General features: G+C 39.3%; 6 protein-coding genes across 7 annotated transcripts; 3 read left to right on the forward strand and 3 right to left on the reverse strand.

Annotated features, from left to right (window-relative positions):
* Window positions 1-7,425: 7,425 nt before the first annotated feature.
* Window positions 7,426-9,640, reverse strand: LOC111228612 (ras-related and estrogen-regulated growth inhibitor-like protein). The gene is made up of 4 exons (XM_022754600.1): window positions 9,538-9,640; window positions 9,388-9,441; window positions 9,199-9,275; window positions 7,426-8,596 (listed from the first exon to the last, which is right to left on the reverse strand). Exons 1-4 carry the CDS (start codon window positions 9,584-9,586, stop codon window positions 8,171-8,173), a joined length of 606 nt encoding a protein of 201 aa, XP_022610321.1. The 5' UTR covers window positions 9,587-9,640; the 3' UTR covers window positions 7,426-8,170.
* A 16,007-nt stretch (window positions 9,641-25,647) lies between these two features.
* On the forward strand, window positions 25,648-60,977 carry LOC111228692 (solute carrier organic anion transporter family member 3A1-like). The gene is made up of 10 exons (XM_022754698.1): window positions 25,648-26,254; window positions 32,084-32,537; window positions 53,656-53,754; window positions 53,842-54,114; window positions 55,029-55,193; window positions 55,286-55,484; window positions 57,064-57,232; window positions 57,702-57,874; window positions 58,003-58,067; window positions 59,393-60,977. The coding sequence occupies exons 1-10, from the start codon at window positions 26,096-26,098 to the stop codon at window positions 59,743-59,745; spliced, it is 2,109 nt and encodes a 702-aa protein (XP_022610419.1). The 5' UTR covers window positions 25,648-26,095; the 3' UTR covers window positions 59,746-60,977.
* A 5,414-nt stretch (window positions 60,978-66,391) lies between these two features.
* On the forward strand, window positions 66,392-76,440 carry st8sia2 (ST8 alpha-N-acetyl-neuraminide alpha-2,8-sialyltransferase 2). Its single transcript, XM_022754357.1, has 6 exons — window positions 66,392-66,752; window positions 68,205-68,261; window positions 69,321-69,461; window positions 69,556-69,813; window positions 72,632-72,925; window positions 76,000-76,440. Exons 1-6 carry the CDS (start codon window positions 66,655-66,657, stop codon window positions 76,310-76,312), a joined length of 1,161 nt encoding a protein of 386 aa, XP_022610078.1. The 5' UTR covers window positions 66,392-66,654; the 3' UTR covers window positions 76,313-76,440.
* Window positions 76,441-79,094: 2,654 nt separating this feature from the next.
* On the reverse strand, window positions 79,095-84,500 carry LOC111228469 (membrane protein FAM174B-like). The gene is made up of 4 exons (XM_022754358.1): window positions 84,323-84,500; window positions 83,880-84,161; window positions 82,801-82,932; window positions 79,095-81,834 (listed from the first exon to the last, which is right to left on the reverse strand). The coding sequence occupies exons 2-4, from the start codon at window positions 84,155-84,157 to the stop codon at window positions 81,831-81,833; spliced, it is 414 nt and encodes a 137-aa protein (XP_022610079.1). The 5' UTR covers window positions 84,158-84,161; window positions 84,323-84,500; the 3' UTR covers window positions 79,095-81,830.
* Window positions 84,501-88,441: 3,941 nt separating this feature from the next.
* On the forward strand, window positions 88,442-114,862 carry chd2 (chromodomain helicase DNA binding protein 2). Of its 2 annotated transcripts, XM_022754591.1 has the most exons (42): window positions 88,442-88,616; window positions 90,020-90,086; window positions 90,228-90,296; window positions 93,202-93,258; window positions 94,788-96,763; window positions 100,412-100,646; window positions 101,540-101,626; window positions 101,836-101,897; window positions 102,387-102,521; window positions 102,887-103,066; window positions 103,263-103,402; window positions 103,509-103,734; window positions 103,828-103,928; window positions 104,033-104,074; window positions 104,175-104,353; window positions 104,456-104,580; window positions 104,695-104,911; window positions 105,002-105,091; window positions 105,209-105,399; window positions 105,503-105,691; window positions 105,814-105,976; window positions 106,139-106,291; window positions 106,998-107,069; window positions 107,431-107,580; window positions 107,677-107,825; window positions 108,263-108,359; window positions 108,445-108,537; window positions 108,669-108,842; window positions 109,019-109,188; window positions 109,300-109,341; window positions 109,454-109,593; window positions 109,676-109,814; window positions 109,935-110,085; window positions 110,234-110,356; window positions 110,481-110,603; window positions 111,011-111,145; window positions 111,361-111,477; window positions 111,658-111,836; window positions 111,939-112,038; window positions 112,150-112,342; window positions 112,502-112,748; window positions 112,855-114,862. In XM_022754591.1, exons 5-42 carry the CDS (start codon window positions 96,618-96,620, stop codon window positions 113,138-113,140), a joined length of 5,541 nt encoding a protein of 1,846 aa, XP_022610312.1. In that variant the 5' UTR covers window positions 88,442-88,616; window positions 90,020-90,086; window positions 90,228-90,296; window positions 93,202-93,258; window positions 94,788-96,617; the 3' UTR covers window positions 113,141-114,862. The 2 variants fall into 2 exon arrangements, with proteins under 2 accessions (XP_022610312.1, XP_022610313.1); XM_022754592.1 differs by lacking the exon at window positions 102,387-102,521.
* A 2,457-nt stretch (window positions 114,863-117,319) lies between these two features.
* On the reverse strand, window positions 117,320-129,348 carry rgma (repulsive guidance molecule family member a). Its single transcript, XM_022754732.1, has 4 exons — window positions 128,832-129,348; window positions 124,065-124,180; window positions 121,436-121,953; window positions 117,320-119,388 (listed from the first exon to the last, which is right to left on the reverse strand). Exons 1-4 carry the CDS (start codon window positions 128,843-128,845, stop codon window positions 118,684-118,686), a joined length of 1,353 nt encoding a protein of 450 aa, XP_022610453.1. The 5' UTR covers window positions 128,846-129,348; the 3' UTR covers window positions 117,320-118,683.
* Between the last annotated feature and the right edge of the window lie 14,831 nt (window positions 129,349-144,179).

The following is a 144,179-nucleotide window of genomic DNA, read 5'->3' on the forward strand; positions in this document are numbered from 1 at the left end:
AGGCCAAAACATAGTAACTACATATTTGTTCAAAACTAGGTTAAGACCTGAGTCTGGGTTATGGTTTACCATTTAAAGGAATGGTTTCACATTTCAGCTGCTTTGTTTGGTCTAATGTAAACAAGAAAAGGCAGCATAACGAGCAATACAGCAGGATCTCTGTATAAAATGGTCTTGGCAAACTCCAAAAACACCATTATTATTTACATTATGTATTATACTGTACATGTTTACTGCCCTCTCTACGACAGAGAGACGACAGGCGAGCTAAAGCTATTAATAGCTAGTTAAGTTAAACTTTTATCTTGCAAATTCAGTTTGTCTTTCTGGTATCTAAACCCAATCATTAAGGTCAAAAAAGTTCAGCTATGAAGGGAAACTAGCCTAGCTTACCAGAGTATCATAAACACCATGTTAGCTTCTGACAAGTTGAACTGGCAGAATGTGGTGTGGTTAAATTTGTTACGTCCAGTTCAAGGGGAACATCAGTAGTACAAATAATGGATGAATAGACAGAGGTACAAAGCAAAGCAGAGGCTTCTAAACATCTGATCACCATGAACTATAAACTAAAGGTGACCAAATTAAAATTCATTTCAGCCAACCCCTTTTCTCACCATCCTATTCTCACCATCTCTGACTCTGTAGTTAAGCTACTACTATATGGCTATACTGATTGATTGATTGATTGATTGATTGATTGATTGATTGATTGATTGATTGATTGATTGATTGATTATTGGAAAATTGAAAAGGACAGATGGACTGGAGTGTCATACGGCAACTGTCCAGTTTTTCCTTTGAAAATCTTAGTTAATCAATACAAAGACAATTATACAGACCCCTTTCAGTTCATATTTGTTCATTTGCAATACAGTGCTGATATACAGAACTGTTTATGTGCAGCACAAAGCTTGATAAACTTACACCTTCACCTTCTCTCTTTGTTTTATTTCTTTGTTTACTGAGTCTCTGAACTCGCTGACCTCCTAGCCCATATATCCCATTTAAGCTGCTTACCCAGTAATCAAATAAGGCCTGCTTGTATTTAATAAGGCAAAAGAAAATTACATTGTGTTACTGCACTGATCAGTTATGTCTCTTGAAAACGTGCTGCCAGCCAGACGGTACACAGCACGAAGCAGAGGTCTAAAATGTGACCTGAAGCTATGAGATATTGATGGATGCGTTAGATTGAATTGTATGGTAGGTCTATTTCTGTTACTAGTTTCTTCAACAGCAACAAAAAATTGTGAAATTTGGCAGTTTTCATTTTGTTTCAGATGTCAGGTTTCTCTGAAGTCAAAATTGGCTGCTCAATCAGAGAATACAGAAATCTTCTCTTGTTGTTTATATTCCTTGTACAAAAAAGCAGATATGAAGACTGTTTAATTTCATGTAGATGCTGTTTCTTTGAAGCCACAGCAACAGAACAGTCTGATTACCAGAACTGGCACATAAACCTCCACAGCAAATTATGCCTTTTGATGATACCACTGTAGATGCTCAGATCATAGAATTTAGAAAAAGAATCACAGACTGTGTCTTATGTTAAAACTAAATAAGTAATTGAAATATCCAAAATATTTAGGGTGCTGGTAACCTCGCTGTTTGATCTGGATTTGTTTTAAGGCCTTAAGCATTTTCTGAGGAAGTGATCTTTCTAGTTTTTCAGTTATACTGTATATCCTTGTTTACTCACCTCATTCTTCCACATAGTCAGCTATGTAACTCATTGCATTCAGACAAGGTCCAGTGGTTTAGTTACTATTTGACTAAATGTGAAGAGGTGACAGTCATGATACACCATTTGTAATGCATTAAAGAGCCAGATGCACTAAGACCATGATCTCAGGAGCTGACACACTTGGTTTACAAGTTAACTAAAATGCAGCTGTAGATAAACATCCAGCTGGAGTCTCAGTATTGAAGTATTGAAATGTCACCTCACTATCAGTGATGTGCAGAAAGAGATTTTCAACACCTCAACCTTGTTAAACAGTAGCCTGGTCTCCAGCAGTGATCATGAAACCTGAAAGGTGGAGGTGTAAAACAGTTTCCTGCTGTGACACACCACAGTTTCTGTTAAAAGGTTCAAACTGTGATATGAGCAACATTAACCCAAGGTCTGCTGCACAGGATAGTGAGGGTGTAGTATAATGACAAGTGGACTGGTTTCTTGCCCTGGGGCTTGACTGAATGCAGCTTGTAAACGTTGTTGGCCACAGCATCTATTTTTCCAGTGAATAGCTGTGGACAATGTGCCATGTCATGAAGCACTTCCCACCTCCAGTTGGTTTCAGGAGCAAGATAAGTGTTGAGTTAACTCCAGTGATCTGGACAGTGTCTAAATTCAGACTCAACAGGTCCACACTTAGTTTGTGTTATAATATGAATGTGCTGATTAAACAAAATACATATTAAATTATACAGAACATAAACAGTAAAAAGGGAAAAACTAATTAGAGTACAGTTACTATTAAAGAGGACCTATTGTGCTTCTCCAAGTTTTCCCTCTCCTATAGTGTATTATATAGTTTTTTGAGCATGTAAATGGTCCACAAAGTTGCAAGGTTCAAAGTACATACCAAAGGGAGTACAGCCAGGGCAACAACCACTTTTCTCATTTGCATTTAACGCCGTGTTGGGAGTCCTTACTTTTCCTAGACCTATTGACGTCAGTACGTCCTTCAGTACTACCCACCTGCGAGGTGGACACTCCCTGCAAGCTTGGCACACAGCACAGCACACAACTTCTAAAAATGAAGGCCAGGAAAAGTTTTTTAGTTTTGTGGCCATGTTGATAAGACACTGTGTTCTCAATTGCCTGGAGAAACGTTATTTGCTCTGCAACAGCAGAACCACAAAGAACTCAGTGTCTGAGTTTATTTTTACCAGGTTCCCTCCACTGTTCAATATTTCACTGTGAACCCAGCACTTCAAGGAGGAGTGCTTCAAAAACTGTGCAGAGTTTGATGATACATTTTCACAAATGGTTATTTTTGTTATTAGTGATGTTTAATCGGGTCACGGGCAACCTGATCATTTTAGTGCAAATCAGCAAAGATCTTTAAATGTTTAGACGTTTGTCAGTATTACCATGCTATACCTTGTTAGCTTGGATAAATGATCCACAATTTAAACATTTAGTTAATTTGTCAGTAACTCTGATCACAAAAGTATAATTAACTCGATTTACCAGCATCATAAACCAGCAAGATGGCGAGGCGGTGGTGACTCCCTACCTTTGAAGCAGTCGTGAAGTCCAATCGTCTGTCCATTCCTCGATTATTTTATATATATTTGATATATTCCTTTAGTCTGTAAGTGTCCCCAGATAATTAAAAAAACAGTAAAAACAAAAAGGGTTTTCATAAAAGTATTCCAAGTTATGAATATTGACATGGTAAGTCCATTGCAGACTGCAGAGTGACTTAATTCAAAGCAGTTCTCTCCATTTCTGACATTTCCCTCTTTCCAACTGCCTGGTAGTGGGTATGCTTGTTTTCCTGCTCCAGTCAAGCTTGTGTAGGTGAATCAGGTCTATCATCTTTTGATCACGAGCAGACTCTGGCTCACTCAAACTGATAAGAATCGATGCCATTATAACAGCCACAACTGTTTGGGGGCAAGCCTTTAGTCAGAGACCTTCAAGCTTCCTTCAGTAAATGAATACTGCACAGATCAAAGTCAGCAAAGTCTTTTCTTATCATACACATTGAATCTCAGTTCCAACACCTCAAACAAGCCTTTATTTGGTGAGCAGTGAACTGATGGAAAAAAGTGAGTTCTACAATTTCCCAAAGATGTGTGAAGACATGCTCTTAAAGATAAACGTAATTATTAGAAGACATTATCAAAACTATGCATGGTTAACTTCTTTAGAATTTGAAAAGATGATATTGGTCTGCTTTTATCAGACAATAAAGAGACTTGCTTATTGTTAGGAGCTGCATGACAATTTAAATGCACAAAGGCACAAATGCTTGGTAAATGCACTGATAACCTGCTGCTGACCTTCAGCCTGAGGTCATTGTCAGGATGGCGTTTTCAGCTGCTCGTCTGATACCATCTGGTAAGTGTGGACCAAAGTCTCTGGGAAACATTTCTGGCACCTTGACAAATTTTTTTCCTTGAAGTATTCAAGCTGATCTGGAGGCAGAAGTGTGTTATATGTGACACTAGCAAGATGTACAAGAAGAAGCGGCCCCTGGCTGAATGTGATAGATATCTGAGATGTGTTGTGAGGCTTTGAAGTGTGAAAGCTTTGAAGACCAATAGCAAAAATCTTACTTTAAAGACTTGAGGACAGTGAACTGCTAACTCCTAACTTTTTTTTTGTTAAAGAAAGGTTAAGCTATTGCACATTTTTTATGGAGCATCACATGACACATGCTGCATGTTGTGCCATTAAATGCATGATACAAGCAGCCTCTATTAATACACAGGATGAGCAGCACTTGTCAAGAATATTGTACCCAAAATGCATTCCTTCAGTGTGACTCTTGGCCAGCACTTTATACCATACATAAAATGCATTTACTGGTGTGTAGTGCCTCGCGGGAGCCATTTGACAGATTTTTACAAACACTGAATGGCAAATTGCCTGGTTACCTTTTTTCTTTCTGTCATAAAAGTGCATTTTGTACAAAGTGTGCTAAGTGTCACAGCATCTTATATGGCACAAAATGCTTGCCAAGTGTCAGAAAAGCATGTTTCTATCCAAGGGTTTTGAATGAAGATGCTAATTAATATAATATAATATGCTAATATATTATTGCTCTTGGATTTTAATTATTCCAAATGCTTTTTCTTCATTCAGTGGCATGAAAAGTGGTAACACAGAACATTTCTTGCTTAATTGTGGCCTAATTCTTTTCATCTCAAACCGAAAGATGTGGTCTGCAAATGTCATATGTACACATATTTTTCTACAGGAGTCTTGTTCTTCCTATGTAAGTGTCAGTGTCATTGTAGCAGCACATCATTTTAGCTCCAGTGAAGTCAAAGGCAACTCTTTCAGGTGAAACGTCTGTGTCAGGCTGCTGTTTAGTCTGGGTCCTGTTGTGAGGCGACCCAGTGGGGTCAGAGACTGTGACAAAGACCTGCAGGGGCCCAGTCTTACTTTGTTAACCCATGCCTTGTTCCTGTCAGATTCCTCATATACAAGAATAGAAAAGAGGGGGAGCTGGCACCAGCTTACCTGCCATTTGCCCTCCCATGCTGTTGCCTTAATAGCCACAAAGATGGACATCTTCCTGACACCTAACAACGGAGGTTAAAGGAAGGAATAGAATAATAGACATTTTCGCTAATGTATGGGGTCAGACCAAGTTTACTGGATCAGGTCAGTGACGTATTAGAGTAATTTTTCAGGACAATTGGTCTCCCAGTTGCAGAGTGGACTTCGCAGCCACTCATTGAAAACAAGGATAGCTCTGAAGTCTGAGCATTATTTAAGATTTGGGAGACAGGGAAGACACAAAAGGGTTCAATCAAGTATCCAGATGTTTTACAGCAACCTAATCTGTGTGGACAATCCCATTCATGACATATAATCTGGTGTTAAGTGGATATTTTTTGAATTTTTTAAACCTCCATTGTCACTATTTGCAAAATGTTATACTGTATACAACAAATACATTAAATCTTATTTTCTTATTAAATCTTACTACTCATTTATTTGGCCATCTGGGGGCAGCAAAAACAAGTTGATATATCATCACCTTTAAAGTTGAACTTGTTAGCAACCAGTTGCTTATTTACACATCCAACATTATCATTCATTTGGAGCAATTTTTTTGGCTACTTTGCAAATGTGAGTCCAATATTCACTCTCCTTTCAGCTCTGCTTTTGGTATCCTGAGGGAAATATCTGGCTCCTTAGCTGCTAAAAGCTCCTGGTCTGTTTTTTGGTGCTGAACAGGTAGCATGCAGTGGGTTTGTAGACCTTTTCCACTGAAAACACCTGCCTGTTGAGTCAGAAAGTGACACTATGAGAGTAGCCGAGCCAGCTGAAACTATAAAGCAATAAAGCTCTGTAAAGACATGGGGAGTTGCAGGTTCATGAATACAAAAGAGTGATCTCTTTCACAGTGTCACATTGTCTTCATGTTGTCATTTAATACAATTATTATGAAGATATTGATTATAGCAGTTTCAAGAAATGTATAACTTTTTAAATGTATGATAAAAACATATAGTTTATTATTTTCTGCACAGTCTGTGATCCTGGACTAAACATCCACGGTGCAAAAGCTGTATCAAATATGAGCATGGCTGTGTTTGTTTGTCAGTGTAGTGGGTTGGAGTCAGGAAAGACATGGTATTGCTCTCAGACTGAGAGGAGGCAGGTCCACTGAAAGCTTACTGGCAGTTTCACAAGCTTGAGCAGGATCAATTCCTCCCTCTATCCACCAGAGAAAGCTTCCACATACTCGTACAAATGAGGATGCTTCTCTTGGCAAGCTTCTCCAAATATGTTATAAGAGTCATTACCCCATTAGGCCATTACTTTGAGATATGACCACAGCAGTGTAAGATGAATGTGTAATAAATGTGTGGATTCAAGCAAAACATTAGGACACTTGTTTAAAATGAAAGACACGAAGACACGAACAATCCAAAACTGTCTTTTGAGGGTGTATGCTTATCGTCGCTGCAACTAGATGTCACACCAGCATCTCAGCCCAAAACAAATGCTTTATCGGCCATACCCCCGGCCACCAATTAGACAAAATCCCCATCCCACTCCCTTCATGTTCGTAGTCAGCAAGCTGTTAGGAAGCCCGGTGAAAGTGGCCATTAAAAATTCAGCAAGAAGTACAACTGAATAAAGTTAGCATGCCTACTGTAGCCGGTTGCTAATGAAAACAGACATGTAACATTATGTCGCCATCAAGTTAAATATCAAGGAGAAGAAAAGCCAGTCAAGCTAACTTAACATGCACACGCTGCAAGACCGGATACCAAAACAAAGAACAGAGAAATTCAGAGCATGTGTGACTTTGTTCTCTGCTCAGGACATCATTACTTCACTATATCTTTACATAGAAAATAGTTGTTTGCTGGTATATTATTGTTTGAAATCTTGTTTACAAAACCTTAAATGCGGACACTGACGTTCTGTAGAGTCAGTACTGGAGGGTTTTGTGATAGTAGGATGATATAATCAGGAAGGAGACTGTTATTCATCCAGACCTTGGTTCAAGTCAATAAAGCACTCATTTCCATTAGCATCCGTCCTGTGCCCTTGAGCAACACTCTGAGTCTCTATAAGATTAAGCCTTGCTGATCTGAAGCTTTATCACCCCTCCGTATGAGGTAAGAGTATTTCCTCATGGGGATCAATAAATATATCACATTACTAGAAGAAAAAGAATTTGAATTTCAAAATCAAAACAAATGAAAAGCGTATATTTGTGCACATTTTGTGTTTTATTCAAATCCTTATGAGCTGTAAAACGGGGTTTAGACAAACAATACATTTCAGTACATGACATATAGTCAATGAATTAAACATGGGAAAGCTCATAAATATAGAAAACAGTTTCTTTTTTTGCTTTACAGCGTTTAGACTTGAATAAATACAAATATTTGTGTTTTATTAAGTCTTAATAACAGGATTGAGCAAGACATTTTTTAGTTACTTTTTTCAAGCAACACAAAGGTTTCACTTGTGGTTTGAAGAGCTTTTTCTCTTTAGCATATGCATCATAAGTAAAGGCACATTTAACTTGTGCATAGAATTGATTACAATCTGTAAAACAGAAAACATAACTTAAGACATATTGCCTTCCTTGTCGCACACAATAATATGTTACATGTTAAATATCTGTAAAATAAGAAAGACTATTTTATCTTGTGCAGCTTGAAGTGCAGCTAAAATCATAACCTGTCACCAAAAAACATCTGTAACCTCGGTCACATTGCATTGCCTCCATGTTTTCTGAATTTTAATGGCTTTTTTCTTCCCTGGAGTCTTTCCACACTTCTTTACTGAGAAGAAGTTCCCATTTCTCTAGTGTCTCTGCCTCTGGAGGCGTTATTGTTACCTTTGGCACAGTAACATGTGACACACCTGGTAACATTTCACGGACAGACACTGTAATATCCATCCAGTCGAATGCAGATTCATAGAAAACTCCGTCCTCTTCTTTCATGGTCTTACTTAAAAGGAGTCTGTCCGTCTCCTAGCAAACACAGCAGACATGCTTTTCACTATGCCCTTGAACCCCAGAGGCCTCTTCATGGTCATCTTGGTGTCCTTCATCCTGTCCACCAACCCGTGAAACACCATGAGTACGCTGTGGTAGTTCTCGGCTGCTGACACCTCGTAGAAGTGGCAGTCTGTGTTGAGAGCCAGCAGCCGGCCCTCCTCGCTCAGCACTGTCCGCCTGTGGCACAGGTCCCTCTTGTTACCCACAATCACTATGGGCGCTTTGTCTGCGTTCAGGTAGTCTTTGGTGGACTTGATGGTCTGAATGAGCCTGCTGACGCTATTGAAACTGGCCCTGTCGCAGATGCTGTAGACGAGGACGTAGCCATCCGCCCACTGGACCTTTTTCTCGAAGAGTGACGTCTCCACAGACAAATCCTGTGAAATCACACATTTAAGTTCATCTACAGCAACGACTCTTGGTGGAAAGTACTGTTTTCAATACATTTACATGTACTTTACTTTAGTAAAAATATGATATTCTACTCCACTACTTCTCAGAGAGAAATATTACTACATTTTACTGCAATTTGTGCATCTATTACAGCTATGGTTGGTTACAATGCAGATTAAGATTTTGCACAGAAAACATATGATTATCTTCCAAGATATTATATATTGTTAAAGATCAAACTACCCAATGGTAAGTAGAGTAGTTAAAATTAAGGACATCCTCACCAGCTGCAACATTTCCATAATGTTTGTATTTCAAGATTTCAATAATGAAAAAACAACAATATAATATAGTAGTGTACAGTATGAACTTTTAGGAGATACATTTGATACTTAATTTGAAATTTTACTCAAGTAACTTGTAATGGAGTATTTTTACATTGTAGTAGGCCTATTGCTACTTTTATTTCAGGATTCTTCTTCTACCAGTGGTAACAGTAGTATAGCATGTCAGCAGAATAAAGCAGCATTATTAACACCAAAAGTTATTGTATAGTAACTGTCAGAATAGTTTAGTTTATCATTACCTCAGAACAAGGTGAATCCCAAATATTGAGAGTGGTCTCCCTCCCATCGACCATAAAACTGTGACTATAGATGGACTCTGCAAGAAAAGAGGGAACAAAAGAGAAAAGAAAAGTGAAGTTCATGATGAAGTTTAATTAACTTGAAATGCTGCATTTCATCGATGTTAATAAAACAGATTGGACACTCACCAATATCTCCATACTCTCCAATGAATCGCCGGGTTAAGAGCCGCACAGTCAGCGCTGAAAAACAACAGCGTTTAACTCACCATGTGCAACAGAGACATGATATAGAACTGGATCTCTTCTGAAGACATGTTGTTGTTTTTTTTAGCCTACCTGACTTTCCGACGCTTTCTGTACCCATAACAACAATGTTGGCATCCATCCTCAGTGAAACAGCTGTGTCGAGCCGCTCAGCTCCATGTGGGGCAGAAGAGGAAGCTGCTGTGCCGCTGCTGCAGGCTGAGAGCGGTTAATATAGCACAGACAGGTGGGCGGAGGAAACAAATCATCCACAACAACAACAACAAAACAGCAGCAGCAGCAGCAGCAGCAGCAGCAGTGATTCAATAATGTCTCCCTCAAGTGGTCTCGCACATGCGTCTTCAGGGAACACGTGAATGGAAACAAAAACGGATGCAAACGACAGGAAGTAACCAGAAAAGTCCAACTCATTTTTATATTCTTTACTCTTCGCTATAGTTTTATAATCCAATCCATCCTATTATAGAAAAGGCACATAGGTTGATTTTCTCAGTCAAGATTGGCTTATTTTTTGTCATGAGTTTCCATTGAGAGGTGGAATGTAACTGTATGCTGTATCTACTAAAGTGCTGTACTCTGTACTGTAGTATTTTCATATTATTCTACTTAATACGTTACTTCTACACTTCCACTGCAGGTTAGATGGAACTGGTGTACTTTTTTTCTACTACATTTCTCTTTTATCTAATAGTTATATTTCAAATCAAGATTTTACATAAAAACCTATGACAAGCTTATAAGATATGGTTCATTATACCCAAAAGTATGTAAAATAGCTGGCTTCACCACAACCAACAACAGCAGTAAAACGTTGCTTAGCCTATATATCAATGCATCAGTAGCAACATCTTATGATACAATATAATAGTATCACTCACAAGGGTAATGTTTCTGCGTTGACAGGCTATTGTTAACATATTTTGCTGGACGTGCTGTTCATTCAAGGGCCAGCAGATCAGCAGATATGTGAGTGTAATGTGAGTGAGTTTATATTAAGTTTGCCTAATTGTTTGTAGGCTAGTTTTTTGCAGGTCCAGTTCAGTTAATTGTTGATGACAGAGTCAAAACATCTGTTGGAATTATTCTTTCTGTCTTTCAGAATAAGTAACAACACTGAGAGCTGGGAACCATCATGACACGGGCACCCACACAAAGCCACTGAGGTGAGTATGAGTTTAGTTTTACATTTTTCTATGTAAAACAGTACAGCAGACTGTTTTCTCAACAACCAATCTGAGGGAACAGCATTTTCAGGTATATATACATATACTGTATATAGATAGAGAGAGAGAGATAGAGAGAGAGAGAGACGTTAACTTCACTCTAGTCTAACAAAGCGTCTATATTTGCTGCTGCGAACAGTAACCACAAGGGGGAAGTAGATTTCAATAAATGTCTTCCACAACAGATGACTTTGTTTTGCTTCCTGTAGGCTGAAAAAAGGAAAGAGTAAGACTGTGTGTGTGTGTGTGTGTGTGTGTGTGTGTGTGTGTGTGTGTGTGTGTGTGTGTGTGTGTGTGTGTGTGTGTGTGTGTGTGTGTGTGTGATTTATCTTTATCTTATCCAGCTGTTCTATTCCTGTTTAAATGTGATTTCTCCTGGTAAAAAACACAAGATGTACAAGACCCCTACATGAGAAACACATTAATATTTGTAAAACTATTCACCATCAAGAGTGTGAATGTTTATCATCAAGTCCAGTTGCTTTTTTTTTTTTGCTTTTTTTATGAATTGCATAAACCAGTCCTCACATTTCCCAGGTTGTCAGCATGTGTGTGTGAAATTCATCACTGATATCTGAGGCACATAAAGTTTCCAGCCGGTGAAGGTGCCATATACATGAAATTTCCTATGCAGGGATATTACAGTGGTGATAAATATTTTCAGTCCCAGGGCATAAAATCGAGAAGGAAGCAATCTTAACCCAAATTAAAAAGCGACCAGAACAGGGAAATGAATTATATCCAAAAGTAGTTTATTTACCAACAGTGCTTCCAGAATGATGTGTGCTTTGGGAACAAACTTCATCAGAGAAAATACTTGCCACATGACAGTCTGCTCAACTGCAAATCCTCGGTGTCTCAGTGAAGCCTGAGTTTGTCTTAATAGATGCTGAACAAATAACATTATTTAATTCTTTAAAGCTCTGAAGTGCTTTTCTTTTGTCATTGCCCTCAGTGGAGATATTTGATGTTAAAGTGAGAAAATTATGTTAAATAAGAAACGTATTATTATTGTTACCAAGACATTTTAGTTAGTCACTAAATGTAACAGAACTTATACAAATGTGCTTCAGTGCTGATGGTGGACGCTCACACATCTGTTACAGCAAACTGAACTGTACCTAACTGTCAAACTGATGGTCATGTGATATATAGCTGTCAGTGCAGTGAACATCATGCAGCATGGAAGATGATTTTAAAAATGGAATGAAGCAAAAATATCTTTATCTTGCATGTTCCATAATTCATTTCCATCTCTCAGTGTTTTAATGCCTAACAGTACTTTGAAGAGAGAGACATTTCAAAAGAGTCAGGTATTACTGTAGGTATTTAGCTTAATACCAAACATGTTTTTTAATATGTTAATATATATATATATATATATATATATATATATATTCCTTAAGAAATTAAAGGAATGAAGACCTCAGCAACATTCAGTGGTAGAGTATTTATATTCCCTCAACAAGGCCTTTTCATCAAAAGCTGTTTCACAGGAAGCTGCTTCGGCTGTGTGTGCTTATGCAAATAAATCTTCTTACGGACTTAACTTACACTCACTTTATGTGTGTGATAATACCACTTTTCCCTGTTTCCCTGTGCGATAAGGAAGTAAACTGAAAACTATCCTCTTGATAATAGACGTCAGATGGCACGCCTTACTTAAATTTACACTCGATTTGCAATTCCATTTGAAATGTGACACTTTAAATAGAGAAGGATAAAACTGAACGGAGTGAAGCAGTAGTACAACGTTCAGCTTCTCTGAGATGTGCACTCATTGAATTTACATTCATGTTCAGCTCACTTTAAAACTTTTATTCAATGTAAGTATGCTATAGGATACAGGTGAAGAAGATATATGCGCATACCACAAAGTTCAGATAGCCTTAGTTAATGTTTAATATTTTTCTCCTCTCTGAGAGGATGAGGAATCTAACTGGTAACATAGTCCTCCTATCATGCACACCAGAGTTTCCTACCTGTATGAATTTAATTGCAGCGGATATCCATTTGTGCATTTTCCTGTCTTCACAAACTGATTCTTTTGCAGCCAGTAGATGATTTCTCCCCACATGGTCATTGTTCATTTCATACACACTCACACACAAATCTCAGGCAAAGTGTAGAGAGCGTGTTCAAACTGTTCTGTGCTCAAGTACATCAAAACCTCTTTTTTATATACAGTATATGTCTTGGCCAATTTTGGACAACAGAACAAGCTGTTAACACAACACTGACATGCTGTCACTTTAAAAGGCTTTCAAATGTGTTACAAGTTTCCTGTTTACACACCCAGCGGAGAGCAACATTCATTTAAAGACTTGTTTGGGGCCACCTAGCTCTGATTTGGTCATCAGCCATCTCCTGAGGGAAATTTCTGATGCTTTGTCTGTCTGTTGTTTGGTGCTGGGCAGGTAATGTACAGCGGGTTATTAGAGCTTTTTTGCTGAGATAGAGAGTGATTCAAAACAGTAGAGTTTTCTTGCCAAAAAACTGAAACTGAGGAGAACTGTAAGGTGAGAGTTTGTCACTACAACTGTCCCCTTTCACATTAAAATAGTCAATGAATCCATTGATAGGACAGGAGTCTGTCTGATAATTATGGATCAGCTGTACTTCCACCTAAATGTTAGCATCCACAATCAAACAGTGACAATGCTAACATGCTGATCTGTAACAGGTATAGTGTTTACCATGTTCACCATCTCAGTTTCATGTGGTAGCATGCTAACATTTGCCAGTTAGCACTTAGTTTTAAAGGTGTTTGATCATGAAATGTTATTACAATTCATCCTTAGATGAACATGAATGTCATATCATCGCCATCCATCCAATATTTGTTAAGACATTTCAATCAAAACTACAAATGTCCACCTGTATCAGTAGGATACATCCTCAGGTGACCGTGTATGTCTTAATGAATTTCATCCCAATCCATCTGATGGTTGTTGGGATATTTAAGTCTGGACCAAAGTGGCAGACCAACTGACTGACAGCAGGCTTTTCCATCCTAAAACATTGATTAGAGCAGCTTTAAACTCAGTATGTGCACCGTCCAAACAGAAATATTCAGAACATAAGTGCATTTTTGTCCACATTTGGTGAAACAATATGATTTTAAATGACAATAGACGCAGAGCAGAAAATTTATATTTGGACCTCTGCAGACAAAGACAAATGAAGCATTTCTGTCCAAAGCAAAAAGATCATATCTTCAGCACTACTAGCATCAGTTGCTTGCAGCTGATAAAACTGAAGGCCATCCATCATCAGCAGCCACTTATACACTGATGCCCTCATTAGACAGCTGTGATACAGGACTGGAGAAGAGGGAAGAGCAGGCCATTAGCATGTCATTTCCCAGACAGGAAGGAAGCTTTCAGACCCGCACCATTAGAATTACAGGATGAGGAAGAAAGGCACCTTTTATATACAAAGACTGAAATAATTCCTCCTCTATCCTCGCCAGCATTGGCACATTCAGAAGAGGAAAGAGGCCTCTTCAAACAAAATCTATGCAAATATGAAGTTGGTTATTAAACAACTGTAATTCTTTACAATGTTCTCAAGTAAATTCAGTTGTTAGCTTGCATCTGATTAAAAATATAAAAAGTTTGAGCTGTTGTCTGTGCAGATATTATCATATTTGATCCCTCTACAACATATAAAGCATGTCATTTAATGGCACGTACACTACTGACTCCACTCCTGCAAACATCCTCAATGATGAAACATGTTTCCCAGGCTGCTGTCCCTCTGCGAGTGAGTTTGTCAGGCGGCCATATGTTCACATGTTGCTTTTTAGTTTGTTTGCGTTTGACTTCAAGAATGATTGTGTGCTTACTGGGAAAAGTGCTGGCTGAATATTTCATGGTATAAATATGCTAAGTGGTTTGTAATGGCCCCTGAAGGTTCTTCAGAATTTCACATAATGTCCTCTCCATCACCCCCATGTTTCTCTCAGTATGTGCCCCGGGGTAGGAGAGCCACTAAATGTTTCCCTAAACTACTTTTTTTTTATAAAGGTAATTATAGATATAAAAGCACAATGTTTGGCGAAACATTCACAATTTCAACATTATTACATTTGTACATAAAAGCATGAAGGATTATCAAGGAATTATTATTTTTTTTTTTAAATAAGATTTTGAGTCTTGGAGTTGAGAGGAACCAAAAAAGTGTTTTTAGCCAAGGAATAAAATGTAAGAAAAGAAAATTTAATCTAATCATCTTAACACTCAAATGTAAATATTAAAAGTGTTCAGACTGATCCACACTGGGACTAGGAGTACCAATGGGGCCAGAATAGTCACATGCATATCTTGTGCTGTGCTGAGCAAAATTTCCAAGTGAATTATCTCCTCAGTTGCATGAAATCATCTTAACTCTGGACAGCCTCCAGTGACAGAGAGCCTTTTGGATGTGGTGCCTCATTAGTCAGCTTTTCAACGTGAATTATCAGCCCACCACATGCCAAACAATGGCAATCAAAATGTCAGCGACTAAAATATCTCCCTTGCAAAAGAAGCGATGAAATCTGCTGAGTGAAGGGATGAATCCTGTTTAAGACCATACTGCAGATGTCGTGCTGCCTTCTGTTTCTCATGCGGGTGGCTGTCAAATCTCATGTGGATAACCCCACCCAACCCTAAACAAAGATTTGCCTCAATTTCCACTTTGAGTCCAGAACGGCAACATTTGATTTATGAGTCTGCTCCTCCATAGTTGCCAGTTGTAGCTGAGGTATAGCAAGAAGGCTTTAATTAACCGGATTACAGGCCTGTGGTAATTCACATTTCAAAAAAGGTCACATGACAAAACGTACACTTCTTGCACTAAAACTTTGTACCCATAACCAACGCCTCTCAAGCTGCTGGCCAGAGTGGTGTTCTCCTTATTTCTGCTTCAGGTCTTTTGCAACATTTCAGTCCCGTAATTCTAGAGAAAGAGATGATTTCCTAGTCATCATCATGTTGGCCTGCAGTTAGGGCCGAAGCTACCAATGAGGACACAGTAGATGTCATCTGTACTTTTTATGGGATTATGGGAATTTAAGCAACCACTACATTCTACAAATAATTATAAAGAAACCTATATACAGTGTATTTTACAGGGTGTAAGTATTTTCGAAATAATTATATCCAATAGTGAGACCTTGCTGTTGGAAATAAGAGAAAAAATATATAATTCCAAATAATTAAGGCATTTGAGACAGACAATCAAACATGCACTGTATCAGCCGAATGTGATATTGCTGAAAAGGAGCCTAATATTACATTTTATAATAATTAAATGATAGCTGTTCATTCGTGTGTCAATGTGAAACAGTTACAGAAACAGTCGCAGCCTCAAGTTAATATGTCAGTCTTTGTCAGCTTATTGCAGATATGTCAACGTCCGCGTATATGGTGGCTGATAAGTGACAAAAACCTGCTGTACAGAAATGTCAGAAATATTTGTAAGAGTTATTTAAAAGTTTGTCCACCAGAGAGCACTGACAAGTTTTGATTTTTTTCAGCTGTCAAGACACATTTTCCTCACACCTCTTTTTAAAAACCAATGTAGGCATCCCGATGAAAAATGTGCACTTATCTTTTGTGCTTATGTGCTTTTAATGGGTAAAAAGAGTATTGTCTCATATTATTTTAACTCTTCAATACCAATATGGTGACTCAAAAATCCAGCGTCACAAACTGTTCCAAGCCCATGTGCTACTCTCTAAAATTCTTCTTAAGACAATATTCAGTGAATGATTTTTAATCAGTTGTGCGGTGTATGATTTACAAATCTGCAAAGTGAAATATCTACCACATCAGAATCCTGTGGTAGTATTACACAGTTGGTAAATAATAGCTCAGGTGTTATTTGAGGTCACATGAGACAGAAAACTCATGATGAAGCAAAGGTGAATGAACAAGCAATGCCACTCAAGACCTCTAGCAATTTCTGCGTTCATTAAATACAGGCATATGATTTAAATTTAAAAAATGTATGATTTTTTTTTTTTTTTGAAATGCCACATACACACATACTGACTGTGCACAGGGCAGACATAATAAGTTTGGGCTCAACTGTAGCACATTGTGTCAAGAAAGTGATCCAGAAGCATGTGACCACTGCTTAAGGTTGCGTAAGGTTTTTAAAGAAAAGTACACAGTAGACAATAATTGTTATGATAAGCTGTTTAACTACTGCTGAATTTTACTATTCAGACCTGTTTGGCCTCAGCCTCGGGACACTGTAATGCAAACATGGGATTTTCCTGAGAAAATGAACAGGCTCTTCGGGGTATTTTCAGAAATCATTTGTATATTTCTGGTTTGCATCATTACAAAGCTATAAAATGAGGCTCATTAGGTCATGAAAGCTCCAAAATGAGTCAACAAGTCAAGCTCCAGTGCAGTCGCTCCAGGTTGTACATGTTGCTGAAATGTAAGTGCCTCGACTCTGTAGCTTCTCTCTTTGAGATTGAGAGATTGGGATTTTTGCAAATATTGTTTTGACAGACAAATGGAGGCAGAGGAAGAAAAAAAAACTGTGACTATTAGAAGTTTGGCTGAAACATCCTCCTCTTGGCTCCCTGGGGTGATCTCTTCTGTCTGCCATTCTTCTGCCATCGTTTCCATCTATCCCCACTTGTAATTCAAAACTTTTTATGCGTGTGGGTTTTTTCCCATGCTCACCTGGCCCACAGTGCGTCTTTCTTTGCTGACTCTTTGTGTGGATGCCATCCGACTCGTCTGTCTGGTTTTACCAGCTTTGCCTCCTTTCTCTTTGTGAATGTTGGATGTTGCACTGCAAACTTTCTATGTCAGTCTCATGAAACAGGCTGGACTGGTAATAAAAAAATTTCCTCAGAAATGTCAACAAATATGTAGTTTTACTTTTGGGGAAGACACCTCTGCTGAGTGGAGTAACTTTTTTAACATCACATGTTCCAGGAAAGATTCATCTAGATTAAAGCTGAGTGACCAGCAGGCTCTTCAGCCTCATGAGGAGCGGCTGCATTTTGGAATACACACAAGTATATTTTGGCTTTATTTACCCCTTGGGAGAAAACTGGACCATGTTGCTTTATATGCGCTATGTTTAAAACCCTCTCCCCAGCAGCCCAGATGATATTACTCTATTTAAAAACCGCACACTGCCCTCTCTATTGATACCAGTGTAAAAATAGACAGCAGAGCGGCAGCATGAAATGGTTTAAAATGTAGAACAGACAGCAGCACGCTATATTTAGACGAAACACAATCACAAAAAGTGCCTCATGACATTTTAGTAACTCCCCACTGAAGCTGCAAATGCCATTTGACTGTCCTTACACTCATGCAGTATTTATGTGTCCTGAAGATCTCTGCTGATGTCTGAGGAGAGGTTTGGGTTTGAGGTGTAACTTCACTTATGGTCATTCTGTGTGACTGCAAGTAAAATGGACCACAGCTGTTAGGAAAACTGTGCTGTTTGAGTCTGACCTTCAATTACTCTCCCTATTGTCAATGTTATAAGAAATGAGGGATGACAACTCTGATGTCATATTGAGAGGACACACAGTCAGAGCTGGTTATACAGTCTGTGAAGTGGCAGAATATAAATCCAGTCAAAAGTAAATAAAACACTTAACACAGACGGCTCCTAAATACATGGCTCCATTCCAGCAGCTGAAGTTTTTCTTAAAACTGTGTCTTTGTTGTTGTTTTTTTGGAACATTATGAAAGTGAATCAGGTCCAAGCCGCTGCTTACTTTACACACAGGGTTATAACACTGCAGGAAACATGTTGGAGGTTTTCCACTGAACATTGTGCTTTAGTATCTGCATCGCTGGGCGATGCAGCACTCTGAGCTGAGAAGGAGACGGCTCTGAGCCCAGACTGAGGCAGGAAGCCGACACTGTCTGAACATGCAGTGGAATTCATGGAGAAATTGTTTCAGTTGTGTAACATCTGTGTCTTTTATTGTGTTTTTGGATAAGTAAAAGTAACTTCAGTCATTTCAGCTACAATTATTTTCTTGAGGTTACATAGCAATGATAGTGATAAATTGAAATTGTTCAATTCCATTCTGAAATTGAATCGAAGTAATACCATGTAGACTTGATGTAAAAAAAAACAAAACATGTGCTTTGGGTAAAAATATACAACACGAGGCACAGACAAGAGCAAACTCCATTCATCAAACTGATGTAGTCTTAAAGGAATGCAATTTGGCATTTTGGGAAATAAATTTAGCTCAGAATAAAGACTGAAAACAGGGGGGAAACAGCTGGCCTGTCTCCTTCCAAAGTTCAAAACTCATGAAATATCTACAGCACATAATGTTCCATAAAATCAACTTCTCATTTTTATCTGATGGTTGTTGTATGGTTTAAAGGTATAATATGTTAATTGGTGGGCTTTAGGGGTGCTCTGCTCTGAAGTAAGCCAGGGAAGCTCTTTCCCCCTGCAAACAATGTTTGTGCAAGGCCAAGCTAACTGCTAAGCTAACTGTAGTTTATTTAAAGGAAAATCATTTTTTTTGTACAATAATTTTTGCAAAGCACAGATCTAGTCATCTTCAGTCACATTGAAGGGACATAGTACTTATAAAATCCATACATTTAAAAGTTGTAGCCTAAGTAGATTACAGAGAAAGAAAACCACCAAGTAGCAGCTTAGTGTAGCAGACGCAGGATCAGCAGTTACTCGTACTCAGTGTTTTCACAGTAATTCACACATCTCATTTCCTATTAAATCTGTTGATAAGTTCACAAGATGAGTACAAAGTCCCTCTGCACTGAGCCTGCTGCCCATATCCTCCCGGAACTGTTTCCATGGCAACTGCTGCAGCGTAAGAGCAGGGCTGAAGATTTTCAGATGGATGCTGAGATCTAATGACAGATGAGATGAGAACTGTGCAAACGAATGCACAACTCTATAAGAGCAGTCTTGGATCAGCACTGAGTTGAACAAAAATAGAGAGCTGCAGATGTTTGTTTTTTTTTGTTTTTTTTTATGTGCAGATCATGTTTTGTGTTTGAGTTTTCAGTCGTAGCACAGAGACAAAAACTAGGCTTGACAGTTGCAGCAGGTAAAACACACACACACACACACACACACACACACACACATACACATAAGGAGAGACTGTCCTGAGCCTTTTACTGCAGGCGAAACCCTGTGTGGGACCAAAAGTGCAGTGAACCATGAGAAGTCAGAGACAGTGTTGGTTTGTGAAAGCAATGGCTTGTGTCTCTTTCCACTCTGGAACTGTGTAAGAAAATCACTGCTTATGAAGGAAATAATTACACAGAAAAGATTAGATTATAACCCATTTTGTGTCCCAGTCCCAATGCTGTTTGAGCAGAGGACTGTGAAAAATAGTGAACACATCAGGACCTTGACATGTAACACACTCAAAATAAAACCAAGGGCCAGGTGGATATGAGGTGGATAAAAATCCGAAAAGAAATTGTATCTGAAATGTGATTTTTACTGAAATAAAATTGTATTCATTTATTGAACAGGTTTAATCTATAATATATACAATATGCATATATTTGTGGACTGATGAAAGTTTTTAAATGTTGCTGTTTATTTGGACGATGGAGCTTTTAGTCCTATTATGTTTTTATCAAGACACACATGGAACACCTGACAAGCAAACTGACGGTCAAAACAGGCCTCTGGATAGAAACAAGTCTTCTCTTTGCTAGTTGGAAGATCACTGTGCAATCTACAATAATGTCTGCTATTGATTATGGTATTGGTTATGATAAAATTGTTTATATACATGCCTCTCCATCCACCTTGAAGCCTCTGGACTCTGTGTAACACTCTGTGTCTTATATTAAAAGGTAGCATGGCCTTAACTGACAGAGGGGAACTGCATTGTATGTTATTTATCCATAAGTTTCAACTGCAAAAACGGTCTCATTCCCTCTGCTCTTTGATAAACACACACTAAGTCAGGCCTCAGGGTACCTTCACATTAGCTGTTTGTCATTTTTAAAAACTCTTGGGAGGCCTGAGTTCAGGGACTACGCTCCCTGCGAAAAGAATTAATGTGTGTGAATTTAACTTGAGGACTATAATCAAGTATTCACAGTTTTATTTACTTGTAATTTCTTAATGTAAATCTGTTCTAACTCATGTTTATTCTTGTATACAGGTCTCTCTTGAAAACACATATTTACACATTAACACATATAATTAATAATAAACAGGCAAGTGTGAATATTTTTACAAAAAAAACTTCAGTGAATATCAGTTACAGTGTTACTGCATGTTTCTGAGGATATTTAGTTTCTTGCACAAATGTCATAATGTGTTCCTTAGAATCCATTGGTAATACTGAATAATGCCGAAATACAGCACACTCATCAAGCACTTTATTAGGAACACCTGTACACCTGATTAGTCATGCAATTATCCAGTCAGCCAATCATGTGGCAGCAGAGCAGTGCATAAAATCCTGCAGACACAGGTTAGGAGCTTCAGTTAATGTTCATATCAAACATCAGAATGGAGAAAAAATTTGATCTTGTTGCTTTGACTGTGGCATGATTATCGGTGCCATTGTTGGTGGGGAATGTTTTCTTGGCACACTCGGGCCCCTTAACACCAATGCGGCATTGTTTGTAAGCCACAGCCTATCTGAGTGTTGTTGCTGACCATGTGCAATGGCTACTTCCAGCAGGATAATGCACCATTTCACACAGCAAAAGTTGTCTCTAATTAGTATGGTGTTCCTAATAAAGTGCTTGGTGAGTGTATAATGTCTGCAGTGTAAATTTTATTCACTCAGTCAGGGCATAACAGTCGATACCAACACTGTGCTTCATGATGGGTGTTCTAAATTACATAATGAAGTAAAGATATTTGAAAGATATATGACGTAGAGCTAGATACGTAGTGGGAGTTTATATGCACTGAAAGCTTATAAAGTAACTTTTCTTTGGTAAACACTGTGAAATAACTGAAAAGTACTGCAGGCATGAGTTCTTCAAAACTTTAAACAGGAAAAGTTACTGTATATAATTGTTTGTACTTCCAGTTATTCCTCAGACTTCTCCCATTTCCAAGTGTCTCCCAGCAGACACGGGCTGGGCTTCTTTTCCACAGTCCACCCTTTTCCAAATCCTATAAATAGCAGTTGTTTCAGAGGGCAGAACAATACTCTGCAGGCTTTTCCATTCATACATTCCTGGCACCAGTCCAAGCCGTCACCGCCCACTGACTGTTACTACCTGACTCATGTCCCTGCACATCCACTGTATGTAAACAATGGTTCACACACACCAAGTGTGTGTGTGTGTGTGTGTGTGTGTGTGTGCGTGTGTGTGCGTGTGTGTGCGTGTGTGTGCATGTCTTAAAAAACACATAAAAATCTGAAAGTATGTAGAGACTCTGAAGATTGGACTTTGAGAGGAAAAACTCCCATGCTCAAAAATATTCTAAACATTGTGGTTATCTTGTGGAAGAAATTTCACACATTCACCGACTTTGGTGCTATCATGTAATCTCCAGCATAGCTCCACCCAACTTCTGACTGACTAGAGCACTTCAGTTAAAGCATAACTGTACTTTCAGAGGTCACAAACTAAAAATGTTGGGAACTATAGGGTTAAAGATTTATTATTCAGGGATGAACACAGTGAAGTTATGGAGTCACTGTTGCTGAATAATAAGTATGTTCAGTAAAAGTTCTGCACACAAAAAAAAAACGTTAAGGTGTAGGTTTCGGGGTCTTTGAATCATTAATCTTTGCTTGGTTTCGAACAGTCTTTTGGAGACTGACATATGGCTGAAACCAATCAGCTATGTGGTAGATTTACATTTCTCATGACACTGCTGTTTTTCAATATTTACATGTCTCAGTTTTGGAACATCAGCGCTCAGCGAGATTTTAACACTGTTACACACAGTTTTTCTGATTCAAGCTTCTGACACTAAAACTGTCAGCTTGACGGTCTACGTTTGGCTTTTCCCACCAGGCTGGACGTAGGAAGTAACATGCAAAAGTGTGTAGGATGGATTTCTGTGTGGGAGTGCGCTGATCGAGAGTGAGGAAGCATCTACGATTGATGATGATTTTGTTTTGGATACCTGCCAAAAAAGTGAGGGGGCCGCCCTGAATCACAGTCGACTGTTAAATCTTGCAATGATCATTTATAGTTTTCATTGTAGATCGGTTCATCTTTTGTTCTGGGGAAGTGAGACAGAATAGTTTTCAGTTCCTCTAGACTAAAACTAAACTAAAACTAAACTAAATTAATACTGAGATAACTCTGACAGCATCATCTACACATTGATATGTCGTCAAGTTTTCACTGTCCAGGGGTTAAAGGTTAAATTTATGTTCATGCTGTTGACTCAAATGGATTTTTTTTGTTTTACTAGGGGAAATGTTATCTATTTTTTAAAGAATATTTTCTCATGTGTTTAATATGTCCAAATGTATCTTTGGATAATTTCTTTATTCATTGAAACACTATGTTTGGGCAGCAATAGCCAAGGTGACATCTTCAGATGTTCACCTAATCAATTCAGCTCTTCTAGCATTGATCTAAAATATCTAATATATGTAATAATAATACTATAAAATCCTTGCGTGTCACTGTGGTGTTTTGACCAGTTTGTAAATGTTCAGTTTGGTTCAAAAACATGTTTCACACTTCACCAATTACCAGCTCATCTTGTTGACCTTTATTTGTCCTCACTCTGCTGCCGTTGCTACTGCTGTTGTATCCAAAACTGTGGAAACAGCTGTGAAGAAAACCCTGGCAGCCTTTACACAGCATTTGTTTATCATCCTGTTTAGTTCCAACCCATCATCATCACATTATGTGGTCACATTACATCATAGCCACTGCAATACCTCATCCCAGACATGCTGACAACATGATAATCCAATAATAAATGTTGGAAACGTACTGTGCAAACATCATAGCTCCTTCACCAAAGCCTTGTTAAAGAGCAAAAGCTGCAGTGCTTAGTTAATTCATCTGTTAGTCAGAGGACACAAATTTAATCAGCAGCTATTTTGATGATTGATGAATAGTTTAAAGTTACTATATTAATAGTTTAAAGTGTTAGATGAGAAAATCGATACCACTCTCATGTCTGTACAATGAAGATAAAGCCACAGGCAGCAGCTGGTTAGCTTAGCTTTGTACAGAATGGAGACAGTGTGAAACTGCTAACCTGGTTTTGTCACAAAGTAAAATCCTACAAAAAGCACATCTAAGGTTCATTCATTAGCATGTTATATCGTGATTATTTAATCTGTATAAAATTGAGGAGTAAAAAGCACACTATAGTTTTGTGGGAGGTTACAGTATCACAGCATTTCTTGGTTTGGAGCAAGTGGCAAACCTCCACATAGACTACCATGTTAAAATGCCCAACTTTACAGCAGAAATAAACATGTTTACAGTTTGGTACAAAAAACGGTTTTAGTCTCTATAACTAATTTCCCACTTCATAACAACTGTACGGGGTGTGAATTTTTATATAACTCACGTGTTTAAATTCTATTAATGCTTAAAGTTATGCATAATTATGGTCGTGGCCGCTTTGAGTGACAGGTGCTGTCACAGTCCGCTGGCTATCTGCTCGCTGTCACCTCAGCTAATTCAAGTCCCTAACGTCACTTCTCAGCCTGTTTGTGGTGTTGGTTGTGGGTGATTTTTCATGCAAATATCGAGCAATTAATATGTCTTGCTGTGTGGTTAACTGACTAACAGAACGTGAGGAAGTCTGTGACCCTGTATTTTGAGGTGAGTGAAAGTCTGGTTTTATTTTATTTATGTTAGCACTAATTAGCAGGCATCAGTATCTGTGCTCACTTTACCTAGCTTGTTAGCTTAGCTCATTAACTAGCTAATTAGCCAGTAATGAATTAGCAGTGGGTTAGCCTTCGAGCAAAGTGCTAACCTGTGCTAATGATGCTAACGGGAGCGTATGCCTGCCAGAGTTACTAAAACCATAGGCATGGACCAAAGTCTCGGCTCCAAACACGACCCACCTCTTTGTCCCATTTTTGTTTTGGATTAGCCGGGAGTTAGGCACTGCCAAGATGGTGATGGCGGAGCAGAGCCCACTCTGACCGTTAAACTCAAACTGCTCTTCAGGAACCTATGGGTAACGTCGCAGAGGCAACGTCCATCTGGTTTGGATCATGGTTTTGACAAAGGCGGACTTGATGTTTCCCCCTTTGTCCAATCTTATGCTCAGTTAAGGTAACCGGATAAGCTGTCAATCTTCTCATCTAACTCTCGGCAAGAAGGTAAGAGAGCATATTTCCTAAAACCTTGTACTGTTCCTTGAAGCCGTTTCGTTTTTCAACCAAACCACCAAAGATTTGATGGCTCCAATAACTTAATTTAAGCTGCATAGCTTTACCGTGTATTAGCCTAGTTACAGGTAACCATGAAACAGAACCTATGCCTCAATTAAACATTTGGTCAATCAACAGAAAATTAATCAGCAACAATTTTGATAACTGCTTAATCTAGCACATTTTCTTAACAAAAATTGTAAAATTAATAATAAAAAGTTCCAAATTCTCAAACGTGATCAAATTTTCTTGTTTCCTTTGTCAACTTAGGAGGAGGTTTGCCATTTTCTTTGATAACGATTAATCGATTAAATTATTCTCTCTACTAATCAACTCAATGACACGCCTCATGTAGTTTCAGCTCTAAAATGATCCCTAGTTGCAGCCATGAGACTAAACAAAATTCTCAAACAGCACTGCAGACATAATTCCTGCAGATTTAATGTGGGAAAATTATAAATCAGAACACTCACATACACACACACACACACACACGGGGCCCCACAGGACTACTGTAGTGATGTTTTAAGTCAGTCAAGTTTAGCAGACTTGTGATGTTGCTACACAGCGCCTCTAGGGTCGTGCATGTGCTTACACTGGAGGAGAGTAGTAGAGAGGGAGAGGTGGGAGCGCAGAGAGAGAGAGCAGTCATTGTCGGTGAAGGACCATGACAGTCCGGAGCGGCAGTAGGAAGTCTGTAACTCCAACCTTCACCTGCAGCTAAAACACCACAGAAAAAAAAAAAACGCGACGGAAACATGCGATCTGACAGAAAATTCCGCGCCCGTGGTTCACTTGTGCCTTTGCAAACACCTTCAGGGAGTTCACATGTTTCTGCGCGTCGACGAGGAGGCAATGTTTAGGCGCAGACGACCGGCAGAGCCCCGCGGAGTTTGGATGTGTGTTTCGTAGCCCGTCAGATGAAAGAGGACACATTATTGAATCAGGAGACACAGCGACACGGAGCACCGCGAATGTAGTCTTCAGGGGAAAGCGAAACACTGTACCTACCGGTGTCTTCCTGCGGTCACTCTCCTCCTGTGTGTGTTTCGGGCTTTCTCACAGTGCTGTGTGGCTAAAGTAGGGGACGATGCAGGTGAAGAAGCACCGGGACTCGGACCGGAGCGGCGGGGACATGCTGGAAGCAGACGGCCTCCGCAAAAACTCCTCATGCTTCTCAAATATCAAGATATTCTTGATATCGGAATGCGCCCTCATGTTGGCACAGGGCACCGTCGGAGCATACCTGGTGAGTAGCAACACACAACCCGAACTCAAGAAGCAGGACCCACACTGCCTTCTCCGTCACTGTGAGACTGTCAGACCCTGCTTCTCTAGGTCATATTCAGAGTTATCTTATCCGGGTCTGGGCTTTACATTTGGGGTTTGTGCTACTCTCCACGCTTTGGGCTAAACACTAACGTTCAGCTGAGCGATGACATGAGAAGTCTGTCTCCTGCTCGGTAAAGTACAGCCTGCGGGACAGATTTCATGCCGCTCAACTGTCCCGCGTTAGTTAGCTTATTATTGAGAAAACATCCCTCTGCTTGTCTGCCATTATGTCTAATTTGTCTTTAGTGTATCACGACTCAATCCGAGCCAACTTTTAATCATCTATGTAGAAACCAAAGGGTGACCTTTTAATCTTTGGTTGGCACTAATAATAATAGTCTCATCATATTTAGGAAGGTAGTAATTGGCTGATGTACCCAAAATGCCTTTCAAGGTCAAGGACATCCTCCTCCCATTCCTCCTGTTTCAGTTTATGTTTTAGTTTTACCCATTACTTTCAGTTTTACTATTAATCACACTGACAACAAAAGCAACCACAATGATGAGTAAGGTTTTCGGTATGTTCTTGTAGTTAAACCTAAAAATCTCTATCTTTATGATCATGTTTCAATGGAAAAAAACAAAACAGAAAAGTCTGAAAGCATTCAGAGACTCTAATATAGATTTTATGGGACAAAGCTCCCAGTAGTGCTCCAAAATATTCCTCAAAGTGTCCCAGAGGAACTACACAGCCTCAGGCATCCTCTGTGAATGCTTAGTTTTGACATTGGCAATGTTTATTCTCCAAGAATCACACCGTTTCCCCAGCTCAGTTGCAATTAATAGACTAAACCCTAAATGCCTTGGCCATATTTGGAGTGGAACATCTTATCTTCTCTGTTAGTGGATCTGCTGAGCATCAAGCATCCTGCGGCTAAGAGCGGCCACAGAGCACAGCAGTGCCACTCACAGTCAGTTAGGATGGTTTCATAGGAGGATATTGTTCTCTTTATTTCCTTTTTAATAAAACAGGCATCACAGTTCTGCATTTTTTATGGCGAGCTGGCATTGCACACCTGTTCAGACAGTTTGAACAATAAACCTGGGGCTCCAGGTGAGGTTGGGATGATTTACTTACACAAACACATGAGGCTTTCTCCCCTATTTGTTTTCATCGACAGAGCAGAGCTCTCTTACATGGAGCTTCATTTACATGGACAGGACATTAGGTACCTGGTTCAGTGACAATCTGGTCAACTGGAATCAACCTACATGAGCTACTGCGGTGTATCTGATTGGATGATGGGACTTAAGAGTGTTTGCTGGCAGCAAAGGGACAAAACTCAACTATCATGGCCCCTTTGCTTTCTCTGAGCGGCTTACAGTACAAGACACTTAGCAACATGCTGCATGTCCTGATTTAGCATCCTGACTGCAACCTGTCAGCCTGCACAGGCAAATTCGACAGAAGTATGAGATTGTCATTGTTCCCTGATTTATTAGGGTTTCTCTCACTTCTCAGAAATTCACTTTGATGCCTTTACTGTTTTTGATATAGGAGCAAATTAACAGCCTCTTTTGATGTCCATTAAAAATGAACATCTGAAATAAATAATTTCATGAACGATTCTTTTCAGCAGTTGATGACTTTACTAATGGACATTAGGGCTGCAAGCAATGATCATGATGATGATCATTTTCATTATTGACTAATCTGATGAATACTTTTTCAATTGATTCATTGTTTTATCTGTAAAATGTAAAAAAAAATTGCAAAATTGCAATCACAGCTTCCCAGAGACAAAAGTGACATCTTCATACGTCTTTTTTTTGTCTGACCAACAGTCCAAATCCCCAGGGGTACTCAGTTCACTATCATATATCATAGTTGCATGATTAATTGATTGATGATTAGTCATCTCAGTCATTTTTCAAGCCAAAAGGGCAACCACCTTCACAAATAAGAGGTTTGGTGGCTGTTTGTTGTCATATATGGTGGTGAACTGGATATCTTTTGGTTTTGAGCTGACTGTCGGCTAAAACAAGGAATCTGAAGACTCTACCTTTAATTCTACGTAATTTACAATACTGTCATTGGAGTTGTCTTGTTTCAACCAATGAAAAACTATAGGAACAAATTTCAACTGATTTTAATTGTAGGAGTTAATATTATATACAAGCCTTGGGAAAGCTCTATTTGGGATTTCTGTGTTTGCAGCACCTGTGGGTCTCTGTTGGTTATAGTAACGCTTCCCTGATAAGAACCAAATCCGACACTTCAGGGCTCGAGCTGCAAAGTGCAACCAACACCTGAGCCTGAACTGTGTTCGTCTCAGCTGAGTGAACCTGTCAAACTGCAGCGTGTTGGAGGGAGAAGCCCAAACTGTTCAACAGGAACATTATTGTCTTTTTAAAACTATATTCAATATCAGCATTGATAGCTATGTTCCAATAAAGTCGTACATATTTGTCATTTTTTTTATTCGTTTTATGAAATTTATGCTGAGATGTTAAATGATTCAGGATTATTTCACGTTTAGCCATAATGCAAAACATACATCTGCCAGGTAATTTATTATTGCTGTCAGACTTGGGCCTTTTGTGCACAGGTGTTGAGAAAGTGGTAAAAATTAAAAAATCCATAGTGAGGTTTTTTTATTATTATATCCAAACAGTATGTTGGTGTTAGTAATCAGTTCATAGAAATTTAATTCAAAATCTGCTTTACTGTGTGTGTTCACATACATGACCTGAAAATATGTAATTGTTTACTTCACTTGTGCTCAAAAACTTGAGATAAAATATAAAGATAATTTTTTTATTATTATATCCAAACAGTATGTTGGTGTTAGTAATCAGTTCATAGAAATTTAATTCAAAATCTGCTTTACTGTGTGTGTTCACATACATGACCTGAAAATATGTAATTGTTTACTTCACTTGTGCTCAAAAACTTGAGATAAAATATAAAGATAAAAACATTTAAAAAAGTAGAAAATATTCTGTGTGCCCACAGCTAACGCTATCGATGTAGCTTCTTTTAGACACAAAATAGCTCATTCAGAACAGTTAAAGTACATTTAGCTAACCTTCAGTCAACCTTCAGTAAGTCACACCTCATAAAACAGAGTGGAAATGATTCTAAATAGCCAAGGCTTCACTTATAAACAGCTGCCGTGCCTTCACAAGTAGCACTATTTCAGCACTTTCACATTAGTGCAGAACCCTGACGTGCTGAAGTAAATGTCAGCATTGAGCAGCTTTTTCTGCTTGCTGATAATACAGACCCTGTCAGTACATGCTGAAGTAAATCGGTGGAAGTTGGGATTCCTTGTGCTCAGACAAGACTCGCTCTTCTGTGAGGTGATGGGATGTCACAAAGCATGACGAGGTTTGTTTTGTTGCCATGCAACTGATTTAAACATTTCCACAGTTTAAGTCGTTATCCGGACAAAATGTGGCTTCGACCACTGACCAGTCTGCATTCCACTGGGTTTTTCCTGTATAATTTATTCTGGCTTTAATCCTCCTGGAAGGCTGCCTGTTTAAGTGGAAGTGCACAAACATGTTGAACCTGGCGACGAGAGCTTAACTCATCCAGAGTGCTTCCACTGCAGAAGCTGTCAGTCACACACACACTTGCCCAGGCCTCCCATAACGGGATGGGATCTGATTAGATAATGGCTTCGCTCCCTCTGCTTTACTTTATTGCAGTGTTACTGTGTAGACCTAGAGCTAGTGTAGAGGATGAGGCAATGTTATGATCAGATCCCAGCCAGGGCGGAGCCAGCCAGGCGTAAATGCAGCCTGTCCAGTGCGTTTGCATTTGTGGGAAAGAGCCGCCCAAGGGGCAGAAACGTCATGACTCATTCTGAAGTTTTCCATCCACTCAACATCACTGAAGGACACCGGCACGGACCACTCCCAACAATCATCCTCCCCATGCCTTGATCTGTAGTGAAGGAGTCACTGCAGTCGGGTTCAGAGCAGCTGCAAGAATTACCTGCTGTCACTCCTGCCTCCTAAAAGTCACAGAGGACAACTTATTTTCTAAACTCCAGTGACAAAGCAAACAGGCTGTTCAATGTTTGTCTTTGTTGGCAATGACATCTCCTCATCCTCCTCGCCTGTTGTGCATTAAATCTTATCTCAAACGGGACAGGAAACAGATCATAGATTAATACCAGGCATCAGTCGGGACTGAAGGGAATAGGGTTTCTTCCCTGGTTCACGACAGATTTTATTTTCATAGAACAAATTCAGTTTTCAGAACTTGTAACTCTAAGATATGGCTGTGCTGTAAATTTCTATTTCTGTACCACACCTGGTGTGTAGATTGTAATGTGATGAATGTTTTAGAGACATGCAGGAAAAGCTGAAAACAACACAAAAAAACAGTATATTTTATATTTAGCAATGTATGATGCTTAATGTCAAGTTAAAGATGGAATTCAAGTCTAGTTGTATTTTAAAAAAAGAAAAAAAAGATTTTTGATCAGTCACTTCCACATTTGGCCCTAAAGCACAGAGCCTTTTGGAGCCTCAAAAGTCACCTAGTTGTATCCAAACAACTGCTCCAATTCAAATCCACTGTGTACATTAAATTGGCATAATTAAGCATTTGATGGAAAAGTGTTCCAACAACAAACCAGCAAGCTCATTTATCTTGCAGTGAAGTCAGTCTTTGCAGAACGGGATGTTTGTGTTGGCAGGATCCTTTTTTTTTTTTTTTTTTTTAGAGCTCAATCAAAACTCTTCAACGGAGCCAGTTGTGAAATGGAAAATTGTGATGCCCTTTCAAGGACAGTTTGGGACAGATCTGAAAATAGCTTGATAACTGTTTAAATGTGACACTGGTTCGCAGGGCATAGAAAGACTGTTCCCACACATCACAAGCAAGCAAACACATCCTTCCTCTCCTATACAACAGATTATTATGCTTCACTTACAGTATTTAATCACTGACCTCTGGATCATATCTGACAAACTGTATTGTGACAACCATTCTGCTTTGTGCGCCTCAGCTGGAAGTTACTGGTAGGCTCCGACAGCTGGTGAAAGAGAGAGAAGCTTGTGATGAGCCGTTCTAACTAAAGCTGTGGAAGTCAATGTTGTTGTGCGCGGCTAATCAGAAACAGAGGCCTGTTGGCAGGGAGGAGCCACAGTGTGGAACATCTGAACAGCTTGTCATTCAGGATATTCCAATGGAAAGGCACAGTTTCAAACAGCGTGACTGATGATTTCTCCAAGAGCACATCCAGAAGACTCAAGTTTAGGCCCCTGTTTACACCTGGTATTAATATGTGATCTGTATCTGGATGTGTTATCTGGATAATGACTGTTCTGTGCATTTACCCCTGGTATTATTAAGCATTCTTGCTATCCCCTTTCTTCTGATCAGATCTTAATCTACAAATTAGTTGGTTTGAGCTGGCAGACTTGTAGACAGGCATCATTCATCACTTGCTAGCTACTGCTACTACTAGTTTTTGCTGGGCTTACTTAACCTAGCAGGAAGAGGTCGAGTTAGGTGCCCCCTCAACTTGCTGGGCAGAATCACACTCTGCACTTTGCATTTACATGTCACCTGAAGATGTGAACTGGCCGATCCGATCACAGTATCTTCTGTGTGCATTTTCACCCGCTTATATGTATTCTGATAAATCATATGATGAATTCTCTCTCTCTGTTGGTGACGTGAGATTCCCACGACATCCTTGGTTTTGTATTTGTGCCACATTTTTTGCTTTGTTCAGCATCATTCCCATGACCCTGGTTTGAGTCTGTGCTCTGTTGTTGTTTTCAGGTGAGTGTGCTGACCACCCTGGAGCGACGGTTCAACCTGCAAAGTGCTGACGTCGGAGTGATAGCCAGCAGCTTTGAGATAGGCAACCTGGCGCTGATCCTGTTTGTCAGCTACTTTGGGGCCAAAGCACATCGTCCCCGTCTGATAGGCTGCGGGGGCATCGTCATGGCACTCGGCGCCCTTCTCTCAGCTCTCCCGGAGTTTTTAACAAATCAGTATGAGATACGCGAAACGTGGAGGACTGACGTGGGTCGGGATGATTGCTCCAACACCAGCAGGGACGCCCAGGTGCCAGTGGACCCTGTGTGCGCCCACAAGCCCAACACCAACATGATGTACCTGCTGCTGATCGGAGCTCAGGTCCTGCTGGGTATCGGAGCCACGCCGGTACAGCCTCTAGGGGTGTCCTATATCGATGATCATGTGAAGAAGAAAGACTCCTCACTCTATATAGGTGAGCCCTATTCATAAAACTGTATAAACAAAATGTTTAAAATCCAGATTGCACATAATCTATTGTGGGAAAAAAAATGATAGACAGATTGCCAAAGGCCACAATGAAGGAAGGTTTGAGGATCACTGGCTGAATGAAATTACTGTTAAAGATAAGCAGCGCTCAAGGAAACAGATGATTATCACACTGGAAAGTAAAAATCTATTTACTGCAGCACACTGATTTCCCAAGGCAACTGAAACTGGTACAGCAGAAAGTCAGCCGTGAGTGTGTTTGTTCATCGCCATCAGGTGCAGTGTTTGCATAGTTTGAGTCAACACAGAATATCCGTACACTATATTTGTGCTCTTCTGCTGCACACCATCTCCCTTTGTTCAAGCACAGGCCTGCTCACATGAGTGCCAGGTGAGCACATCTTGGAGCTTTTTAATCTCCATTACAGAGGTTTCAGCGGGTTAAATGTCTCTGCTTTGCCCAGTCCCTTCTCAAAGCCAAGATGCTGCTGATGTGGCTCTTTGAGGTTTAAAGGTGCATTCAAACTGCTTTCTGGGCAAAATTCTGAATGCACAGTGGCTGTCAAGGGATATGTAATTGCTGTGATATGTAATTATTTTGCTATTTTGGGATACAAACTCCAGCTTTAATACTTTTATCATTAAGCCACAGAGGATTTTCACTTCTGTAGCTTTTTCTGTGAATCTATGTCAGATATTTTAAAGGAAGACCCACCGAGTGAGATGTGGTACTGTGCTAATAACCATATATTATGCATATTGAACATTGCTCTGAAGAACCAACAGCTATTAAATTAATAGTTGGACAATTTGGGAAGAATGCTTGTTTGCGCTCTTGCTTAGAGTTTGATGAGAAGATTGATGCCCCTTTTATACCTGTATGGTAAGTATATGTTACTGGAGCTAGCAGTTGTTTAGCCTAGTTTAGCATAAGGACTGGAAACAAGGGGGAAGAGCCTGGCTCTGTCTGAAAGTAAACAAAATCCAGCTACCAGCATCTCTAAAGCTCGTTAATCAACATATTATATCTTGCCTTTTTAATTAGTAAAAAGTGTAATAAATTTAATTAAATCAAAGTGTAACAATGACGACTCCCTGTATTACAGAGGCATGCAGCAGTCTTTATGCGTAGTTAATCTAACCCGCTGCAAGCTCCAACAACATATACTTACCATACAGGCATGAAAGGGACATCAGTCTTCTCTTCAAACTCTTGGCACTCTCAGACATGAGTCTTCTCCTCAAGTTTTGGCAAGCAAGAGAATAAGCATATTTCCCAAAACTATTTGTTGAAAGTTAAAACAGTGACTTGCTAGCATCCCTGCATGATAAACATTTTCACAGTTACCCTTTGAACCACAGCCACAAATCCATATAATAGTATGTTTCATTGTTTTGTCTGTGACCTGCCTTTTAATTTGTTGTCCAGACTGCCACATCAGCCTTTGATGGAGTAGATGAGATCTGTTTGCATAGTGTGTGTTTTTTGTTATCAGCATGGAGCAGAGACAATGAGAGCTTGAATGGAGGATGAGTTCAGGCTGACACACACCCTTTCTGATACATTCACACAGCAGCACGCTGTGTGGCTGCCTTTTGTCACCCAAATACAGATGTGACCTACGAACAAAGGCATCAGTGTGTAGTCTGTAATCTGAAGCTCAAAGCTGATTTTCTGATTTTGTTAACTGCCATTAGCTGTATTTATTTGTCCTGAACATGAGCTGTTTTTACAAAAAAAAACACCTAGAGCTTTGTTTGAAACAATAAAGAGCATGAAAAAGTAACACAAAAGGCTTTGACATTTTGGCACCACCATAGTGGCTTGTTAGCAGTTTACGGGGGGAAGTGGACTGCGAATGATTGAAGTTTGGCAGGCGTAGGGGAGAGAGATTTGGCTCTGTCCTCCTCTGATAAGCTGCAAGGAGAGTTGGAGGAAAAACAAGCGGTGAACAGCGAGGAACAATGTGGTATTGAGTCGCACTCAGCTGATCGTCCTAATCCTTCTGCTGCAGGCATGTCATGTGCCCCCAGCTGCATGAATGGAGCAGATTGTCTGAAATTCTGTGAGATTTCCTTTCACATACTGATAATGCATTTGGATTATTCATCAGTTTACGACAACAAGTTCACATTGTTGAAGTGGCAACAGTACGTTGAGTTTTGAAACATTTGGTCAAAAATATTTGCTTATTTGCTGTAGGTTTCCTACAAGTTCTGTAGGCTGAGGCTTCAGTCCTAGGTTTCATTTTTAACTCTGTAAACAAACCTGTGAATAAGTCCAGTAGAATTGGCATGTCATCATCACAATTATCTAATTTGAGATCAGATAAATGTAGTTATATTGTGGGATTTTCAGAAGATGAAAGTGAATCCATCCATCATCTCTGTCAGGTTGTTTGTATCTGCAGAGACATTTTAGACAGAAATTAGAAAGGAAATCACCTCTCAAATCAGAGACCAGGAACTTTCTGCTGATACATCCAATGGCTTCAAATGAATGTGCTATATGAGCATGTACAGTAAAACTTCCTCTGTTCTCACTGCAGCCTCAGTATCACATCACCAGATTACAAGGATCTATGTGCTGCTTGGTGTGTAGACTCTTTCACAGGTGTTTAAGTGTTAATACTTTTTCTCACACACTGGGAGACAGGGTTTAAAGCAAAGTACTTGTTTCATTTTAATTCTTTAATTGATTTAACGTATTTAATATCACATATTTTCACCCCAAGGTTAAAAACATCATCATTAACCCTGACTTATGATCCATGACAACAAGTGTAATTGAAGCTGCTTCTTTTTTTCTCCCTGCTGCAACTGTTGGCCTCCGCGGTTGTCAAAGCACATTCTCACCCCGTGATGTGTTATTGTTAAAATTAGAGCCTGAGCTATATGGCCAGGTGAAAAGTGTGCACCTTTGACAGAGGCAGGTCCCTGCCCTGTCAGAATACGGCATTGTAGAGAGAGAAGAGCTTAGAGGCCTGGAGAAGAGCCATAATTACAGAGTGAGGCAGGAATGCCAACCAGCCAGCCATGAGGTAGGTCTGAGTGGGCTGGGACGCAAATGCATACCACACAGGCCTGTGAAAAACAACTCCTCCAGAGGCTCCGTCTGCCTGCATTTACTGTGTATACAGCAGCAGACATGGCTTACTGCTGTTTAAACAACTGTAAAACACACTCAGGCAAGGTCTGCTCTGACACTTTAGAGAGCTCTTTGTCTCTCCCTGGTTAAGATATGTTCACTGTCATTGTTAAGATTTTTTAGGAGCTTGCCTGCTAAGTGGTGTGTGTTCTTCTTAAAAGGAAGTATTTCAGTGTTGTTATGAAACTGGTTTGAATGCTGTCACCGCCACCGTCAAAAAGCAGCTTTTCTAAGCAGGGTCAAACGCAAACACATGTGTTTTATGGGATTGTGTTGTTTTGGTTTGTTCCTCGAGTCTAGACGTAGGCACTTGTGTCTGGCCGAAGGAAACAAATATGATTGGACAGATTGCGTCAACAGGATCTCCATTCCCACTGCTCTATGACCTTTCACTATCCACTGCTAATTCTGGCTCTTCCCACAGGACCCCCAACTGCATAAATATACTGTACAGGAGACACAGAGAAGGGCTTAGAGCTGACGTTGTGTGTCGTACAGCACAATCTCCACCCAGCTGCCTCTGCACGTTTCAGAAGCTTTTAGGCAGACTTGGATTTCTTCATTAATCTGTAATGTACACTATGCAGTGCCTGTGGTACGATACACATATGGGGGAGATTGAAAGTATGACATTGATTAATTAATCAGTGTCATGCCTTTTTATGGACATGTGGACATTGCTTGTTGCATAATAAGTATAATACATTTATGAACAGATTCAAAAGTGCTGATGGAGTTGTGGCTTAAAGTGTAATTTCCCAAAGCAACTTCTTTTACTGGCATGAGTGACACAGCCTTGGTTAAGCTGTTATAGATAAGGTAAAATTAGAGTCACAAAACCATAAATGGTTTGAGCTGCTAACATCATCTTGTTAACAATGCTAATATGCTGATAGTACACCATTGTAGTTTATTACTAGTCTAATAGTTTTGCAGGTGTTTGGCCATAAACCAAAGTATTGGACAAAGTCAAATTTTGACCTGCTGGTGGAGGTAGATCAGGAGAGTTATTAGGATTCCTCCTGCTTGCAACATGAATGTCGGTACAAAGTCTCGCAGCAATCAATGAAAGTTATATTTCAGTCTGGACAATATCATTTGTTTTTTTGTCTACATAAGATCAGAATGTCTTTGCATATCTGTCAGATTTGTTTATCTTAGATTGTGTTTGCCTAAAGCACCAACGTCAGTGTTCTGTCATTGATTATCTACTTGCCAGACAGCAGCCATTGACACACAAAAAAGAGCCACTTAATGTAAACAACCCACTTTAGCTTTCTGCAGATAAAAACACATTTTGTGTTTCACCTTGGCTTGCTGGACAAGCCACCAAACAGACATCCACCAGGGAAAAAAGTGCACTGCTAATGTCATATTTGAAATCACTTGTGATTTTTGACTACTAGAAGTGATGTCTAATTGTAATTTCAGCTGGACTTTACAACTTTATGCACCAATGACAGACAGCAGTTGCTGGATACAGCTGCACAGCAGCCGAGAGTATGAAGAGCCTCTGAGTTTTATTGGCGAACACAAGCCTGTCAGAGGTTCTGTGGAAGACATTCTCTCTCTCTCTCTCTCTCTCTCTCTCTCTCTCTCTCTGCCAAACTACCAAACTAGGAATGACAGACGAGTGTGGGGAAACACAAAGGTCCTTTTTTTCCGTCTCGCCTCAGACAAGATAACTGCCTCTACCTGGAAAGTAGAAGTATAAAAAAATTTGCCTTCCATATCTACTTATCTTGCTGCCAACCACTGGTTTGTATTTTATTTTCAGGCCTTAGCACGGTCTTTAACCAAATCTACTGTATATTTCTTCAAATCTAAATATTTCAGAAATCCTCTAATGCTATATTCCATCATTTTATGTTTATCACTGCTATGCAGGGATAAAGCTTAGGTTAGCTTCAGGTTCGGTAGGAAAACCGATGGCAGTAGTCGCAGAGACAAAGGTCTCAGAAGGATCCTCGAGAGACTTGTCAACATTCCTGTTAAAATGCTCTGACTCCAAACAGTTGCTGCAGTAGGGCGTTTATATAAGCTACTTAAACTCAGCGCATGTTAATGTCATCTTGAAGGATTAGATTCTAAATGGGTTTTTCCGTCCCTGCCATAAGCTGCATGCTGAGTTTGCCTAGCAACACCAGTTTGTTTTATCTCAAGATGATAAACGGTGTTGCAGTAAAATGTTCGTCAGCCAGCCGCTGCTCCTCTGCATCACTGTAATGAACTGTGTGGGCTTGTCTTTCCACCATGTGTGACAGTAGGCTCAACAGTGAGCAGTGCTATGAGCTGGATGACCCAGAGGCGTTGACATTGTGCTGTAGGCCCGAATGCAGCGGCCGCCCCCTGCACAGTTACTTTTAGTCTGGTCCTAGAGGTAGACAGGACAGTAAACATGAGATTAGCTTGTATCCAACTGGTCAACAACATGCTGCTGCTGTCTCAAAGCTAATCAGTAATTATCCCCAAATGCTCTGAGTATCACATCATGTAAAGGAGTCAGAAAGGAACTGAGCCGATATAATGCTATGCAGAGGGAGACTGCACACTTCATAGCGCTTCTGCTTTGGAAAATGGGAAGTCGTATTGATTGATTAGTGACTGTCCCAAGTGAAAGTTTTATTAAATTTAAGCACAGGGAGTTATTTGATTTGAGTCTGCCTTCCTTCCTTGAATCTAATAAGGTCATCCCTCAGTCCTGTGCAGTGATGAGGCAAAACATGTAGAGTGTGTTTGTCCACTGCTAATAATTTTAGATTTTTCTCTAGCTCCTATTTGCAGATGAGGAGAGCTGGTTTAAAGAGTAGTTTGTTTACACATAGATCTGATATGAATCAGATAGGGTGGGTGTGCAAAAATATCTGTGTGTTAATTTAACCTCAGATGGTGTGGACATGACACAAGGTTGTTTTTTCTGTTTCTTTGTTTTTTTTACATTCCAATATTTCTGTTGTGTGTCAGGTTGTGTAGTAGCCTCAGAAGGACTCGTCATCTGGCCACTCGTCTGAAGTGAGTCACCTCCCCCTGGTCAATCTGCTGTTTTTGTGGGATAGTATGGCAGAGACCCTGTAATAATGTCAGTTCACGTTTTGCTACGGTCTGTCCAGTCCTGTCTGCTGGACGTATGGCGTATGACGTATGCTTCGTGTTTGTCAACATAGAGGGAAGCAAATTAACACATGTGAACCAGTTTTCATGAATATATATTCCTCACATAGATCTTGGCTATAAATTTCTATAAAGTTCTGTAGATTTGAAAAGTGCTGCTGTGTAGAGATGGTTGAGGGTTGGTGGCGGTGTTAGTAATGACATGGAATTTATATATGATATTTTGGTTGCTTACAGTTTATACATGTCATAGGAATCATGAATGAAAAAAATAAAACAAAAATAAGAAGTGAAAAAGAGGGACTGTTAGAGAAGCTTGAGGAACAGTGACTCAGGAGGTAGAGGGGGTCGTCCAGTAATCCCAGAGTGTGGGGTTAGATCCCTCCCTGTCTTCATGATGAGATGTCCTTGAGCAAGACACTCATAGCTTGTATGGTAGCCATTGGTGAGTGTGTATGTGCATGTGTGAATGAGAGGCAAATCAAAAAAGCTTTTTGGATAAGAGCACTATATAAATGAATCAATTTTTATTCAAAAAACAGCACATCAATCAATAATGAAAATAAGTGGTAGTTTCAGCCCTGCATCTTTTATCATGTCACTTTGTATATGAGTCCGATACTTTATTTCTTCACATCTGAATTTCTTTGGATTGTAGTAACATTCATTTTGTACATATTGCTCAGCTCTAGAGAGTGTTAAAGGCATTGAAAAGGAATTACAGTCAATGATGTTTTTGAGGATGTGAACACTGTTGAAACCTGCAACTACTACTTATACAACTAGTATTCCTCAGCCTAAATGTGGCCACTGCTTGAAGTTCACTGGTTAACTTGCTGGAGGAATCATGTCCACCAGCAGCAGAGAGCAGCTTTAATCATCAACAGAGATAGACTTTTACTATGGCTTAGAGCAAACTAATAGTCAGACCTCAGATAGACTGTATTCAGCAGTTGCACAAAGCTATCTAGTTCTTGACTATCTTAAGTAGGACTCCTTTTATTTGTTGTTTGGTGCCACTGGTCAGCAGGTGTGAGTGTTACCATGTAAACTTGGCTCCCAGCTCTGAGTTAGCCTGGGAAAAGGATGGGCAACTTTATAGGCTTAAAATAAGCCACTCTTTATTTTTGTGAAACTGTCTAACTTGCATTAAACTAATCTAAGAGCAAAATCAAGGCTCATCTAATACTCCAGGCCAGTGTGAAACCAGCCCCAGCACAGCACGTCTGGAGAAGTTGACCCTTTAAAGTTTATCTTTAAAGTTCCACTGATCAACGAGGCCAACTTCTCTGGCCTGACGAACCCTTCATCCATCAGCTGGACCATCAGAGAACAGAGGAAGCATGAGTTTGGAAGCTGGTAAATAGGTCAGACCTCTGTATGAAATGAATCAGTGTTAGATATCAGATATGAAACCCACAGGCCGTCTCACCAGAGCCTGCAGAGCCGTATGTTGAAGTTCTGGCTACTGCCACAAGCATATTTCTTTTTTTTTCCCAGATCACCATCTGTAGCAGTGCAGTCAAGGCTCAGTAGCCTGAAAGGTGCTCTGTGTAGTACCCTGCTGAATCGTCTTTATTTTGGCCTACACATGCTTATGGCACCTTTTACATCTCTATCATGAAACCCTGTGGCCTCAGTAAACCTCGCCACACCACCATGCAGCCTTCTCGAGGCAATCTGGGTCAGGCTCTGTCACTGCTGATTAAAAAGGGGATTTTTTTGTCATGCACTGGGGGAGGAGCATGGGGATAAGAGGTGGGAGGAGACAGATCATAAACACAGCAGCATCAACAAGCCGTTGCTAGAGAAACGGCTGGGTTGTTGGGCTGCTTTTTGTTACTATTGAATTGAGATGCTTCATCCTTCCTCTGCTCCTGCTGTGGAGGATGCAGCTGTCACTCTGATGGAGACTCAGGACGCTGGTCAGCTCCAATCATGGACTTGCCATACACTTAACTACTCCTTTTTCAGAATGAAAAATGAACAGTCCTGACCTTGGACAAGGACTTTGCCCAGGAAATACAGAATCACACTGTGCTTGTGGCTTTACCACAAATCCCAAGCCTCATTGATTGAGTGGTGTGTAAGTGGTTGCTCTGTGGGCTCCTAGGATTACTCAGAAGCATGTTCAGCACTTAATCCCCATATCACTGATGGCGGAGGGTGAGGGATAACAGCGCCTAATTAAATGGACTCTGATCAATAGGTGGACAGTGATTTATGATTAACTCTTTGATTCAGTCAACTTTCATTCACTCAGTGAGCAAACAAAATCACATCATTGTATCACAAAAAATGTCTGTCTCTGTGTGTGTGCGTGTGCATGTGCGTGTGTGTGTGAGATCATGGCAAGATAAGTCCTGGAGACACCTAAACTTCGTCACTACATCAGCATCACTACCGTGAATGATGCCATCATAAAACTTTACAGGTGTGTAGTTGAGATCAAAATGAAGGCCGAGTTCAAAGATGGCTGTGGCCTGTCCCATGAGTACTGAGTACTCATGTAATAATATAGTAATAATGTAGTAATGACTACTGAGTATTCATGAGTGGGAATGTCAACATGTTGCCGGGCATCAAGGCCGGTATGATGCATTACAATAGCTTTCTATGCGCATCATAAAAACAATTATAGCTCATATTTTCTGAATCTGGTGAACAGCTTGTGACTTGTGTGCAAAGCACTGAGGCTGCTGTTCTTGCAGTGCGTCGTGTCATTTTATCAACACTTCATACTGCATCATCTGCTGTTTTTCTGATTTTCAGGTTGTAGCTTCAACATGAATTAGACTAACACTCAACATTGTAGTGTTTTTGTCTTAACTTAATAAACAAATGGTGATTGTAGATTCTTTGAGTTCTAGTTTTTTAGTTACTTACAGTTGCGTTTAACATAAGTGATATTTCCTTTATTTGCCGGATTGTGATATAAATGAATATCAGAAGAAATATTCAGCTTAATATCTTTATTCTAATTTCAGACATATCACCCAGGCTCATGGGTGTTTCCGTCTCATTCAACTTTTTCCTCTTCAAAACACATCCCACACTTGGCCTGCCCAGTCAACTCTCCTCTTCTTCAGGATGCTGCGTAATTAGCACCCCATTATAACCAGTGGCAGACATGGTGTTGTTCAATCGGCTGTATAATGTGCGCCTGTTTCTAACATGTTCATGGAGAAAGCGGGGAATCAGGCTGCTGGCATCTCTATCCTGATAATTAGGCCAAGCCACCCGCTGTAGAAGCTGTTACCAGCTGCTGTCAAACGGTCCCAAACCTCTCTGAGCTCTTCGTCCTCAATAGAGCAGCTGCGTCTCTCCAGTGGAGAGACATATAGGCTCTGGTCTTGTGCCCTTTCTCCTCCATGCCCTCATCCTACCACCCAACTGCCCAACAATGGAGACTGTGTGTAGGGCCGTCCTTGCTCCAAACAAACATCTGAAGCAGGATTACAAACAGATCACTGTAGCAAGGCAGAATGACAGGGCTTTGCTCTGTTACATTAACTCCTGCCCACCGTCTATCCGTCCTTCCCTCCCTCTGTCTGTCTGCGTGTGTCTCTCTCGCGACTTTGCTGACCCGGCGTTCACAGAGTTGGCAGTCTGGCCGAGTCCTCTGAGCTTCCAGCATCGCATCAGTGCCCTGTTTGAAAACATGCCTGGTCTGTTTATGTAATCTTATGGCGCAAAAACACCATCATTATTATTATAACATCAGTCCAAGCTTGCATTACTGTAATATTTGAAAATCTCTAGATGTGCACAGAAAAGATCTGGCAGCTCTGATTCATAGAAACAGAGAATTACGATGTTTACAATGACGATCAGTTCATTAATTAGGAGTGTGGATTTAAATCTACAGGACATGAAACAAAAACAAATTTACTCCACTTAGAGCAAACTAATACAGATGCCATTTAGGTTAATGAGGGATTTTACTGCCTCCTGGAATAGTGTGATGACACAAGGTTAATTGGACTCAAAGATTAAGTGACTGCATGTCAGGTTAAAGTAGCCTAATGCCATTGACCTACAAGGTAGAAGAAGGATCTGATTACACGGAGACATATGTACACACAAGGCACATTTACAACTTCTGCAGTGTAATAAAGTTTATTTGACAAACAGTAGGATAAGCAACAATACACCTCAACATATGATAAAAAAATATTCAACAGAAATATCAAATTTACCACTATGGCTTTCACAATATCAGATTTTCATTACACGATTATTAGAGCCAAAGGAATTCACAATAACAATATTATTGCAATATCTATAGAATTTTTTTTTTTTATAGCAATAATAATAATAATATATTTAATAATCTTTAACTTTATTTATTGTGTGTTTTGTCTCTTTGTAGGAAAATCCATTAGGTGAAATTGTAGGGAAGTAGAAAGAGTCTGTTACCATACTGAATATATACAAAAACAATAGTTACACCTAATGGAGAGCGAAAAGGAAACAAGATCAACTGACAGACAAAAGATCTACAAGGCCTAACATCTGCCATCACAATATTATCATATGTGCATTATTAACACTTTATCAGTATTTCATTTTTTGAATCTCACGGTTATCGTTTTTACAGATTTATATCACAACACCCCTATATACCACAAAATAATATTCTGAAGTGTAAGCTACTTTAACTAATAGATGAAGAAAGTAGGATGATTGCCAAGGTTTAATTACTATGTTTCTTTATACAGGTGCTTTTTTATTTGACTAGAAAACTCTCATGGATACTAATTTCTGTTTATGAGTTGTTTATGAACGTAACCTCCTAGACTTTTCTTAAAAACTTGAATGTAATGAATGTGTACGTAATAACTGCAGTATTTCCCTTGTGATCAGACAAAGTTGTGTCAGCCTTCCCCTTTTTTTTTCTTTTTTTTTTTTTTGGAAATAGCTGAGTAATTTCTGAGTAAAATATCCAAGAAATTAGCTGGAAAATATGAGACCCATTACTGAAATATTAAACTCTTCATGAATCGCATCAAATGGAAAAGTCTAGGTTTAGAGCGGGTTGGCAGCTCTTCCTCCATACTGGGAGGTTTGTGAACCTGTCTGGTGTACATTTACAGTCAGGAGCTTTTTAAACAATCATTCCAATTTTTAATTTCCCTCACGTCCCTTTGTTGACTTGACCTTTTCTCTGCATTTATTATCAGGATCTAGTATTTATCTGTAAGGAGACACACAGGATATGAACACTCTCATTCAGTGTTCTTTTCCCAAAGTTTAATATGATGGCCTTACTCTATCTTACATAATGTGAGAGGGCCGGATGTGGATTTTTTTTTTTTTTTTTTTTTTTTTTTTTTTAAGATTAAAAAAGCATTTATTTCCATGACAGGGCTTCACTGTTTTTAGAAAACCTTTTTTCCTCCTCCCATCTCAAGGCAGCGTGTTTTACTTAAGTGATTTTTCTCTGTATTGTCATCCAAAGAGTCATGGGATGTGGCAGCTCGGTTGTCGCAGCCCTTGAATTATAAAATAGGACAGAGATGTGTTGGGCACGACAGAGCTTCAGTCAGCATTTACAGTTTCTTACCTCTCATATGTAACAGTTTATGTGAATTTAACGAAACAATGTCAGATATAAACAGTAGGGCTGCAACTCGTGCTTATTTACGTAAGAGATTACTCAATTAGTTTATAAAATGTCAAAAATAGTTTTCAGAGCACAATGGGACATCTTTAAATGTCTTGTTTAGTTTGACCAACAGTCTAAGCCGAAAGATTTTCAGTTTACAATGATTTTTTTTTAAAACAGCATTTTAGAAGCTTATTGGCATTTCATATTATAATTAGTGAAACAGTTGAAGGATTATCAAAATAATTGCTGTTTGATTTTCTGTCCATCAACCAATTGACTAATCCTTTGAGCTCTAATAAACAGATATTTGTTTTACTTTTGTATTTTAATGTATTACTCAGGGCAGTTACATTGAATAGATATTGGGTTTTGGAGTTTTTTAAATCAATCAAAGGTCAGATAATATACTACATTTTTAATATTAATATAATGTACTCACAAAATGAAAATATAATTGGCATCAATGTTTCAGGGGTTTCAATGTGCATGTATTATAGTATTTCCATCTGCCTGAAAAGAATGGTAAATGTGTAAATCATATATTTGTGTCATACTTCTACACTAAATGTTACTTCAAGTGGCATTTCCCAAATCTTATTTACAGCAATAACAATCGTCATGTGCCTGACATTAGGATGTGAAACAGTGGTGATGCAGGCGTCTGCATAGAACAATGGTGTGTTTTGTGTTGCATTACAGAAGACGATGTAGTACAGCACAAACTGCATGTACAGTCGGCTCTGTTATCAGAAGTCTAGACTTGTATCAGGAGTCTGTTCAAACAGGCTGCTGATATGAGGGAGTGAAGCCTGCAGCGAGGCCCGACTTTGACCTCCCATTTCAGGCCGCGACCTCTCGGAGGCTTAGATTGAGCCAGAGCTCGGCTTAACATGACAGGGTGTTGAGGGGAGGAGAGCTGCTGAGAAGCCGGTGTGTCGGCCGGCCGCATCCTGGACGACGCTCTGCAGTAACCCCACTGCTCATCCTCAGGGTCAAAATGCTAATAGTTTTAAACGTGTCCTTAAGCTGCACTTTTTATACTGCAACCATATGGCCTTAGTGAAACCGTTTCAAAGCTCGTCTGTTCCAGTGCGAGTTAGAAGTTAACTGGTAGAGAAGATGCTGTTTTAATGTCACATCACAGCTGGACGTGTGCAGAGAGCCGGGTTCAAATTTTATACATTTTGACGCAAGCGGAAGTTAAAGTAGGATGATCCTGATGTAATGGCATTTGAATGTGAGTCGAGAGCCTACTTTAAGCTTTGGCTTGTTATTTAGGTCATGGCCGTGTGGAGTCAACAGGGTTACTATAGGGCACAGCTGACCAACAAACCAACCCAACCATTTTTTTTCTCACTCATTAATTTAGAGCTGGATCAATAAGTTGGTAATCAATAGTCAATAAACAGAGAAATTATCAACAACTATTTTGATAATTATTTTTAGTCATTTTTCAAGCCAAAATGCAATATGTTTAATGTTTCCAGCTTCATAAATTTGCAGATTTGGTGCTTTTCTTTGATAGTAAACTGAATATTTTTGGGCTTTTTCCCACTGATCACATAAAATAAACAATCTGAACACATTACCTTTGGCTGTGGGAAATTACAGTACGCATTTTTTCACAAATTTCTTGCATTTTATAGACAGAAGATATATTGAGAATATAAGGTGCAAATTAATCAATAATTAATGTCTATTCATTCAGCTCCAATTTTGGCAATTTTGGGTTTTATGGTTTATAAAACTTCTCAAAAATAAACCAAAAATACACTGCAAAGCTGAAAACAGTTTTTTGTTTGTTTGTTTGTTTGTTTGATTTTTAGTTCATTAAAAGTTGTCATTTTGGAGATACATGGTGTCCTTCATAGGACAGAGAAGCTTTGTAAAATGTACAATGGTACAAACATTTGTTCTAGCACAGTAAGACTTCCTGCCGTCAGTGTGACTGTTTCCCTAAAAACTGATTTTGACGTTGATACTAAAAGCCACTCAGGTGGTCTGAGGGTTCACTTCCTGGGGTGAAAGCTGCTGTCTAATGCTGTTAGTGGTTACTTACGGATCACTGAAGATTTGGTAACCATTAATCTCCTCTGTACCTCATCAAAATAGACTTCACCTTAGAGGCCACTTTTGCTTGACTTTTACCTGTTTGTTATTAATCCTGTTGCCGTGAGAGGGGCTGACTTTACATAACAGCTATCTGATGTCATACTCTGATCATGTCTGACATCTGGATTTTGCTTAACATTCACAGAATTTAAATCTTATCTGATCTCTGTAAAGGGATTTATTATGTTTAAATTTGATAATTTGTTGTCAGCAAGTTTGCTTTGTTGTTGTTGTTCATGGGTTGACTTCTCAGGCATCTACCAAATGTCACAGAGCCACTGAGCGAGAGAGTCTGCAGGCTTAGAGAGTCAGTAGTACTGTCCAAAGATAGAAGGGGATGTGGCACCTCAGCTACATATTCTTTGAGAAATGTAAGATAAGAATTTTGTCAGTTTCCCTCAGAGCGCCTGAGAACAAATGACTCTGAGATGGAGAACAGATGTGACAGCAAAAAAAGTACAAAAAAGAAACGGGAAGAGACAAAACTTTACAGAGAGCGGACAAGCAGATAAAATACTCTCAGAGAACTTAAAGAGTCACTTCATCCATTCATTTTTCCTGAAATGTACACAGTTGGTCCTGGTAAATTGAGCACTATAGCTGATAACATCCTGCAGGCACAGTGTGTTTAGCAGAGTCTGTCTTCGTTATTAGCTGATTTAACAAGCAGCAATTTGAGAACCAGAGAGATTATGTAATGGGCCACTTGAATAGCTTTTTACTTATGAATGACTTGCTAAGACCTGATGTCTAAATGCACTTTTCTTAATGAAATACTTGCGCGAAATTGCAGCAGATTGTGAATCAGTGATAATGGGACGCGTACTGACGCGTGGTTTTTTTAACAGCTTTTGTGTAGATATTTAGTCTACTGTTGAGTCCCTGTTTAGCAGGAAAATAGAATGCATTGACCTGTTGAAATAAACCCACAGACCAACGATGTATGGGTTAGGTTTAACAAGTCAACAGCAAACAAATGAACAAATCTCATTTGGTGGTTTTAAAGAATTTAACACACGAGCATCGATGATATAGCACGTTTTCTTTCCCATTGCGGCTTGTTTGTACTGACGCAGGAGATGACATGAGCAGATCGTGTAATTAGGTGAGGCCACCATACATTTCCTTATCAGGCTTGTCAGGTTCACACTCCTTAGCCCTCTATGATAATTATCTGACATGTCATGTTTGATTTTGTCACAGTCAGACATATTTACTGCTTGTAGTCAGTAGTCTGGCTAAAGTTTACAAACGCAATGTAAAATTTTAATGGTATAAAAATCCATGATTCAAAGAGTAATAATCAGTCTTGTTTGCAGTTTGAGATGTCCTGTCAAACGTTTTACAAACTCTCCTATGGGGAAAATGCTTTTTTATTTATTTATTTTTTTTTTGTTGTTGTTTTTTTCATGGCGATACTGTGTAAGGCCTCTGTGACAATTTGGCAGCAAGGCTGAATGATGGTGGCGTATCCATCCATGCTTAATAGACTATAGGTTTCCCAGTGTCATAACAGCGTATAGAAGCGTATAGAGCGTATAGCGCTAAAGCAGCTTGATGGTTGTTGTGCTGTTTGCAACAGTAACAATGGCATGTACCAGACACTGGATATACAGTATGCCAGATGTGCAACATTAATTCAAGTACTCATATTAGAGATGGCAGCAGTGTAAATAGGCAGAGCTTCACTCCTGTGTCATTACTGTGTCTTTACAGGATTTAATCAGTGTTATTGATCAGCCACACAATCCTGAAAAGAGATTCTGTATTCATTTTTAACACTGGAAAACTGTAAGCATAACAATATTACACATGAAGTTTGTTCTCTTCTTGAAATAAAAATGCCTGTAACCTATTAACCCCAGTCCACTGCATGGTGGCAAATCTCTTCGACCAACTAGAAAACTATTTTCAGTGTAAACGGCAGCACACTGTTTCTGTGCAGTTGATGAGAGCAGAGGAAGCACGTTGCCAGGAAGCAGATGGCTGGTTGTTAGGCGTGGAGTCTTGACTTTTCTAAGTTGAGGTGTTTCATAATTGTTTGAATCTTGTGTGTAACTTTCAGTGTGAATGATACCAGCCTTCTTCAGGAAACAGCCTGTGCTCAATCTGACATCTCTGGCCCGTTTGAGTGTTTCTCCTGAGTCTCTTCAGTTGTAAAAAAAAAAAAAAAAAATGTCACACTACAAAGGATGTTATGACCTGATGTACAGCAGAGGAGGAACAGAGGCCCTTTGTTTGAAAGCTTTATAAATCTCATGGTCTTAAAATGATATAGTTACTAAAACTTTGTGCTTGCTTTTTGCAGTCCCTCTGTCCCAAAACTCTTTGATAGACCCTCTGACATAAACTCGAGTTTAGGCCCCAGAGGTGGAAAGCTGAAACATGGGCTCTTGGCTTGATCTGTAGTAATCATTTAGCTCACTCTCAGTTTCAGTCTGGCCCCACGTGAAAGTGGCACAAGCTGTTGTTTGGCCTCCCACATCGCAGTGTCCCTCTGCTCTTATTTAGCTCAGGGGATTACTGAGCCAACTTGAGCAGGATTAATGGAGGAGGAGAAGGAATTCCCTTTGTACAGTGAGAGCAGGAAATGAACTGGGGACGGTGCAGCCGTAATGCATCTGACATTTGGATTGCCGTGAGCTTTTTCTGTTTAACCTCACGCTGTGTTGGTTTATAATCTCAAATGCTTTGGTTTGGATGGTGTAAAGAAACAAAACTTTGCGACTGGGGGCTTTTTAAATGTGGAGGACCTTTTGTCTGTGTCGAACAGCTTTAAATCGGCCTCTCACTTGGTTTCACCTGGCTCCACGTTAATCTCAGGAGTTATGTTTATGATAAGTGCAGCCCAGGCTGTTTCTCTTATCTCTTCTGTTATTGCTTGGTCCTTGCGTGGTATTTTGACTCAGCCGTTACAAGTCTACAAGATGCAGGTGCCTGTATGTCATGTACTTACGTGGAAATGCTGTGTCCAAGTGTGAAGATAGATAACGTGACATCAATTAACTTTCATTTTCACTAAACTACAGGTATTGCACAGGATATGACGTAAGCTCTTTGTTCTTTGAAGGGAATACGTGGCCATTTGTATCTTCAACATTTATTTTTAAGTCACCTTTTCAAATGTAGCGTATAGGTTATGGGATGCATGTGGGTTAATTAATATTCAGGAACGGACAAGCCTCATGGACAGTAGCTCTCCCAGTCTTTTCTCTTGGTCTCTAAACAAATTAGAGGGAGACAAAAACACTAGAGCCGAGCTTTGTAATTGAATTACATTTGACATGCTCCCCAGAGAGTATAATTCACAGGATACTAAAAGGCTCAGGCAAACTACAACATGAACAAATTAGTTTGTTTTGTACTTATCTCGTAACAGTACTGCTGGAAGGGAAAAGGGATTTAGAGGCAGTTTGGAAAAGTGGTGTATTACAAAGATCACCCGTGGCTCTGGTCGTGTATTGTCCTTCATGGAGATTTAATGTGCTTAACTTAGGTTTTCCTTTTTTTTCTGTTTAATCCTGCTGTGAAATAACATGAAATATGTCCCATTACAGCTTGTACAGGCACTGTTGACTCTTTATTTTTGCAAAGGTCTCCAGTCACAGTCAGATTTGGTTATTTGAAATGAGATAAGGAGGAAGCACTGAGGTGGATGTGAAAGAGACATTTGTAAAGTAAAGTAACCAAGCTTGTCAATATATGCCCAGGGGAATCGTTTGCATGAAGCAGACCAAATCAGCTCACATTCATGGTCACATGTCATTTAACTCCCCTGCTCTGTTCCCGTACACAGAAGTCTGCCTGTGCGTAGAAGAATATATCTAAGACATAAAAGCATTAGGGCTGGGCAATATGACTTCAAATCAGTATCACGATTATTTCAAAATTTTACCTCGATTACGATGAATGAACAATTGCTTTGGTGCCAATTGGTCTCTCTTTTTTTTTTTGAAGCTCTGCACTCTTCATATTCACCAGTGGGAGTGTGTTCCAAGTAATTAAACCGATTGATGGTGTTACCTTTGTTTCGTGTTTGCATTCGACTTCTTTTTATTCGGTGTCACTGAAGCCAAAATGTGCCAAAATAAGGGTGAGTGAACACAGAGGTAACGTAGTATTTTTTTAAGGGGGCAGTTCATTGAACGCAGCATTGGGGGAAGTAGTAACCAAATTAACTGTCATGAGCAAGATTAAGTCAGTGAGAGTTTCTAAACTTTTCCGGTCAGTTGCGTAGCACTAGACGGCATAACAGCATAAATACAGGAAACAGAAAAACTAGCCTCTGTCCAAAGGTGACAAAATCTACCTACCAGCTCCTCTAAAGCACACTGATTAATATGTTATATTTCATTTCTTAAATCACTTTACAAAGATTTGGTCTATTCTGTCCATGTAGCAACTTAAAAGAAATAGCTTTTTTATCTTTAGCATCTCACATTAAGTAGATTAGGATGGAAGGGAAAAAATGAGGGAAAGGAGTGGTGGACTTGATACTTTGCTTATGTTTTGACTACAAGATCCAGTTCATGTTCATGCCAGCTTAATTCCATTGTAAAAGACTCATCTTGCTGCATGCTTTTCCTCTGCTGGCTCTGAGCTCAAGACAAAAAGGAGAAAAGCTATCAAAAGTATTTTTAATTAATCTTCCATGAGGACATTATCACCAAATTCAAAATCGCATGCCCCCTCTTTCTTGTTCACGAGCAGCAGATTGATAAGGAGTCATGGTCTTTCTTAGATTAGTGATCTTTTCCACATGTGAGACTTGTGCTTTAGTACAGTGTTATCATCAAGGACACAGCATTTCTTAAAGCAACTGGGGATAGGCACGGATCTCAGTGGAAACATTTATCCCCTCAGTGGTCGCAGCCTTGTGGGCTATAGCTGAGCCGTCATCTCCTGGAAGGTGATTTTACTAACTGAATTTCCTCTTTGAGGTTTCCTGTGGTTAAAGCAGTTGTGATGTTGTTGCTATGAGAAGACAACACTCAGTTTCTAAGGAAACACTCAAAACAGAGAGTGCACAGGCCTCATTTGCAACGCCACAGGCATATTTGCTTGTCACATAGTGACTGCAGCCTTTCTTCATGAAAGCGCTGTTAAATTGCACATTTTCACTGGTGCAAACCGATCCTGATGTGCCGCAACAACGTCTGTCTGTATTGTGTGTGTGTGTGTGTGTGTGTGTGTGTGTGTGTGTGTGTGTGTGTGTGTGTGTGTGTGTGTGTGTGTGTGTGTGTTTATGGATGTGAATTCCTCTGTCTGTATGTGTTGGATGTGGTTAAAAGCTGTTGTTTCTACTGTTTTTAAACTTCTGATTTTTGATTTGTCAGTTTTGCATGCAGATTGTCAGCAGAGGAAATTAGCCTTTGCCTGCTACCTGCCTTCTTTACATATTACAAACCCGTGAAGCTAGCAGAAGGAAATCCATCATGCTCTGACGCCTCATGGACACATGTGTCTTCATTCACTTCCGCTCTGGCCTGATAGTCAACCGCAAAGATGTTTCAGTTGTGTGAAAAAAATCATTATTTTCCCATGCCATGATGAAAGCCTCTGTTCTTTTGTTCCACTCCCCTCCCGGCCTAAATGAGCCTGTTTATACCACTTTATAGGTCCTGGGCCGCACCTAACGAATCTGTGAGCCATTTCCTTTATGTGAAGAATAAACTATGATGTGAATGGGGCTACAATTATGTGAATCTGTTGACTCCCTTCCTATGTGGGTGGTCAAGGCAGGAAGCAGACCATGCATTCACTCTGAGCACTTGCAGAGACATACAGAGCTTAGTCACAGTTTCCACGCTTGTTCATTAAGTGGCTGCTCCTGGCATTCGAACAACATCTTACAGGGAGACGTCGTGCTGATAGCAACAATGCTCAGACCAACCTGCAGCCAGTAAAAGGGGATGTTACTAATGATCCAAAGCAGGAGGAGGAAGCAGCGATATCAGAGATAATTTCATTTTATTTTGATGGTAATTTGAAGCTAGCATTGCCATTCGTGAGTGGTCAAACTTAGAACAAGATCTGGTTTGTCACTGTTTGCCAAGATACGGTCCAACACTCCACACTGCAGTCTAATAATACCACGGATCACAGGACATACAGACAAGGAGAAATTTGTCTCCCAAATTGAGCTTTGAGTCTTCATTATCTGCCTGCAGTCTGAGTCGCAGTGCCAGAGTCTCACCCCGCTGACAGCACTCTAATGAGGATTTTTGGATCAAGCTCCACATTTTTATCTCCAGCTGCCCACCAGAGCAGATTGGGACAAAACAACTGGTTTCTGTTGTCAGGTGTCTTCTTCACACTGTGTGTTCATATCTGTTTGTTCAGTATGTTACCCAGCGAGGGTGAGAAGGCATAGCCATGTGATCATAACAAGCACAGTCACTGTTTTTGCTGCCGCCACTGCTGCACTTGCCTTGTGGTTTTAACTGGCTGATTTGATCTTTCACGACAGCCAAAATGTTCCCCTGTTTGCTGTCATGCTTCAGCCCGTACCTTCTGGAAAAGCCACATAAAAGCAAATAAGACTCGCAAGTTAGATGCTTACATTGAATCTAAAATGTCACCAGGCCTTCCTTGATGTTGATGCATTTATAAAATTGACTCTTTGCCCTGCCTTCATTATAAAATGAATGATGAATGATGAATGTTTTTAAGGCATTCGTACATTTTAGAAATTGAATAAAACGGGCTCCACCACAGAAGGAAATTTGTTATAAACAAATTAAACATAACACAATACAAATGATAAACACAACAAACATCACAAATCATCAGCAATATGTGTGCAAAAATTGATACTACTTGAAGTCTCCTGGCAGGGGTACATTTTAATTCTGTCTGTCCATTATATTGATTGCACATGATACAATTTTTTTTTTACCAGTGGTGTTTTATAGCATCTTCCAGAAAGCATTAACAGTATTATGCAGAGCATCCAATCCAATTTTGGTTTGCGACCTACACAGTACAATTTGTTAGAACATCCATTCATGGATGTTCTAACAAAACTGTCCTACTTGTTTTTGTCACTATAATTATTTCTGAAAGGTGAATGAAGTCTGACCAAACCAAACATTAAAGTTGGTGTTTGTTTGTTCTGTGCAGGAATCCTCTTCTCTACGCTGGTGTTTGGGCCTGCCTGTGGCTTCATCCTTGGCTCCCTCTGCACTAAATTCTATGTGGACGCTATCTTCATTGACACAAGTGAGTTTCATATTTTTCCAGTGTTGCGTTATATGTTGTGTTTCTCTGTGCGTGTGGTTTATCGACTACTCCTGTGCCTCTCCACAGGTAAGCTGGGCATCACTCCAGATGACCCGCGGTGGATCGGGGCCTGGTGGGCAGGCTTCCTCCTGTGCGGTGCCTTACTCTTTTGCTCAGCTCTTTTGATGTTTGGCTTCCCACAGTCACTGCCGACCAAGGAGAGAGAGGAGGGGGCAGACAGTGAGCAAGTTATGCTTCCTCCCTCTCTGAATGCAGACTATGAGACTCCAAAGCCCAGCAATGGGGTTGTGCACAACCACGAGGCTGCCAACAGCCCCACCTGCTGTCAGCAACTCAGGGGTGAGCGAGCAAGATCCAGTGTAGTACTGCAGTGTTTGTACGCAAGGAGCATTCACATTCAAATATAAAATACATGTCACATATTGATTCATGTAAGAGGAAGTAAGGAACTCTAATTAAATAAACATTGTGCTACCAAAAAGTAAAATTACTCCAGCACATGTAACAATTCTACATTAAGCTTGTACCTTAAATAAAAGTACAAACGTACTGTCAGCAAACTTTCTAACACATTTTCCACAGTTTTCCCTCTCAGAATTATATTATATAATATAATATATTATATTTTTACTTTAGTAAGTAAGCAGCATTTAATTATGTAACTTTTTTATCATGTTGGATTTCATTTATAAAATCATATTATAAAATCATATTTTACTGACTTGTCACAGGTTTTGTGTGTAAAATCATTTTCTGCAAAGTCACTAGTAATGCCAGCTGTGAAATATATGTAGTGGAGTAAAAAAGTACAATATTTCCTTCTGATATCTGTTAGAGTAAAAGTATAAAGTTGTATGAAAGTAACCAGTACTCTGGTAAAGTAGTACTTGTACTTGAATAAATGTACTTAGTTTGCAGTTTGTTCCACCACGGCAGCTGCTCACATGTTTTAAAAGTAGAAGCACTCAACATAATGAAAATGCTGTTACATAAGCTACTTCATCAAGCTAAACTAGTTTTCAGTCACTGGAATTAGCTCAGATGTGTCTGTTTCACACAAATATATATATAAAAAAGAAAAACAGCTTTGGAAGCTCTGCACTTTATTCCATTGAGATTTCATTGATTTATTATTTATGTCATTTGATTGCCAACCAAATTTAATCATATGTGATCAGAACAGGTGAACAGGTGAAGGCAACAAGAGAAGCCTGTCTGTCCTGTTCATCCCTTCCTTATTTCTTTATGACTAGTGATCCCCAAGGTGACCAAGCACCTCCTGTCAAACCCAGTGTTCACCTGCATCATCCTGGCAGCCTGTATGGAGATCGCTGTAGTGGCCGGCTTTGCAGCCTTTCTGGGGAAGTACCTCGAGCAGCAGTTCAACCTCACAACCACATCAGCAAACCAGCTGTTAGGTCTGTATTCAGAGCACGCACACACAAGCTCACACATGCATCGTCATGCACTTGGGTATACCAGTATGATAAATCTTTTTTTCTTTTTGAAGGTATGACAGCTATTCCGTGTGCATGTCTGGGGATCTTCATGGGCGGGCTGCTGGTGAAGAAGCTGAACCTGTCGGCGCTGGGAGCTATCCGCATGGCCATGTTGGTCAACCTGATATCCACTGCCTGCTACGTCTCCTTCCTCTTCCTGGGTTGTGACACGGGTCCCGTCGCAGGAGTGACGGTCACATATGGCAACGAGTAAGAGAGAACCTGAATATTTGACAGCCATGTTTATTTAACGCTGAATACAGGATAGGGCAGGGTAGGCATTTTGAAAACAGAAAACTTAACAGAAAAGCAGAGCAGGAAAAAAAAATTTCAAATAAAACAAAGGGGAAAAATCACTGTAGACCTAGTATGTAACCAGTATGCAAGGGGGATGACGAGGGGTCACAAGTACACAGTTCTTCATTTTAAGAGGCTTACAAGCCAAAAATGTAGTTCTTGCTCTTATTATCAGTCTGAACTACATAGTTAAAGTGAGTATGTGAGATGTTAATCATAAAGTTCCCTGGTTTCAAATAGTAACTGAGAGTCCATTTTCATGACAAGGCGGGCATTGGAACAACTAACCAATCACATGCAGCTTCAGCAGATGAGGAAGTTGTATTGTATTGTATGTAGAGTTTTTATGCAAGTGTTGCCCAGGAGGAAATTAGTTCAGTTCAGTGTCAAAAACCAACATGATTCAGCAGACAAAGATACACTTTAGATGATAATGAACAAACTATAGAATACAACTGAAAATTTCAGTGTGTTTTAATGCCCTAGATTGTGAAATAAATGCATAGTTAACATTAGTGTCTTATGACCCAGTTATCCTAATAAATAAATATGAGCAGCTAACAACAGTATAACAGAGAAAGGTAACACTGCTGCCAAGATTAGAGGATTTCATTGAGAGTCTAATTGTGTAAATAAAAATTCTTATCACTGACAGTCTTTCGGCCACAGTGGGCTTACTTTTTGTTCAGACAACTTTGTGTTATGTCATGGAGACTAATATTTTCTATGCAGAAAGTGGCCTCATGTTCCTGAGCGCTGCACAGACTGAACGAGAACGGACTTCACCGAACCAGTCACCAGTTTAAATGCAAAATGAATATGTAACTGGACATTTAAATGGCTTAAATAACTGGTCAACTGTAACTATTTGCTCTTGTTGTATATACAGAGGCATTTATTTATTATTATTTCATAAATGAAGATGGATCACCCAGACTGTATCACTTTTAGTTAACTCACTGTAGCCAATTTTTTTTCAAAAGCTGAGAATCACTTGAAAGTTTCTAATATTAGAAGCAGCTTTATTTGTGCAGCATATTTCAAACACAGAAGCAATTCAAAGGGATTTACATAAGCAGAAGAAAAATATATATTTTTTAAAATTTAAAAACAAATTTTAAAAAGTACACAAAATGAAATAAAATACAAATAGACTAAAAATAATGATATGATACCCAGGCTTATTGTTGCCTTTATTTCTTGTTACTTCAACATGAAAGCAGGATTTTTGTCCATATGATGATCATGTAGAAATAGTGACTTTAGGCTTTTACTACTTTTCGATTTGTTAGCCTGAACCCAGCCTGCTCCAGAGCAGGTGCAGCTGTGCAGTGCAGTTTCCATGGAGATGTTAAAAGTGAACCAGAGACCCATGTTGTCACTGATAAAGAGCAGAGAGTTTTTCTTCAATTTTGTTTGTTCCTCGGACAGATATAGTTGGTACTTTCAGTGGGAAAGGGGTGCTCAGGTTTTTCTGTGTGTCTCTGTTCAGGACGCTTCGAGTGGGTGAGAAACCAGAGGCTCAATGCATCAGTCACTGCAACTGCTTCACCTCCTCCATCAGCCCTGTGTGCGGCTCCAACGGTGTCACCTACCTGTCCGCTTGCTTCGCCGGCTGCACCCGAACAGGAAGTGCTCAGACCACATCGAATATCTCTCAGGTCTTAACACTACAATTACTTTGTGATCAATGAGAGTAATCTGAAAATGGAATCACAATCTCTGCAGGCTATAGTTATCTACCACCTTGCACTGCAGGAAAACTATCGTTTTAATTACAAATGATGCAAACATTTCCATTTCCAAACATTTCTCTATGTTCTGTTTTTTTTTTTAATATTCAAAGTAAAACAAGTCCCAGTATTTCATAGTTCTGTCATCAACTAGCACTTGTTGGGCAATAAAGTGGTTCTGTCGCTTTACTGAGATCAGATGCTCTCTGCTCAGCAGCACAAAATCTCACTGTAACTGCTTTTACTATTACTCTCTCACTGCAGCAGTTTTAGCAGTCGTGTTACTTTTTTAAAGTGCAGATCATTTGGTTCCACCATGTTAATACCAGGCTTTCTCCTAAATATGAAAATAGTGCACACCAGATGTAACATGCGTTCCCCGTAATTTCATTTACAGAACTTGACGGGATGTACTTGTGTATCCGCTGACACTGAATCCGCCACAGCAGTTCCAGGGAAATGTCCAACGCCGGGCTGCCAGGAGGCTTTTCTCATCTTCCTGTGTGTGATCTGTGCCTGCAGCCTGGTCGGAGCCATGGCCCAGACTCCATCTGTCATCATCCTAATCAGGTATGTTTTGTGGATGGAAACGTATGAGAGTGCAGTGTTTGTGAAGAATACATGAATAGGTTTGATCATTCACAGAATCCAGTTTGAAAATAAAACACAGTGATTTATTCTGTCTGCTTGTCTTGAAGGACCGTGAGCCCTGAACTGAAATCATACGCACTTGGAGTGTTGTTTCTTTTGCTACGACTTCTCGGTAAGAACTGTTTAACAGCTTTTATCAGACGACACATTATTAATTTTAAACACTCTGGGTCTGTCTCGGTACAAGTGTGACACACTGACTGAGACACACTCAGATAATCTCATCGCTCACACAAACACAGGGCTCCATTGACCTCAGAGACTTTATTGGCTTCATTTATTTCCACACAGAGAACAAATAAACTGAATTAACCATACAGCATAAGTTGATGACAGTGGAAAAACAAATGGAGGTGGGTGGAGTATTTGAACTAAGAATGTCTAGATCGTGTTATCAAGAAGCACGTGGGCATTCTGTACATAAAGAGACATAGCCTGATATTATTTTAAGGATGTCTGTGTTTGGGATGTCATGAAGAAGAATACATTTCTGATATTAAGTAATAAGCACTCGTGGAGGTTCTGCTATAGTTGTGTTTTGTTTGGATTTGGACTATTAGAACAGGCCCTGTAACTCTTCTGCTATTGCTCCTTGTCAAAGTATTTCTCTGTATCACTCTAATGTCTGTATGGTAAAGAAGAAGCTACTACCAGCGGCCAGTTATAGGTATAATATGTTCAAAAGTGCTGGTAAGCAAATTTTTGTTACCTTGACATAGAGCCAGGCAAGCTGTTTCCTTCTGTTTCCAGTCTTTATGCTAAGCTAAGCTAACAGGCTGCTGGGTGTAGCTTCTTATTTACCGTACAGACATGAGGGTGGTATAAAGTTTATCATCTAACTTGTAGTTAGAAATCTAATTAACATATTTCCCCAAATTTCCCTAAACTATTCCTTTAAGAATGGTTTGAACATTAACACTTTAAAATCTATGTGTAATAGTAGAGCAGTTATATAAACTTTATTTAATCGGGTAGTCTCATCGAGATGAAGATCTCTTGTGTAAGAGAGATGTGAGTACAGCAGAGAGAAAGAAAAACCAGCAGAGCCAGACATAATAAAAGCACATGCAACATTACTGACAGTCACAGGCATCATTAAGTGGATCCAGAATTGAAAGTTTGAAATCAGCCAGTGGGATGAGACATTCAACTCTTAAAATCCTCTGTAAGTGATTCCATTTCTAAAGTTGGAAAGTAGTCTTCCCAAGATCAGTGTTCACTAGAGTGGAACTTGAGATCCACCCTGGTGAGCAGGCTTTAAATTTGAGAACTGAAGTGGTATACTGAGGCTGTTGGCACAAGTATAATGTGTTTGGGTTCAGTAATGAAATAATCAAAAGAAAAAATGGCCAACTAATGATTCAGTATTAACCCAGATTGCACATAAAGTCATTTTTATGGAAACAGAATGAGTTTTGTTGTCTCGCTGTTTTACAGGATTCATCCCCCCTCCTCTGATCTTTGGTGCTGGGATCGACTCCACTTGCCTTTTCTGGAGTTCAGACTGCGGCAATAAGGGTGCTTGCCTGCTGTACGACAACATAGCTTACAGACATCTGTACGTGAGCCTTGCCATCATCCTGAAGGGCATCGCCTTCCTCCTCTACACCACCACATGGTATTGCTTACGCAGGAACTACAAGAAGTACATCAAAGGTCACGAGGGCTACATGACGCCGACTGAGTTTTACCCGTCTCTCACAGAAGGCCCCAAACTAGTTGACAGGACAAAGTTTATATATAACCTAGAGGACCATGAGTTTTGTGAAAATATGGAGTCAGTTTTATAGTTCGTAAAGCAAGAAAAGGACTAAAGGACAATGTGGACATTCATATTCTCTCAAAGGAATAATATTTTATGATTTTATTCTTCTTTTCTCGAAAGGATGAAACAAAATGTTTTTGATAAAGGCGATCTATTTAACAGCCCGTTCAGGTCATAGGAGACGTTGCGCTCCACTTCGCTCCACGTTAAACTTTCGAAAGGGTCCATTTTAGTTGTTTACGTTATCAGCGAGGTGTTGTCCAGTGTTTGCCGGTGAATTCCTGTGTTGACTTGGTGGTAGAAGACCTCTACAGTACTGTCTGGCTCAGTCCTAGTTGATTATTAGTGAGTGGACATGATGCTACTACAACTATAGTTGCCATATTGTTTTAGGTCTGTCATGATCCCAGTGATCTGTATGACAAAATGACAGTTTCCTTTCACTCAGTGCACTGTGTGTTCTGTCCGTCACTCTCAAAAATGAGATTCTTATGATTTAAAAAGAAAAAAAAAAAAAAAAGTTTGGGTGGTTCTTCAGTTATTCATATTTAAAAGTTGCCAAGTGTTTACAAACTAATAGTTCATCACTTAATGCATTTTATTTTGATGCAGAAAGGTTTCTTATTAAAAGAGAACAGAAACACTCTGACTGGGTTATTATAGTGGCCTATTAGATGTTTTAACTGTCAGAAAATCAAGTTTAATAACTTTAAAAAAAGATAGTGTTCTCATGTCATCATGCACTGTTCAGTTTCTTGTTCTCTTGCTGGATGATAGACACTGTTTTTGATACTGCTTGGACTAGACTGTGAAGTCTTGTCTTATAGGTGCAAATGTGCAATTCATATCTGATACGTCCATGTTTATAACTAGTCTTGTGTCAGACTGCGGGTTGGTTTTTCATTATAACAGTTTGTTTCATTTCCATGTTTGTTTTTTACATCTGCAGAGTTTATTCAGCCTAATATGTCTTAATAAGGGATTATTCAATTAAGAATGTTAATTTAATTTCTTTTGACTTTTGCACTTAGTGGAAGAGCAAAGACGAAAATCAAGATTAATATTTTTCAAGTAAAAAAGATTAGGAGTAATATATTTATTTCGTTAGGCCCAGAATGTTTTATTAGAGTGTGTTTGAGAGGAAAGTTTAAATTACATATAATCTAATTGTCTGAGAAGTGTGTGTCTGAGGTCACAAAAGATTTGGGACAATTCATGGCAATGAAAATACTATGTTACATCATTGGGAAAAAAAAACACACAAACTGTGTCTTCAAGCTAGGTCTGTAATATTTGGGATGAGGTTTTCAGAAATGCTACAGGAGGATGAGTTCAAGGTCAAACAACAACTGAACAACTGAAATTATTCCTGGACGTGGTTTTGAAGAACTCTTTGACGTGACTCTGCACATACGACCTGCTTCTCTACTGATCTCTCTGCAGTTACAGTTTTGACATAGTCCCTTTTCTTACACTTTTTGTATGGCAACATATCATTTATTTTACTCTGGAAATAAATTATTTTTCAGAAAATAAATTGAAATATGAATGTTTTTGCCTTTCTTTTACAGACTTTTTCATTTTAGAGAGCTGCTGTGTACAGAGTTATTGCATTATATTTGGTTTTGTTTTATTCTCTCATACAACCTGCGCAAAACACACTTGTCAATATATTTACAAGTCAAAAAAATGATGAAAACGAAAGACAGAAACTCAGTCCAATGATTTACAACTTATAACACAAACGATGTGATCCATGAAACTAAAGCGTCACACAGGATTAAAAACACTAATTGTTAATATAACCTATTTTCATAGTGGTCCTGGAAATCCCAAACCATGATAACAATAACAGGTCTGCTTTGTCTCTGTTACAATGCAGACGTACATGAAAGCTGTGACACGCAGATGTAATTATGGTAGATATGACTAATTATACAAATAGAGAGATAGATAAAATACTTTTTACCATCTCTCACCTCCTTCCATTTTGTTTAATAAAAGTTTTTTGCAGCTGTTTTTAAAAGCTGTAACAAATTCAATCTCGTGTTATCTGGTAAACTTTTCCAATTTAGGGGAATGATTTAGATCCAAAAGAACCAAAAGACAACACAACTGCCTATGTCCTGTATGTATCATATAAAAAATATACATCTTCGAATACTCTATTCCTACCAGTGATATGAAAATTGAATCTGAGCTCCTCACAACTTTGATATACTGAATATATTCTTTTACATCAGATTCTCTCTTCAACCTTTGAACATTCTCATTTAAGTATTGAAGCACCATAAAGTGAAGAGCACAGAGTTTTCAACTGTCAGTCTCTATTCAAGGTTCATCATATATTCTCAATATTGTACCAAGTGCTCATTCAGTGAGATGTGAGGTATTGAACTGAGAAATTAATGGACTGATGGACAAGATTTCTCATATTTTGATTCGCCCAGCAGCTCTATAGCTTCAGGTTTAGCTCTTAGATTTTAACAGTCACTTACTAGCTGTTCAAGCTGTACAATGTGATGCTAGATATCAAACAATTCACTGAATGCATTCTCAACTAAATCAATACACAACAAATAATGCGTGACATGGATCAAGTTTTTTTGAAAGTTTTATCATATTGCTACTTTGTTTTATTGTCTTATTAAAAGCTGTAGAACTTTCATCAGCATGAAAAGTGGATCAGGCTGATATTTGATATTGATATACTACATGTTATATATTCTCTAACAGCAAACACTGCTGAGGAGGACAAACTGTAAATTTATCCTAAATTCAAATGGCTGTATACTGAAAATATACAAGGCAGCCAAGTTGCAACCAGATACATTCTCATTTTCAAGAGTAATGTCCCTTCCTGAGTTACTACAAAAACCTAAAATAGCAGCCTTCTAAAACATTAGGGGGATTAAAAAAGCATTCTCAATTTATTTTCAACCTCTACCTTGGCCGACGGTCAGCGGAGGCTGAAATATCCCGACTTTTAGTCACTAGTATGGGTCAAGCTCAAGAAATGTTGGATCCTACATTTTCTGTAATGCAGCTACATCTTTTCAATCTCTTGAAAGCTCCTTCCAAAACAACAGAGGTCATCATGCAGCTAGTTTATATACAAAGTAGTGCTCCTCATGAGGAGAAATCTGAACATGTTCCTTTTAAGTGCAAGTTTTCACAAACATTTTCACCATAGGAGCGGTGATTTAAATTCAAGCGAACAGCAAGAAATAACAGATGACATTTCTTTGCAGTCAGCAATCACATCCCTGAAATGTTTCAAAAGGTCGCTCTCCAGGTCTCAACAAAAGACACTGTCACACCTGCACACAGCCAATTAATGGCTGACATGAGTCAAAGGGCAGTTTGGTTTGGTTGGTTTACTGCGCGTTGGCATGTTGTTTTTACACAGTGCACAATTTATGTGCTGTGAATTTGAAGAGTGAGCAGAGAAGCTTGTGCTTGAAATCTTCAAATGAATCAAAGAAATGACCAAAGTTGAAGCCCACCCCCTGCAGTTCAACAGAAACCCAGCCAAAAATAACCTTTTCTTTTTCTGGTAAGTGCAGAACACCCACAAAGCTCACACATTTCATTTCCTTGTCATCTTCAAACATTAGCAGATACCACAAAATACATTCTGCTGCACTGGAGTGAATTTCACATTTTCATGAAATCATATCATTGGGCTAAAATAAATAATTGACGCCATGTAAACGATAAATAATAAATTATAACTTTATTCAAAATGTTAACATTTGGCTCATGTAGCAGCTGCAGAAACAGCCTCTTATGAAAACAACATGTCATCATTACTATCACTTATAAGCGTTTGTAAAAGTAAATGTAACATGCTCTGAAAAATGAGAAAGTGTATAGTGTGTTTCTTCCAGTGTCTTTAATCTGTGCATGTGTGTGTGTGTGTGTGTGTGTGTGTGGCTGTTAGGTGGTTGTAAAGTCTAATAATAGCACAATGACATCTTCAACAAGGAAAAAAAAATCTTGTGCTTGACAACAGTATCAGCAGCATCTGCTTCAGTTAACAATACTCTCTCATACACAACTCACTCCTGATGTTCGTCACATCAAAGAAACACAAAATACAACTGCAAGTCACCGGGAGTTTGTTCTTGAGGAAAGTCAAAACCACACACACACACACACACACACACACACACACACAGACAAAAGCCACCAACCTTGAAATAGAAGCTGCTGCAGGCAAGAGTTTTCTCTTTTAATCAAGATGCATCAATTAGCCTAATGGGTGCCTCGGTAAGACGAACTGTTACGCAACAACTCTCGCAGAAGAAATAAAGCAATAAATCCTCAGTGCAGGACTTTGACTTACGTTCAGGGACATACTGTATATGTTTCAGTGAATATGAATCTGATGGAGTGACTGAGTTCAGACTGCTGACATTTAGATTTTCATGCCTGGATGCAGATTTTTCAAGAATAACATCACAAAAAAGTGTCAAATCACAGTTCTGTATATAAAATGCAGCGCGTACAGTTTTAATCATGAATCGGCATTAGCTAGAATTAGATATTATTACCAGGGTAAATATGATTATGATTATTCTCAGCATTATGTGCACTCTCAAGGCTCCAGCTGCACTTTTCACTTTATGTAAATTAGCCCTTTAGTCGTATCTATTAAATACAATTGTGTGGATAATGTATGCATGAAATTTAAAAAAAAACAACAGACAGAGACAGACAGAGTGTAATACTTCATTTGCAATTAAACACCACACTAAGCATGTGTTATGCGTGCAGGAGACTATCAGGTATGTTTCAGTCATTGTCAGCAAATAGATAATAATACAATGTCCCCCAAGCTAGAAGGACTAAGGGAAAGACCTGAGAGATGGTGAGGATGCTAATGATGAACAAATGTACTGAGTACTGAAACAACAACCCCCAAAATGTGGCTAAAATATTCCCACAGACTGTAATTATCTAAACTGATAGCTTCCAGTGTAATGTAGCTGCTGTAATCAAAATGTCCAATGGACAAACATTTGTAATTTATACATAATCAAAACGTTAACATGTGTTAACTCAGCACTTAATCACTAGTTAATTAAGTGGCAAATAGTGAACTGTGATGTAAATCATTGCTCTGAGTGAAATGGGTCTTTGGCGTCACTAATATTTTATCTGCTAAAGGTGTAGCCTAGCAAACAACATAGTGGCAAACAGCAAGAAAGACCAAACATGCCCAGCTAGCTTTTTCAGGATAAACATGAGCTTTAAAATGTATACTCAAAGAAAAGTCTAGACACAATGTAAAATTTGATACTGTTGCAAGTAAAGTCCAGCTTTCAAAATCCCGCATAAATAAAATTACAAATATCATGAACAAAGTAGAATTACCGCCTTGCAGTTGTATGCCTCCGCCACTCTGAGAAAAATGATGACAAAATGAAATTTTGTCATAATTGCTGTGTGAAAAAGTGTTTTGTGCGGTCTCACTGACCTTGACCTTTGATCTTTCGCCACCAAAATCTAATCAGTCCATCCTTGAGTCCAGGTGAATGTTTGTGCCAAATTTGAAGAAATTCCCTCAATCTTGAATCAAGAATGGGATGGATGGACAACCCGAAAACATAATGCCTACTGTCCTGGCCGTTGTCGGCGCAGAGGCATAAATATACTGAAAGTATGGCATTAAGTGCAATAAAATTGCCCCTGTGACTGATATATCTTTATACATGATATATCATTATATTGTTAATGCATCAATGTGTAAGCAGTATTTTAGTCATAACTGTTCAAGGTGGAACTAATTTTAACTACTTCATATTAAATTTGGTCAGAGCAGTGCTCCTGAGGGTCAGACTCCCTCTAAGGGTCACAAAATAAATCTGAGCTGTTGGAAAGATGAAAACACAAAGTTTGCTATAGGCACATTAATATTCATTTTTGGACTTCTGTCTGATCTTTCCTCTTTTGTGAAATAATGACTAACTTTTAACTCAAAGAAGAAAGACGTGATGAGGGGAAAATTCATCTGAAATGTAACAAGAGAACTTAATCACACTGCTTTTTTGGAAGGAACCACAAGAGAGAGAGAGATGGTGCCCACTGGTTTAATCTTTAACAATGTTATCATAGCTTATGCTTTGTTATGTAAAATCTTTATCCGCAAAGAAACCACTAAGCTGGAGCTGCCAAATGTATATAGTGGAATAAAAATGACAATATTACCCTCAAGTAATGTACTTCATTACTTTCCACCACTGGTAACCAAAACTATATAAAAAAAAAAAAGATGTCCCAATTAGCCTCAGTAGGGGTCTGATCCAGGGCTCACTGGCTCTGTTTAGTGGACACAAGAGATTCACTGAAGCTTTGACCTCTATTTTAAGATGTAGGATATCAGACCACACATCTCCAGTTGATTACTGCACTGGCAATGACCCCTCTGTGCTTGGATGTGAGTCTACTGGATGCAAACCTGCCTCACACACCTGTCTGGCTTCCTGCATACCGCAGTCTTACACCGCCTCTCTCGGAGAGCTCAACAACACCTGGGAAGTGAAATCAAACTGTGGCTCGTGTACATACGGAGAGTTGGCCCCTGCGCCTTTAAGACTGCATGTGGTCAGGTCTACATCCCGCTGTCCCCATGGCAGGCTGCGCGAGTGCACGCTTTCAAAGTTTGACTGGGGAATAGAGGTAACAGTGGAGACGGCAGCAGCGTCGCCCCGTCGGGAAACAGACACACGGCAATCATCATCTCCATGAAGGAGGGGGGAGGAAGGATCGCAGCTCGCCTGGGAGTGTCCGACCCCGGCGATAAGAACAAAGGGGGGGAAAAAAAATGACTGAGCGGATTTTCGATTTCTAAATGGAAAACACAAGGAGGTTAATGTAACACAGGGTCTGCTGAAAGGAGGGACTCCCGGCTGCAGCCTGCCCCTCAGCCATGCCGCTCGTATTCCGCACGCTGTTGTTCGGCTTTGTAACGCTGCTGGTTGTGGTTTTGATAATTGATGATATTGCAGAAGTGGAGGAAGAAACTGCGTAAGTAGCCCGCCGTAATTTACCCACGCATGAGGTGTGAGAGCGAGTCTGTAGTGTAGTGGGTTGTTTTCTTGTCCAGTGAGGTTCTTTCCTTCAGGCTTTTTCTCAAGATTTAGTTGTAGATATGAAGTGGAGAAAAGGGAATAAATGAGTGAAATAAGCGAGTTTATTTGAATTAAATAGAAGTTTGGAGTTGAATGTGGAGCGTGTGTGGCTTGTTTCTTCATTTGTAACACTTGGGTGCAGCAGTGGCAGCTGTTCCGACAGCAGCCTGCCTGGGTCTCCAAGGATTAGGCTATTTGTCTTGCAGCAGCCTGCATGCGGGATAGGATACATTTACACTATAAGAGGGAGTGTGTGTGTGTGTCTGTTTGTGTGTGTGTGTGTGTGTGCGAGAGAGAGAGAGAGAAAGACAGACAGGAGGAGATGGATGGGGAGGGGGCAACAGATTGGGAACAAAAGAGGCTTTCTTCTTTTTTCTTTTTCGTTTTTCAGACTTTGAAATGTTGAGCAGTGCAGCAAAAAAAAAAAAAATGTTCCAATTCACACACACATGCCCCACTTGCATTTGACCTGCAAGAAAATACCTTCTTTATTTAGCATCAAAATACTTGTGTCACATGTGAAACCAAACCAGACCTCAACAGGGCAACATCCTCCTCCTGGTCTCATTATTGTCATCACAAGCTGTGAAGATGTTGTGCTACCTGAGCAGCAAGTAAGACCCCTCTCTAAATCTTTTGGATTTTCATATTTCCCTTTCAGCAAGAACATTTTGTTTTGAATGCAATTACCCGGCTGTGGCTCACGTTGTAATGAGGTCATATTGGTTTGTGATGTGCCGTGGGAGAAGAACCAGAACCAATTGCACTTCTGCATAAATGCAGCTTAAACGTAGGAATATATTTAAAGGCCACCAGGTTTGAAAGAATGAGTGAGAACAGCCCACTTGTCTGTCAGAGCAGCACTCCCCAGTTTCAGTTTCACACAGCTGCTCGCAGCTTGTCATGATTTTATCACATGTGGCCAAGGTCATGATTGCAATATTGACTGATGCTTAAAAATCTAGATATACATACAGTATGTTTACTGTAAATGCATTTTGGCTCGTGCATTCGACACCCCTGTGGAAAGATTGCTCACTTCCCTGTGAAAAGAAAACCTCCTTTCAGTATAATGGGGCTCCATTAAGGCCACATTTCTCCTCATTACATCAGCAAATGGGCCCACAGTGGATTGCTCTAAAAATACCTTGATGTGTGCCTTTCACCCTCATTCTATCTTAAAAGATGGAGGTACAGCAAGCCTGCTAGTGAATACATTGGGAGCATTACTGTTACAAGATATGATTACGGGGAGGTTTTGAAGCATTTGTCCATTATCAACCAAGAATCCAGGCTGCAGCATATGGTTCTTAATTCAATCTAAATCCTTTTTTTTTTTTTGTTCTAGGAACACTGGACATTCAAAGAAGATGAACTTGCAGAAGCTCCTGCCTAAACCACACAGGTCGGAAATCCAATTATCTTCACACACACACACACACACACACACACACATATATACACAGTACATACACATACTGTATCATTATAGACCACTAGCGGGAAGCTTACTGGTCTCTCCATATAATTTTCAACTGGTATTGGTCATTTGATTCCTTTGCAGCTTTGATAACACAGTGAGTCATTCACAGTGAGTGTCTTGTTACTTTTCACAGAAAGAAGGCAGCTGCTATAAATACGCATCAGTGTGGAGGTATCCATGTGATGATGGGAACATCTGTCATAAGAATAAAGATGGACTCAAAGTTAAAGAATCCTGTATTTCAAATAACGTCACTTTATTGCATTTAAATTATTCTAAAGGTCACTGAAGCCATATCCAATGAAGTCAGTATTGTAGATACAGTGGTGGAGGGAGCATTCAGATACATTACTTAAACAGAAGCACTAACTAACCTAAAAAAACTCTTTCATGCGTAATTGTACTTGATTAAAGGACATAAGAGTTTCACAAAGTATCAAGTAAAATATGTCATCTCTGGGTGTTATTTCATTATTAAATTACTATTAGTATATCAGTGGTGCAGTAAATAAGTGTAAATACCATTTGACTTGTGATGGGTTGAGATGGAGCTACAGCTTTGAACTACATTATAGTACTGATAGATTGTTCTATAATAATGCATTATATTTAATATTGAAGTAGATCTTTGTGTGTAAACTCTTAATGTGCAATGTAACTGGTAACTAAACTGCAAAATGGTGTAGTGCAGTAAAAAGTTCAATATTTCTCTCTAAGAGGTACTGGTGTGAAAATGTAAAGAATAAAATGGTGAATAATACTAAGTTAAATTTGAACTTGTATAAGTACAGTTCTGAAGTAACACTATATAAATTATTCCCAAAATCACAGATCTGTCCCAAATATGACACCCTGGGAGCAACTCATACAAAAACCCTTCAGTTGAAATTCACACAAATAACAAGCTTTTCATTTCTGATTGATGAGAATTTGAAAGATCAGCATTGTGTGTCAATAACATGACTCTCCATCCTCATGTAGAAAGGCGGCGGCACACGTGGATCCAACTGCTTTGACAAGACTGAGCATAGATGTGAACCACCATCGGCCGAGCTACAATCACACTGCCAAGCTCTCGTCAAACAACTGGACCTTCAACAAGACCCTCTCCAACCTCATCAGGCAGAATCAGAATTCTCCACAATTATCTCGGCAAGGCTTTACACTTCAATAAGCGAAGTCTTTCATAACCAGTCTGTATCTTCTCCTTTGACAGGAAGAGTATTCTGAGATTCTTCGACCCGGAGAGAGACATCTCGATCCTCAAGGGCACTCTGAAACCAGGAGATATCATCCATTATGTTTTTGATCGCCACAGCACCACGAACATCTCAGAAAATCTCTACCGTCTTCTGCCAACTGTATCCCCCATGAAAAACCAACATCACAGGCGCTGTGCCATTGTGGGAAACTCTGGGATCCTGCTGAACAGCAGCTGTGGCCCAGAGATTGATTCGCACGACTTTGTTATCAGGTATTTTCTTTTTCCATAGAAACAGCATGAGTGATTTCAGGGTTGGAAGTCTTCCACTTGAAAAAAAATGATAAAAACCTGCAAGTTAAAGTAGACTGTAATTGAAATGGATTAGTAAATTAGTTTCAGTTTTAGGTTTATCTCACTTCTACTAAGGGTATAATTCACATTTGAATGATAATCACTTTCTCGAGTTCTCGGTTTAATTCAGGTTTGGAGTCGGTGCTCACACAGCTGGAAATATATTAATTGCACTTTTGAAAGAGCTGTCAAAGCCTTTTAATGATTTTAAGTTGGAAACAAACTTCCAGACTGAGAGCAATTAAATGCATGATTATACATGAAATTGACATTTTGAAAAAGCTTTTGCATCCGGCGGCAACACACCGTGTTTTGCAGAGAGACACCGGTACTCTCAGGGGTCCTGCTTTCAATTACCAGAGAGCTCTGTCTGTGAAGCCATCAGCCAGCCGTGTTTTGTGTTTGGGTGTAAGCAAAAGAGCCACTGAGTGGGTTATTTATCACTATTCATACTTGTCATTGCATGAAATCTGTCGAGAGTTATTTTATGATGGAATATGCAAAAAAGTTTTTTTAAAAAAAGTATAAAAGTATAAGTATTCAGGTTGGGAGTCTGTGTACATGGAGGGACAGGCGAACAAAGCAAACGCTATGTGCACTGGTATTTACTGTGAAAAACATCCACTCATAAATCAGTGCTGTTGTTGTATAAACCAAGCAGGAAGCTGTCTGTGGTAGCACCTTGTTGAGCTGATTGATCGATAGCTGGATAGACCTCAAAATGTCGGCATGTCCCTTTCTTTTTTTTTTTGTAATTCTGAAATTGATTCTGTTATCTTCGCATCTTGTCTCTTCTAAGTGCTGCAATGTTATGCTGATGAGGAGAGGTCATGATTCCTAGACTGTAGCAGCATGATGATAATGCCGAGGCTCGGCGGTAATGGTCGGGCTGAAGGCAGACAACAGGGAATGTGGCATTTTGAGAAGCTGAGGAATTTACTCTTGGCATTCACATATCAGATAGGGAGTTAATGTCTCAGCTAAATATAGTTCTCTGCCCTGTGCTTGGTTTTCACAAAGTAGGTGGACAGTGTTTGGGATGCTCGTTATAGATGATTTTAGCTCAGGGATAATTGGGTACACTCCTGCAGTTTAGTAGAACTTAAAAAAAGAAACAGCACTAAGTCGGCCGATGGTGCACATTTGTCACGTTTTCAGTTGTAATCTCTGGACAAACTGTTTCCTCATGCAGGTACATTAGCAGCCGTGCTTCACTGACAGTTTCCATTAACCTGTAAGAGAACCCAATGTCCCTGTCCAGAGGGCGGATCGATCGTATCAATACTGGCGATACTAAGTCTTGTTTTGAGTATCGCACACCGATCACCTAATTAGTTCGGAGAATTCACACAAGAAATATACGTTATTCACTATTAGAGACTGTCCAGTGTTTTAACAGGCGTGTGATTAAACATTGAACTCTTGTTAAATGAAATGTGTATTTTTGCAAATTGTTTGTTGGTTAAAAAAATATATATATATACCAAGAAGTAGTCTATTGATAATGCATGCAAAGATGGAGATGTGTGGTTTTCACTGGACAGCGAGAGCGAGTTGATACCAGAGTGTAAATTAGAGTACGAGGAGATACTTAACAAAAAAGCACTCCCGGTGTGTTTTCCTGCCACGCGTTACGAGAGTAGAAAAGCTCCACCATGAAGATAATAACCAGCTTTGTGTTTTCTGGCATTTATGAAGAGGCTGAGGTTAACATCAGTAAACTAAACACTATTCTGCTGAATTTTACTTGTTTTTCTGCTGTATTTCACTCCTGGTTAAAGTTTCTGCAGAACAAATGCTGTGACTAACCTTGGTGAGGTACAGATGGATGATAAATTACTGGAGAAAGTCAAATAAATGTGTCTTACAAAGGTGTTGGGCCAACATGAGGCGTTAGAACAGCGTCTGTCCTCCTCCTACCCTGTAGTCCGCTCCTGAAATTTCCCTTATTGGTATTTATCAGTGTTTTACTATAGTATGATGGTATCCTTGTAAAGTGAACATTTAAGTGACGGCGAAGACCGCAGGATATGAACTGCATATGTCTCTCATCATCTCATCATTTTAGTACCAATCAGCCCCCTCATGTCCTGTATGGAACCATCTGCATTAATCTTTTATTCAGGGTTTTCCTTTAAATTGTCGCCCATCTTTACATGTCCTACTTTTAACTAAACAAAGGACGGGAACAGGCTCCACTCGCTGTCTTTGTATTTAGCCTCTTGAAATTCTTTAGGATGCTACAGTCCCTGCCAGGACCAAAAATCAATTGAAATCACATTTAAGATGATGAGCACTTACAAATTTTCTTCTTAATTTTTTTTTTTTTTTTAATTAGCTCATTAACAACAGTCCACTAGACACACTGATATTTCCACCTCTGCCTTCATCAGTGTGTGTGTGTGTGTGTGTCTGTGTGTGTAGAAAAATGTAAGAAGAAAATGTGAGAGCTCACCCTAAATGGGATGACTTGGCTTTTATCAGTCACTAAGTGTAAATTGAAAGGGAATCCTGAGGGAGAATTAGGAAAGTTCATTTTATGGGAGACCTGTCTCCTCCAATGAAACACATTTCATTGGGGAACTGTGAATTTGCTGTGTTTCAGTTGCCCGCTGACTTGCTTTCAGATGTGTATGGTTAGGGAGGTTCAGATCAAAAGAAACCAGGCATTCCTGTAGGAAATAAGGTCACATTTGCAGTCTATGATATTGAGTGACCGATGCTTGCTTGTCCAAAGGTGTAACCTGGCGCCAGTGGAGGAGTACTCTCGGGATGTGGGGCGGCGTACCAACTTGGTGACCATGAACCCCTCGGTGGTGCAGCGGGCCTTCATGGACCTGGTCAGTGAAGAGTGGAGGGATCGATTCCTGCAGCGGCTTCAAAGCCTCAGCGGCAGCGTGCTCTGGATCCCGGCCTTCATGGCCAAGGGGGGAGAGGAGCGTGTGGAGTGGGCCCTCCGTCTCATCCTGCTGCACACTGTGGACGTGCGCACCGCCTTCCCCTCGCTGCGCCTTCTCCACGCTGTCAGAGGGTAAGATGCAGCTCAGGCTCCCGGTGTGCTGCGTCCCATAAGAATACCTGTGAGCAGCATAATCAAGGGGGCTGGTGGCAAAGTCTAATCTGCAGCTCAGCTGGCTATTTTTAAAAGGAGTATTAAGGCTGATCACCAGGGGCAGCCAATGTGAGAAGGCTACTCTGTCTCCTCACCCGAATCGTCTCACCAAATCCGTCTTAATGAAGTATAAAATGTGTGTGTTGATTCTAAAACAAATGGCATAATTCAGGTTTTATTTGTAGACAAGGATCAGTTGTGGCTCTCTTTAAAGGAATAGTTTGACATTTTGGAAAATGTATTTATTTGCTTTCTTGCAGAGAATTAGATGAGAAGATCAATATCACTCCCACTGTTTGAAAGGGGGGAAAGCTTCGCCTGGCTCTGTTCAAAATGTTAAATTATACCTACCAACAGCTATTGTTGTGTCATGTTTGTTTTAGAAATGTAACAACACCAGTGGTCTACAGCTCTGAGGCTGTAAATGTAACTACTAACAAATCTCATAGTTGGGTGTGATATGTGACAAAGGAGGTATAATGTTTACAGTGTTCACCATCTTAGCTTGGCATGGTAGCATGCTAACATTTCCCAATTCTCACTAAACAGCTGAGGCTGATGGAAATGTCAAGATTTGTATTTGGTTATAAACTGAAGTATTGGACAATTTTTCATGTCCTGAATTCATTCTGAGGAGGATATGAATATATGTCAACCTAATGATGGTGCCAGAGGAAATGGGTTTGCCAAAGTTTGTGGGATTTATCACCTGAGGAGAATGAATGAATTTATAAAAATGCCATGACAATTCATCCAGTGTTTGATGAGATATTTTATTTCCTAGGACCAGCGTGACTAAAAACAACAAAACTACTCCTTTTGAATTGAGGCTTATTTCTCCACTGTTTGACCAGGTGTTCATCCTTGACTTTTTACACTGATGTTGACACTGATTTGAACATTTTATGAAAATGCTTTCTAATGAAAATATGAATTTCTGCAGAGATCATTAGGTGTCAGGTTGCATGCTCATTCGTCAGCTCCAAATTATTTAGATTCTGTTGTTGACAGGCCTCTGCAGGGGCTCAGGAATAGCACAGATAATAAGCAAAGTTCTTAAAGCTGTGGTATAACAGGACTTGTTTGGTGTGTACTTTTTGTTAATCTTTATTATTTGTGTTGATTTAGTTTAGAGCCGGTCAGGGATCTTGAGCTGTGCTTTTTGCATATCTGTCAAATCCAGCCTCCACTGCCTTCAGGCTTTTATAAAATCCCTCTCTGCTATTTTTTTTTTTTTTTTTGCTGTCCCTGCCTCCCTCTCATCACCACCAGACTCTGCTCCGGATCTTTCCTGCCTCGTTAAAAACCTAACAACCACTGCTGGTCAGTGACCAAATTATGCCATTTTATATGCCCCAACTAACACTCGCTATTGCAAAAGGGTAGAACTGGGCCATGATTTTGATTCATGTAGTTCACAGTCTGTGAGATCTGATTTCACCAGAGAGGAAATGATTTCCCTGACTTTCTCTTACAGATGAAAACACATGTCTTTGTCCTTTTTCTAGTGGTGTCTGATAAATGCTCCCTCTGACTTTGTCCTTTTCTCTGTTAGGCTGAACTTTAAATCCCCATCGTCTACAGTAGAAGACAAAGGTTCTGCCTACATTCATTCCAACCAAACACCATATCAGATCCTTCCACTGTTAATTAGACCTTGCTCTCTGCTCTGGTTGTTGGGATACTGATCACCTGCTGTAGTGTGTGTGTGTGGCTGGATTGTAAACCTGCCCACTATTTGCCCTTCATGGCACATGAACTGCTTTAAATAGAACAACCTCTACATCTCAATACGACCTTCCACACTTACCAAAGAGCATGTTAGGAAAGCTGAGGGGGGGCGGCAGCGGCAGCGATAGCCTCGAGCCTGAAAAGAATTGGCCAGTGACTGGAAAGGAAAATGAAGTTTGAGCAGTGAGCGTTTGACCACCTGCACCTGAAGTGGCTCCCAAGGGAGACATGTGGCGTCTCCCTGTCATAGGAGCTCATAGGTCACCTAAAGTAGAAGAAAGCAATTGTGCTGAGCAGCTTCAGTGTGTGCAGTTTTTTTTTTCGACGTGTGGCAGTAAAATAACACATGCTCAGCAAACAGCCCGCAGAAACAAAATCCACCTGAACCTGTCTCAAATGTGTAGCCTTCAGGGGTTGCTTCACTTACAATTAAAGCTCTGCCAGTGTGGAGAGATAAATCGTTCTTCTTCACTAAACAGTTTCCATTATTTCTTGTGTGTCTTTTGTCTTGACACTAGACAGATATAAATATAAATCAGAAATAATTTGTTTCTTTGATGGCTGCGCTGATATCAAGGAAATTGCACTAGATTCAATATTCTTGAGCCAGTATCTTTTAAATTGGAAATGTGTGGAATGACCTTGTTTTTCTGCTTTTAGAATAGGGCTGTGAGTGACGATTATTTGAAGCCTCAATCTGTGGATTTAATCATTGAACCAAAAGGAAAAACAAAAAGTAAGAAAACAGTTTAAAAAAAAAAAAATGCTAAGTAGCAAATCCTCCCATTTGAGAAGCAGCAACCAGATATTGTTTTTTTCGTCACAAATGCCTCTCGATGAATGAGTTAAGACATGAGGTTTTACGGCTACAAGACTAAATGACTTGTTTAAGGGTTTTTTTTTTTGCAGTGCATCCACTGAGCAGGAAGAAGAAGAAGAAGGAAAAAAGGTCACGTATTGATCTGTGAGCAGACAGATCTTTGAAGGGACAGTCGGTCTGCAACACAGAAACATGCTCTGAATTTTTACTTGTGACTTTTTAGAATTCAGCTCCTCTCTGTTTGCTCCGGCATCCTGTTTATCTGACTTAATGTCAAAACCCAGAGGGAGAAAGGTCTTACTCAAGGAGATGAGTGTTGCTTCCAAGTGAATACTGACTTCAGTGTGCTAAATAGAAAAGAGCTCTGGGGACCTTGAACATTTTCTACTTTTTACTGTCCTTCTACTTTAGCTAATGACACACTGTGTCTCTTTGTCAACAGGTATTGGCTCACCAACAATGTCCACATCAAGCGTCCAACCACTGGCCTCCTCATGTACACGATGGCCACTCGCTTCTGCGAGGAGATCCATCTTTATGGCTTCTGGCCCTTTGCACTCGACCCACAGGGCAAACCAGTTAAATACCACTACTACGACACTCTGAAATACGAGTACACGTCCAGCTCCAGTCCTCACACCATGCCTCTGGAATTCAGGACCCTGAGCACATTGCACAGACAGGGGGCGCTCCGGCTCCACACTGGGACCTGTGATGCGGAGAGGAGACCACAGAGGGAGCTCCAGAGCAAATAGCTGGATGGAAGATCACCATGGGAACTACTCTCTTGACTGAGAAGACTTTATACAAACAGTTTACTTGTTACTGTACTTTTATGAAACTTGAATTAACTTATTTTCAGTAATTGGAATGAACTTTATTTCTATTTTGAGCTCTTGTAGTGACTCATTTCACTGGTGTGTTTTACCTTTTTAATGAGATTTCTATGGCAACCTTTAAAAATAATGAGACCGTTTTTGTCCAGCTCCCTTTTGCTGGTGTGACCCAAATGTTCACAGGAGATGCTGTCATGTCCATCTGTTGGCCCCTTCCTTGGACAGCCAACGACCTTAAAACTAAGTTCCCAGCATGGTTATCAGTTCCCAGCATGGTTATAAGTTATGAATTAAGGATTCCAAACACATATTTGTTTGCAACTCATAAATGAGTCATGAGTTGCCATAAATTTAATATTCTCAGTTTATGATATGATAGGGCTTTCATTAATTGTGTGTTTTTATTTTACCCAGAATGTGAACAGCATGAAGAGCTGTTGAATTAATTGTTCCTGTGGGTCACTGGTTGGGCCACAAGATGGAAGCACTTAATACTGAGGGAGAATGATGATAAAGGAAAAAAAAAACAAAAAAACATTTGTTTTTAGTGTGAAGAACCCTTTTGATTCGGCTCTTTATAAAAGAGTTGATATATTTAACTTGTGATAACTCCTGATAGAGAACATTTTACATGTATGCTTTTGTAGCTTCTTATAAAGTACCTTTTAAAACAGGTCATTCATAAGCAAAAATTCCAAAAGCCCAGCCACCGAGAACAGCTGTGTGATAATGTTCGGTTACCTAGAGAGCCAAATGAAGAAACGCAAGCATGTTGAATTGTATTCAACTCCCTGTGAGGATAAAGGAGGAGTGTAGCAGCTGTTCACATAGAAATGTTTACACAGACTCAGTAAACCCACTTTGTAAACTTTTCTCAAAGAAAACCAGCCCTGTTTCTGCACTGGAAATGTTAGTATCTAGGTCAGATTGTAGTTGTATGGTGGTATTAATAGGAGCTTTGCATTTAAAAAAAAAAAAAAAAAAAAAAAAAAAAAAATTTGTAATGAATGTATTGGTGATTTTCTTAAAAATGCTGTAAGAAATGATTCCCATAATGTGCTTTAAATGGACTCCAAGTAACAGTTATCAGTGGTTTCAGTGCACTGAGAGGAGGAAGAGCTGATAAGTATGTATGCCTTTATTCAGTTGAAATGATTTATTAATTATACATGTAGTGTGTTGGAGTTAGTATTCAAATATAGGTTGATGCAGATATTTGCTAATTTGATGAAGCTGCCAGTATTTGTGCCTGTAGAAAAATTAATTAGACCTTTTTTTAAATTGGAACATTCACATGCCCAGAAATAAAAAAATGTTTATCCAAGTTATTCTTGACAGGGTGGGAAACATGGAAAAATAGAGCTACATGATTGTCTTAATAGTGTTACTCACTTCTGAAACCCAGATATGAATAGAGACAAAAAAAAAAACAGAACAGAATGTGCAAAAAAGTTTGTTTTATTACAGGTCTGCAGACTTGTTTTTATGTAGTTGTCTTCAGGAAAGAAACGAGGCCAATACCACACTGATTTTTCAAACTAATACATCACTTTAATGCTAGTTTGGTTAATATTTTTTTGCTTCCAAGCTCCACCTCAGTAAAAATCTCAAAGTTTTTTTGGGTTGTCTTGACACTGGGCCTTTTGCCAAACATTGTGGGTATTTTTCTGCAACAAAATGCCTCTGTTAATAAAAATTAACAGGAGTATTTGAAATATTCCAAGCGCTCTGTAGCTAAACAAGTCGCCTCTCATGTGCTCCCAGCCATGTGATTTGTCCATGAAAGTGTTGTTTTGACAGGATGTGCCTGTTGACTTGCATGTTGGCCTTATTACGTTGCCAATTAAGTTAAGAATAGACATGAAAGTTGTACTAGAGACGTCAGCAGTTTGAAGCGATGAAAGCTTTATTTGTGAAAACTCGTCTGAGCTTGGCAAAAATAGAAACATTCTGTGACCAACACTACTAAGTTAATTAACCCAGAGTCTGGAATCTGCCTCGGTTTAGAAAACTTTCTACTGACACGTACAGGTAGGTGACAGATTCAAGGAAAATGGGAGTAAATGAGCGGAGAGATGCAGTGAATGCAGATGCTTCCATACAGGGCACAAGTGGGCCACTAAATCAGAATGATGTGAATCATATGCTATGGCCTTCGCCGTCACCAGATCTCAACCCAACTGAGGCCTGTGGTTGATTTTAGATTGACGTCTTTGGCAGCACGCCACACCACTGTCATGAGAGAATATATTTTGGAGGAACTGGGTTCATCCCTCCAGGAGAGTTTCACAGATTTGAGGAATCTATGTCAGGGTCACCGCCGCTGAAGCTGCCCTGGCGGCTCGCACTGGCCCAACACCTCACTAAGAGACTTAATGCTGTTTTTTTTCCTTTAATCTGTCACCCATCTATAGTTTCCGTTGTGAAACTCTGGTTGTGTTGTTTAATCTCACGTTTTCTCATGTATACTTGTATGTTAACGTGTTTAATGTCCATATTCCAGCAAACAAATGTTACCTTTTGCATGTCTGTCTTGTCTTAATGCATACACTTAGTGTATATTTCAAATTTTGTTTTCAAAATCTTCTGAATGACTCAAGGACACTTAAATTGTGCAGTTATGACAAAGTGAATGTACTTTTATGTAGCAAAAAATACACAAAAGATTAGAGTGGAAAAAAATAACACTTCAGCCTCATCCTTAAAATGATTTAACACTTCAAAGGAAGCAGTTTTATTTCAGTAGTGTTTCAAAGAAATGGAAATTGAGGAAACAGCCGTGGGTACACATAACATCTCTCTGACAGAAACCAAGCAGGGACGTGTTGCCAATAAACTTCGAAAACAGTTTGAACATTTAACTGTTTCTGGTTTAAATGTGGGATCAGAGAAATTAGCTACAATCTTCAAATAGGCACCACACTGACTTTGATTCATTTTACAAGAGGAACTTTCTGTAGCAGATGATTCAGTTCTAATAAAAGTCCAGAATTAACATCTTGATGAGCAGGGTTTTTCCACAATTTCACACACAACAAATGATAAAATAAAAGATGTTGACAAGATGGAAGAGGAGAACAGTACAAGGGTGACATAGTCGCCTGAGACAAATTTAGCAGAGGCACAAAAAATGGATCTGCAGTTTTCTGCACGGACAGTGAAAGACTCAAGTTAAACATGACACACAATAGTGAAGTGAACAGTGGTCATATTGTCTGAGGAAAACGCACATAAAATAGTCAACAGTCTGATAATTGTACTGTAGAACATTATATCAAAAATACGGTTTAAAATTTGATTCACATATGACTCAAAGAATGATTGAAGAACCTTATCAGACATTTACACACTCTCCTGCATACCGCTTGTATATTAAACAAAGACACAACATGTATCCAGTCTTCTGTGAACGTCAAGAACTTGTTTTTAACAAAGAGGAAATACGCAATGTTCTTTCTCCTGGAAAGAAAGTGGCTGAATAGGTTGTATAAGATTGGCCAATGCAGTTTCTTTTCTTTCTTTTTTTTTCTTATTTAAGCAGGGATGGAGGTCATTTGAAAACAGCTGCACCTGTAGGCCACGGTGCACTATCAAATCACAGTTTGGATTAAAACAGAAGGTCACCTACAACAACCACACTGACATTTACTGCAGAAACCTAATCTAGGGGCACTCTGCATTATTGTTAGTTTACTGTAATTACATTTAGGGTTCAGACAGAGACATGCGAGGTTTGTGAACTCCTCTGCTAGTCCTTTCATTTATTTTGAATCGGACCTCTGGTTAATTATTGTGTATTTGGTATTTGAATTAAACATAACAAATATGACAAAGCAGTCCTTCATTATTCATAAGAGTGACTTCATACTTATTTAATAGGGAAAATGTTTTAATTATTTGTCAGAATTTGGTAAAACCTCCATTTTAGATGGTCAGTACCAGTGTTTACAAACTGCATAGAAGCCTATGACTGTTGCCTTTACTTACTTTGGTTTTACTTATTGTAGATACTTAGCTAATGTTTGTACTGATTTGTCTCAGCCAGCTTCCTCTGCATCTAAACGTCCACATTTGAGCTCAAGAAAATCACGCTTGAGGACAATGGCTGATTTTTGAAAAAATATTCAAAGTATTAAACCCAATTGAAGAAATAGAGGCCCTCTTTACCAGAGTCTGTGTGGCACAGAGAAGCAACTCTTCAGGAAAAAATGGCCCTTTTCAAGTTAAACATTACAATAATCAGTGAGCCATTAATGGAAATTATTGCAGGGGATTTGACATAATTCTGGACTAGCTGTTCACATACTCTCTCAAACAAGAGATACCAGATTTTGTGGGTCATTCTTAGTTAAGCAACTTGACATTATATGGAGATATAAAATCATTTTGATTCTAAGTAAGACACTGGGTGCGCGTTGTGCATGTCAGATACTGTAACTACTTCACTACAGTCTTTAAACCTGTGGTTGATAATGATTAGTGGTTACTCGATCAGATGAAACTCTCACATGATTGAACACACCTGATCACAACAGAGTACAGCATTCACATTCACAGCAGATGGATGTATTCCATAAATACCTTACAAATATATACTGACGATATTCTTCTAGCTTTTTAATCGAATGTGAAAATGTAAAACTTCAGCTGAGATAGCAGCAAAATAGGAATGTCTCAAAACACAGTAAAAAAATATATACGCTTACTCCATACATAAGGACAGAAAGCCTTTGACAGTGTATATGCACAATAAAGTGGTTAGTAGATAGAGATATGTTTGGTATTAAACTTGAGTTAAAAATATCAATTACTGTGTATATAACTAGATTCTTCATAGTGTGCAAATTTTATATCTGAATAAAGTATTCTCTGCACAATATTTGTTGGATGCTAACATTTTGTGCATCAACTGATGGTCTTCAGTGGCCACCAAGTATTTATTTAAGTATTACATATTAAATCATAAATAGATGTGATTAACCCTGCATTCTTCCAAGGGTGGATAATAGATTTAAAGCCTTGATTCCTACATAAACTCTTCAGTACTGTAGCTCAAGTGAAAAAAAAAAAAGTCAGACAATGTAAGAAATAAAAATATTTCCATGTAGTGATTTGTTATGGAGATGACTGAACTCCAAGCTGCCGACAGCCTGATTGCTATATGACTTTTGAGGAGAGGTCATGACATGGATGAACATCCTGATCTTTAATATTGGAAAGAACTGGGCAGGACATTTGTGCAGCGTGATAGACGCGTCTATAAAGCAGCAAACAATGACATCCAGTCCTTTAAACACAGATAAAAAGCCATGCACAAGCAGCGGGTGAAGTTGCTGATTTGGTAAGACTTGACAATAAAAAAAAGAAAATATAGGAAATCACTTGAGTTGTCCCGGGGAGAGCAGGAGTTATCAAATAATGACGTCCACGCTGGGATTCACCTGCCCAAAAAAACAAAAAGTGAAAACTAGTTTAAAAGAGTTACTTTACAAGCAAGTGGCAATCTGGTGTTACTGTGCATATGGTGAGGAGAAAACATGTTCGTGTCCTGTCTGACTTGGAAGTCAAGAAAGTCAGGAAAACAGGACGTCATATGTTCCTTTGAGGAAGTGGTTGTGTGTTAAAGAACAATTGAACGGACGGAAGGGTGAAACCTAAAGTCAACATCACATTTAAAGTAAAACAATGTTTCTTTAAAATAGTGTGCTTCTCCAAGAAACACACTACCTATACTTTAATGCAATTATTCCTATTCAGTAGGTGTGGTTTTGTATTGCATCTCAACACTTTCAGACTTCAGCAGCAGTAAGAGCTGTAGCAGCTGCTTCAAGAACAATGACTTTGGCACAACTCTGGTGCCACCCGACAAAGTCTCATAGTCAAAACAGAGTAACAAGTTGCTTTACATAGGCAAATAAAGGTTAAAATGTTTGATGACCACAATGGTAACAAGTAAGATAAGTAGAGGCATTGAGAAAAAGGCTGTCAGACTGGTAATACTAGGCAATATAAAAGTACTAAATATAAATGGTCCATTTTTTTTTTTAAATAATCTGCACTGACCTTTTAAATTTAATTTGTTGGATGGAGTCAAGCCCCTACAAAGAAACACTACAACATTTTTAAGGACAAATATAAATACGTCCCTGTAGAAATAAAGAGCTATTGTGCAGTGCACATGACAGAGTAGTTTATAATGACCTGATTACACACACAGTGGTCAGTACCTCCACTGTTACAGTGTGTGCACCAAATCCATAGGGAATCATAGGCCTAACTTCTTTGATACGTGCAGAACATTCTCAGTGGGTATAGGCCACTGAGACCAAAGTTTTCTTTGGTCTACGAATGACATGGATATCTGTTGCAGGGACGTCTTTTGCTTGGGGGATTTAAACTGAACAAACCTGTATTTGACATCAAATAGAGTTGAGTCATCCTCATCATCGTTCTCCTCATTAAGCGGGGCCATCTCAACGCGCTCTGCAGGCGTCGTTATAATGTCATATTTTCGTGTTTTTCTGATTCGCCTCCCAGATCTGTGGGAAGGAGAACAGTGCCAAACGTGAGACAAGCACAAGAAATAAAATCACACCATTTAGGATGACTATGCCTCCAACTTTAGCTATAAACCTAGTTTAGTTTTGCCAGCTGGAGTAGATTTAATTGGTACCTTCTGAGTTCTTATACAACCATATTAATGCTCATGCTGGCTGTTAGTACAGTCCTAAAAGCCTAATGTTTTCCTCAGATGAAATACTGAAGCAACTATTAAATCGACAGAACGTTAATCACCATCAACTGAGATGATCGATTTGTTACCTATCAACCAAAATACAAGAAATACTCCAGAGCTAGCCTCATAAATGTAAACATTTGCATTTTTCTCATGTCTTTTATTTCACTGTAAAGCCATATGCAGACAGCACATTGGGCTCTAGGAACTTGTGATTGCCACTTTCCATGTGTAGTGACATTTTATTGACAAAATGATTACTTGTTTAATGAGAATATTAATCGAAAAGATTAATCAACAATGAAAATAGGCATTATTTGCATCCCTTATATAGGCCTACAATGTAAACTGAAAACCTAAAATAAGTTCTTTGTGATCAATGCACTTAATACTGTGGTGAAGACCATACATGTATAACAATATATACTTCATGTTAGATATCCACTGATTAGATTCACAGGTCACATAAGACTGAAAAACAACCCACATGAGGCATTATATCAGGTTAGGCTACTACTCACAATACAATTCCCTGTAGGCACATCATTAATAGGCCCAGACCTTTCCTGTAGGCTTCCACCGTCACATGGAACCTAACACAGCCACATGCTCCCAATCGATTAATTTACCAGGAACAGATTTCAAAGAGCGATCACAATGTGACTGCATCATTGTGAGGCTGGTTGTTATGGGCCTTAGGGACATACAACCATCTAGCCTAATAGAAAACCTTTGTATCAACCTGCCTACCTGACCACTTTGATGACCAGGCATGTGATGAGAGCAGCTGTTAACACGCAGATGAAAATAACAATGTTTTTCAGAGTTGGAAGATGCGTCATTAGAGATGAAATCCGGGATCCCACGGCAGCATCTGTGACATTACTTGTCAGTTCATCTTCGCTGATGGTGGATGATGATGATGTTGAATTTAACTGCATCGCTGGTGAGGAGTTAGTTTGAGGTTCGCCGCTAACCCGCCAAAGAGCCGCGATAATAAAAGTTAAAGCCAGACTGTATGTCACCATGGTGCTGAAAAATGAAAACGCAAGCTGGATGTTCAATAAGTCGTTTCTCCAAACTAGATGAAATGCGACAGCAGCTGTTACATTATAGAGGATCAGCTTATCAGTGTCAGATTTTGCTGTATACACAATAAAGCAAATATGAAACGCAAATATCCATGTCTCTACCCGTCCAAGCTTTTCCTATTGGTGAACTTCTACGTCGTAACTCGCATTTGCCTCCAAAACCCGTTTTCCTTGAGGTGAGTTATAGAAATTCCTTCCTGATTGCATTAGACTTCGTGTAGAAATGGGGATTATCCGCCTCAGGAAGAGCTCTGCAAGCTGGCCCACTGTTCCTGGTGCTGAAGAGAAGGAGCATTATGTGGGCTTGTGTTGCCTTCAAGACAGCCTCGTATTTCCTAATTGCTACAGACCTGCTGTCATTAAAAAGGGGCGGATGTTTGGTAGCTTGTGCTGAAGGGCACATTTTTTTCTTGAAGTGTGTTTGTAATAGGTGGAGAGATTAAACTTTACTGATCCCCGCAGGAACAATTCACGTGTTACAGCAGTTTAAAAGCAGAAGAAAAAAAGTGAGTGATGAAAACTATTGTACATAGCCTACTCTATGTGCACTTATCACATATACAGATATGATTGGCTGGCAATACACACATGATATAAAGTGTTAAGTGTTTTATTATTTATACTGATGTTGCATCATGTCAACATCGTGTCTCCCACATCACTAGAATAATACAGAGGACACGGCCATGGTGTCGTCAATGGTAGTGACAGCCCTGTTTAGAGTAAACCTTATACTTAAATTTCTTGCGTATCACTGAATTGATCCTTTTGCTGAAGAGCCATAGCCCTAAAGAGATACCAACCAACAGTTTTGTAACACATTATTTTTGGTATTCTTAGACATAAGGGCCTATGGTCCGATCTTATTTATGAATACAGCAACATCTAGAGGATACAGGTCGATATCCTACATCTACATAAAGATGTCTAATGACAAAACATTGAAACACTTGGTGTCACAGATCTTTACCACTTCACTGCACATTTAGGGTCAGCTGGGAGTTAACACATTTCCGACAGTATTTGAAGGCAGCATTTCTCTGTTTACCCATGGGCCATAGCAGACACAATTTTCCAAGGGCAGCAGACTCCCGGGTCAAGACCGCAGATTCCAAATAAAATCTTGACGAGACAAGACAGTGTTAAGCAGTCAATTGATCAGTGACGGTGATAATCATTCAGCATATCCACTGGTATAAACACAAACAACAACACAAAATCAATCTCTGTCTTTTGTCTAGACACACAGACAGACACAGTTTTATTATTTGTCCCCATTTTTATTTTCACTAGACATTAGGTTACTGAACTTGGTAGACCATCACTACAAACAATCCCTCAGATGGTTAGTAATTACAGGGAATTTGCAGTAAAAAAAAAAACTACTTTAGAACGACATCAGACTCATTTAGCATTTCTTGTAGTGTGCAAACATGTAGGGGCTCCATTTATTTGAAAATAACGACAGGAGAAAGCCTGTTTAGTTTTGTCTGGTTATGATGTCTAGTCTCATTTCTGTACTCCCACTACTGGGAGTGCTGACCTTCTACTGCACTCATGTATGTGAGAGCTATTTGGTTTGATCTAAGCCCACCAGATGGCAGCACAAAGTAACAACAGAGCCAGCATTTTCCTTCAACCACAGGTTGAAATTCAGCTCAGATTAGTTTGAGTAGACCTTAAGGATCTCCTAACATCACTCAGTTAATAAAACTGTAGCTTTAATTCATTTGTGAGGAGATATGTTACAGTATTAAGACCGATGAACTTCTTAGGGAGGAATATACTGCAGACTAACATGCATACAAACCCACAGTCATAGTCTGCCATAAAATACCTGTGCCTTAGCTATATCTCGATTTTGCATGGAGATTGATTGCTCATTGAGCAGAATTTCCCTCTGTGAAGCATGATTTGGTTTCTACAAAGGAAGATACTAATCTTTAGCTGAATGTGGTTGCCACATTCTGAGAGGACGGCCTGACCTTTGCACAGAGAAACAGCTCTGACTACAGTGATCATGTTACATTGTTTTAAACAACACACAGCTTCCTGGTTTTTATGCCTAAGTTTCAGTTTAGCTATCAAACATACATTTTAGAAAAACTCAATGTAGACGACAAAACAGTCACAGAATTTACTGACAGAGATTTTGAAATGTGTTGCTTTTGTAAGACATGCTTTACCATTAATTTCCACACTCTGACAATTTGACTCTCAGGGTGTTTGTTGAACAACATAAACACACCAGCATACAGAATCATTTGTCCTGCTAAGTGAAAAGTAAACATAAGAACACAGCCTCCCTGTTCTTATGTCAACTGTGAAAGGTTATTTGGGACTTTAACACGTATGCATTTATCTGAAATTCATCACCTATGAATGCGATCCTTCCTGTTGTTGCTGTTTTTGCGGTGTGTCAAGGCACGCCCTTCTGCAACAGTGTTGTGTTTCATGATAAATCCTTGGTCCTTCTTTAATCTTGCTGCAGGTTAGTGTGAGTTCATAGTTCATAGATATCTGATAGTAAGTGATATCATACTATTGTAAACATGAAGTCCATGTACTGTAACAGCTGTCCCTGCTGACTACTGACTGAAGTCTGTACTTCTATATAAAATGGCAACCTGTAAGATACATTAATGACACATTTGCTTACAGTTAAATTCTTATATAAAAATACTATCAAGCGTAATTACAAAAAAACTGTCTGAACTATACAGATCGGTTGAATTTACCTTTGCTGTTGTTCTTTCATGCAGTACCAATAACAATAATTTGCTCAACACAATTAACAATCTGCCTTAACTGAAATGAAAAAAATGAAGAGGGAGAACTTCACTAAGCTTTTTGCTGCAACAACAATGACAGATAGTACACTTCCAATCCCTAAAAATAGTTTTATATTTCAGCAATCAGGTGACTGGTGAACAAACTGATAAAGGTGAAAGACTCTAGATTTTTTGTGATCTAAGATTTGGTGGATTCAACCAACTATGTTCACTTCACTAGTAATGTCTGGTTTTGTAATACACTTGCAGGGCACTCCTGTTGCTAGGCTGGGGATCTTTTTAAAGAAATCTTCCACTGCAAAGAGCATGCGCTGTTGAGACCAACACCTCATTGGCCAGCAATGGGGGTGGAGTGCATACCACACTCTCCATACACTGTTCAACAAAGGCTGCACTGACTGAACAGTCAAATTTTGCCAAGTTTGGTTGTCCCCATTAGACTTCTGATTCTATTTGTTCAAACTTTTTCAGATAAGATTAGTAATATGATCCATTTAATTTATTTGGTCAATTTGCCACAGTCAAGGCAGGTCTCTGTAAAGCATCTAACATTGCCTTTGTGTTTGGTTTAAAAACCAGTCTTAACCCTGAAGCAGCTTTCCAGTTACACTATTACAAATCAAATCTGTAACAAAAATGATTCTTCAGTTCAATACAAAAACATTAATACCAACCAAACGAAAAACCCTCCTGTGCTTGGCATATCTTACTCTAGAATGGGGTGGTGCATGGCCTTAATCACTCTTTCATCACTGCTAAGTATGGCGATCAGGTAGCCTACATCTATATTAGGAACCAAGTCTGGTGTCTGTGAATTAACATGCTATTGATCATTTATTAGAAGCCCTGCACTTACTATACACCACCTGCCAAGGTCCAAATGAAGGAAAAGGTTTAAAGAAGGCACAGCCTATTATACACATAATATAATACCTAATCCTAACTGTGTTTTAACAGTGTTCCTGTATGGCTGATGAGAGGGAAGGTTGGAAGCAGGTGAAAATGTGCATATTTACAGTAGTATAGTACCACTTACTATGACACATAGGTGCCACTATGATTTTACAAAATTATACCTATTTTCCTTAAAAACTAGTTAATTTCAATTATTGGAAAGTCACACAGGTTACTTGTTGACAATAACCGGTAAATCTTAACTATTTGATTTTACGGCTTAACGTGGCTTTTTATACCTTTATAATAATAATAATAATAATAAAAAAAACGATATAAAACATGTTTTGATAACGTTACTTTGTGTTTTCTAAAAATGGTTCCAAATGTATTTCCTTGAGTTCGGGTTCCAGCAAGAAGAGTTTCAGTGCTTTTTACGGGTTCAGTGGGCTGCTAACGCTAGTTAGATGGGGCTGGAGAGGAAGTGGAGTTTGGCTTACGTTGAGAGGAAAGGGGGCAGAGCCGCTGAAGGATATCAGCTCAGGCAGAGGCGGAGAGGACACACACAACAGAGGAGCAAGGCGGTGAGGACGGAGAAGAGGAAGGGCGGAATGATGCGGCCGAAAGACCCACCAAAACGACGAAAATCGCCCAAAAATGTGGCACCGACCGGGGAAGATGACGGGGGATAGACACGGCCTGGATAATGGGTAAGAACTTAACAGTAATCGTGCATTAATAGCTGTAAAATACGAGCCAGGGGTGTATGGCAATATGGTGGAAAGAACGACAGTTAGACGCAGTGTTGTAAAAATGGCCATGGTGTGTTGTCAGCGAAGAATAAAGAACACGGTCTACAGAGTGTAAATTGCATATAATTGTGTTTTAGTTGATGAAATTTATATGTTTGCTAGCTCTGTTTTTAGTTAACTTAGTTCATATTTGGACAAGCACATTTGTTCTCGACCTGTTTGGAGTTATTTCAACCTACGCATTTAAAATTTGCTTTGTCCTTGAAAGGGCAAATGCCCTTGTCTGAATTTGCTCGACGAAAACACCAAAAATAAGCGAATGTTTCGTTTTTTAATTGATGTATTGAGACTGATTGACATCAATACAACAAGCTCGTGCATATTTTTGTTTATTTTCAGTATATATGCTTTTTGAGGTTTTTCATCGAATTATAAATCAAAAAAATATTTAAAAATCAATAGTTTTTCGCCTGATCTTACCACAGAGTGTACAAATGTAGTTTATGACAAGATTTAAGTAAGTGTTAGATGCTTAAAACTTATTATTTATAAATAGTTAAATAAATTGTGACAAGTTGTCAAAATGCTCAGAATATGACTATTGACAACTACTTTTACATTGTAGACACTATACTTAACTATACTTGATTTATTTGTCAAATAAAGGTTCTATATGTTGTAAAAGCTCAGATATACTTCGAAATACAAAATAGGGTGTTGGCTTTTAACCCTTTGGGGTACTGAATGGAGAGGTAATTTAAATATGTACATTAATTTTGTTTTTCCATGTTACATTATACCTGCAAGACATGTAAATAAAGATTTTATGTTAGAAAGCTTCACTACAAGTATGAATTTGAGGAAACTTTAAATACTGCATTAAAATTAAATAAAGAAATAAAATCATCTTAATATCACAGTCTCACGAACAACCTTGTTGATTTATCTACATATAAAGACAAATACTACACATAGTAAAACAGATGATGTACAATCTTTTATACTAGATATTTGCATCTTAAACTATATTGTTCAATCCAAAGGATTAGTACCACCCTGCACACAACAAAATGTCCTCTCTAAGCTATTCTCAATAGGATGTTACTGTTGAAGACCAGTTTAGTTGCATTTGGAGCCACCAAGACATGTAAAAATGAAACATTTTCATGACTAAATATGCAACGACTCATTATTAATTTTCTTAATATGTTAATGAGCTCTCAAACATTCTTGGAAATAATCTTAAATAGATCTTTTAACACAAATGTCCAATTTATATTAGTTTTTTTCTACAAAAGTAAGCTGTGATTTTGTTAGTTGTGATTGCAAAACTGATCGTAAACATGTTTTATATTTTGCAGGTATTCCCCTTGATGTTTCACAAACTGCGTCTTAGAAGAAAGGAGATCCTCTTACTTGAGCTAAATGGTATGTTTTTAGTAACCAGCCCAGGCTCTGTGTTTTTCGCAGTCTTACTAGGTTCTTTGTCTGTACTGCCACATACATGTAGCCAGTAGGGTGTGCTGTTGTCACATTTCCTCTCTGAACCTGTACTTTTCTATTTTAAAGGGTTGACATTTAGTCATCGTGGAGTCGTGATTAGAGGGATTCAAGTGATTCACACTGCAATGGGGATTTGTAAGTATCATTCTTAAGATAGGCTAAATGTTTACAGAAGATTCCTTGCATGTTATCTTTGCATTGAACATCAAATTGACTGTTTTTACTGACCACACAAACATAACTTAATAAAAAGCTAAGTGAACAGTGCATTTTTTCACTTCAATGTCATTACTAGGAAGTCTCGCTAAATATAATTTCTTGCATCGTTTCTGTTCATTATAGCAGTTTGTTTTGACTAAAAGCAGTGACGATTATGTTTGATGGTGGGCTAGTTCTGCCCCCTAGTGTATGATGTGGCGACGATAAACACATTGATTTAAAATATATGTAGATAATCAAATACCTTACTGTGTGACAGATGCGTTGTGGTTAGAGAGTTTAAAATAAGTTCTCTTTGACTTAAATGCATATGTAAACTAAACTCGTATAAATTTTAGTACTGTCTCTTTTGACATATCATTAGAGTTTTACAAGTGATCATCCTGCTAAAACACGACAAAAATCATAGTATGTCTTATGTTGACTTCTTGCTGTGCAGTATCTTCTTCTATATTTTAAGTGTTAACATTACTTATATGGTTTGAGTTCACCAATTTCAGCATTTAAAGACAGATTCCTTATATTCTATTGCAATAAACATTCAATTATTTTAAACTGACAATTCGATTTTTAATACGTCCATATTCAACTAGCTAGCTAACCTGTTCATGATTTCTGAATATTACCTTTGTCCAGTGTAACAGAAACAACTGACAATAATCACATTTCAAGTTATATTTAAAACAATGACATTTTACAAAACAAATTGGCTGCTAGGCAAGAAGGGAATGTGGTGGGTTTGCGATCCCTTAAGATTCGTCCAATCATGCCTTTGCAATAGTTAGGGTGTTAAGACCAGCTGTGCGAACACTTGTACAGCTTAATTTTCATTCAAGTGTTTTTACCAACTTACTTCTTTAAACTTGGATGTTGCGTTTTGCCATTAGAGTTGTACGAAAACACGCAGTTTAGCTCAGGTGACGTAGACAATGTTAAACATGTTGACCTCTATTCACATTATGCAAATCTTTGCCCGTTCTTCCACGTTAGTAGTTAGTAGTTTGAAAACCTGCACAAATATTTCCAAATTTTGTTACATTTATATGTTGTGATTCCATTTTGTAAGTTAGCAGACTGGAAATTTTGTGAGGGCTAATATGGCTATACAATTGCACTGTAGAAATACAACTTTAATTGTGGCCCGTAGAGGGCGTCATGTAGGGTAAAAGAATTTTACCAATACCCATGTGTTTCAAATTATAGCTGTTTAACTTCATTATTTCCTCATTCCACTGCTTTTGGTAGGTGACACTTGGGGAAAAAATATCAGAACCACAAAATTTCAGCCAGATGAAAGTTAAAATATGTTTGCTGCCAGAGGAATGTCACTCAAAATACTTCTGCACCAAAATCTGGATTAACCAGCCAGTCGTAAAATCAGATGAATTTAATTAGTTCCATAGGGGGACATTTGCAAAATATGAGGAATGTCTTACATTGCAACATATCAACAACAACAACAATTTCCTGAGATGAGTGATGCAACAAAATGGCATTTCTGGAACAATAACCGTAAGCAGTAATTATCTACTTGTTGTAATCAGTACGTATAGCCAATAATGTGACCATTTAACACCTTGAAAATATTTACATGAATTTACAGCCCATAGCTAATGAGTAAGATAAAAAACTTTAAATTGTCTAAAGATACATCATTTGATATGTTCCATTTTATATAGCCTAACCAAATAAAATGCATATAGTAAGTTGGTCTGAACACAGAAAGTAAGAAGTAGCTGTAGAAACAGACAGGAATCCTTACAACAAAAAGCATAAGGCTCGAAATTTGCCAAGAAGGACATAAAGGTAAACCGCAGTTAGCAGGAGTAATTTCTTGACTTGATAATATGTATTTGATGGATTTTTAATGTTAAAAAATGTTTTCCAATCAATTGACAGCTCTGAGTTGCACACGTTTCCCAAGAGCACCTAAATGCACCATACAGCACAAGAACTGTTAACCCTGCACAGAGCAACATATGTTTAGCTTACGTCTACACATACCTTAGTTAAAAATGTAGTGTGCCTCGCTGACATGCACCATAGGTGTTGTTTTTTTCTGACACATCTGTGCTAGAGTCGGTCTGTTGCAAAACCCTTCAAAAAACTTGAAGATCAGGTGTAATTACTATGATAATAATGAACATAATCAGTTGTAACTATTAGTCCAATTCCATTGGTGAAATAATATCAGTTAAACTTTCTTTATTTGCCTTATTGGCTTCCCACACATTATAAATTCCTATACAATGTTTTAAACCACACAATATTGATCAAGTTAGCTTTCAATAAGTCGCGTTAGTAACAGTGCTTGAGAAGATTTCAGCATTGAAGGTTTTAATTAAGTAAGATATGAAAACATCCATTGTCAGTAGTAAACAAGCATAATAAGATGTAGAGGTATGAAAAATGTCATATAGGCTTTAAGGTGTCTGTGAAAATTGATTTCTTGAAGAGCAAAACCTTAGAAAAAATAACTGTTAACTGATATTATAATATTAAAAAAAAAAAAAGTTAGAATATAGCTTTATATTCTCTTGGCCTTAAGTTTCCAGCATTCTCTGTATAGAACATGAGCTACTTATCAATAGTTATCACTGTGAAGGTTGGAGAAAACCGTGTATTTTCTCTCTAAGATTAACACAATCCTCCTCACTTTCACAGGATGGTTGCTGCAAAAAGTAGTTTTTGTCAATCAGCTGTATTGACAAAATGCCTCAAACCAGCTAAAGCGAGCCACTCTGAGTGGTCCACTTGTTTGCTATTTTTTGTGTTGGTCTGGTTTATGGTAATACATGTATGTTCCTTATCTTTTCTACAGTGGGAGCATTGACTGGTGTGAAGATTTCCGGGTTTTGAAGAGAAAGAAGACAGCTCTGTAAGTTCATGTTTGACCTCAGTATTTATTCACTTTCTTTCTGAGCTCATGAATATAATGAATAGAAAACTTAGTTGCCACATGTTCACAGTATGCCATTTGGATTCCTAAAGAGGTTGAGGATACCTCCCTCCTATTTTAAGCTGAGCTTACTGACACATTTAGTTGATGTATTTATTGCTGCCATTCACTTAAGTTCTAATGGCTAGCATAAGACCTAGATGTCAGCAAGTAGAAGGCATAAACAAAAGGGTAAGTCAATAAAAGTGACTTTAAGGTAGTCCATGAATAACAATTTTCATTATGTGACTACTTTCATATTAACAAAAATATAAGCTGATTTTGCTGTGGCTTTATGTGGACATTGGCTGTGTTGCCACCTGTTGGCATTGTATAGAAAAAGCCACATTTCTCCAGGAGTTGCTATATTCCCCATTTTTGCTAAAAATATCTTTTTTTTTTCTTTTTTTTGCTCTGATAGGTTTTTTGCCTATGTTGAAAACCTGATAAAACACGAGCAATACCATGTCACAATTATTTTTGTTTTACTGCTGTATTTCAAAGCTTTTAAGAGCATTTTTGGATGTAAGTAAATAACCATTGTTTGAAGGTTGCATTAATAATTACTGGATGCTACTATGTTCATCTATGGGTCAGTCATGTCTTTGCTTTGATGACTGGTAATCATTCTGTCAATTCAGGCTATGTATTTTATTTTGCATACACCATTGTTTGCACACATACAAGTGCTTTGTTGTTTTGATCTTAATTAGCTTGAACATCACAGCTGTTGCGTAATTAAGTTTTACGCATAATGCATGATGTGAATTAGGCTAACTCCACAATCATACCCCTGGTGGTCAGCTGATGAATTTTTTTTTTGCAAACTGTTGGAATATCTGCTCAACTCAGACTCCATTTTGCCGATAACTTTAAATTCACCAAACAATATATTAATTCAGGACCCAACAAAAATTTGATCAGTTGGATCAGTATAGCTTGTTGCGCTTCTCACTGTTAACTTTATGCTAACCATTCTATATTGTAGGACCTTCAGCCAAATCTATTTATTTACTTCCATTCGATGCATTAAAAGTATTGTGTATGTCTTATTGGAGTTTAGTACATCAAAGTTTGGCTGTAGGAGAATACTTCCAACAACAATAATCCTAAAATGAAGTGAGGCTGGATTACAAAATCACCCCAATCTTCAGTTTGCGTTCTGTACATTATGTCGATATGATGACTTTTCATGAAAATTTATGGGAATGGCAACTTTGTTAAAAAAAAAAAAAAAATTTAACTTTTTTTTTAACAATTATGTATTCTTACAAACATTCCTTTCAGCGTAACACATGCACTTGCGCAGTGCTAGCTAACGCAACTGAAAGCTAGCCACGTATGCTACTAAACTGTCTTAAATTTAGTCTAGTTTAGCATGCCTTTTTTAACTGCTGGACAGTGAATCATTACTCATTTCAGTTGCACTGTGGGCTTACAACTTTTCCTTCTTTTTTTATCCTATCAAGACCCCATTCAACTGGATATTGCTGAAGTGGAGACAGCGTTGTTTAACGTGAAGATGGCAAGTGATTTGGCAGTTAGCCAAATTTTGACAAGATGAAACCTTTTTTCTGACTGGACTTAAGCGTTTGGATTTTTATTTTTTACAACAACATGGACACTGGAACACCGTTGCTGACTGAATAGTGGACTCGTTGAAAAGTTACACTGTTGTTTTTGGGAAACACAAAACCAGCCATTGTACATTTGATATTCAAATGTTGTTTTTAAATAAAGTGTATGTCCTCGTATTTTTTCCTGGCTTTGTTTCATTAGCTATTTAACCAGAATATCATGGAGGATATTTGGCGTAATATTTTTATAACGTTGAAGTCCTTTAGCTCGGCATTGGGTTTTAAAATTTCAGTTAATTCATACAACAAATGGCTTTGGATTGCATTGACTTTGTGTCACTAATCATCCAAGTTTGATCACGTAATTATGAGCTAGCATAAGTGCTTAAGCTGTGTACTGGGTTGACGAATCTCTTGAAGTAATGATTTCTTTCTTTATCTGGTGTTTCTCCACAAAGGAAACTATCACCTCGATTGACGAGTTAATGGAAACATTGTTAGTTAAAATGCACCTTTGTGCTTTAATCGGTCTCACTGTAAAATCTTTATGTAAGCTAATTTTAAAACAGTGGGGGAGAATACACCCATCTGTGTAAGAAACATAAAATGGTTTTGGTCTGGCCAGAAATGGTTTCCAAAGGCTCTCTAAAATGGCTCCTGGTTGTCCTTCTTCCTGTCTGAGCAGGAAGTGATGCAATTGCTGCTGCTGCAAAAAAAACATTAATATACTTGTACAGCCTCTTTTTACCCTTTTATGAAGTGGTAAGAAAGCTTTCAGTGTCATGCTTTTGTCCTCGGGCTGACAATGTATGTAAGTTTATATAAAAGCAAATTTTAAACATAATAAAAGGGGTGGGACTTAAACATCACCTGAGTGTGGGGTAAATGGAAATAACGTCAATCAAAGGCAAAGCATTCAGAGCTAGGAAGGAGCTCTAGATGGCGGCTGAGCCTTGGGAAGGGTGCCATGGGCTTTCGTCAAACCGTTTCTCTTGTCCGTTTTTCGACCGAGACCGCTTGATTTTGATGAAAACTTGAAGCTTGTGATTGTACGATCGTTGTTTTAGCGGAAATTTTGGCGTTTGGTGTGGTTTTTGGGCTGATTTGTCGAGCCGTAGGAGCCGTCTGTGCTGAGGGAGTGCTTGTCGTTGTTTTCCATACTGGGCTCTGGCAGCCATGGCGCGCCTCCATTTTTAGTGTGCTGCTCGACTCTGTCGCTCTGTGTCTGACAGTAGATGAAGACTGTAAAGGCCTACAAGCTTTTCGAAGCAAGGCTCTTTTTTGTAATTTATTGTTAAGTTATTATTTTTTATAGTTATCCTCATTCGAGTCGGATAAATGTTTAAACTCTGTGATAGATCGAACGTGAATCAAATAGTTCATTTATAGGCTACCACCTTTCTTCACATTGAATTGGTATGTTTACATTGTGTAATTCATAATTTACTGATTTTCTCATCCGTAAATGTTGTTTTTCTAATACTTCATCTGATGACGCAGTTAGAATTAATTGCATGCGGCTTGATCCGTGGACTATATTGAAAGACATGCGATGGATATTTAACTTATTGTAAAAGCACCTGTCATTTTTCTTACTTGGATTTAAATTAACGATGCAAGTAATGATCCTCAAATCTTTCGATTTAATGCCTTTTCTTGACTCGTGTCGCACCGCCTGGGCTTTAACTGCCATCTGAGCTAAGGCAATCTTGTGGGACTTGTATGATAGTTCATGCTTCCTGTAACTTTTTGACAGTAAATACCAGGACAAAAGATCATCCTATCAGCGATTTTCAGGATACTACAATGATGAAGAATAAAAATAAAAAACAAGATGATGAAGGATCGGCTCAAAGCAATGCATCAAGGTATGATCACTATACTTTTTTACCTTTTCCATATCTGGTTTGATTGTTTACCTTGTCAAGCATGGTTGATCACCTGTGTATACATTTGCGACGTGGTTTTGATGAAGTGCACCAGTGTCACGAATGACCTTGCTATTGTTTAATAGCCACACCCTGATTTTCCTACCATTTCTTAACTCATTACTGAGGTTTCAGGCCTGTGTTAAGAGATCATAGCCCACAAGATGTATGTGTTAGACCACAGGAAAACTCATTTGTCCTGTATTATGTTCCAAATGATTTGTCACAAATGTTTAATGTCCTGTCCCTATAATGTAATATGACCTTGTCTTACTAGTTGGTACTGCATTGCACCATTTTATCAACGTTGTTTCGTTTTTGTTCAGAAACAATGTTTTGCTTTGGCATTACTCATGGTCATTGATATGTCCAGTCTTTTGGATATGTTACAGATAATGTACTTTGTCGTTAGTTCTTTGACCTGAACTCAGTTTGCCTGTGGTTGCAATTTTTATTTTTATACCAATCTATACTTTTTATTTGAACCTGTACTTAAAGTTTTGACCAAGTTATAGGAAATACAAGTTTGATTATGCCCAGTTATTTCTGCTTTTTAGACCCCTTAAGAGTTAATGCCTTGTAAATAAATTTTGTCTTGTTGTGGAAGGTTAGTAAAACTATCTAAAAACTACTTGTGTATTATTAAGTTATGTCAGTGGCACATGCTTATGTAACAGAACGTTAACCTTCAGCTTTATATTTGTTCCCATGGGAAGGTTATTTTTATTTTGGTTTTAGGGGGCTTTTATGAATGGACGGTTTCAATTTAAATATCTGACACAGAATGATTGTTTATGATTAGAATTATTAGATGATTGCTTTTACTTTACACCGATCACATAAACTTACTGTGATTTTTAAATATCAATATCAGATTAAATTTAAAAGGCACTTTTGTATTAATCAGATGTTATCAGCTATATGGTGATCGGTGTGTTTATTGAAGCATGTGTGTTGATCATGTCTAATGCTTGTGAATGTTACAGCTAAACAATGTTAATTTTCTATTTAAATCTGGCTAAATTTGTGTAACTTGACAGGTAGCTTATAAAGGCCCTGTGATCAAGGGACTGGACACTCAAATGTGGTGACTGTTTTTACACTATTGTCTGCCTTTCTTATTATAAAGTGTTAACATTTGCATTTGTGTATTTATCAACCCCAGTCAATTTATCCTATTCATATATAAGAATCAGTGGAAACATTACATTTTGATCAATAAAGATGATTTTTAAAACTAATCAGATCATTTGCATGGTGTCAGGACAATACAGGAATGCAGAAACAACAAGTGGCTAGCCATTATTTAAAAAAAGAAAGATGTTTGTATTTATTTAACTAATGCTGTATCCCAGCTTAGGTTCTTAGTATTAGAATTTCTGTTTTCCACATTTTCTCAACAAATAATGCAGCCTGATCTCAATAGATTGTTGTGTTCTTAGATAAAGACACAGAGAAGTTTGGATGCTAAATGCAGGTAATCACCCTCATATCATTTTACTGATGGTACACTGCAGCAGATTACATCACATTTGTAGTTTTTTTTGTGTGTGATCTTGTGGCAGCCATTTTAGTATTTTTAGCTGTGAGTGAAATATGTCCTCTGCCATTGATAACAGCCTAACTTTTTCAGACAATTGAACACTGTGGACATGCAGAGCAGAGTATAATGAGCAACAGAAAATCTGCTCACTTTATGTAACATAATATATCTTAGTAAAGTACTGTATACACACTCTTCTGAGTCACAAAATGGCCCTTGCTTTGTGTGCCCAGCTTGCTCACTTATCTGTATTAAAACTCAGCTCAGAACTACATGGAGGAGGAACAGGAAGAGTTCAGACCTTGCAAAGCCTGCACACTGCACTGCTATAGGCTAGATTTCCACCTAGTAACATGTCAACCAATAGTAATTCGAGATTATGTCCCGCCCCACCCACTTGTGACCTCACTTAAAGCGGAAGGAGCCATGCACTTCCGAGTTTGGCAGTTGGGGCTGTGAAATTGGTAACATTTACCATCACTTACTTTATAATGATTTAGTTCTCAGCAATGCTTTCATGTTCCCCTTAATTATCATTGCTGTCATCATCATGTTTGTATAAATAGTAGAATACAGACGTGGTTATTGTTTACACATTTAATAAGGCAAATGTAAATCCTTTCAAATTTCCAAGTAAGAGTGTTGTTCACAAAAACACCTAATAGATAACATAACTAAAAACCTGTATTAATAATAATTACAATCTTTGCAAGACATGAGCCCATATATCTGCAAAACAGTCCATTGAAAGCAGTGATTCCTGGAGATTAATTCTGAATGTGTGTAGCGCCCCCATATGCCCAGACAAAATACTGCATGCAGATAAAGCCAGACAGGAGAGGTCACCATCCCAAGATAATTTTATCCATTGATGACTCCCCCACAATCAAATTAATTTACTCTCATTTTAAAATATTAATTAAACTTTGTAGTACTTATTGTATGCAAAATTGATTGACTTGTATCAAATTTGAACTTCATTGTAATAGGATATATCCTTCGAGACACACCATTTTGTTTTCAAAGGGGTCCCTAAAACATTTGAAGGTACTTGTGTATAGTGACACTGAGTTATCTGTTTTTCAAATTAGTAATATTTTGTTCCAGTGGTCACCAGCCAGGCAAATTGGGGCCTCTAAATGATACTCAGGATAAATCTGAGGGGGTCACAAGATGATTATTCTCCTGACATTTCTCTCTATTTTCCTGTTTTTTTTTTCATGACATATTGAACATACTCACCTTTTCAGGCCTCTAAAAAAATCCCTCAAATGACACGATCTGAAAGGAAACATACGTTCTATGAAACTGCTCACAACTCATGTTTGACGTGTGATGAGGGGTCAAAAGTAGACGTTGCTTCAATTTAGTGATGGGCTGAAAAGCTTAGGAAACAGAAGCCTAGGTTCTGGACTCGCTGATGTGTATTTATTTAGCAATCTCAAGATACTCACTCCTCTAAAAAATGGGAAGCAGGCCTGATGAGGATATGAGTTTTTGATATAAGTAATTATGGTTCTTAATTATGGTCTTATTTTCATATAACTTTTCTTATAACTTGTGTGTTAGCAAAGCAGAAAGACTTAAAACTATTCAGTGGGTGTAAGCACTCAGCAAAGTGATGCCTTGTTAAATTACAGTTTGTCCCAGTTTTAACTTGTTATTTTAGTCTCTGTGACCTCTGAGGCTTTTCAAAATGACTCTAAGAGGATTTGTGTGCCTTAGCGAGAATGAGGTTATTATAAGACTGTTAGCTGAGTAAGGAACATGGTGCATGATGTAATTAGGTTTCTGTTTCCTCTTGACTAAGAGTCACAATTTACTCATGTGTTAAGTCCTTGTATTAACCTCTTGTATTTAGTTTCTCCATGTCTCCATGAGTGTGTGCAGTTTGAGTTTGAAGTTTAAGACATTCTTAAGTTGCTGCAAATATCAACTCACACTTTTGCCATCTTTTAGTAGGGTGTACAGTTTAATATAAACATTAGCTCAGCATATATATGCATTGAAAAATCGAAAGAATGAACATTTTCTTGTTCCTGTAGCAATTCAGCTTCAGAAGAATCCAACCACTCTGCGTCGGAGTCAGGAAGTCAGTCAGAGAGTGAACATGGCAGTGAGAGGAGGAGATCCCACAACTCGGAGTCAAACAGCTCCTCAGAGTCAGAGAGTCACTCCGAGTCAGAGAGCGAATCTGCAGAGTCCAAATCACAGCAGACCACATCAGAAGTCAAAGACAAGCCAGTCAGAAAGAAGGAGCGTCTGGCAGATGTGAAAAAGGTAAAGGTCACTGAACTTTAGAGAGGTACCTAAGTCTTCAGTGGTAACTTACTCTAAAGCAGATTATGGTTCCTGTCCTCTAATAATAGTTAACTGCATGTAATGAGGCTAATGTGATTATGAAGGTTTGACAGTTGTAGTTGCATCCTCAGTTATGCAAGTTTTACTTCAGCCATATTGTCTTTTTTATCTTTGTGAGACTAGCTGTGTCCCAGTTCCAAAAAAATAATAGTAGATTGTGGGTGGTGGTCATATACCTACAGAAACCATCCAGGAAAAACAAAAAGTAAGCATTAAATCTTTATGGCATTCATAACTTGCAGTTTTGATTGACATTCATGGCACACATATTGCTTAATTTTCTGTTAGTCAGAAAGTGTTAATTGTATATACCAACTGCAAAACAATATACGACTACAATTAGTATGTAGCACATTCGAGCTGAAAAGATTAGCAATTGATTAGTCAACCAAGAGGAAAATAATAAACCATTATAATAATTAACAGTTTCAGTCATTTTTTTCAAGCAAAAATGCCCAAAATCTCCAGTTAGAGCTCCTCAGGTGTGAATATTTGCTGCTTTTCTCTGTTTCATATAATTAAAATCTGAATATGTTTGAGTTGTGGACTGTTGGTTGTACAAAATCAGACATTTCTAAACACCACCTTGTGTTCTGGGAAACTGAGACATATGTCACTATTGCCTGGTATTTTATAGACTTAGGTTTTTTATGTAATAATTGAGATAATGTTCAGAATAATTGTTAATGAACCCCTCAGTTATAACCCTATGATACATACTTACAAATTACAATGGAACTGTGACGTTCTAAATTCATATAGTGGAGCAGAGAATCTGTGAGTCTCTGATAGCAGCTTCTCTTTGATTACAGATGTGGGAAGAACATCCAGATGTGTATGGGGTCAGGAGGTCAAATCGCAGTAGACAGGAGCCGGCTCGTTTGAACATTGGAGCTGGGGTGAGCAGATGTGAATGAGAGCTTGAAGACGAACAATGAAACGATAAAGACAAACATGTAGTGTGGCCTGACTGCACAGATATCCCTGTAGGCATCAGCTGTTTTAAATTAGCCACTTGTGCCATCTAGTGGCTGTTATGTGGAAGTGCTTCAAATGGAAACGCAGCTCTTAATGGAATGTGTATCTGCTCTGTTGACTGTATTTACAGGGTAGCAGTGACTCTGAGGGTGACAGTCCCAAGAGAAAACCATCACGTGCTAAGAAAAAGGAGTAAGTATGAAGGGTGTGAACATCTTTTTGGGATTTGAATTATTATTTTATTATTTCATTTCCCTATAATTTATTTGGTAATGCAGCACCATATTCTTTCAAATCTTTTTGAATTCTGTCATGTTGAGACACTTCTATAGAACTTTTTTGTTAACAGGATTTTATTATTTAACACTTGATCCATACGGTACTTTTTCACAGTTCATGTCTGTTCGCGTCATTCTGCTGCAAGTTTGTGTTCATATTGTGATTCTTATCATTTAATGCTTATTTGTAAATGGGTATCTGTTTGGCTCAGAATGGGCTCAGTTAGTTTCAGCCAGCCAGGTCATATTTGATACATTTGCTTCAAATTTGATTGGTCAGATCAGTGGCCTGTCCCTGATTAAATTGGGTTGAACACCCTCTGGCCAGTATTTCATGAAATTATAATTGGTTATAGCAGTGATGGGCCTTGAGGGTGAACTTGTGGCATTTCTTTGTTGTAAGAAATATCTGGAAAGATGATGACTCAAATGATGAAGAGGAGGAGGAGGAGGAGGAGGAGGAGGAGGAGGCTTCGGACAGTACAGACAGTGAGCAGGAAGAGAAAAAAGTTAGATCCAGACGACTTCCTGCTAGAAGGTAAGAGTGTAGCGAAGCCTGGCCATCAGACAGCTACCCACTGGTCATCGAAATCATTCCATATTGTGTGAGCAGTTGTTTGATTACACATTTTACCCTTACTTTGGTGTGACGTACACACCTGAATCCTTCAGCCTGATGTTCTAAACAGTATAACATCTATAATTAGAAATTGATTTGAAATGTATTCTAATCATAAAACATGTTGCAAATATTTTTCAAGTTATTAGATATGTGGCTGCAGTTTGGCAATTGGCCACTGGACAGCCAGAGAGCAAAATCACTTGATGATCAATGATTCAGGAGATTGATTCCTTTTCTCTAAGTGGTTTGCCTGTTTGTGTGCTTAACTCTGTGTTTTATAGACCTCAGACCAAATCATCAACAGTCAAAAAGCAGCTGTCTCAGAAGGGAAGAAAGTCCAGGAAACCAGAGTCGTCGGCTGAAGAAGATGACGACGATGACGATGATGATGACGATGATGATGATGAGGAAGACACTCCCAAGAGACAGACTCGAAGAAGGGGCGCAACAAAAGTCAAAAGGTGCATTTTTGAACAGTTTTTGTTTTTCCTCCAAGGATTTATTTTTTTTAAACATTTGTTTCTCTGTGCTTTTCAAGTATTACAAATATTACAAAGACTTATGTTTTCCATCACGGGTAATAACAAGTCGTTTTATTGATACATCACGATCACCTGTACATCGACACTTATCCCCTGTCTTTCTGTTGTGTTACAGTTACAAAGAGGACCAACACGACTTTGAAACGGACTCTGATGACCTGATCGAAATGACGGGGGACGCAGGCGATGAACAGCAGGACGATGACAGTGAGACTATTGAGAAAGTTATGGACACCAGGATAGGCAAAAAAGGAGGTGAAGCATTTTCACTGTTGTTTCTCACTATTATGAAAAATCATGTTTCTCATTAAATTACGTGCTGCCACAGTGTAAATACTTTTTTTTTTTTTTTTGCTTCTAGCCAACGGGGCGTCCACTACTGTGTATTCTATAGAGGAAAATGGGGACCCATGTGAAGGCTTTGACCCTGAGAATGACGAGGGTGAGACTCAGTATCTGATTAAGTGGAAGGGCTGGTCCTACATCCACAACACATGGGAGAGCATGGACTCTCTGACACAGCAAAAGGTCAAGGGACTAAAGAAACTGGACAACTACAAAAAGAAAAGCGAAGAGCTCAATTCATGGTGAAAATATTCGTCTTTGCATCAACATTTTGTTGTTGATTGATTGTTTGTCTTTATAGAGAGTTTGATTTTTTACCTTGTCCTTGTTTGTAGGTTGAGGAGGGCGTCTCCTGAGGATGTGGAATTTCATAACTGTCAACAGGAGCTCACTGCTGACCTGAACAAGCAGTTTCAGATCGTGGAGCGTGTCATAGGTAAGAAGTCAATATATCTGCTAGTGCTGCATATATATATATATATATATATACAAATGTGTGTTGCACTTGAGCTGCACTAAAATTAATTTTGTTATTAACAGCAACAAAAACAGGAAAGGCACCAGGATCCTCTGACTTTCCCTGTAAGTCCCTTTTCTTATTTTTCACTGTCACATTATTTTTCAGTTTGCTGCTTCTTTTTGAATAGTTGGTCTAATAACTTGTCTGCGTTTTTTTAAACAGCTCATAGTCACAAGACACCATCCTCCAATGAGCCGGAGTATCTATGTAAGTGGATGGGCTTACCTTATTCTGAGTGCAGCTGGGAAGATGGAGCTTTGGTCATAAAGAAGTTTGAGCACTGCATAAACAGCTTCACGAACCGAAACTCCAACAAAACCGTCCCCTCTAAAGACTGCAAGGTGAGAGTCAAAACAAGTCTCATCTTTACTCTCAAAATTGAATATTTCAAAGTTAAACCTGCTCATGGTTGAAGATGTTTTTTTTTCTACCTGTTATTTCAGGTGTTAAAGCAAAGGCCAAGGTTTGTTGCTCTGAAGAAGCAACCTTCGTACATCGGAGATGAGAACCTACAGCTGAGAGATTATCAGCTGGATGGGTTGAACTGGCTGGCTCACTCCTGGTGCAGGTAGTGTGGAAATGAATCTAATAATGTGTTGGCACAGTTATCTTATTTGAAAAAGACTGAGTGAAAATGGAAAGGGAAAGAAAGAGAACCATGTATCTTCTTCCTCCACCTCAGGTGCAATAGTGTTATCCTCGCCGATGAGATGGGACTGGGAAAGACCATCCAGACCATATCCTTCCTTTCCTACCTGTTCCACCAGCATCAGCTGTACGGACCCTTCTTATTGGTGGTGCCTCTGTCCACGCTCACCTCCTGGCAGAGGGAGTTTGACACCTGGGCCCCGGACATGAATGTGGTGGTCTACCTCGGTGATGTCATGAGCAGGAAAACGGTAAGATGGATTTGTCTTGAGGGTTTTTTTTTTTTGTATTATTTCTATGGTACCTCCAGAGTTTGTTACATAAACTTCTGTTTTGTGTAGATCCGGGACTACGAGTGGGTGAACCATCAAACAAAAAGAATCCGTTTCAACGCACTATTAACCACTTATGAAATTCTACTTAAAGACAAGGTAGGTGCAATGATAAATCAAATGTTTCTTTATGTGTTAACAGTATATTTTTATTACACAGTCTTTGTTTGCATGAACAGAATCAATCACTTACAATGTCTTAACGTTTGTCTCCAGGGTGTACTTGGGAACATTAACTGGGCGTTCCTGGGTGTAGACGAAGCTCACCGGCTGAAGAATGATGACTCTCTGCTGTACAAAACATTAATGGAGTTCAGGTCCAACCACAGACTCCTCATTACTGGCACTCCGCTGCAGAACTCCCTCAAAGAGCTGTGGTCACTTTTGCACTTCCTCATGCCTGACAAGTACGTCCCGGTTTAGGCGTTGAATGTGATACTGAACTAAAGTAGCAGTTTGAGTTCCCGCCAGAGATGAGTGACATTTCGTTATCTCTGTTGTGCACTGTAGGTTTGATTCCTGGGAGGATTTTGAGGACGAACACGGGAAAGGAAGAGAAAATGGTTATCAGAGTCTTCACAAGGTCCTCGAGCCCTTCCTTCTCCGACGTGTCAAGAAAGATGTGGAAAAATCTCTGCCTGCCAAAGTGGAACAGATCCTCCGTGTTGACATGACTGCACAGCAGAAACAATTTTACAAGTATGATTTTATTTCTGGTTTTCTTATAACCTTTTTATTGCATCTGTCTTTCACATAAACCACTTGTACAGTAGCTGCATTTCTTCTCTCCATTAACTTAATTTGTTCCTGAATATCTCCAGGTGGATTTTAACAAGGAATTACAAAGCTCTTTCCAAAGGCACCCGAGGCAGCTCCGCCGGCTTCCTGAACATTGTTATGGAGCTCAAAAAGTGCTGCAACCATAGTTTCCTTATTAAACAGCCTGAGGACGTGGAGACAGAAACACAACAGGAACACATGCAGGTAAGTCTCTTTATGAACCCTGTGTAGCTCAGAGCGTTACCTTAGGATAACTCTGCTCTCTAAAGGAAACTAGGTAGGAACATAACAGTCTCAAGAGATAGCTGAGTGTTACCTAACTTTTCTTTATTTACAGTGTTCACACATTCACTTTGTATGTCACAGAGTCTAGTGAGGGGCAGTGGGAAGCTGGTGCTGCTGGACAAACTGCTGACCAGACTCAGAGAAAGAGGCAACCGAGTCCTGATCTTCTCCCAGATGGTCAGGATGTTGGACATTCTGGCTGAATACCTCGCCAAGCACCGCTACCCGTTCCAGGTATGATTTCCTCAGTTTTGGGCTGAATTCAGATGTTGGTCAACAATACGTCATGTCAGGGCAACATTTGGTTCCTTCCTGCGTCATTGTAGTTAATCTGACTGATGCTGTGGTCTGCATCACCACCTAAAAATTAGTACCACCTGATATGAGTTTGAGGTTGCTTCAGGGTAAGCAAACCAATGATGTCCTTCCATGACGTGCACACAATTTCCTGCTTATTAAGTTATCACAGATCAAAAGGACAAAGATCAACTGCATTAAAGGAAGTATGTGACAGAACATAAACTAGAGCAATCTATTTGTAAGTGTAACCAGCTTCATCAACAGTTTATGAAGTCAGACCTCGGGTTTTGACTGTTGTTTTTATTGGTGTTTATAGTGAAGGGGCTTGTGGGGTGGTTGTGTTGGGGGAGTTTGACTCGGATCGGATGTCAGTGTTGGTGAACACATACTTTGCTAGGCTGAGAGTTCATGTGGTTATTTATATCAGCAAGTTATTTTCGACCGAAGACCAGCTGGAGTCCTGCAAGTCTGTCAACTTGGGTTGTTTCTGCTGACTTAGTCTTAAGGGTAGGCTGTGATTAGTCTGAGCATATAGACAGTGTACAATGGCATGTAAAGCAGGGTGATGCAGAGGTTAGAGCAGATGGCTGCCCAGGAAAACTTCAAAGGTTAAATCTCTGTTTGCCTCTCTCCTCTTCAGCGATTGGACGGTTCCATAAAGGGAGAAATCCGAAAGCAAGCACTTGACCACTTTAATGCAGAAGGCTCAGAGGTATGTAATCTAATAATTTAATGCAACTGACTGATACTAACAGAGATTGAAAGTCTGGAAATTTGATTTTACCATAAATATTTGTTCAATCTGCAGTAAATAGAATATTTCATTTTTTTAATAAAAGTATTAATATTATTGTAAAATCCCCTAACCCACAATTTTTTGATTGTTGCAATGTTATAAAAAGCATCTACAGTAAAGGGATGGCACTACTTTTTAAACAAATGAAGTACATGTTCAGCTTCCTTTTTTTATTTCAAAGTAGTAGCAGGCCCGGTGTGTATTTGATAAATGATTAAAAAAGAGTCAAATAGGAGGAACTTGAGATCTGTAGTGACAGTTTTCATCTGTTTTGTAGGACTTCTGCTTCCTGTTATCCACCAGAGCTGGAGGTTTAGGGATTAACTTGGCCTCAGCAGACACTGTAGTCATCTTTGACTCTGACTGGAACCCTCAAAACGACCTGCAGGCACAAGCCAGGGCTCACAGGATCGGCCAGAAGAAACAGGTAATCAACATCTTCAATCCATGGCTGTCCTCATAGATATGCTCCGTAGTTAGTAAGATAATTGTATAAGAATATATCTGTGCGCTCCCTGTGTAGGTGAATATATACCGACTGGTCACCAAAGGAACAGTGGAGGAGGACATCATTGAGAGGGCAAAGAAGAAGATGGTATTGGACCATCTTGTCATTCAGAGAATGGACACCACTGGTCGAACTGTACTGGACAGCAACTCAGGAAACACTAAGTAAGATGTCAAAAATAATTTATGGCTTTTTTGGCATATTAAAATGAATATGCCAAAAAAGCCATAAATTATTTTTTATAATAATTTATTATTTATGTCTCCACACCAGCAACAGCCAGGGCTAGAGGCATTGTGAATACAATATCTCAGTAATGCTTTGAGGGAATTTCTTCAAATTTGGCACATTCACTTGGACTCAAGGCTGAACTAATTAGATTTGGGTAGTCAAAGCTCAAGGTCACTGTGAATACGTACGAATTCACACAGCAATTATGACATAATTTCACAAAAATGGTTAATATTTCATATGATTCAGGATAAACAGGGATGTCAGCAGAAACTAGTCTGAGCGGCGGAGGCATACAACTGTGGAGTGGTAATTAATGTTGAGGTGCTGAAGCTCTCTGTGTGTTAAACATTGCCGCTTTTCTTCACAGTTCAAACCCATTTAATAAAGAAGAACTGACCGCTATTCTCAAGTTTGGTGCCGAGGAACTTTTCAAAGAGGCAGAAGGAGAGGAGTCAGAGCCACAGGTATCACAATAAGTGAATAATTTCACATTAAAAATGCCTTTTACATTTTTTTGAAAATTAAACGACAATGTCTCTGCTTCTGTAGGAGATGGATATTGAGGAGATCCTGAGGTTGGCCGAAACAAGGGAAAGTGACCAGGGCTCGAGTGCTACAGATGAACTTCTTTCTCAGTTCAAGGTATCCACGAGTTTGTTTTTTTAAATTATAGTTCACTATATAAAGACCTAATTTCAGACCCTGATCTATATTCAATGTTAGACATCCATCCCCTTCAACTTCTATTCTTTTCTCTCTGCTTGTTGCTGCAGGTTGCCAATTTCTCCAGTATGGAAGAGAGCACTCCAGAGTTTGAAGATAAGCCCATTCGGGAATGGGATGATATCATCCCTGAGGAGCAGCGACGCAAAATTGAGGAGGAGGAGAAGCAGCGAGAGATGGAGGACATCTTCATGTTGCCCAGAAGCAGGAGCTCTAACAAGAGGGTAAGAGGAGATTTTACAGATTTATTTGAGAGAGTGAAAATGTTTTTTAATCATTTTTCAGCAGTGATGACCCAACACCATTATTTAAGTAACGCCATCTTCCACCAGCTTCTCAGCTTTTCAATCAGGTCACAGCGATTTCTTCAAAGTGCCACTCTGGTTCTTGTGTCTTTCAGGCTCAGGCCAATGATAGTGATAGTGATGTGGGCTCCAAGCTGAAGCACCGCTCTTCAGGCTCAGAGAGCGAGACAGACGATAGCGATGATGACAAGAAGCCAAAGAAGAGAGGCCGACCTCGAGCCCGCAAAAACAACGTGGAGGGTTTCACTGATGCCGAGATCCGCAGGTATAGGAGTATTCTGTACACTTTTTTTGTGTTACAGTGAAGCTTAGTTGCATTTGCTAGAGTCCTTTCATGATTAATCAATTAATAATGTATTCATAATGTCATCAACAGGTTCATTAAGGCATACAAGAAATTTGGGTCTCCACTTGAAAGGTAAGCATATTGATAAACTATATTGATAATCAATGTATGCCTAGATCATTTAATTGCCAAAGTACGACCAATGAAGTTGTTTGACAAACCAAGTGCTCTCTTCTGTATTCAGGTTGGAGGCGATCGCCCGAGACTCTGAGCTGGTGGACAAATCCATAGCTGACCTGAAGAGACTTGGTGAACTGATTCATAGCAGCTGTGTGACTGCAGTGCAGGAGCACGAGGAACACCTCAAAGAGAACCCAGTTGAAGGTATGTTGGTTTTTCTAGTTGAGAGTTCTCTCAGATTTTTTCTATTTTCAAGGCACAAAAATGATGCATGTTATTTTTGCAGCCAAAGGTCCTGGGAAACGGCGAGGAATTAATATCAAGATCTCTGGAGTGCAGGTCAATGCCAAGTCCATCATCCAGCACGAAGAAGAGTTTGAGCCGCTGCACAAAGCAGTGCCCTCCAACCCTGCTGAGAGAAATAAGTAAGATACCACTGCAAATATAAAGGGGAGAATGGGCTTTGTATTATGTTCAAGATAAGAGGTTCAGAAAAGGTGCATGTGTGTCGCAGATTAAACTTGACAAGACTCTGTTTCCCACAGGTTCAAGCTGACCTGCAGGGTCAAGATAGCCCACTTTGATGTGGACTGGGATCTGCAGGATGACATTCAGCTCTTGCTCGGTATCTACGAGCACGGCTTCAGCAACTGGGATCTGATAAAGACGGATCCTGACCTTAAACTCGCTGATAAGGTAAATATCTAAAATCTACCTTAAACATGGAATTGGAGGTAGTTGTTTGATAATTAAGATAAAATAGAAATATAAAAGCACAGCCACAATCTAACATTAAATGAATGTGTTTAGATCAAGCAATCTAACATTTACATACTCTGTACAGATTCTCCCAGATGACCCGAGCAAGAAGCCTCAGGCCAAACAGTTGCAGGCGAGAGCTGAGTATCTTCTCAAGCTGCTGAAAAAAGAACAAGACAATACAGACGTGCCTAAAACAGGGGAGGAGGTATGCCACTATCAATGACAGAGCCATTAATCCATACTGTTTTCAACACATGGAGTTTGTCTTTGATCCACACACGAGGCCCCCCACCTACCAAATCGCTCATGCAATCCTTTTTTCTCTAAAGGTCAAAGTGAAGAAGAGGAAGCCCCGAGTGAAAAAGGAGAACAAGATTCTCAAGGATGAGCAGGGCAACGACATCTCCTCCCCCCGCCTGTCCGACAACCCATCAGAGGAGGGTGAAGTCAAGGTCAGCCATTAGATGACCATTGCAGTGTCACGTGTGCAGCATATGTGCTCCTCTTAAAGATGTTTACTACAGTACAAATACGGGGATATGTGGAAACATCTTTTTATTTCCCATACCTGTGTCAGGTATGAGAAATGAAAATAGGTATCACTTCAGGTGTATTGAATACACAAAATTGTCTTGAAGTGCACCACATTTCCATCTAGTGTTGCAGTGATGTTATAACAGTCAGTGTGTGAGTTACACACCAAACTGTAAATGAGATCTTGCATTGTAGGAACAGTGTTCTACAGTGCAGTCACCGCAGCACCTTAACAGAGAGGTGTAATTCAGTTTCTAAGGTAGCAGAGTAGTCGCACATTTACCATGCTGTTGAACTTACATTGTCTTTTCTCACGTTTGAGCAGGACGATGGAACAGACAAGTCTCCCGCCAAGAAGAGACAAAAGAAAAAGGATAACAAAGAGAACAAAGAAAAACAGGGAACCCTTAAAAAGGACGGGGACAAAGAAAAGAAAGGTGCCAAGCCCAGAAAAGAAAAGGTATTTCAGAAAAGTATTCATGATATATATTAATATTAATTTACATTAATCTTTGCTGTGCTGCACATTATTATAGCATTAAAATTCAACATGCAGCTAAAAGAAAGTGGTTCAAAAATCAAAGCCTTCTGCCTTCGTATAATGAGTAATCTATTAAAGATGTGAAAAGCGCACATGGATTAATTGTCTTGATTTCTGGTATTTTTGCCTTTCAGGCTAAAGGAGCCAAAGGGAAGAAGACTCAAGGTCCAGTTCACATTACGGCTGGGTCTGATCCCATTCCCATTGAAGGAAAGGAGGATGATGAACTCGACCAGGAAACCTTCAGTATTGTGAGTTTCTCTCTTTATTCTTTGTTTCTCATACTAATATTAAGTCAGTGGAGTTTGATCAGTAATGTGTAAAATGACCCTGGCTGCAGAGTTGTGTATATGTTATGGTCTTTTTTTCTTTTTTTTTAGTGCAACAAGCAGTGTATTTCAGTAATCTTATCAATTTGTATACGTGTCTAGTGTAAGGAGCGCATGAGGCCGGTGAAAAAGGCCCTGAAGCAGCTGGATAAACCAGACGAGGGTCTGTCCGACCAGGAGCAGCTCCAGCACACACGCACATGCCTGTTGAAGATTGGAGACCGAATCACAGAGTGCCTTAAAGCCTACAGTGACCCAGAACATGTCAAAATATGGCGAAGGTAAGGTGATTAGATATGATCTTTGTGAAGTGAATCATGATGGCAACCTGTATAACTCAGCTAATGATTATTATTTTGTGCCTCTTTTTTTTCTTTTGGCAGAAACCTCTGGATTTTTGTGTCAAAGTTTACAGAGTTTGGTGCAAGAAAGCTTCACAAACTTTATAAAATGGCACAGAAGAAGCGATTGCATGAGGAGGAGGTAAGTTGCGTTCTGTCTCAGGTTGATATCACACTGGTTTATTAAGACTCCTGGAGTGAGCATGATCTCTTGTGTGTAACCAACACTGAAATTCTCCTGTGACATTTCCAGAAGGAGCAGAAGAAGAAGGATGATCCTGCTGGGAGGGTAAAATCTTTCAGACCAGAACCTTCTGGTTCTAGTCGAGACTCCATGGGTACACAGCCATCCTCCAAATCCGCATCTCACTCGAACCAGCCAGGCCCCCACGGACACCACAGGGAACCGTACAATGCGGCTAATAAGCGACACTTTGGCAACGATGGTACGTGTGAATAGGTTTGTTTCAGGCGCAGGTATCATTTTCTGAACAGTGAAATCTAGACCATAAATAGCATTACACAGGATTAAACAATTAAACCTTTTCAATAAGGAAATAAACAAACATCAATCATTGATATTAACCTTTCATAATTAATTGCAGATCGAGGAGACTGGCAGAGGGACCGTAAATACAATTACCCCAGTAACAGCAACCAGTCATGGCAGGGAGACCGACATCATCCATATGACCAGCATCGCTACAAGGATCACTATGGTGATCGACGTCCACATGGAGACACGTATCGCAGCTCAGGCAGTTACCGCAACAACAGCTCCCCCCGAAAAAGGCCGTATGAGCAGTACAGCAATGACCGGGACCACAGGGGTCACAGACCCTATTATGACAGGTGAGGTTTTGTTCAAGCCTGGTAAACCTGGTGATATTTTTGGATTTCATTTTTTCGTTGTTTTTGGGTTGTTGTTTTAATAAACTTGCTGCGGTTGACATTCCAGGCATCCAGACCCCAAAAGAAGACGTCCTGATGAATTCCGTCCCAACTACCACCAGGGACGAGAAGGCCCTCTCCAGGACTTCAGGAGGATGCCGGAGCACAGGCCAGCAGGTCCACCTGGATCTGAGCACTACAGCAGGCCCTTCCACCCTGACAAACCTCCTCCACTGTTGGACCCTCGCTCCCCGCAGGCTCAGAAGTCTCCCCAGGACTCCCGCTCGCCACTCGAGCGACCTGTAGAGCCCAACGCTGTGGCAGACCCAAACTGGAACAACAGGAAAACATAAAGTCTGCCAGTGCTGTCTAAAAGACTGATCTGGGTGTTTTGTCCAGGGCTAAAGCCACATATTGCTGCTGAAGGACAAGTCTGGACTCGCCAATCATAAGCTCACAGTTGGAAAGGGAATCAACATGTTACCCTCTTTACCAGCAAAACCAAACTATTTTGCCCCACCCCACCCCCACCCCCCACCCCCCCAGTGACTGTGGCTGTGAATGATTTGTGCCCCGAAGGAAGACGTTTGCTTCCTTCTGTCATCTTCACGATGGAAAAATACTAAAACGAGCTTCTTTATTTAAATGAATGGACTCGATCAGTCAGACATGGTAAGACTGAGTGGAATGCTCATGGATGCTTAGTCCCATGGACTATTATCTAAAGAGACTTTAGGATACATGAACTGATGACTGATCTCAATCCTAAAAGTGCCTGAAGGTTTTGGCCTTTTTGAATGGTAAATGTATGGGATTATTCCCAAAGGAATCATGACATGAACATTATGTTTTTTTGTGTTTAGCTTTATGTCTTTCAAATGATGTCATTAGAAGATTTCAGTACAAAAGAATGTGTAATGTGTTATCATCTGCACCTTTAAAATGTTTATCTTGAACATGTAGCTGAACCGAATCATGGAGTCTCACCATGTGGGTTAAAATGGTGGTGTGACGGGACGGCCTAGTTGTTTTTGAAATTTGAATGATCAGTCAAGCCAGTATGTTTCCTCCAAACACTCAACAGATAGTTTGAAAACGGTTTTTAACAAATTCACATTTCTCATGTGTACAAATAATCATTATTTCTTTAACTGTGTATCTGTATAAATCATTGCAGTCCTGTTGCTTTGTTCACTTTAATCACTTTCCTCCTCGTAGGCCCAATGAAATGGAAGCTTTGTAAGCAGTATTTATTGCAACAACTTGTGGAAAGGTTCATAACACTATGACTTGGAACAATCCTTGATTTTTGCCTTTCAGTATTATGATGGTTAAGAATGGTACTTCAGTGTAGTTAAATTAATTCACCCATCTTTCCACCTATGTAAGTACTTGATGAAGTCTGAAAATGCTACACGATAACATTTTCTTTCCTAATCTATGGTTTGGAAACTTTGATTCACAGACAGTTGTGCAGTTGCTGGTTGGTTAAAGGGTTATCAGAAAGTTGCTGTTGACATTTCATTATGTTTATTACCTTTGGTCACTCTTTTCCTGTGCCAAATCTGGTCCTGCTCTGGCCCTCTTTGGTTTTGTTTTTTTGTTTTTGTTTTCTTTTTTTTAGCTTCTCCATTTGTGCCTTATTTATGTGTGTATTATCATACTGTATATTGGTTCATGGACAGTACTGGGGTCTAATACAGGCAGGATGTAGTATTAAATGGTCACATTTTAAGGAAATTGCTCTGAAAGGATAAATCATAATTCAGTGTAAACTGGTGAAGGGACCACGTATTCTGGTAATTTGTGATGTGGTTCTGTTATTTCTGAAAGAGTTGACAATTTGAGGGGAAAATATAAACATAATTCATCTGTGTTTTGTCCAGGGCACTTAGCCGACCTGTTACAGTGATCAGCCAGCACATCTTTTCTTCCACATTAAGCAAGCTACAGTTCCTGTATCATATGTTCTTTAAGAGTCTAAATAATTTATATTTGTGACAAAACCACTCTTCATGAGAAATGTGCTGTACATATGTTTGGACATATGTAATAAACTTTGTTACACAATGACAGTTTGTTTACTTTCATTTCCTTATACTTGGTCTCAAATCTCATCCAGAGGTGTCCTAAGTAAGTTTGGAGTAGGCAGCAGCTACACACTTACCATGTTTTTTAAACAAATGATGTTAAACTGCTCGAAGATAAAAGATCTGTTCCAATACTCACACATCCTATACAGCCTGAAAAAATTAATCATATGATGGATTCAGTATGAATACAGTCAAATTTTAAGATGTTAATGTGAATCGCCCTGATGTTCACATTAACCACATCTATATTCATTATTCTAAAAAGTTCAATAATTATATTAGCTATGAAATACAAGAATGCTGCTGAGCTTGAAGGACAATAACAACACATACACTCACCCAGCACTTTATTAGGAACACCTGCACTTGTTTGTGCAATTATCTAATCAGCCAATCATGTGGCAGCAGTGCTGTGCATAAAATCCTGCAGACACAGGTCAGGAGCATCAGTTTGTGTTCACATCAAACATGAGTAGAGAAAAAAATGTGATTTCAGTGACTTTTGACTGTGGTATGATTGTTGGTGCTAGACAGGCTGGTTTGAGTATTTCTGAAACTGCTGATCTCCTGGGATTTTCACACACAACAGTCTCTGGAGTTTATTCAGCCAGAAGCACCTTGTCGCTGAGAGACTGGAGGAGAATGGCCAGACTGGTGACAGCTGACAGAAAGGCTATGGCAAGTCAGATAAACCACTCTTTACAACTGTGGTGAGTAGAAAATCTTATTAAAATGCACAACGCAATGAACCTCGACACTTACTGCACCTTTGCCACAAGTGCATTACTGAAAGTGGACGGAGTAATGAAGGAGGATTACTCAGGACATTAAACCAGCAGCAAAAAAGTTAAATCTTGGACACAGCTGGGTGTTCAAAAGGACAGTGACCCTAACACACATCAAAAGTGGACTTGGGATGTCTGAATCATGCTAAAATTAAGCCTCAACTCCATATGTATGAGGATTGACCAGAAAAAAGATGAGTCCATGCAAGAAAATCATGATGTTAAATTGTGCCAGAGGCTTGTTGATGGCTCCAAAAAGCAGCCGGTTAAGATGAAAAAGGACATACAACCAAATTCTAGCTGTGCTGTTTGTATATTCTTAACCCATTACATTTTATTTTCAGAAGGATCAATAATTTTGTTAAAGACACCACATTTGTGAGTGGTTTTGTGAAATAGTGTATTTTTCATCAGTCATTCTTTGACAAGAAAAAAAGTGCATATAAACGTTTAATGTTGAACTTAAAAGTGAATGTCAACTTCCTTATACAAAGCTCTCAAGTCTTATTTTTTACTATGTTCATGTCACCATCTCTACAGCAGGGGGCAGTCAAACACCAGTCAACACAAATTATGACAACACATGGTGATTTTTCAAAAAAAGGCTCACACTAACAGCAAATGAGACAGGAGGGCACCTCATTAACAAGACATTTTCTTTTATTCAATAAATAATTTACATTATAAACAGCTGGCGTGTGGCACCACATTTGCTTTACATACAAACACAATTTGATCTTTCTGGCATTTCCCATTCAGCTATGTTTTTTTTTTTTGTTAATTCTTTTTAACCATTACAAGCCTGACAGAATTTCAAACAAAATAAGAGCTAAATGAAAGAGAAAACATAAAGTGCTTTAAACTCAAAAACATGAACACCCCCAGAACACTCTCTGCAATCCCTACATTCTAGATAAGGCGGGCTGCATTCAGGTTGTTTTACTTCATCTGCGACCAAGTCAGCAAAAACAACCACAAAGTGAGTGTGTATGCTGTTTTTGAATATTCTGTTCTGTGGTGTTCATGTTTTTGCAAAAAATCCCTTTTCAAATAGAAAAAAAAAAAAAAAAAAAAAAAAAAGGTTCACATTCACCAAAGCATCTGATGTACAAAAACTGGAGTGATAAATTCAAAACACAACTGGTAATATACAAATTTAAACTCACAAAACATATGTACAATCTCACATTACACATGTAGAACCATATACTGTAAAACTCACAATACAAATTACATCTATTAACACAAGATTCAACATTACAATCATTTGTTTGTGTGATTTTTTTTTCCTTTTTTTTTTTTTTGTTGCTGTCAAACTACACCAATACATATTCCAAATAGCAGTAGTAAGGCCTGCCAAATACTTCAGTGTAAAGGATAAATGACCGTCAAACTGTGCCCGAGTAGCAACAGTATCTACAGGGACGACTTACACATTAGCAGATACTGTAACTGAGAGCCAAAGTTCAAATGGAAACCTCTCGTAGTGAGGAGTGTTATCATGAAACCCAAGAAAAGCAAAAAAGTGAGACTGCAAAAACAGAAACAAATGCTGCTTTTACAGTGTATGTTACTGTCATTTTTCTGCGTACCGCAAATTCACCCACAAACACAAGTTATATACAATTAACCCCCCCCCCTCCCTCCCCCCCTAATGTGAACTGTTTAAGACTGAAAGATGAAAATTCAGTTGTTGAGGAAAAGTTGGCACAAGGGCTTGTTCTTTGGCAACAACTTAAGCCATGAAATCACGTCTACAGACATATGCTTATCATTTACTCAATAAGCCACAGTCAGGTCAGCACACTGGTAGTCTATAAAATGCTAAACTGACTAGAGAGGCGACGTCCTTACAGCTATAGCACTAACAGTATCTGTACCAATGTTACTTTAAATAGAGAGTTTAAGTCACAGAACGCTCTCAAAGAGGTGTCATAGTTTTGATTAGTTGATATACATTGTGTAAACGCTGCGAGTGCCCTTAACTAAGTTTGTTCTTTTGCTTTTTCTTATTAGCTACATTCACATTACAGACTTAAAATACAAACACTGTCTGATCACCACGTCAGCTCAAACAATGGAAGGAAAAGCTGTACGACACTGGGAATGATGTACGGATGAAAAGAGATTATTTTTATGAGTTCCCTTTTGGGATTTGCTACTTGGCTGATAGAGTCCATTTAAACAGACTGTGGAGCGCCTCGTCTTCCCTATTTCTGAAATTTTGGGTGCAACAAAAAGACATGGGACGGATTTATCCCACTGGAGTTTTGTTATCTCATTTCTGGGAATTCCTGCACCCACAAACACACAAAATTAACCACAGACGCTGAATTCTGCACACATATTGTACTAATACACTCACACACACACACACACACACATACGCACATATAACCTAACAATATGACCCATTAATCTCCACAGCAGACAACTGGAGACGCTGCTCTGACATCCTTTTGGCTGAGTGCTTCCTCCACAAGGCTCAGGCTTTTCCAAAGCTGGAAACTAATCAAACATAGAGCTGCTTCTGGCCTTAGGTTAACAAAAGCCCCTGTCAGGTCCTCTCGCTTCGCCACATGAGCCACAGAGAGCTTCACTGGCTTGGCACCAATGAGGGGATCAGGGGAGGGAGGATCAGCAAACTCCTCTTTCTGCAAAAGATCATCTTGTCCAGCTTCTCAGAGGCATGCAGCCTTGGTGAGAATGTGGGATTTAATCCCAGGTGGATATCCTGAGCTCTGGGGTAGGTGGGCTCTCTCACCGCTGCTCTCTTCAAAGACCAGTCATATGAAGCAGCTAAATACATGTGATGATAGGTGGACTCCCCTTGTCATTAGACCAAAGTCAAGACATGACAATACAACTAAAAGGAGACTTAGGGCTGGGATGACCCTACTGGCAAGCCCCAGGTCTCCTCACAGAACCAGAGCAGAAGAGAGGAGGCGGTGTGCGACACAGCGATGGTACTCTAACACTCACTGACAGATACACCATGAGGATATTGTTGTAGAGGGACTATAGATGAACAGTGCAACACTCAATCCACAACAAGACAGCGAGGAGGTTGATGAGGAAGAGAGAAAGTAAATCTTTGCCCCTCTGTGCTGCATTACTCATAAAAGCATCCTGTTCAAAGATGTGGTATCTATTGCTGTTTGAGTGGAGCATTTTTACATCCTCAAAGGCGTAGTAGGCTGCCATGGTGAAGTTAATGTCTCCAGAGGAGAGGAGATCAAACACGCATGACTGAAAATACAGATCCTCCACTGGGAGTCGCTCCTTGCACTTGGCCTTTGCAGACTGGTAGGTAAAGCCATGCGTCCCCGTACCGCTCCTGGTCCTGCCTGCGCTGTGGGCCTCCGCCGCTCGAGCCCTGAAGTTCCTGAAGTCGATGCGCTGGTTGGCAGGACAGCCGTGAAGACACAGGTACAAGTCCTGGTTGTCACCTTCCTCCACAGAGTTTACAACTTCCTCTGGCATCCGCACAGCAAAGGTCAGGTAGCGGCCGACCTGCCGGACCACTATGGTTGTTCCAATGTACCTGGCCTGAATCTCCACATGCTGCCCAGGAACCTTCTCCACCACGCGCAGGGTGTTCGCTCCGTGCCTATCTCCTCCGTTCTTGGAGCCATCTGCAAATGCAGCTGGCAGTTCATCTGTCTCTGCGTGGTACATCTTCTGGTCCACACATTCTTGGAAATTCTTAAAGATGATTGTCAGCTGCAGGATGAAAGACACAAGAAGAAATGTCATTAACATTTTTGCAAACGTCTTACAATCATCTCTGTCTGATTTAAAGCTTCTCAGAAAGGCACATATGCATTTTTCTGCTGACATATGGAACCCTAAGAAACTGCAGTAAATGTTCATCAGATTTAAAAAGGAAATAGCTTATACTTTTGCATTAAGAACAAGTTTGTGCAATATGTGCCATCTACCCCACTTAAGTGTCACATTTCAGCGTTGGCTCAACATGGGGGAGGCCAAGGTAAACGCCCTCAAAAAACATGACTCTCGGCCATGTAAAATCAGGCCTCAGTTTGCAGACACAAAGACGATCCATTCATAGCGCTGAAAAACCTGCCTGTGAACCCCAGAACTATGCTCCAGGGAGTGGCGACGGGCCAGGACGGAGTGATATACTCTGCAGCTAATTAAGTGAGACTGGTCAGGACTCTGCAAGCTTGGTTTCATCGGGACACCAATGAGCCATTGTCAGAGCAGCGATACCAGGACAGCCTACCCACTCTGATGTCTGCTTGCTTAGGACAGAGGACAGGGGGAGTCCACAGAATACTCTCTTAGCTTGACAATTCATCTGTTGCACCAGTTCTGTCTCAATTCCCTTTACCCTCAGCTAACATTTCCCAACTACATCAACTTATGTTTTTTTCCTGGTTCATTTCTTGAGCTTTTAATGAAAACAAACAAAAGGAAAAATGCCTCCATTATTCCTCCCATCAGAATGAAGATTGAAATAACCAGACAGTTTTATTTGCTGCAGCGAGAGCAATGTACCAACACAGAGCTCTGCAAATGCAGATCCTTTACCAGAAGGGCCTTGTTTGCACAGGTGGCATTGGCTGCTGCCTTGTTTTCCCTTTGTCCAGAATCAAGATCTTAAAAAGGCTCTCTCATTTGCTTCCAAGAACAGCACTGTAAAAAATGCCATTACTTTAATAGCTAAAAAAACACGAACGCTTAATAGAGCATCATTACGAAACCTTGATTACAGAAAATTACACTTTTTACAAATGTGATTACAGACAAAGTCCTCTTATACCTCAGTCTAAATAGTTCAGTTACAATAGTCTGCAAAGTGACTGAGGTGCACAGTCATTGCTGTCAATTTTGCCAAAACTGGACCAGCTCTAAGTGAATTTGCCAACTACAAATACTCCTACTTCTTTGTTTTTGACATTAAGTTCTAATGAAAGCCTTTTTAGGGAGCGGCAGTCAAACTAACCAATATACCATTAAACTACACAACAATAATGAGGTATGCACTGTTGATAAAGCTATGAATGAAAATCTCATGTTATCAAGAAAATAAATATCTACAGTTCTGTGTAGACACAATGTTTTACTGTGCTCAGTATGGATATACTCTAAGTAGGCCAAACATCAGCTTGAGCAGTCCACAGTGAAAAGTGAAAATGGAGCCTGAAGTTAACATTTGACGCAGCACTGCTGTTATAACACTAACATATCATTTATAAAGCTTATCAAGATCTTAACAATTGTGCTGGGCTGGGCTTCTTCATCTGTCATTATGGAACCCATCCAAACACTAACCAGAGTCCACAGTCTGACAGAAAACCAGCCCCACAGCAGTTCTCACTGTCTGACCACATGAAAGGAGAGACTCACACATATAAAAATATGCACAGCTTGATATTCTACTGTAGCACTGACATTTAAGGACCTACAACTAACAGTAAAGGTTGTGATAATTTACATCACTGACAAATAATGTAAAAATCAGTACAGCTACAGCTTCATTTGTCTGTTATTTTGTAAAGGTTTAGCCTTGAAAATGTCAGGAAATGTTGAAAAATTGTTCAGTTTCACAGAGAACAAGTCTGCTTTTTTTTTTCTTTCTTTTTTTTTTAGAAAAAGCAACTAGTTGATTAATGGAGACAATAATCAGCTGATAGCCCAAGTTGCCTCAGAATACAGTTAATCGATTTATAATTTCTGACACAAATGTACACAAACACACAACAACAACAAACATGAATGCGGGATGAACAGAAAAGATCCCCACCTTGCTTGTGGCGGTGGCCAAAGACCCCGGCACCACAGGAGTGTTGGTCACCTGAACAGATAGGTATTTGTTGTGGATGAGCGGCCAGGCTCCTTCCACCTTACATGTCTGGAAGTCATCTCCAAAGGTTCGGAGGTGCGGGTCTCCAAAGAAGCCACAGTGGGTGTAGTTGGGTGGCGATGTGTTGCGTGGAAGGCTGCGCTCATAGTGGCACACTTCCGGGCCATCGGAGCGTTCCTGACTGCCGGGCAGGAGTGGAGGGGGTGGAGGAGGAAGTGAGGTCCGGGCACGTGGTTGGGATGTGGGCCCCTCCTTGGAGCAGTTATGTTGGCTCATTAGATCCTCTATGCCATGCTGGGCGGAGTGGTACGCCAAGTCGCCCCTGCAGGTACGTGCGGTCCGGCGCACGCAGCTGTTGTATGCTCGCAGCGCCGTGCAAAACTCCTCCTCCGGTCCTGAGTTCGAGGTGGAGGCCCAAAATTCCGAGTTACACTTGAGGATCTTGCACTGCAGACTCACTGTCAGGGAGGAACAAGATAACATATGAACAAAAGAACCAAACCAGAGGCTGCCATTATACCTACAAGTCCACAGATGAAGCTATAAATACACTTTGGTTGTTATTGATGATGGATGATGAATAATAAAGAACTAACTGATCATGAACTAACTAATCAATTAACTGACCAACTAATCAATATTCTAACTAATCATGTATGCCAATTAATGTCTAAGGCCCACACAGCCAATGTTGTTTCTCTTAAAGGCCGCAGTACCAAATATCTTACCTTTCTTGCATATTACACGTTATATTATGATATAAACAAAATGAAAATTGTTATCTTTTGCTGCATACTTTGTTTCGTCTATTATCTAGTTGGCAATTGGTTAAAATTAAAAAAAAAAAAAAAAAAAAAAAAACTCTCCAATGCTGGGAAAAAAAGGAAGAGAAATGCTGCTGCTGTGTGTTGTTTAAGCGCCATGAAAATTTTCAAATAACATATTTTTAAACAAATCTATACATTTTACCCCATGTAACAATGTCTTTTAGTAGTAAGTAAGCAGGTCTCAACCTCTCCTCAGGTCAACCTGGATATAAGGTAACCTCTCTGTTTATTCTAGAGAAGTGTACTTCCCTTTCACACACAGTGTCTTTTGGATTGTGTACAAGTAAAAACACCATTTGGGATCCTAATCTCCACCTTTAGTGATAATAAATGCTGCTTGACTGTAGATTGTTGTCTCCAGCTTTAATGCCGCATCCGGCTAACTCTTTACACAAATGTTCTTCAAATATTTCTCAGGATGCCCTGTTGCAACACCATGTTTGACTAGTATTACCTTCAGCTAATAGACCATTTATTTGAATGGGCTGTGAGAAGTTTCTCCAAGTGTGTCTAGGGGGGGGAGGCCATATCAACACTTTGAAGTCACACTTTAAACAATATCCTTCCTCAAAGCTTCACCGCAGCACTCACCAACCCCCACACTGCCTCTCCATTTACCACCCATTTGATAGATGGCAATAAACTAATCTCGATCTCGACTATCAGTGCATTATCACCTTGTTGTTTGACGGTAAGTGACTTAAGAGGGAAACTGATAAGGGTTTGGCAAACGTGCAAGGTGAGTGAATGGAGTGTCTCCACTGCAAAAAGTGACCCACTGCAATCATGTTATTGTCAAGTTACAAGCATATTAAGTCAATTTAAACACAACAATGTGGGTTCCTACTATAGTGCCACAACAGTGCTGCATCGTAATGGGAATATTCTTGGGTTTTTTCACGAACGCTTTTGAAAAACCTTCTCAAAAATAGCAGTTATGGTAGGCTTTAAAACATTTCAACAGGCACATTCATAACCACCACAATCTCTATGAATACACCTTTCTTTACGTTTCACTGGCAATAATTAAAACACCTAAAAATGCTATTCCTCGCTTGAGCAAACTACAGGATGGAACAAAACGGTTACTTTCAAGAAGCTAACGTGAAATACTGAGGCATGCCCCATCCCCCAAACAAAACAAGGTTTGGGAGCTGCAGCAGCTCCAAGAAGACCTCTGTGTGCTTTACTTTTCTCTAATAAAATTAAATGAAAAAAAAAAAACGCTGCCTAAATCTACCGAAATTTGTCACATTTTGCTCTGTAATGCCAAGCTTGTTCACTTTCAAGTCTGTTGTCATATTTTCCAAACCTCCAACCTTTTCCACACGTCTGCACGTAAGCACATTGCCCTAAAGCTCTGTAATCTAATACATTTTATTTTTTGCATTGAGTGTGGTGAGATTCCAACAGATTACAATGGCAAATTCTAAATATCTACATAAATATATAGCAATTTGAGGAGTTTAGCGAACACGTTCTCATTTCTAGATATATTAAGTAACTCTAGTTCAGTTATAATATCACTTAAATATTTGGGATAATAAATAGTGATGGGACCAGACCTGGCAACCTCGCTAACCTCGCTGCCCAACGTGAATAAGTAGCTAAGTTGTTAGTTGAAGCTTCTGGAGAGACGCTGCGATTTACAAAGTTCAGCCTGTAGTGTGTGAACCGTGTCCATGTAAAAGATAACAGTTGGTGATTTTATTTTAACCTGAAGAGTGAAAGTGGTTTCTTACCGGAGGGGAAGAGTGAGAGAAACACAACGAGGACTCTGCACACTTCAAGCGCCGAGGGTCTTCCTCTTTTCCCCATAACCATCCATCCAGCTCGGGGTCGCACTTCACTCCTCTCCCTGGTCAAACCGCATTAAGGAAGGACAGAGGAGAAGAGTTAGAGCCGCCAAGTCCTGGTTGAGAAAACTCAAAAAAGTCCATAAAGAAGTCTGCCCCGTCCTTTCATCACTACCAGGTAAGAAGCTGTTGTTTTGTTTTTTTGCCCTCTTCGGTATGAGAGTTAAGTCAACGGCTACAGCCGAGTTAGCTAGCTAACAGTCAGTGCGGGACAAACGGCTGAAAGCAGCCAGGCAACCTATCTTCCTTTTAGGGAGTGTCGAGAAGGTGCAGCCTCTGTGGGCCAGCGGACACACTGAACCAATCACGGCTGCTTGTTCTGCCCGTAAACCCCCCTCTCCACGTTTCAAGTTACATCTCAATGTGCAGACTTGTTCGACGACGACCGAGTCTTCACGACCCACAAAGTGTTGGTGCACAGCGCCATTTAAGAAAGGTTTGATTTGCTGCAAAGATGACAACAATAATCTCACTGTGGAGGGACAACCTGAAAAGCAAACGTGTCTTCCCTCCTCTGAGCATGTGTGAGGGGATTAATACAGAGGAAAGAGGAGGAAAACAATCAACATTAATAACAAACATCGCTTTTATTCTTAGAGAGCTGTCAATTAATAACTGTTCTTCTTCATAGCATGTTTAAATCTACAATGACATATTAACATGAATCTAAAATGGTGGCTTCAAGCCTTGTAAACCTCCCCAATCCCACAGATCTACTGCTGGGCCAAACTTGTGCTATGCTGCCAAACATTGTTCAAATTAACACAACTTTATTTTATATATTATAACGTAGGTTCCAAAGTTTACAAAGATACCATATATCTCAGGCTGAATGTTGGATAAGTGCTTATAAAATGATCATCAAGAATATTTCTATTTGATCAAATGGTGCAGCAATAAAAACTAGAGTATTGGGTTTGAATTCACCCAGCGTAAACAGCCTCAAGAAAGAGTGGAACAAGCTGATACTATAGTCTGTATTTAATGAAGGTTGCTGCAAGTAATGATTACTATCATTATCAATGAATCTGCCAATTATTTTCTCAATTTTGTCTGTAAGATGTCAGAAAAGAGTGAAATATGCCTCTCACAGTTTTCCAGAGTCCATGGTGATGTGTTCAAATTGCCTGTATTATCCAACAGTCCAAAACCCAGAGATAATCAGTTTACTGTCATACATAGGAAAAACATCAAATCCCTGTTTAACATGGTGAAACAAGCAAAGAGTTGACATTTATGCTTGACAAGTGATTGAAACGATTAATCGATTGTCATAATAGTTGTGAATTAATTTTCTGTTGAATGATAAATTGAATATTGAATAATAGTTTCAGCTCCATGTATGATACTGTCAGATATGCTGTCCGTTAGGTGAGGGGAAAAATAAAAGGAGGGAACTGGATCTTAAAGGAATTTAACCTCCAAAAAACACAGCCTGTCAAATCAAACTGAATATCTCACTAGGGAAGTAAAGAACGCCCATTTATTCATATATGCTTTGTAAGGATGATTTGAAAGGAAGGCTGATCGAATCTTAGTGTCCTAGTAATACTTTTGACACCTGCATTTCAGACAGGAACAGGGCCATAGCAATTCTAGAAATACTGGCAGTTGTGTGTCCATATTCCCCCAGCTCAACCCCACCTCCCCAAAAATGTTTGACTAGACGCCACACAAAAACTTGCATTATACGGTATTTATTCATTGAAGTTTTCACATATATTTCCTGTAAATGTTTTCTCACCTCATGATGGTCTATAGCTTTTTTTTTTTTGAAAACCCACCTAATTTAAAGATATTAAGTCTAAAAAATATCAGAATAAGCATTTAATTATGTCTAGTATGCCTGTAATTATATGTTTTAAACTCATCCTCAAGTATTAAATGAGCAACATTGTCAGACATATTATAAAATATGTTATTCCGCTGTAGTTTAAACCACCCAACACTACATGAAGTAACCAGAGCCAAAACCAAAGTATAAGCTGACAGGTTAACACATCAACGGCGCGAAAAGGAGGTGCTCTCATGTTTGATTCAAATGTACGTTTTCCTGATAATACTTGTTTACTTGAGTTAAATTAAGAAAGTACGCATGTACATGTGATGAGAGTGGCTTTTGCATGTTGCCTTAAATGATTTGAATACATTTCCACCACTACTCAGAAAAGCAGGCGGTGATCCCCTCCTCTAAAAGGCATAATACCCCCTCTTTTGAATGCCTTTCAGTTGTACAAATGGCACATTACTGGCGTCTTTTACTGCCATTTAAACCAAAATACTGCCAGACAGAAGGCTGCATACTCAGGTTGAGGCTGGCTGTACAGTATTTTTCCATAGAGCGGTGAATGTCTTTGTGATTGCTGTCCCTCTCATGGATGATGGATACGTTCGTGTACAATGAGGTCTGAGCCTACGCATGTTTTCAACAAGGGTGGCCCAGTGCAGACTGATTTCCAGCTCCAATATACCAGGCAGTCATATATGAACTGAAGGACTGCAGCTGAAAGGTATAAGCTGCTCTGTGATATATAATGTGTGGAACATTTTTGGCTTTTAGCGGCGACAGTGTGGACATAGAAGCAAAGTCAGGAATTAAAATGTCGTCAAAACACTTTAAAAGCTTTGATGTAGATATTCCTTAAGTGTGACTGATTCAAGTGTTAGCTGACTGTTGGTAGAAAAACCTTCAGAATCAATGTCTCTGTATCTGTGTCAGGTCTGAAAAAAAGATGGTGCATGTAGCTTGGAGACCAAATGTGTTCACCTGTTGCAGTGACTTAGCAGACAAAGGTACAAGATGTTAATATGTACGTGTTTTTACACGGCTTGCCCCCATTCAGACAGTTCGTCGACTAAATGGTTGTTAAGTATTTGGTGGGCTAAGAAGGTTTTCAGTCTATTAGTCATTTTTATGTCATGTTTGTGAGGAATATGCTAATGATTATTTGACAATAAATTATATTAACATCTCTAGTATTGTAATAGTCACAATTAAGCTTTGGTCTTTAATAAGCACTAGATATTTAGACATAGGCTACTTTGAAGATACTAATTATTTGACAGATTTTTCACATATATCAGTTGATAATGAATTATTATCTTACAGGTCCACCAACCATTTCTTCAGCCTGGACAGCCCTTTTTATTCATTATTCTCCTCAGAAATATTGAATTATTAATAAATAAAAAGTGTTTACATGATTAGTTGATCAATAGTCTATCAATGCAAAACTATTCAGCAGCTATTTTGATAAACAATTAAATCAGTTCAGTCATTTATCAAGCAAAAATGCCAAACACTGCCTGCTTCCAGCTTCTCCAAGGATTCATTGTTTGTCTCAGTTCTACATCACTGCAAACTGAATGTCTTTGGGTTTGGGCTGTTTGTTGGACAAAAAGGGGCAATGGCATCTTGAGCTGTGATGAATTGTAATGGATAGTTGTGTTTTGCTATTTTAATACATTCTGTAGACTTAAGTAATCAGTGAAAATAATCATTGCCTGTAGCTGTAGGGCTACGATGTTTCCATTTTGACTATACTTTCAATGCAGACTAGGCTGTAGGACCAGGCCTTATACCACCTATATATTTTGACTTATTGGATGACAGTCTAGTATTAGTGTCTGACAAATTGTTTGATTGCTTTTTTGACTTTTACCTGTAGGATGCCACATGGCCCTGTAAGATACTGAAATTACAAACCATTTATAAATGAGAAAATATTAGTTTATAGAGACATAAGGCAGACTATGTGTTTCACATGCTCTAACAGGTAAAGGTGACATATAATAATAGAACAATAAAACATGTCCATAAATCCAGTAGGTATAATCCATTCACGGTTCATGGTGTGCTGCTTTAAATCTCTGCTATCACCTGTCAAACCTGTTGTTAAAGGGATTACAACGGACACGATTTTGACATTTTGATGTGATATAATATAAATAATATACTGGTAAAGTGTTACATCTCTTTTGCGCAGCGTTAAACTGTATGCACTAGCCCACATTTCTCTCTGTGGATCTGTCCTGAATCATCCTCTTTTCCAACAGATGGCGCTTGTTATGGGCTCTGATATGAAACCTCAAATCATGACACAAACTCACATGGCATGATGAGGACAACCAAACCTGTCATTAAATTTGAGCTTCGTGGACAGCTCGGTTATTGCTCTAATTACAGCTGTCATGCAATTAGAATTTAAAAGGTGAAAATCTGCAGCCAACGGGCGGATTTGTCCTGTTGCGCTGCTCTGAAGAAGAAGATCATCCTTTATTTCCAGTCAGATAAAAGTAGCCTCAGCCGGGTTTGTGGGAATAAGACTAATCAATGCTGACAATGTTATAGGCTAAATAAAACAGCGCTGCGTGGCTAATATTTAACAGGCAAGAGTCAAGTGAACGCAGTTTTTTTATAATCAATTGCATTTATAAATTCAGTTTTCTACCAGTTTCTCGTGTGGCAACCAGCAAATAGATCAAGTTCTAAGCAGAAATCCACCTCTTCTCATGGTTGACAAATATACATTTTCTTATAGTTTGGCAACCCAGCAAGCAAAGCAAAAACTGACAAAAGCTCCGTGTAAAATAAACGCAGATAACAGTGGTTAAAATACAAAATAAGTCTCGAAAAAAATAAGACAAACCAACCTTGGCGACTGCATGGGCTCTCCGCGACTCTGGAGTCCTGCAGGAACCCGGAGGACAGCGAACAGGAGCGAGAGGAAGCAGACTCCTAAAAAAAATAAATAAAAAATCTCCCACTTAAAAAAAAAATACGTCCCGTGTGTCACAGTAATCCGAAATCAAACGCACTCAGTGTTTTTCTGAGTGTGAAATCCGCCAATCTGTACATGATGTCCACCGATCAGCTTCCCCCAAGTCTGCTCTGCAGTGAAATCAAAGTGCTGCTTCTTTTTTTTTCTTTTTTTTTTTTTTTAGTTAGGATTCATTTAAACAGCCACTTCTCGCACCCGGTTGACTCAGATCTTTTCAGCCATTGCTTCTAACTCATTTGACTATCAGTCGATCGGAAAGCAGACATTATGATAGATTAAGTCCAGTAATTGCCCTCATCCGCGCGTTGAATCCAAATTGTTAGTTATGGTCGACGTCGGGGAGGAAAAAAGCCCTAAGGGCAAAGCTGCTGCTGCTGCTGCTGCTGCTGCTGCTGCCTATACGGCCCGATCCGCTGTCTGGATGTTGTGAAATGGCTAGTTAGAAAGTGTGAGAGAGACAATGATCGGCTCTGCATGACGCCGCTGGGAGCCCCAAGTCTCAGCTGTGAACCCCCATCATTTTTACCAGTTTTTCTCTCAGAGGGAACAGGAGTCTGAGTAGGTGTAGCTGCACTGAAAAACAAGCCAAGATTGACTATTACACTGTAATTTCTTTTTTTATAACAGCAAGTGAAACTAAACTGCTGCTTCCCCAGCAATGCTTTAACTTGAATCAAATGTCATTTTCTTTAATGGTAGTGAGGATATGTATCTTATTTGTTGCCTTATTTCAGGATACTGACTTTTGTTTCTGCACATTTGACAACAGAATTAAGATTAACCTGCTGCGCCCTATATGCACATTGCTTTACTAATTTCTGACATTGATTGCCAACTGATAGCCCTGTTGTCAGAGCTACACCTTCACCAGATAACCTTTAGCAGTCCCTCATCTTTGCAAATCACAGGTTGGAGAAAGACAAATCCATAATAATCAGGATTTAATGGAGGATCAGATGGACAAACACTTTGCAGCAGGGGGGGTGGGGGGGTGGGGGGTATGCTCAAAGCCAGAGTGGGCTGCATGGAAGCTGCACCTGTGTTTTAGGATCAGACTGCATGCAGGAAAATACCACCACCCTCTTCCTCTCCAGCTTTTCAAGCCTGCACTCCACAACAGAACTGGTTCTCTCTGCTCCAGTTTCCCGCTGATCTGGAAAATCCAACACACCAGGGAAGGCAGAGACTTACACTATCTGACTGAAGCAGCCCGGTTTAGTGTTCTTACTGTCTGACAGGCCTACAGAAATGCAGAGCTGATAGTGAAAACCTGTCATAGTGAGCCTGTGATTTCACCTTCTATTAACACTGCTGTGGTAGATGTTATTTTCATGCAGCCACCAGACAGAGCTGTCACATTACATCATCCCTTTGTGCATCCAGCAAGAAACTGACCCCTGTAATCCACTCGTTTACTATCACAGCTCTGACCTGCCCTCTCCAGATGGCCACTGAGAGGCAGCATATTTTACATTGATGTAACAGAAGAACATGAAAGAGTGACACCCCAGTGTGAAAAGAATGGTTTTAGAGGTGCCGGGTGCAGACCCCATCTCAAACACAGCTGGTGTAGACGCTGCCTTGCTGAGGTATTACGGCGAGTTAACACAACCGATCTGCTTTACATATCACAGGATTGATAAAATGCTTAGATTTTTTTTTATTTGTGTGTGTGGGTCTGTTGCTGTTCAGTTTCTTCTTCATTTTACAGAACAAATCAGTGACAGTCAGCCATGTAACTATTACAGCAACAAATGAAAGAAGCATTCAGTAATGGCAGCCCTCGGGGTGCTCTGCGATTTCCTTTAGTAGCCTGTTATTTAGTCCATGATAAGAATCTGTGAAGCTCAGGCTGCTTCAGCAAACAAAACCAAAAGTATACACAGACAGAGAAAAAAAAGAATATAAGAAAGAATATATATCCAGAGAAACGGATTGATTTACTCAAATCTCCTTGTGACTTATAGTAAACTGCTGCAAGATTTCTGCTACATGAGAGTCATTCAAATGATTTCTTCATATTATCACATGCTGTACTTCCCCTCTATTGGATCAAAAGTTCACTGTTGTCTTGTAGTTAGAGAAGCATCATGATTTAGTTTCAATACCTGCTTGTATATATTCTCAGTCAAAGCTTTGTTTTCCAGCTGAGATAAATTCAGGTTGTGTGCAAACAAAACTATGATTACAACTTAAGATGTTTTTTTTTCTCCTCTGGACACATATTCATAAAGATTCTTAATCCTTAAGTTGTTCTCAGTTAGTGACCACATGATGGGAGTGGACGATATTATGAAAGAGATGTGATGGGAAACTAGTCAGCGATTGCAGTGTTTCTGAGTCAGAGACAGATTAGTAAACATCATATGATGTTGCTGACCTTCCAGTTGCCTTTTGAACTCTTGCAGCATAACAATTAGCTTGTCACAGCGCGTTGTGCCTCTTATTTCTGAGGTGTCACACCATGTTGTGTTTGGACGCCTTCAAAAAGATTTGACAGTGCAGTTTCCTCCTGTGATCTTGTAACACCTGAAAAAGATTTGTTAATTTTTCTACCAACTGCACTCTGTGTTGTCCTTTGTCATGTGGAGTTATCTGCTGTGGAATCATTTTTAAGCAAAAATATGAAACATTTCCTTTTCGATCTTCTGTGAGAATTTGCTGCTTTTCTTCACCTTATGTTCTAGACTTTTGTTTGGACAAAACCAGACCAGATATTTTTCAATATTTCCTGATAGTTATATCAAACAGTGACTGGATTAATCGAGAAAAATAATTGTTAATTGGAGTGCTAATCTGTAATAGTAACAGGTGATTACATTTGAAATGAAAGGAACCATGTGTTTAATTGGTTTTCCTCAAAGTTGTCCCTAGTTAATTACCTTTAAAGGGATATATCAGAATTGTAATAAACCTGGTCTGTCTGTTTTGATTTTAGAGATGGATATAATGAATATAGATTAATAAGGCTTATGGCAGTATATGGCAATATACACATGCTTTTGTAATTGTTCCACACTATAACTTATGTACTGCTCTGAGTGTGATTCATTAGAGACATGGTTCTGCTTTGTTGAGTTGAAACAGGATGGCATTGACTACCAACTGTAATGCTAATGTCTATCTGCTTCCCTCAGTGAGACAGCCCTCTTATTGTACTCGACATGCATCATAATACCTGGGTTAAATAAGGAGTAATATTTGATAACATTTACGAATACATATACTATATGCATATCCCTCAGAGTGGACTATTGTATTGCTGACGTGGTATTTTGACCTGAGGCACATCTCACAGACTTAAATGGCTGCACCCAATGTGACTGAAGAGCAATTACTTGGTGTTAAAATTGAACCTTTGCTGTTACTGCCAAAGGTTTCCCATCTTTAAGGCTATTAAATGAGAGAAATGGTACAAATTTAACCACTAAGAGTCCCTTGATATTCAGGGAACATACACATAGACAAGATTTGTGTTTCATGTACTTGATTGGCATTTAAAAAGAGTGGGAGGTGTATTCAGCAGCACTGTGTCTGTAAGGTGTGAGCGTGAATTCAAAAAATTCTATTAAGAGGTGATATGTGGGGCTCAGACACTGTGTGGAATTACTGCCACAGTCAGTAGCAATATGAATGCAGGAAGCTTGCAAATTGGCCTGTTGGTGCACACAGAGGACTGGGCTTGAATGTGTAAACCCTCATTACAGAATCTCCTTTCTCATTTTAAGCAGAGAAGGTGAGTTTCTTCTTCTTCTTCTGTTTTTTTCCCTCTCAAAAGCCAGACTGGAATCCAGTGAGAATTATGCACACTGTTTAATTCCAGACATGGACTGAACTAGACAGAGTGTGTACAGACTGCAAAACAAATAAGTAGCTGTGCTGCTAAACAGAACTGATCTCAATGAAGGACACAACACATCAAGCCAAATTTCAGGGAGGAACATTAGTGTATGAATAACTGTTTTAGACCATGAATGATCATCGCAATTTTGCACCTGACAGGGTTTAAGAAAGCATATTGGTGATCAGCCATGACTCCATTAGCATGCAAGATGCCATAAATGCATGAAGAAAAAAAACGGAGGCTTATCTCAGTAAAACAGCTGCCATTTTAATTTCCTGCTTCTGAAATTCCTTGCAAAAAGTAGAGGACTATCTAAATATTCAGTTTATGAATATAAAATTAGATAAGGTTCAACTCCACAATGTGTGAAATGCCTTTTTTGGCAATTTAATTTATAGTAATTCACAACTAATCACTCTGAAATAATGAAAACATTGGCATTATGCCTATATGACATAAAAACAATTAATGCATTTTTTTGTTTTGCATTTTATACAAACAATGGAATAGGTTCCCCAATTCGAAGTAAACTGAAATTACAATTATGAAATTGTGTGAATCACATTTATTCTACGTGGATTAACATAATAAGCTAACACTTCTACATTAGGAAACCCATTATATTCTTCTCTGTCACCACTGTATTAGCAGCGGTCTCTTAAGTGTGCTTTTGGCTGAAATACAGTATCTCTGTGCTGCAGACATACAACACAAGACAACTCTCTGTCTTCCAATCGCTTCCTATCAATAGCAATATTTTCCTGCCATCTAAAAATCTGGTTATCCATCATTGACCTGTGTAAATGCAGACTGATGGCAGACACAAGCACAGAGAGAATGTAGACTTTTTCACAACAAGCGGATTCTTAGTCCTTGCCATATGATTTGCATGTATTTATATGTGCATTAAAAGGTGAAAGCTGCCAGTGTCTGGGTGCTGGAAAATAAGCAGCCAGTCTGAATTCTTCACAGCCCTTTTATGCCTTGGCTTCTATCTGCTAGGTTGTTGAACTTTACTAGTGTCCTGCAGTGTTGTCCTGTATGCACAGCTGCAGGGGCTACATCCTGCCCTTCCTTTTGTCCCATCTTGTCACAATAGCCTCAGCAAAAAGCTCAAGTTTTTGCAGGTGCAAACAAATTACTGGCAGCCTAAAATGTCTTTGCAGCTTTCATGCACTGGCAGTAGTGGGGAAACAGGAAACAGGCATTTGTTCTCAAGCTGCACAGGGAATTTGATGCATGTAGTTTTTCCTGTTGCATCTTACAAGCAAACATTTTTATGTTTATCACATGAATTAACTCACATTCTGCTTGTTGAAAACACCATGGCTAAAATCCAATTAGACACAATCTAAGATTGATTCCTAACCAGTCTGGTCAGTAAATCCTCAGCATTATGGCACTGCTGGCTCACAAGTTTTTCATGGGTCACCTTTAGCCCCAGTTGCTTCTAGCTCTCTCTCTCTTTATTACTTTGACCACACACATTGACTTTAAAGTTCTCCTGCCAAGCTTGCTGCTCCGACAAATCCCACAACTTGCTCCATTTCACATTTTAATGTATTAATTCCTTTCAAATCTTCAGTATTTCTCACAAAATACAGCCATTATTGGATGTAAAAGTTTGGAATCACTCCTACCAATATCTGTGCAAGCATAGTAGATTTTATTTGCAATATGAATTAGCAGACCTATCCAAGTTTGAAACAATTATCATGGGTTAGTTGCTCAATAAAATTTTAGGACAGTCTATCCAAGAGCATAATTTTATCTTCAGCCAGTGGAGGTGGTGGAATTTGCAATTCTAGGGCCTAGAAAAGGATCATTTCCATGCTGAAATATTTATAGTCTCCTTAAAACTGTTGAAGAGTGGAATTTAGTAGTGGCTGAAAGAACTCATTAATTTAAACTCATTAGGATGTATGCTATCTCCTTGTCAGGCCAAAGAAGGAGAAGAATTTCCCATTAGATGCTCCCAAACATTGGGAATGTTTCTTGTATTGTTAGTGAAGACAGCAGGGCCACAGCGTCGTGTGTCATCCATGTTCATAACCCTGTGTGCATCCTTGTAGTCCACTCCATCTTTGTAAAGTCTGCTGTGGTTCATTAATGAGCTGTGGAAATGTCAGTGCTTTGGGTTCAGATTAATTGAAGAGCCTGTGGACGTCTAATTACAGGAAAAAGTCTTACAGATATTCCCAGCCCACTGAGACAGTAGACCTTTCCCCCGGGCTAAATGATGCTGTTATTGATCGTTATACGTAAAACGATACTGTAATTTCTCTGTCTCGACTGTTGTAATAGAAGCAGGTTAATTGGATCAGACCCTAAAAAGGAAAAAAAAAGAAAAACACTGTTGCTGAACAAGCTATAAAGGTTTGATTTGCTATGTAAATGCCTTAGCTCGAGGATTGTGCTTAATATGCAAAGAGGTTAATTAACAGTAAGTTGAATGGGTGTGGAGCTCCAAAGACTGGCCCTGCCCTCGTAGCTCACAGAGTCCTGTGACAAAGAGGAGATGGCGTCTGGTGTTTGGTCAGGTGTTTGCTGAACAGTGGAATGATGATGGAGGCTGTTGATGTTTTACTGACAGCTCTTTGTGGCGAACACCTCACACAGCATGGCTCTCCTGAAAAGTTGTGAAACAGGAGGAGACTCGAGCCCCCACTCAGAAAAAAATCCCAATGCCAGAGCCAAAATAACATCAGTGAGTCATAGCTGCCTTCAGGCCACGCTGACTTTATCTCCTCTGTCTCAACACGCAGGCTGGTCCTCTCACCAGCAACTTTAATTAAAGCGAGAGTAGGAGTTGCCACATATTTAACCTCATCGTAATATTATACAACTGTGAAGTTTAAAAAATTGAAAGTAAATGTGCTGTCCTCCTCTTCCTTTGTGGTTCGTGGCTAGTTTGTGCGAACCGTGCAGAGAGTATGCTTGGAGATTTACATTAAAGTGTGAGTTAAACACTATATTCAGACAAGGTGCTATCATTGTGTGATACAAATGAAATTGTATTAGCAAATGATTTACAACCCTTCCTTGTCAAGTGGCTGTTAAGTTATACTTTGTGGGCAAAGAGGGAGAAAGTGAATGGTAAAGGTTTTCATGCCTAATATAGGAAAAGCCTGGTTCACTATGTGTGCCTGTACTTGCCCATGCATTGTCTGCATTTCCTCTGATTTGTGCCAGTCAAAGCAAACAGATGAAGAAGCTTACCTTTGGCTGATGAAAAGTCATTGATATGATAAATGACATATTAGGTTAAATAGGTAACCTTTTATGAAGTGCTATCATGTGCCCTGACAGACACTTACTGTAACTGTCAGGGCATGTAAATCACCTAAATCACTTTTGGAACAAAGAGAAAGGAAAAATCAGGCTAATCTCAACAAAAAGCACTTAATATCCAATTAATTCAATAGTTCAGAGGTGTGTGATATACAGAAGTGTCTGCAAAACCAATATAGATACTATTAGTCAATACTATTAGTCACAATAAAATTGTGTTCTGCTGTTAAACAGCATGCACTGTCCATGACCTGCGCACACTGAGACAGTGAGCTGCCAAATTAGCTCTGAGGGTAGAAAAAGAGTCCAAAAAGGCATGTAGGTACAGTAACTGAGAATATCCATGACAGGAAACTGTGATATCACAGGCCGTTCACGATTGGTTAAAGGGAATAAAGCAACACAACCATATAAAATGGTGTTTTTTTTACTAGCAGGAAAAACAGTACCTATTGAATAGTTGTTTTTTTAAAAGATCAAGTGCACAGATATCAAAGTACTGCATGATCTATGAAATAGAATTTACCCTGAAGCCACAGTTGCCAGGTCTTTGCCTTTGGGAGAGCCCAAGGCTGTGCTGCTGCCTCTTGTTAGTCGATTGGAAGCACCCAGCCATCCATTTAGCACATGGCCATTATGTCCAGCCCCCTGATAGGAACTGGATCTGCCACTTCAACTTTGCTTAAGGTGTGAGGAGCCAGGAAAAGTCTGAAAATGAGTTCTTTGTACTTCTGAGCTGCACATTTGGAGGCAAGCAAGTTGTTTTTTGTGCACCAGCTGAACAAGAATGTGAAAACAAGTCTCCTTTTGATTTGTGAATGTCACCAAACTCAGTAGCAAGACTGGGGAGTGTGTACAGAGAAGGAAACAATGTGTTTGTGCTTTCAAGGCATGTTGGCACAAACTGATCAACCTAGCAGCAGAGAAGTGACGAGACCTAAACTCCCTGATTTGGTGACAGATTATACTATATTCCTGTGAAGGTGGAAAATAGACAGCCTTCCTCTGAATATCAAAACACACCTGGATGAGCTCAAGGGCCAGTGCAAGTATAACTGGTTTCCACAGCCTCAGGGGCCTTTTCGCTCTGACAATAACGGTGCGGTGAAAAACGCTGGCTTCCTCATGCGTTTTAATGAAATCACTGCGTTAGCTCAACGGGGGTTCATGTCGAAGAGGCCTCGGGCAACAAACACAGGGTGGCACAGCTAAAAAGTTGGTTCTAGATGTTTTTTTTTTTGTTTTGTTTTTTGAGGAACAATGCAGTGTCATCATGCAACACACTGAACTGCAATCAAATATCTGCAAGTTTTACAATGTTGCCTCAAAACAGCATGAACCAATGCGCAGTGACTTAGCCTTAGATAAACCTTAAATCTTGACTTGTGAGTTTAGATTTCATCTTATACTTGTACCCTGCAGCAACCCATCAACACTAGTGTATTACCTTGCAAACGTCGATCATCTCTTGAGTTTCCTCATCGGTCCAAACAGACCTGATGTTTTTGTCTATTTTTCATCTCTTCAGTGGAGCCGAGGCTTCAGTGGATGTTTAAGGCACATGCTCCATGAATGCCATGATTTATTCGCTGAGCTTGGTTCGCATGTGGTTTCTGTTGATACACCGACTTTTCCATCTCAGCCATCCATAATAACTTTTTGCGATCTTTTTTTTTTTTATTCTGGCATTTCCACTCAGCATTTCTATGCAAAGACTGCAAATGCACATAAAATAGGTATGTTTTATAGCTATGAATATATGTATGTATTCCTATATGAATATAAGAATAGCTATTTGTATAAATACTTGGACATTATGTCACATAGTTAGTTTCAAGCCCCGCTTGAAATCAGTATTCAACCTGAATTTTCTCCTGAGTGAAACAAATGGTTACCATGCATGTTGAGAGCAGCCCATGAGGACAGACTAGGTTATATGTTAAGATTTGCTGTTCATAGTTGGGCTCAGGTCTAAGCAATCAGTCTATGGGAGAGTTTAAAGCTTTTCTTCTAAAGTTCTCAGAACCTATTCAGGCTTTTAGCTGGCAGCTTTTGACAGCAGCAGGTGCAGCTCACTTGGAGCACATTTGAACTGCAGACTAGTCAAAGAACATCACAGTACAGTACATTTAAGATTTTGTACATCAAATGTGGTGATGGACATGTTGTAAGTCTGCAGAATGTAAGATGTGATTTGAAGGAGACTTCAGTGAACTGCTTACACCCAAATTTGTTGCACTGATTACAGTTGTGTTGTAACTGACTAAAAAGTAATTCAGTGTTATGCTTCATCTGCAGTGGAAAAAGGGGAACAAGTCTTTTCATAAAGTAAAATGACTCCTTTGTCTCAGCACAGAGGTTGCATAGTGTTTTGGGTGACTTTTCCAGATGGCTGACACATGTTCATTTGCTTTCCAGCTGCTATCAGTCTCTTTTTCACAGTAAGGTGATCTGCACTCATGATCCCAGCTGTATCTTTGCAGCAAATTCCAGGGTATCAGCAGTCAAACACTCAGCGTCTCTTGTCTAAGACCCAACTTTATACCCCATTGGAAAACACTACCACACCCCACACACAAGAGAATAAAACTGAGAGACGACAGAGAGTGGATGAATCAAAAGAGTTTCATTCGATTTTACCTATATAGCCTACTTTAGAGTGTGTTGCTGACACGTTGGCATTGCATTACCATCCATATGTGGAAAACTGGAAATAAATTGAGAACTCTCAGTCATTCAGTGCAGCCCACGCAGAGGAAATCTGAAATCACTCTGCCATTTTAGATAAGGAACTCAATTTCTGTCAGATCCCAGAGCCAAGAACTCTGCTGCACAAAACCAGGAGAATCTGCCTGTACTTGTCTTCTGATGCATGTTAACAGCACTGATTGACAGTATCGACTGATTTTCTGAGAGGATTTAAAGCAGTTGTAGAGAGAGAAGGTGTTCAAGGATGGAGACTCAAGTTTTTTTTTTTGTCAGTATTGTCTCTTTATTTTTGTATAAAAAGCCTTCTTGCATTTTTTAAAATCTTCACCTATGACCTACTCACATCCAATAAAATACCCATAGGGCTCATTTTTATTATTCTAAAATATCCTCAGTTGCTGGGGATTTTTCTATCCCCCTGCTTTCTTTTTCTGTCTCTTGGAATCTGTCTTTTTTCTGCGTGTGCACTCATACACAGGCCTTTCCCACAATATTTTTCTATTCATTTACCAAGTCCTTCTTTTTGCACCTGCGAATCTTCTGTCACAATGCAGCCGCCTGACAAAGAACTGAAGCCCTGGTTTCACTGAGGCAACTGTCAGGCAGTATAGTTTCTGCACAATGGAGGGTAGGAAAAAAAAATCTTCCAAAGCATCCAATTGGAACCACACAAGCAAACGGCTCAACTAGAACCAGGCAGGGAAGACTTAGACAGATACAGAAAGCATGAAGGGTGCATGAAAAGGGAGCTGGAAGATCCAGAGATGAGAATAGACAGGCCTCATGGCAACCTACAGGCCCACTGACATCCATGCAGCTGGATTCTTGCTTTTATCAACACAACTGAAAGCAAAGCAAATACGTCGGAGAAAAAGGTTTATTTGCCGTAGACATTAAAAATCATCCATTACATTGACAGCCATGCATGCAGTGACAGCATCAGTCTTTATTGTTCCTTAATCAGTGCTTTCATGCCATGTTTTCAACTCTTCTTTTAAAGTTCTTTCTCTGAGGCTTCTCTTCCAAACACACATCAGAGATTGATATATGACTAAGCAGAGAATAATTCATCTTCCATAAAACTGTGAGAACAATTGCAAACAGTTTATTTACTAAACAAATAAAAGCTTGGAGAAAGCAAAGATTGAGACTCAAACACCATTCAGTTTTGAAATATGATTAGATCCTGGATAAAGAAGATTAAGTCTAACAATTTAAATCAATTTCTGCTGTATATTTGTGACTATACCTCAACAATCTTCGGAGACCATAAATCCTTTCTTGCTGCTCTCAGTCCGCTGCTTTCAACCTCTGGGTTGTGACATAAGTGTACAACGCTGATTGGACTTGATGGCTCATGCTGTTCTTTGTTCGAAAACCAGTTAGAAACAACTGGATGCCCTTTGTGCTGAGCTGTGAGCTCAGTGATAAAACCCTTAACTTGTCAGGCTAGTTAAATTATTTTAGGACTGTCTACTTTGTTTGCCAATAACACTAACCATTTTCCCTCATGGCATCTCGCTAATTACATCTACTGTAGCTAGATTTCACTTTTTGGACTCTCTGACATCATCGGCTGCTGCTGATGCTTTTCACTGCTCCACGTGGGACAGTCCTGTGTCATACTCTCAGGAATTTATCAGTCGTTTAAAATGTGAGGGTATGTGAGAAAACGGAAGCAGCAATTTTGAATGTGTCTCTCTGTGGCTGCAGCATATCTGCTCTGCTAATCCTCGACACAAAGCCTGGATGAGCAGCACCTTTGTGTGTGTCAGAATGGCAGGCTTAAGAAACAGGCCCCAGCATGCACAGCTCCCCGCACAGCAGCAACACTGTGGAAACTTAGCTGACACTGAGAACATCTACAGGGATATGGAGGAATAATGCTGGCAGGGATGAGAATACATCCATACACACACATAAAGACATGCCCAAAGGGCAAATTTGTACCGTCTGTTTACCACTGGGAATGCTGTCATGTATGTGCTTAGCAGATTTCTCCTGCAGTGTGTTGTAACTGTCTGGTGACTTACAGTAATTTGACCGTTGATCCCAAACATCATTACAGACACTATACTTGGAATGAATGTTTAGGTTGGGAGAAAACAACAGGAAGAGGTGGGTATCTTCAATTGTACTTGAAGTACTGAGTGAAAGGTGAGGGTAAAAAATTGCCTCAAGTTCAGAGGGAGGCATGAATTTAGTTTGGTCTTGCTGGCAGGTTAAGGAAATAGGGATGTCTGAAGTGCAGCAGTGGTTGAAAGCCGCAAAACACATTTACTCAGGCACAGAACAGTACAATTTTGAGGTATTCGTGCTTGAGTATTTCCACTTTTCTGCTACTCGCTACATCTGCTAAACCACATTTCATAGACAATTGTTATACTTTTCACTCCATTACATTTGTGTGACAGCTATAGTTAAGACTTTATATAATAAAATACATAAATAAAGATGAAACCTTGTGACTATACTGAGGGGGCCAAGCCCAGGTTGGGAACCACTGGGCTACACCAGCCAACTGTATATAAAGTAGTTAAAACTAGATGCATCAGTATTAACAATCTAACAATCTAATATATAATAATGTATCAGGCCATCTTTCTGCATAATTAGTACTTCTTATTGTTTTCATTAAATTCTTCTGTGGGATTTAGAATGAAGTAACTCAAGTAAATGATTTGAGTACTTGAGGGCCAGGGTGCTTTTGTTGGATTTTTGTTGGCGGCTGCTTCTATGTATGTGTGAAAACGTTTAATACAAGACTGTTGAGAGCATGTTGAGAGACAAATGGTTCTGCGCTTGCAGACAGCTACAACAAAAAAAAAAAAGACACTTAAAAAAAGAAAGCAAGAGAGAAACACGTTCTTTGCCTGTTTTTGTGCTCAGATGTGTGCCATTCTTGTATTGTTGCACCTCGGGGTGTCTGCTTCTACATCCCGGAAGCCATGAGGTATTTAGAGCAACTCCCACTGAGACCCCAAAACATCCAGAGAACGTTGGGTTGTGGAGAAAATGTGAGCGCCTGACTGCTGATGAACACGGGCCATTTTTATGTTTAAGACCTGACTTAAAAAAAGTGTGTGAAAAAAATGGCTGAATATTTTTCCAGTGAATTTGAAAAAAGTCCACAGGTCAAATGGAAAAAATACTCTCCATTCATGCCATTCATAAATGTCTATTTTATCTCGTAGACATTTTTTTTTTTTTTTTACTATCCTAACCTTGGGATATGCTGTTGTGGAGCGTGACACATTTAAGCGCTGCCATTTTCATTAACACTGTCATGTTTCTCCAGAGCTCCCAGAGGCAAACTCATTTTGGCAGCCTGGCATTGGATCAGGCCAACCACCTGTCATCTTATTTCTGCACATGGCCTCTTCTGTCAAACACTCCCTCACATTCCTCCCTGTGCCCCACACAGCACCTGTGATTGGCTCGGCCATTGCCATCACAGCTGTCAGGCTCACGCTCACTGTTAATTAAAGTGATAGACCTCCCAAAAAGCTGTTTATTCCAACAGCTTGGTGTTTTGTAGCCGTGCAAATTACAGTGAGAATGTAAAGTGTAAAGGAGCCAAATATTATGGAATATTTAGCATTTAGTCGTGCGGTGTGTTTTCAGTCAACAGCTGTGCACTGAAATTAGCCCAGTTATGCAGATACATGTGAAGTGTAAGATTTTAGAGCTGGAACAATTCAACCGATTAGTCAAACGTGTTAAAATTAATCAGCAACTATTTTGTTAATCCATTAATCGTTTCAGCCATTTATCAACCAAAAATGCCAAACATTCACTGTCTCCGGCCTCTCAAATGTACAAATTTGTTGTATTTCTTTGTTGTGTATAATAGTAGAACTGCAACGATTAGTCATTTAATCAGTTTGTCGATCGAGAGAAAGTAACCCGCAACAATTTTGATAACTGAATGATCATTTTGCTTTTCAAATGCGAGGATTTGAAGCTTCTCTGCATCATGTTGGTCAAATTATAACAAGCATTTTTCAAAATTGTCTAACATTATATAGATGATTGATCAAGAAAATAATTGGCAGAGTAATTGGTAATGGTAATAATCATTAGTTGCCTCCCTATATGATTGTTCATTGTATGATACTACAGAATATTATTTTGCTTTGCAATGTTGTGCGGGCCAAACAGGACATATGTCACTTTGGATCCTGGTTAATTATAATGTGTTTCTTTTATTATTACTTTCATTTATAAACTAAAACATTCATGGTATAACTTAGAAAATAATCATTAGTTGTAGCCTTAGTACAATCACATCATTTTTGGATAAAGAAAGGGCTTAGTCATTTGACACACTTTCTTTTCTGAGCTTACATGACGTTACTCTGCCATGTTGCAGCTCCAGGCGTACAGACACAAATCAGCTACAGCAGACTGAATGAAACACAAATGTGCAACGTCCCCAGCAAAATTGGATTTGTGTCAACTTCATCTCCGGGGACTTTTCTTCCCAGAAAGTCGAAATATTCAGCACAATGAGACAACATCAGTTACAGCACATTGATCCAATCTGTCCAGGCACTATAAAGGCTGATTTGGAAGTAAACACAAGGACTGTGTTTGTTGATTATTTTCAAAATCATTTGCAACTCGAGGTAATCTCACTAAGAGAAGCCTGGACAGGCTGCAAAATGAAGGTTTGTGAAGTTAATTTGTCAAAATATTTATCAAATTAAAGAGAATTAAACTATTTTGTACAGTACAAAAGTTGCTGCAGTACTCATTTTCAGCATCAGCAACATTCATATGTAAAATCTGTGGGTGATTATGCAACAGGCTTACGGAAAGCCTCCCTGCCGTCACTGAATAAGTCTGAACGGTGTCATTAGAAGTCTCTAAATTTGGGTGCAGAACAAAGATTGAACAAAAGCCATTAGGGGGGGAAAACACCAAAGCTGAGCCAAGTCAGAGTTTGTATTCAAAGCCAGCCTCCTAATGCTGTCCGTATCTGTGCATTAGTCCACATTACGAATGGTTTTTACAACAGTGTTATTGAATTCGCCTCATTATGCTGCACTGGCAATGCCTCTGCAAATACCATCCTTTGATCTGTTTCGTGGTGCTAGTTCCTTACTGAAAATACAATTGGGGTGTCAGCAGTAAAATACTTCTTTTCTTTCTTATGAGCTGGAGTGTGTGAGGCTGTTTTAGAGAGAGAAATATGGACTCCACCAAACAGTGAGGTGTGGAAATGTGTGCAGAAAAGATGCATGTAAATAAGGTTGCAGAATATTTTTATGTGTTAAAATATGTTCTCTACTACATGAATAGATAAAAAAGTCCCATGAATGATTAAGTCTTAAAATTAAAATAACTAATTAACTCTACAACCCCCGAATGCAA

This window comes from Seriola dumerili, unplaced genomic scaffold (genome assembly GCF_002260705.1).
Source record: "Seriola dumerili isolate Sdu_G_001 unplaced genomic scaffold, Sdu_1.0 BDQW01000219.1, whole genome shotgun sequence".
Taxonomy (NCBI): Eukaryota; Metazoa; Chordata; class Actinopteri; order Carangiformes; family Carangidae; genus Seriola; species Seriola dumerili.

Coding starts and splice junctions, on each gene's coding strand:
- LOC111228469 (XM_022754358.1), bottom strand. CDS start 84,157: ATGGTGACATACAGTCTGGCTTTAACTTTTATTATCGCGGCTCTTTGG. Junction 82,933..83,879: donor CTGGTCATCAAAGTGGTCAG/GTAGGCAGGTTG, acceptor TCCTTCCCACAG/ATCTGGGAGGCGAATCAGAA.
- chd2 (XM_022754591.1), top strand. CDS start 96,618: ATGATAGTTCATGCTTCCTGTAACTTTTTGACAGTAAATACCAGGACA. Junction 103,735..103,827: donor AGCGAAGAGCTCAATTCATG/GTGAAAATATTC, acceptor CCTTGTTTGTAG/GTTGAGGAGGGCGTCTCCTG. Junction 111,478..111,657: donor ACCAGGAAACCTTCAGTATT/GTGAGTTTCTCT, acceptor ATACGTGTCTAG/TGTAAGGAGCGCATGAGGCC.
- rgma (XM_022754732.1), bottom strand. Junction 121,954..124,064: donor TCTCTCACTCTTCCCCTCCG/GTAAGAAACCAC, acceptor CCTCCCTGACAG/TGAGTCTGCAGTGCAAGATC. Junction 119,389..121,435: donor TGGCCACCGCCACAAGCAAG/GTGGGGATCTTT, acceptor TTCATCCTGCAG/CTGACAATCATCTTTAAGAA.
- st8sia2 (XM_022754357.1), top strand. CDS start 66,655: ATGCCGCTCGTATTCCGCACGCTGTTGTTCGGCTTTGTAACGCTGCTG. Junction 68,262..69,320: donor CTCCTGCCTAAACCACACAG/GTCGGAAATCCA, acceptor ATCCTCATGTAG/AAAGGCGGCGGCACACGTGG. Junction 69,814..72,631: donor TCGCACGACTTTGTTATCAG/GTATTTTCTTTT, acceptor GCTTGTCCAAAG/GTGTAACCTGGCGCCAGTGG.
- LOC111228612 (XM_022754600.1), bottom strand. CDS start 9,586: ATGGATGCCAACATTGTTGTTATGGGTACAGAAAGCGTCGGAAAGTCA. Junction 9,442..9,537: donor AGAAAGCGTCGGAAAGTCAG/GTAGGCTAAAAA, acceptor GTTGTTTTTCAG/CGCTGACTGTGCGGCTCTTA. Junction 9,276..9,387: donor TGGAGAGTATGGAGATATTG/GTGAGTGTCCAA, acceptor CTTTTCTTGCAG/AGTCCATCTATAGTCACAGT.
- LOC111228692 (XM_022754698.1), top strand. CDS start 26,096: ATGCAGGTGAAGAAGCACCGGGACTCGGACCGGAGCGGCGGGGACATG. Junction 54,115..55,028: donor CTGCTGTCAGCAACTCAGGG/GTGAGCGAGCAA, acceptor CTTTATGACTAG/TGATCCCCAAGGTGACCAAG. Junction 58,068..59,392: donor TCTTTTGCTACGACTTCTCG/GTAAGAACTGTT, acceptor GCTGTTTTACAG/GATTCATCCCCCCTCCTCTG.